The sequence below is a fragment of the Furipterus horrens genome, unplaced genomic scaffold (assembly GCF_987537825.1).
Source record: "Furipterus horrens unplaced genomic scaffold, mFurHor1.1.pri manual_scaffold_4, whole genome shotgun sequence".
Classification (NCBI taxonomy): domain Eukaryota; kingdom Metazoa; phylum Chordata; class Mammalia; order Chiroptera; family Furipteridae; genus Furipterus; species Furipterus horrens.
In genome coordinates this window covers 48,779,397-48,905,445 of record NW_028327174.1, presented here as the reverse complement: position 1 = coordinate 48,905,445, position 126,049 = coordinate 48,779,397, and the positions used below count along the sequence as shown (strand labels likewise).

The window sequence follows — 126,049 nt, the reverse complement described above, 5'->3', positions numbered from 1 at the left end:
AATTGGAGGGGCTAGATCAATCAGTGTTCAAGTCTCAGGAAGCGTTCAGTCATACGTATTGGCTCCCATCAAGAATGAGAACCAGGCAACTATTGACAAAATGTGTCTTGCCTTTTAAATGGCTGCTCTGCCAGTGATGGAGAGTTGCAAATGACTCCTGTGCATAAACAGGACTCCCAAGGGACCCAGAGGAGCCAATGCACCCAGCTCTGTTTCCCAAGAAAGTGGGGCTTATGATAAAGGGCAGCATCACTAAACACAGCACAAAAATAACCCACCAAAACACATGGTAATCTGCAAAAGGGGAAGTCAGGCCCAACCAGTGTACATATTTAGGATATGTTGGCCTGGGAACTTGGGGATATGATTTACTTTAATTTTTCAAAAGTATCTGCAAAGATTTCAAACCAAATGTGTCACTGGGGGTGAGGTGGGAGTAGGAGAATTAAGGGTAGAGCTTAAGAGCAATTTTTTCATGAAAAAATAGATGGACTTAGAAATGGTTGCTTAAATGCACATGTCTCTGGCAGAAGTGTGAAGGTGAAATTCTTAGAAACTGTCAGGAGAACCTTATTTGGCATTTTATAGGTGCTCTGGAAGAACATGGAATCTCCAAGCCTGTGTGTTACAAGAAACTCTTCCAGGTAAACTGAGAAGAATGTACCCAGAAAACCTTACAGTTTAGATAACGTGATTTTAAGTTTTCACATTCGAGCTCTGGTTCTACACGTATACTGTCCAATAAAGTAGCCATGTGTGATTTTTCAATTAACTAAAATTAAATAAAAGCAAACATTTAGCCCTTCAGATGCACTAGCCCCATTTCCACTACTCGATGGCCCCAGGGCTACCGGGAGGGACAGTGCAGACAGCACAGATCTATATAACGCACTCTCACCCGGTACGAATCATGGACCATATGTTTCTGTTGATCTGCTGGGCAGACAGACACTGAACTGTTCGACACCATATAGAAGATATGTAGGGAATACCCTCTCTTTACATCAAGTGATGCTGCTACTGGATGCTGTGAACAGGTTCCTCAAAAGAGGCATAAAGGAAGAACACCTCACAGACCGTGGGGCAGAAACAGGTCAGTGGTGTGGTGGGAAATTCTGGGGGCGAGCAAACAGGGCCTGCCTGGAGCGGCCAGAACCCTTGGGACAGTGTCTCTAACTTTTGCTGGAGCTCCTTGGAGGCTGTCTGTGCAGTGTGGGGTCTGTCTGCCTGCCCTCTGCGGAAGAGGAAGAGTGACATCTCGCATTCGCAGCACGTCCAAGGGGATGCCTGCAGACACCCTATCAGACATTAGCACTCAAGTGGGCAAGAAGCCTGTGAGGCCGCTGAAAGAGTCTGTGCTGCAAGTGACCAAAAAGCACAGCGGAGTGTGCAACAGTGGCTGCTGGGGGGTTCAGGAGATGGGGTCCCTGCTCCAGGCAGCTGCTCTGAATCTCTATTCAGACATGTCACACATGATACATGAGGTACTGCTGCAAGTCGGGTTCCAGGTTCCTGAAAAGCAGGTTGAAGTGCAGGAAGTTTACTGGGGAGAGGGCCACCAGCTTGGGTGGTAGGCAAGGAAGCAGGATCAGGTAGAGAAGGCCAAGTTGGGCTATAATGCAGTCTCTGCAGAGGTCCCCACCAACCCTCCTGGGGAATCGTGAAACTGAGATGGTCTTTGCCAGGTTTTTATATCCCTTCATCAGCTAGTACTGGGATGCTGGCTACCTCCATGAAGAGGGTGACCTCCGTGTGACCTTGAGCTAGGTGACTCTTGTCAGCCAAGGGCAAGTAGGACTGAAGGTTATTTCTTCACATTTTGTACAACCAGGTGGGCCCTTTCAGAATGGGCTGCTCTGCCTTGGGGTGAGAAGGTTTCTAGGTCTTTGCCTTGGGCTTTAGGTAGCGGGACGCCAGAAGTCCCAGGTGCTCCTTCTAGAGTAGGGTGTTAGCGTCTCTCCGCTTCTGGACTCTTCTTTTCCTAAATCATCTTGAGTTTCACCACTAGGTGGTGCTACTGCCCTATAGCGACAGGTTTGAGCTACAGGCTTGTCCTCTCTCCCCCACTCCTGCCCTTTCTCTGTTTCTGCGAAGGTGAATCCCTGACACTGTAGCCACTTGGTGGTGTTCACCTCTCCTCACACCAGCAACCAAGCAAAATGCATAAGGGACCTGCCCTCTGGCTTTCCAGGTCACCTCGAGTCATAGCCAGGGAAGAATCGGACGCTCACACGGTAGCCAAGGGCCCTCTAAGTCTGAGCTCTGGTGCCAGGTCCTCTGAGCACCTTTCATGATGGTCCCAGGTTCCTCTGAGGTCCAGCCTGGCTGTGTAGTCCTTCTGGTGTTTCCAAGCACAGACACCGCAGTGAGCTCAGTGCTGGGGATACAGTGATGAATAAGACAGTCATCGCCCCCTGAGAAAGGCCCAATCCATGGGATTAGACAGACCTACAAACAGACCATCACCAAGTAGTACAAGCAGGAGCCACAAAGTATAACATTTAACAGCGTAAACAGCTGGGTGTCTGCCCTGGCTCTGCCACTTGTTACTTGTATGACCTTGAACAAATTACTTAATGTTTCTGAGCCTCAGAATCTTCATCTGTACAACAGCAACAATAATAGTGCTTAATCCCAGGTTTATTGTTGTGATATGATCTGTGTAAAACATTTATCACACTACCTGGAGGTAGCCATCAATCATAAATGCTGGCCAGCATCATTATTACATTGTAGAGTGGAGATAAATTTTCATCAGGAGTTGGCATTGTCCTCATCCTCTGACCACTGATCTTTGCTGGACCCTATGGACAGGCCTCAGATGATCTCTTAGGCCTCTGGAGCTATGGGCTCCCTGCTCCATGAGGATCTACTCCAGCTGGGAGAAAGCATCATTCTGCCATCTGGCCACCAGGGGGAAGCTATGAAATTTAATGTCAAATGAGCCCCAATGGAAACAGGCCAGCTTGAACAGAAAAGTATGGGAAAGAGATGGCAAAGTAGGTACATAAATCTGAAACACACAGAACTCTAGTTAATGCTGTCTCCAACTTCTTTCAATTATGGTCTTTCTTTGCCTGCTTTGCTCCCTCAATGACCACTGCCACCTGACTTCACTGCGCACATAACCAACCCAGGATTAATGTCAGTGTTCTCAGGTACGAAGTGGGAATCAAAATTAGCTTCAATGATCGGGTTCATTCCATGTATTTGTTCTGTCATAGTTTTTCATGTTTGACCCAGTGCTTACTGGACCCTTGCTCCTTTGGAAAGCTACAAAGCCCACTCTGGTCAGGTCTGTTTGCTTCTCCAGGATCACGTGTCACTGTCCAGACGTTGAAACTAAAGCCACTGACACCTCCAACCACTTGCAGGTCTCCAACCGAGTGCCTTGCCGGCCTGCCTCCATGGGTCAGTGGTTCTCAAACAAAACATAGGGACCCGCAAAGAGTTTTTGTCTCTGTGGATTATTATATCCATCAATATTTACCATGTTAGAAATTTAAATTAAGAAATTTGAAAAATATTTTTAACGATAATGAATATTGATATTATAAGTTAACATAATTTTTATTAAAACAATCTTTTCCCCAAAGCAGAACAAATTTAGTGACAAGAGAGTATGGTTTAACAGTCTTGCAAACCTCTTTCATGTCTGGCTTACTAGAAGGCAGCTAGATTCTCCTATCTGGTCCTGCATTCCATCTGGTAGGATATCACACATCATGGCACCTCTGGAAAACTCCTCTGTACACAGTGAGGGAATGAGAGTACAAAGGCACATGAAAATAGTTTTGACCATGCAGAGCCCCTAAATGGGTCTCAGGGACCCACAGGGCCCCCCAGACTACACTTTGAGACTCACACCATGCGCCTCTTTAACGGGCTGTTTCCTTGGCTCACCATGCCCTCTGCTGGCTCTCTCTCTCCCCCGGTTTTGTCACCTGGGCAAACTCCTACTGTTCCTTCAGTCTCCTCAGGCTTCAAGTCTCCCACAGATCCTTCCCTGAACTTCACTGTGCCATGACCCTGCTTGCCACATCTAGGTAGACTTGTGCATCCACCCTGTTGTAGAATGAAGTGTACATTGTAGTGGGTTTTAAATTTCTGTTTTGCCTTGGGGCTCCCTTCCAGACTGGAACAAAGGAGGGAGGGATTCCATAAATGTGGCTGAATAAATAGCTGAATGAATGAATACAAGGCCACGTACTACTCACTTCTGTTAGCATCTAAAAATCTGATCTTCACAAGAGATGTCAAGTTTTTAAAATTCTGCTTGGGTCCCTACTAGAAAATAAGATACAAACAGACTTATGCAAATTTAAACACCTTCCCCTGAACTTTGGAAACTGAGAAGTTGAGTCCCTGTGGCTTCAGAACCCACATGTTAACTACCTCTCCCTAAAGCATCTGCCACATCTCCCTCATGCTGTATGTGAACAGGTTTCTTTTTGGACCAAAATGCAGAATTAGCATTTTTCCCTATTCATATTTATCTGATTTGATTTATCACACATCTTAGCCTGCTCAAATCTTTGAATCCTCATTTTGTCACCTAATATTCTGACCATCCCCCCTGGCCTTGCATCTCCCAAAACTTGGGTCTGCAGACCATGAACAGAGCTGACTGATACAGAGTCATGGACTATGTCCCTCCTGCAGGCTGATATCAGTGTGCTTTGGTTCAGTTGTTCATGACCTCACTGGCAGCCAGAGAAGGGGGTGTATGATGAGTGATTGAGTCACAGAAGGGAATAGTTGCTAGGAACCAGGCATCCACGGGAATTTGGGAAACTTATCAATGCTTTTATAATTCCTCCCTTCTTAGGACCCAATCGTCTCATCCTAAGTCTGGACAGATCCTTATGGAATTAAGCCATATCTGAGCCAAGGATCAGGGACCCAGTGATATCTGATCTAGGGGATGCAGAAAGGGATGGCTCGAGTATCAAATTCCAAGCTGAATTGTTCTGCAAATTCTGTTTGAGCTGAACTCCTGAAGAAAGGCAGTATCTCCTAGATACTGGTTGCCGAGAGGAGAAAGGCTGTGGGCTGTGGGCAGAACTCTCCTTAGACATCCCTTTTTTGTGTGGGAGATGGAGCAATCACATGTAGCTCAGCCTGGCAGCCCTTATTTAGCTCCATGGAGCCTCCTCACTGCCCTCTTCACTTACACTCAGAATCCTACAAGGCATCTGGAAAGGCCTGTGCCACCCTATCTAATTAAAAATCCTATAGATGCCTATGAACATCTGTGGCAGCTGGGGTGGAGCTAGGGTGAGGGGAGGGAGGGGCCCCAACTGTATCTATGCCTGGTTCCCATTTCTCCATTTGCCTACCCCAATCAAGCAGCCCATCAGAAAAGGCTCAGCCACCAAGGCCAGCCCACCCCGGGCATGAGGGACTGTGAGCATTGGTTTCAGAGAGCCAGGGAAACCCCTTCCTGGTGTCCCTCTATTTTCTCCACCACCCCCTGTCCCACGCCCAGTTCCACTGATTTAAATGTCTTCCCCTCTCCCACCCTGGAACCCCAGCGGGGAGTGGCAGGGAAGGGATGGTGGAAGAGCTCTGGGTGATAATGTGGGGATGGGGAGAAGAGATAAAGGGGGTAACTAAGAAGCCAGCTCCACTTCCGCTCTGATAGGGACCCCACCCCAAGGAGCTCTCGGCCTTCTGCTGTGTTGACAGGAAGGCCTTGAGGTGGCAGAGGAGTGGATGGGAGGGGAGGGAACACTGTCAGTGGGCAGAGTGCCAGTGGCCTTGGAAGATGACCGTTCCTTGTTGGTTTGCTTGGTTGTTAGTTAATTCTTGGGGTGAATGCTGACCACAGCTCTTCCTACCTAGAGGTTTGCAAGGTGCTAGGCAGTGAGAGCCGCAAAGGCTGATAGAGTTCAGGTGCTCTCCCAGCCCTCTCTCCCTGCTGCTCCCAGACCTGAGAAAGCAGCCAAGGGAGTGAATAAGAGCGTGGGCTTGGCACACAAGTCGTCCTGAATCTAGAGTGCGTCTCTCAGTCTCTCACTAGCTGTGTAAGTTGGGGAAGTTAATCAGGCTCTCTGGGCCTCCGTTTCCTCTTCCGTGAACAAGGACGTATGTCTTTGTGAGGATAATACGAGAGATGGCTTGCAGTGTGGTGCCCGGCAGGGCTCCTCTAGGCGAGCAGGTGAGACCAGCAGAAGCAGCATGGAGGGGGGAGCAGGATCTAAACTTGTTGTGGGGCTGCTGGCAACCTGTACTCGTTCTGTCTCTTCCACAGAGCGAAGGTAACAATGGAACCTGATACATGGGTGTTGTGAGGGCTAAATTGCTAAATACACAGCATTTAGAATTGTGCCTGGCAAGTAGTAAATGTTTGATAACTATTAGCTTTTGTTAGTATTTTCATCACCATCTGGGGATCCTCTCCTCTAACTAGACATCCTTTTCCTTATAAGGAGCACCCTTCCCCCCAACATATACACATTCCAAGTCAGGGCTGGAGGAGGTGGGCCCTCTTGTTGAAGGACCAAGATGGCACCCCAGCAATGCACACAACCCAGCTCACCATGCCCCTCCCAGCCCCACGTGCAGCAGGACAGCTTCTCCTTGAACAGAGCCACTCCAAGCAGGAGGTGTTGGTGGGGGAGAGCTGGTTGAGGGGCTCCTGGCCCCAGGGCACCCTGTTCCAGGCCAGAGCTCTGCTCTGCCCCATTATCTTCTCCTGCAAAACCTCCTCCACCCATCAACCCCCAACCGAGATTATAGACCTCAACTGTCTCCAACTGCTCTGATTCTCAGGGATAAGCCTGGACCCCTGTCCACACTCCACACAGCCCCTGGCCACCCCCACCTCTGCCACATGGTATTGAGGGGAGGCTGCCTGCTTCTCTGGGAGCTGGGGAGCTGGAGGAGCAGGTGTCCCAGGAGCTGAAGGACCAAGGAACAGGGAGGCCAGGGGGACACTGCCCCAACCCGTGGGTGGTTTCCAGAGCTGGAGGAGGAAACCTGGTCTCTGATGAGGTCTCGGTGCCCTCTGAGTTCAGTGCCGCTCAGTCTTTGTCTCTGTCTTTGGCGCTCTGCAGTTTCTGCCTCTCTCTCAGGCGGCTGTTCCCCCACCCCCAGAGCGCACCTGGCTCCTCACATCAGATAACCCAACCACAGCAGCTCCCCTCACCCCAACCTCACTTCTAGCAGCCCCCTAGCCCCCTTCTCGCCCTGTGCTCTCTTCCTCCCCCGCCTTCCCCACTTTACAACTCCCCAGGCTCACCTAGATTCCCCTGGGGAGGACTGGGGGCCCACAAAGGCTTACAGCTTTATTGGTTAATGAGGGTGTGAAAGACAACTCCTCTTACCTCCCAACACACACACACACACACACACACACACACACACATGCACACTCTGTGGAAACTTTATACCCCTGTGCCCTGTAGGAAACAGAGTGAGGGGGAGGGACCCAGGGACCAGCCCTGAGGTATGAGGAAAATCCAGCCTGAGGAAGTGAGGGGGTGGGGGTGGAGGGTCTCAGAAAGGGACTGCCTCTGGGGCTGGGGGTTCCACAGCTTCCTGCTTCTAGGCAAAGCGAAACCTCTTCCCTTTTCCAGGGCTTCCTGCTTGCCCAAGGTTGGCTTAAGTCCTCAGTCTAGAGAGGCCTGAGAAAGCAGATGGCTGTGAGTGAACTGGGCCAGTCTCAGCCCCAGCCCCTGCCTCCCACACCCCACAAAAGGCCAGGGAAGGCGTAGCTGGGGTGGGGGTGGAAGCAGAACTGGGGGATACGGGGTTCAGGAAGCAGGGATGGGGTGAGAGCAGACAAGGGGAGTGGTGGGACACAGGAGGAAGTGGGGCAGGGACTGGTGGGTGCCTGGGAGCGAGGGCTGGAGGTTTTAATGCCTCTTGACAACAAATGAATCATAGGCAAATTATGTGGAAATGATGGCGTAAATAAAGACGTGTTATTTCAAGGCCCAGGTTTGTCATTGTAGGATGAGAACTGACGGGGGAGTAGCAGGATGCTTCCCAGGCCGGACGGTGCCGGTAGGTGGGGGCCCAGGTAGAGTTCCTGTGGTGGTGGTAGAGGTGATGGCCCACTTACATCTCATGTCACCTTCAGGGTGATGTGAAATGGCAGGTGGCCGACCACAGCCCACCAACCCCTCCCCCAGAGAAGAACAGCCCTCAGTCTCCTACGCTCCTTGGTGATCCCCCCAACCCTCCCCTAACCTCACTTAGCCACTGCTACCCACACACACTGTCTCCTCCCCACGTGCCTGTGCTTGACTTCCCTTGGTTCCCTCTGGGGGCTGCCCTTCCAGGACCAGGGCAGGGTCTTGCCCTCAGTAGTGGCCCAGGAGCCAATCAAACTTCAAGAGCTTCCAGTGGACAGAGTGACTCTTGAACTCAGACAGGAAATCTGGACTTTTTCCATAAGGACAGTGCTGAGCTAACACTCACAACGAACAGTGCCGGGTATATGGACAAAGCCCAGGACATACCTACACTTGCTAAATGAATAAACTAATGACCTCCGCGAGGATATCAGGGCCTTCCTTGTAGCCAAGTCTAGGCTTCTGGTCAACCCTCATCCCCACACTCCATGGCTCTTTACAATGCTGACAACTATTAAATCACTAGAAGAATGTGTATATTCATACCACCTTACATAATCATTACCTATTGCATGAATTTCCTCTTAATCTTTTTCTCTATGCTTATGTGTGTGTGTGTGTGTGTGTGTGTGTGTTTAAACACAGTTGCCATCACAGGGCACAACAAATCTATATTCTCCTGTGATGTTATGTTGCATTCATATGCATCTGTTTAACAGCTTCATAATTTTCTATTAAGTGGAAATATAATTTACTTCACAATTTTCCGCCTGTAGGTGTTCAAATTGTTTCTAATTTTCCACATTACAAATAGTGTGGTGGTGAACATCATTATGCACTTATTCCACTCCCTGCTCCCTGAATTTTGGCTATAGCAATCTAGTTCGGGTACATTGGGTGGAGTTTTTGAGCCTAAGGGTAAAAACATTTTATAGCTCTTACTATATATTGCCAAATTGATTTCAAAAGAGGTTACACCACCAACAACAACATGTGCCTTTCACCACACTCGCACTATGTTTGAAAGTGGCTTCTACCTTGATCTTGTTTTAATTGGCACTTTGAACATTTCCCTACCTTTGCTGACTAGCTGTGTTTCCTCTTTCCCTGAAGAGCCGTTTCTGTGCTTTGAACTTTAGTCTGCCACTGTTTTATTGTTTCTTATCAATTTGTGTGAGCGCTCTCTAGAAGAATGATTTTAAAGCGTTGTTGCTTGCAAGGGAGCCCCAATTTTCCTTGACATTTTCTCCCACTTTGGAATGAGACCCAGCCCTTCCTCTTGCTTCATTTAAATCTGACTGTGCCCCCGCAACCTGCCCACCTGAAATCTTTGTTTTTGCAAGTGTCTGTAGTTAGTCTTCTTCCAGCTTCCCTTCACTTCCCTCCTCTCCTCTCCCCCTGCCCTGGTGGTCTCATCCACTCCTACGTACAGCTCCAGCTCTCATGGATGATCCCGAATCCTTGTTTGTCCCCGCCTCCACCTGGTTCAGAGCTCTAGAGAGCAACTGTCTGACCCCTCAACACCCCACCCCTGTGATTGTCCCACCAGCACTTGAACTCCACGTGTCCACGCTTGATTCTGTATTTCCTCCAAATTAGCTTCTCCTTTCCTAGGCCCTAGCTCTGCTGACCCAATACCTTTGGGCTTGGTGTGTGTTTGGAAGGGGAAAGCAGGTAGAGGAAAGGAGATTCTATCAACTTCCAGCTTAGAGGAGAGTGCCGGAAAGAGGAGGAAGAGATCAGCTGTCTCAGAAGATGCTCTCTGTGACCCAGTACCCCTGCTTGCCAATATAACAGGACTGGTTTCAGGTCTAGAGATAGATGCTTGAAAGAAAAAGTAGGTGGCCGTCCTCCTAGAGCAAATTAACCCTCCGCATTGACCTCACTGGCCTCCTCCTCCACTTCTTGAACCTCTTCCCCAGCAAGGGACTAGAAGGGCTGAAGAAGAGGTTAAGCTACATGTTGTCAAAGCCTGTGCTGGTCAATACAGTGGCCACGTGTGTTACTGAGCACTTGCAATTTGGCTAATCAGAGCTGAAATGTGCTACAAGTGTAAAACCCAAACTGGATTTCAAAGACTTAGTATGAAGAAAGAATGTGAAATATTAATAACTGTTTTGCTTTGATTATATGCTGACATGTCAATATTTTACATAAATTAAATACTATTAAAATGAACTTCACCTATTTTACTTTTTTTTTTTTAAAGGAAATTTTAAGTTACATGTGTGGCTCACATTCTGTTTCTATTGGACAGTGCTGGTCTAGACCCTAACTGCAGGCAAAACACGGGGCTCCAGGATGAGCAGCGAGAGGTCATGACAGATATAGATACAGACCTCACAGGAGATAGCATCAGCCAGTCAGTTACCACAGGACAGACTCTCAGTGGCTTAGTGGTCCAGGCAAGGCAACATTTACTGGATAACTCCTTTAACCCTGGACTTCACAAGACCCTCTGAGTTGGGGGTTGGCTCTCCAGAGCTTGTCCCTGTGGATGCCCTTCTACTCTAGACAGTCACCCAGAGCCACCCCAGAGCTTTGGATCTCCTCACCTCCGGAGTTCACAGGGAAGTTCTTGATCATTCACTGGGGCCAGGTCTTGGGCCCCTCTCCTGAAGCCCAGAGGCATCCTTCCTCCAGTCTAGCACCCTCTCTCCCACCGACCTGGGCTTCGGCTCAGCCCACCTGTGGGCTGGGAGGGGACAGGAGAGGAAGGCGGGCGTGACACAACCCTGGGCCTGTAGATACATTGCCTGGGTCAGCAGATGTATTTTATGCTCCATTTCTATTGCCTGTCCTTCCTGTTGTCCCACTGATAGGGGAACAGAAAGGGAACAGGAGGGAACAGGGAAGGAGGGCATAGCCCACTGGGCTGCCCTTCTCTATTTCCTTCTCCCATGCTTGTGGGAGGCATTGGAAGGCACCAGGAGCAGGGGCCACGGTCTGTGTGGGTCTGCTCCTCCTTCTCCTGCCTAATGACTCCACCTCTCCCAGGTCCTGGCTGGGATCCGAAGGCCCCAGGCAAGTGGGGGAAGAGGAGCCACTCCTACTTTCCCAGCAGCTGCTGCTGCTGCCTCTTCCTGTTTTGCTAAAACTCTGGCTCTGGACCTAAGGGGGTGGGGGAAGTCACCAGCAGCTCCCACCCCCCAAAGGTCAACCGTGTCCCCCTGGTCCTCTTAGCTGGTTATTTATGGCCCCCCAGGCCCTGGCTGAGGAGCTAGATCTCTCCTCCCTCAAATGTCAGCAGCTGTGGCTATTGCCCCAGGGATGCAGCCAGATGTGCAGATCCCTCCAGATGTGCTATTGCCAAGATTGGGGAGAGGAGGCAAGGCTCTTTCTACAGTTGGTTTAGGCATTCCCTGCAGCCAGGTCCAGCTCCCCTCAACTCTGAGGCAATTGAGACAATACCAGAGGACACCAGGAGGGTTGGGGAAGATTCCAAATAGTGTGCCCATTCCCTTAGCCCAGCCAAGCCCCTGCGCACCCCAGAGGGGTCAGCTTAGGCTAGAGACCCCTTTGGATTTCTTTGCATAAATGAGGTCAATATGATTGGAAATTAATTTGTAGGGGAAAACTGCAACTCAGAGGGACAGGAGAGACAGGACACTGTCTTCTGTTACTAATGTCAGTCTCGAGCTCCATCCCCAAACAGAGCCCCGTGTGCGTCAGGCTCTGTGCTGAGCACTTCATGTCCTGATCTCAGGAGTCCTCACAACAACCCTAATATGGCAGGCGTTTTGTACTCCGGTTTGCAGATGAGGAAACTAAGCCTCCAAGAGATCAGATTACTGCTTAAGATCATGCAGTGGTTAAGGGACAAATTTCAAATTCTTGCTTTTAACCACAATAAGCCACTGCCTCCCTTTATTATTCCTCTACAGGTTTTTAAATGGTTCCTTAAAAGCTAAGTGTGGAGAAGTGGGGAGCCCACCCCCAGGGCCTGCCAAGGGCAGAGTGGCCTTGCCGCTTGGCCTCCCAGGCCCTCCTAGCCCTAACCACTCAGCCCAAGCTGCAGTGAGACAGAATCACTGTCCTAGGCACAGGAGAGCAGGTCAGAGAAGGACCAGTGCTGCGGCCTACAAGAACCCAGTAATCAATCCGGTTGCTTCTAAAGTGTAACTTCTGTGACTCTGTGAACCCCGCATCTCCTTTGCAGCACAGGTTGTTGGAACCCCTAGCCTGACAGTTCTCTCACTCCAGGCCCCTTTTTTGTTTTGGCTGTATCCTGCTCTCCAGGAAACGATGAATTCCTCCATGGTAGGCTTATTCTGCCTCTGTGCCCAAGAACCTAGCACAGAGTAAGCACTCAATAAATAAGTTCTGCTCAATGAAAAGGAGGGTAGTGGTGGTCATATGTGGGTGGGGTACTTCAAGGTTCTAATAAGGATGCTCCATCACACCGCACCCCCCAGCTTCTTAGCCACCCTCACCTCAGTTTAGCTCCCCCTTCCTGCCTCCACTCCCTTGTCATGCAGGGGTGTAGCCCAAACCCACCCTAAAGGCACTCCTGGGGAAGAGATGTGAGTGTCCTCAGGCCAGTACTTCTGCCAGGTCTTCCTGGAGATTCTGTGGCTGCAGGTAAGTGCCTCTTAAGAGGAACCATTAAAATTCATAACAAGGTGGGACCTTGCCCTCCAGCCAAAATTGCCACTGGGGCTCCAGAGGGTCCTGGTTGGGGCATGTAGCAAAGCTGAAGCCCCAGGCCTTCCAGTGGGTAGGGACGCACGGGAGCAAGTAAGTAATCCTAAACTGGCTGCAGAAAAACACTCTACAACTCAGACGAATTCCTTCTTGCTGGTGATTAGCGTATGGCTCCGTGGCTGCCTCCCTGACCCTGATCTCTGCTGGCAGAGACGTCTGCAGGGCCAGGCAGTGCTGGCTGTGGCGGAGGCGCTGACCGGGAAGCTGGGACTCCTGAGCTCTCAGCCTGCTCCTCGTCGCTGACTAACCATGTCATCTCTGGCAAATTATTTCCCCCCTGGGTCTTCAGTTTCCTCATCTGTAAAAGGGGTGATTTGGATTGGGTCAGGGTATCACAAACCTAACCACACTTTAGAATTACCTGGGAGCTACGGATGACTGGGTACTCTCCACCCCAAAGAGTTTAATTGGGTCTGTGAGGCAGCCCAGGAATCTGTTTTCACAGGTTCTTCTAAGTGATTTTGGTATATTACCAGGTTTGGGAGACCCTATAGCCTAGATAATCTTATAAGTCACTTGCAGCTCTTAGGAGCAGAGTCAAGTAAATGGAATGGCCATATCAAGAGGTTTTGGTACTGTGAGGTTTTATAAGAGGGCAAGTGAGGGGTAGTTTATTTCATCATCATCATCATCATCATCATCATTATTATTATTATTATTATTATTATCATCATCTGACATTATTGTTATGGAGGGACATGGTAGTGCCTCCATGTATTTGTTTCCATCACTAATGAGGCTCTGGCTGCAGGGGGCCCTCACTTACCACCAGGTTGGGGGTGGGACTGGGAGAGAAGGGAAGGGAGGAATGGGGCCTGCTCTGTGGGTGAGGCCTCTTGGCAAAGGAACGTTTCTTTCTCTCTCTCCTGGGTGGAGTTTGGCTGGATGGGCTTTGGCACCGACCTCTGGGGCTGAGAGAGTGTCTTCCCACCCATATTCCTCCTTCACTTTCTTGTCTCAGCTGCCTCAGTCCTGGGGACTGCCCTTTTCCTCCAGTCCTGACTGCCTCCCCAGTCTCCCTCAATCCTCACCAGCCTCATTCCTGAGCCTGCTAATCTGTTTGCCACCCCTCTGCTTCCTTGCCTCGCCCTTGCACATGCCTTTCTCCCTACCTGGAATGTCACCCCCCTGCCCCCACACTGACTCACATTTCTGGGCTCCTGTAAAACCCAGCTCAATACATGCCTGCTTCATTCCAGCCAGGATCTGCTCAAGTCTTTCCTCTTTACTATGTACCCATTTACACTTGGAGTAACAAAATCAGAAAACTGTTTTAGACTCAAAAACATAAGTAGAGATGATCTAAACCAACTCTCGCATTTGACAGATAAGAAAACTGAGGCCCAGAGATGTTGTGACTTGGCCAAGATTGCACAGATAGTGATATTTTTAAAATAGTTGACTTCCCAAAAGGCTTTCAAGTATTTTATGTGTTTGTTTTGTTTCCTCAACACATTGTGATCTATGTGAGGGCAGAGGCTGTGTTTTTGTTTTTGCCTTTAATGTCCTTATCTCCATTACGGTGCCTGTGTGTATGTGTGTGTGTGTGTGTGTGTGTGTGTGTGTGGTACTCAGGGTTAGAGTAAGTAATTATAATATTTCTTATGCTATAAGGACAATAATTCTAAAACTCACTGTGGTCTAAACTTTTACATATATTATTTATATGAACTCAAACCAGCCCAGTGAGGTAGGTAGCCAAATTATTGTTATTTTACAGAGCAGGAAACTGAGACTTAGAAAGGTAAGACCCAGGAAGTTAATGGCAAAACCAGGCCTAGAACTCAGGTTCCCTGACTCCTAGCCCCAACCCAGGGGCCCTGATACCCACAATGCCTTTCTTCAAGCTCTTTCCTGATGTTCCCGGCTGAGCACCTGGTGTTGTCAAGGGAGTGGTCTCTGCCATCTTGTGCATTCATTGCTCCTTCCGTGTCCTAGAGTTGAGGAGAGCCTGTCTTTGGCTTCCTGCCCCTCCCCATCCTGTCCCACTGCTTTCTCCTCGTGTCCCCCCACGGCATTGTTGGCACATAGACACATACACATAAACTCAGAACTGCAGGTGTCTAGGGTAACAAACCACAGGGGAAACCACATCACCTTTGTTGACACTGGAGGGAGGGAAGGGTATGGGGAGGGGACTTGCTTAGTTCTCTCCACCTGCCTCAGTCCCCACGGTCATCTGGCCTCCCAGCCAGAGCCATGTGGACTTGTAGCCATGTTCCAGCCTTTTCTTGATTCATCCATCCAATTCTGGCCCAGGAGGATGTATCACTTCTCTCAGATTCTGAACTCCTGGGTGGGGATCTGCCTGGTTGCACCACAAAGCCGAATAAACAGCCCTCTCGCCCAACCTTAGCCAGAAAACTTACATAGCTCCCTAATCCTGCCTGTGCAATACAGCAGGGAAAGGTGGGAAGCAGAGGTGAGATAAGAGGGCTGGCGTCAGTGAGAGGGAAATCCTGGCATCTAGGATGTCACATACAGGTCTGTTGGGACCTCAAATGATCAGGTTTACGTTGGGGCAGGGGACCTGGGAGCAGCTTCTCCTTTGTTTTGACCTACTAGAAGAAATCGCACAGGCTCTGAATCAGACATATTCAGGATTAAGTCACTTACTGGCCCTGTGACCTTGGGCAAATCATTTGTCTTTCTGAGCTTTAGTTTGCTCACTGAAACAATAGGGATAATAATGAAATATAAGCGAAATGGCCTTGAACAGCATATGATACAAAGGAGACACTCAAGAAATCCTAATTATCTTTCCTTCCTTCCTGCCTTCCACTTATTATATCTGGTCCCATGAAACCCTTTATTTGGAGTTGGGGAACTATGTTTCCTATTAATCTGCAAGTCTAAAACCCTGTGTATTGGCATTTGATACCAGGTTCAGAAACTGCAATGCAAGACCCAACCCAACCCGATGAGATAGCTGTCCTCAGAGATCTCGCAGGACTTTGGGGACTGAGCACTTTCTGATCGCCTTTGTGGAGAGTGTGTGGAAAGTGCAGGCTGGGGGATGGATTGTGGCTTTGGTCACCATATCAAGAAAGCTGTGCCCTGGCTGATGTGACTCACTTGGTTGGAGTGTAGTCCCAGATACGCAAAGATTGTGGGTTTGATTCCCAGTCAGGGCACATGCCTAGGTTGTGCATTTGATCCCCAGTTCCGGGCTCTTGCGAGTGGCAACTGATTGATCAATTGATGGTTGTTTCTCTCTCACATTGATGTTTGTTTCCTTCTCTCCCTCCCTTCTCCTCTCTCTAAATCAGCGGTTCTCAACCTGTGGGTCACGACCCCTTTGGGGGTCAGACAACCCTTTCACAGGGGTCACCTAAGACCATCGGAAAACACATATATAATTACATATTGTTTCTGTGATTAATCACTATGCTTTAATTATGTTCAACTTGTAACAATGAAAATACATCCTGCATATCAGATATTTACATTATGATTCATAACAGTAGCAAAATTACAGTTATGAAGTAGCAACGAAAATAATTTTACGGTTGGGGGTCACCACAACATGAGGAACTGTATTAAAGGGTCGCAGCATTAGGAAGGTTGAGAACCACCGCTCTAAACCAATAAGCATGACCACTGGTGAGAATAAAAAATATATATATTTTTTTTAAAAAGAAAGAAAGCTGGGACAGAAGTAGCCTTAAGCTCTCAGGTTTAGACCAGATGACTTCTGGAACTTCATATCCTGGCACAAGGTGGACACCCAATAATATTTATTGAATGAATGAATGGCCCCATAACTCATTAGTTGTGTAACTTTGGTCAGATTTCTTAACCTTTATGGGCCATACTTTAATCATGAGCATAACAAGGATTGTTGTTAAGAATAAATGATCTAATGTTTGCCAAGGGCATCAAGGGGATAGTATAGGGCTGCTACATGGTAAATAGTTAAACAAAAAAAACTCAAAAACAAAACAAAAGACAGCCAAGTGTGGGAAGAAGGGGAAGGAGAGGAGAAAGAAGCAGAAGATGGTGGCCTCAGGCTTTGTTACAGGCCAGAGATTCCAAGAAGACTTGCGGGAGACAAGGCAGGTCCTATGGAGAAGGCTGGGGGTTTAGCTGAGCAGTCTGTGAGAAGCCTGGGCCCAAGAACATTTTAAAAAACTTCCCATGGTAACCAGGGCAGAGGAGAGAGAGGTAGGTTGTACTTTTCAGTCTCATGTCCTTAGGGTTCTTGGAGGCTCTCTAACATATCCCAACAAGGGACATGTGACTTTGAAACTGGCTTAAGATTCCTCTGTGGGAGGAGGGAGGTGTGAAGTGGTAAGTAAAGCTGGCAAGGGAGGGAGGGGCACAGTCTAGCTTCCCAGATGCAGGACTCACATGCTTTCTTTCTCTCTGTCTATACTTTGGGGGCAGTGAGTCCTGGTGTGTGGAGAAAGCTGTGTGCTGGTACCATGGGGACAGACGCAGGCAGCGGGAGAGACCATTTGGCTCAAATCTCTCAGGACTCAGTGATTAGGTCAAAAAGTAAAAGAAGGTTCACAAATAAATACATGACTGATACATATGGAAGAAATGAGCAAACAAGGGCCTGAATTCAGTCCAGAAATAACCAGAGGAGTCCTGGGGGTTTAGGAGAGGGCATTAGGGGGGTTAGAGGAAAGACAGCAGGGGAAAGGCTGAGACTCTGGAGTAACCAAGCAATTTTTCTGGAGGCTATGGGCGCAGAAGAGGGATTTGGAAAGAGAATGGTCTGGTTTGGAAGTAAGGGCTGGGAAGAACACACCTGAGGCAGAAGAACACGTGTCTTGCAGCATCAGCATGGGACATCATGGGAAAAAAAGGGTGTATTGAAGGTGGTCAACTGGGGTATGGTCCTTGAAGGACCATAGGGAGCTTGAATTCTGTGTAACACACTTAGTAAGGCACAACAAGAAATACAGCCATGACTCAAGCAGTAAATAGCTGGGCTCAGGGATGCCCGCTCTTGAACATTCTTGAGAAGAAGGAGGTTTGAGACATGTAGACAGATTCGGTGCTAAAGGTCAATGTAGAGAAAAAGAGTGACAACATGGGTTGGGGCAGAGGTGGATTTAACAGTGGGCGCACTGGGCCCACGCCCTGGGCCCTGACTTCTGAAGGGTCTCACCAAACACCAACTTTACTCTTTTTTCTAATGACACCAAGTTTGATTTCATTACTCCCCTGCATAAAATATGGTTAACACGTATTTTTATTTTCGCTGTCTCTTTTTTTTAAGATGCCCAATATTTTCTTCTGCACCCGGAGTCTCAACCGACCTTAATCCACCTCTGGGTTGGGGTCCTTTAATGGAAGGAAAGAGCCCTCTGGCTGTGTGAATCAGGGAAAGGCTCCTGGAGAAGTTGGTATGGACTTGAAGATTGGAAAGATTTCAACGGGAGGAGAAAGGGACTGTGAGGACATGATTTTTGGAGGAAACACAACGAAGCCAAGGTGAAGGAGTTGGAAAGAATGAGAACACAATGAGGAGCAGCCAGCAGCCCACTTTGGCTGAAATTATAATAGTAATAATAGCAACTAACATTACAGAGCACCAAGTACTGGACAGAACAGCAGAAAGAGAGGTGTGTGTGTAGTAGGATGCCATATAGCAGCAGGCCTGAAGGCCAGCAAAGAGCTTTGTGAGGATAAGTTAACAAGTGCACTCACTGCCTGCTGAGTGAGTGCTGGGGCAGCAAAGCGACTGGAGTAAAAGTCAGTTGCTAAAACTCCCAGGTAGCAACAAACAGTGAGGCTGGACCTGTGCTTGTGGGAACAAGGAGTTTATGGTCAGAAGTTGGACCTCAGTGTGGCCAAGCTCTTCTAGGCCACTGTGGACTCTTGTTTCCCCTCTGTCATGGTTCTGCCTCTGGCTCAGCCTCAATTTTTCCTTCTGTAGAATCGTGAGACTCTTGGGGTTCCTAGGATTAAGGGAGGATGGGGTGAGATGGAGGTTGTACTCTGCCTTCCAGTGGTGACGCCTCGTGTTTCACATTGTGGACTTCTCCCTTTCCCAGGAGCCTGGTGTGTCTGACCCAGCAGATGGCCAGAGGCGACAGAATGGAGAGGCTAGGCCGGGAAGCAGGGTGGTGAGGTCCTCACCCTCTGACCCCTGTATCTGACCTCCTTCTGCTAAAAGTTTTGGGGGTGGGGGGGAGGCGGGCCAGGGCTGCTGCGCAAAGCCGGCAGGAGCTGACTTTATTAGCTGAGGGAGGGCTGGAGGCGGCTGCATTCCGACTCACAGACTGGAACATTTCTGTGATCCGCTGTAATGCACTGGGAGACACTGGGCACATTGCTGAAGTTTGACTCATAGGGACCGGGAGGGGGGAAAGGGGAGAGAGTTGTGGGGGGAGAGGAATAGGAGGAAGAGAGGAAGAGGAGAGGAGGGAAGGAAATCCCTTGAGAAATTTCTTTAAAAAAAGGAAACTTTTAAAATCCGCACCGCCCCCATCCCCTTTTTCTTTTAATAGGAACAGGCTGGACCCTTCTTTTCCCCTCAGCAGGCATTGGGTGGGGGGTGGGAGTGGGGGTGGGGGGTGGCAAAGGGGGAGGGCTGGGCAGTGATTCAAATCAGATCCTGGAACTTTCCCCAGGCAAGTCGTGCGGGGAGGGGGGCGGTTCTGTCTGAGATTCCTTGCATGAGACTTGGGACTCCACGCGTGTCCAACTGTCCCTAAGTGCGACTGTTTGTTCGTGGGCTGTACTTGTCTGTACTTGTGCGCGCGCGGGGGGGGGGTTTCTTCCCTGAAGTGTGTCTGCATAAATGACTCTAGCCATATGTAAACATGGATGTATGTCCATGTTGTGTATGCATGGCTGCAGGCGCTCAGGTAGCCGGGTTTCCGGGAATTGTGCACGGGTCGGTGCGCTGCGGCTCCGGCTGGGCAGCAAGCAGCGCGGCGACCTCGCGCGGATCGGGGCCGCATCCCGCGTTCCGGGTCCGGCGCTGCCTCCCGGGCCGCGCGGTGTGTCCGCCGCCGCGCGGTGCAGCGTCTGCCGGGGTGGTGTGTCCCAGGGCCGCGAGCGCCGGCCCCCTCCCTCCCCTCCCCCTTGGCCCGCTCTCAGCCTCAGATAAAGCATTTCCTTCCATTGTCATCCTACCCGGCCGGCCGGGCTGCCAGGGCCCTCCCCCTCCCGGCCCCCTCCCTTCCTCTCGCCGTCTCACAGTCGCTCTGCAGCCTCCGGCGACTGGGGGGATGTGAGGCCGGCGCCCCAGCCCCCCGCCTCGCCATGAGCCCCCCGCTCTGAGGGCCCCGGCCCCTGGATGCACAGTCCCGGCGCTGGTGAGTACCGGGCTGCCGCCCCCCGCCCCGCGCGCCCCGCCCTGCGCGGCTCCCCAGCACCAACCGCCCCGGCTCGGGGTCGGGCTCCGGCTTGGGCTCTGGCTTGGGCTCCGGGCGCCCCGCGGCCGAGTCCGGCGTGCGCCCCCTGACCGCGCCCGCCCCACCCGGCTCCGCGGGACTCGGGCAGGCTCCTGGCCGGGGCTGGTTCCGGGGCCGGAGGGCTCGGGCCTCCCGCTGGGCGCCCACATCCGCCCGCCCCGGGGCAGCGACAGGCCCGAGGGAGGGAGTTGGAGGCCCCGGGCCGCCGATGCTCGAGCCCGGGGTCCCATCATCCCCATTCCTGGGGAGGACCGACCGGGGGACCAGGGAGGGAGGGACGGCCGCCGCGGCCCCGGGAGGGGGCGGTGCTCCGGAGCGGAAGGTTTGGAAGCGCGAGGGCAAAGGGAAGGATCCACTGACTTGGGGCTGGGTTCCTGGCGCTGAATATTAGCGCCCGCATCTCGCGGATTCCCGCACGTCGTTACTCCGACCCCTGGGCTGAGGGAAAGTGCTACTTGGATAGAGGGTCCTGGACAAGGAGGTTTCTCTGAGCACCGCCTCCCACCCTGGCTCACCCATTAGGGTGAAGAGGCACCTGTGCCCAAGTGAGTTGCAGAGGAACCGGCAGAGGTGGGGACCGCAGGCTGTGCCCTGAGTGTTGGGGGACAGGATTGCGCCCCCACCCCAGGCCTGGAGTTTGATGGTGCTGGGGAGTATGAGAGCAGGCTGCAAATCTGGCAGCTGGGTTGAGCTCTGACAGCGTTTCTAGACCTGTGGGCTGGGAGAGAGCCCTCTGGGGCCTGCAGGCCACCCAGCCCCCCCACCCCCATTTCCTTCCCTCTGGCTGCCCATTCGGATCTGACCTCGCCAGCCACTGCTGCTCCTCCCACCAAGTCCAGGCCATTCCCTTGTCCCTGCTGGCTGTCCTGCATACCCAGAGCCCCCCACCCCCACCCCGCCCCCCTGCATCGGGACACTGGCTGTGTTGTTGCTGCCCATCCCTCTGCACACACCAATTCAACATCTGCTTGAGGCCCAGCTTGGCCTGCCAATTTCTAGAGTGAGAGTGGGGCGCTGGATCTTAGTGGCCCTGAGGAATCAACATCTGGACTGTTCAGCCTGTGACTGGGACTTGCACCTGGACCCCTTGTCTTTCTCAAGATCCCTGCTCAGGCATTGGCCCGAGAGAAGGAAGACCGTGACTCAGTTTCCTACTTCCTAACAGGGCACCTTGGCAGCCCATTTCTCCCCAGCAGCACCCTGTCTGTGAAGTGGCTTAAACTGCCACACACACTTTTCTCCTCACTCCAGCCAACCTGCTTAGAGTTCCCAGCCACCTTTTTCAGCTCCTGCAAGCTGTCTCACAGCTCCTCATTGCTTAGCATCTTCTTCTCCTTCTCTGCTCTCTGTTCCCTTTACCCACCACAATTAATAAGTCACTTTCCTCTTTTCTGCAGTCACTTCTGAGGGAAACTAAGGCACAAAGCAGGCTGGTCTTGTACGCAGTGAACTGAGACTTGGAACCAGGTTCTGGCCTTGCTCCCAGCAGGGTCAACCTCAGAGCTGACTCTGGTGTTACATCTGGAATAGCCTGGGGAAGTGTTTCTTAGCTTGAGACCATGGATAGGGGTATCTCTCTGGCCACCAGGTTTTCAGCTGGGATCCTGAGGCTGGGAAGTTGCATTCAGGTCTTGCAACTCCCAAGAATCTAAACTGGTCAGTCTGCTTTGACACTGAATGAAGTTCAGTTTCCCCATCAAATAAAATGGGGAGAAAACTTGAGGTGCACTACCCAGGGCATAGAGAAGAGGTTGACTATAAAGAGAGGGATTGGTGTCCAGTGTGGGGACTATTATGCACTTCCCCCTACCTTCAGGGATAATGGGCCCCAGCTTTCATCCTTGGTGGCTTCTGGGAATGAGAGTTGGAACTTTCCTTTCCTCCATCCCCTCCTTAATCCTTATGATGGGAGTGAGAAACTCATGTAGGATGGGGTGGAGAGTGGGGGCCCTCTCTTAGGCATGCTTGCCCACAGACCCTGAAGGCAGAAGCCTGTGTAACCCCCACCTCCTCTTTGTTTTCTTTCTCCTGGCCTTTCATTACGAGTTGGTAATTTAAATGTTGGCAGGGACCTGAGAGAAGATGAGCTAATGCAAGGCCCAGGGTCACACAGTAGGGAATGGCAGGCCCAGTGGAGCTGGAACCAGACCTAACTCCGCCAATGCCCATTCTCCTGGCCTTCTCCTCCCCTGGTCTGGCTCAGGTTCTGCCCACACCTGCCCCTCACAACTCAGCCCTAGCCTGTCCACAGCCAGACTTGAGACTGGGGCCTAAAGTGGGCCTGGGAGCTGGGGGGAGGGCATCTGTCCTCCCAGAGGCTCCAGGACTGTGCATTTATGTGTGTTGGATTTGTTCACTAGATGGGGCACTTCCTCTGGGGCAGGAAGCTTTGATTTCCTGTGGTGGGGGCCTTGGTAGGATTAGGAGTTGGGGGCTTAGCTCTGGGCCATCCCTGAGGATGTTGTTTAGAACCACAGAGGGGGGTGCTGCATAAGGCTGCCTCCTTTCACCCAGGGGAGGCAGGACAGAAAGCATGGGTGAGGAGGCCCAAGCGCAGGCTGGAGAAGGAGGCTATGCGGCCGCTGAGATGGGGGGGTGGGGTGGTGGGCAACGCAGCAGGAAGTCTGGTCACCAGGTGACCCTGCCGGGTATTGTGTTTCCCTGTGATATTTCCCCCTGTTTCTGTGGTAACCCTCCCTGGGGGACCCAGGCCTTTGGGCTGCAGGAAGGTGCCCCCAGACAGCCCTTTCCTTAGAGACCTGCGTATTAGGAGGAGTTCCTACATTTGGTCACCTCCCTAACCCTTTTGGCTGCTGGGACCAGCCCTGGAAATCTAGGCCAGTGGGCAGAGCAAATACTGAGCGGTGGTTGGGTGGGGGCCCCTTTGCGTCTCCTTGGGGTCGGGGGAAGGGGAAGAGAAAGGCTGCTGGACTTTGGGGAAGGCTTTGTGCCTCCCCTCATTGCCTCTCTCCACCGCGCTCCTTCAGCAGCATCCCCTACCAAGTGGAGGTGGACAGCATGCTGCCTGGGGCAGGGGGTAGGGAGGGATGTTTTCACCAGCAAAGCATAGCTCCTCTAGTCCTGGACCCGTTCCCAGAGGCAAAATAAATTCAGGATAGCGTCTGTTTAGTATGGGTCAGCATGTGACGGGTGTGAGCGCACACGCTGGGTGTGCAGGGCCTGTGTGTGTGCCCCAGGCCGTGTGTGTAGATGTGGTGCTGTGGCAATTTGTGATCCATGTGGTGGCTTTGCGTTGGGTCTTTTGGGAGTATGTACACATGCAGTACAGATGTGTGTTATCTGTACAGTGTATACCTTTGCAATTTATGGCCCTGTGTGGGGTATACGTTTATGTTTTGGGGGGATGTGTACCTGCACAGAAGTGGCTATTTAATAGAAGTCCAGGTGTTGGCTGGAAAGCACCACTTCATTCATGGTCCTCAAATGTCAGTTTCTGGACCATTTGTTTCAGAGTCACCCGGGAGTGTCTTAAATAAAAATAAAGTCCTTCAGGCCCCATCCAGATTCAGAATCTGCAGGGGCAGAGCCTGCGAATCTGGTGCCAAGCTGTGTTTGAGGACCCAAGGACCACCGATCTAGGCCAATCTCTTCATTTGTTTTTTGAAGAAACTGAGACTTTTATTGGGTATGTGGGTTGTCTAAGGGCACAGAGCTATTGAGAGGGAGGACCAAGACAAAACTCAAGCCTTTGAAGACTGGTCCAGAGTTTAGCCATGCGTTCCCTGTGTATGCAGGTATGCACACGTTCACCATTGGCATGATGGAGGGGACCAGGTAAGGCTGGTGCACACTAACTGGCCTTGACTTTCCCCTTGGGGTCCCAGGCTTCCTGACCTTGCTTGCTCTTCTTGTTGTTAGATCCTGCTTCCTCCTCCCTGGGGAAGTCCTGGAACCATTGAACGCCAACACTAAAGGTTGTGTTGGCAACAAGGAGGCCCCATTTACTGAGCCACTCATTCAGGTGTTCATCCAGTCACTGGCTGCTTGCTGAGCCGTGCCGTGTGCCAGGCACCGGGCACAGGCATGCAGTGAACATATAAGCAGAGCATCTGACCTCGGGGAACTTCCACTCTAGTGGAGGAGACAGACAGTAACAAGTAAGCAAGTAAAGAAATGAGTACATATACCTAGTTATACGTTGTAATAAGCCCTAAGAAGGAAATGAACTGGGCGCAGCAATAGAGAATAACAACATGAGACTTCCTTAGAAAGGATGGCCAGAGGAGGCCTGCCTGAGAAGGTGACATTGACGCCTTCACTCACCTCCCTGGACTAGAAGTGAGACCTCAGTGTTCTGAGGATGCTTGGAAACTGCCTGGATCCAGGTGGGGCACCTGAATTGCCAGCCTCTTGCTTGGCATGGGATGCAGCAGGGTCTCCACTCCTCAAGCAGCCCGCCCCCAGAGGTTGACCTAGGGGAGGAAGAAGAGGGAGGGCTGGGACAGGGCCACCCTCCAGGCTGCTCACTTCGTGGCTTGGGGGAGCAGCCTGTCCTTCATGGCGCCGAGTCCAGGGCCTTGTGGACGTCTTGGGTATTGGAAGGTGGCAGCCTCTCTCCAGGAGCTCTCCAGTGCCACCCCATTCCTGACCCTCCTGCCTCACCTTCCTCCCACCTCATTCCCTTCCTCCCCATCTCCCCACCCGGGAACTTCTGTGCCAAGTCCCACCCCGCTGGGTCTAGCCTGGCTGCCTCTGTGGCCACTGGAATTTATTTACCTGGCTCTAGAACCACTGAGGAGAGAGGAAGGGGGGTGGGGGTCAAGGCTGAGAGAGAACCTAGGTGCTGGAAGTGAGGACAGAACCTGAAAGAAGGGGCCGAGGCTAGCCAAACACATCAGGGCAGGAGAGGGTGTGGAGAAGACCTTTGGCAGGGCTTTGCAGAACCTCTCTTGGGCCTTTGGAATAGGCTCCCCAAACTGAGTGAGACTCAGCCTATGGGGACAGGCATCAGCTAGAAGGCAGTGCTCCCCTCTGTTCCCCCTGCTGTCCTCCTCTTTCCCCCTCTCAGGAAGTTCATTTTCACACCAGCAAGCAGCCTTCAGACCCCCTCACCTCCAACCTCTTCTGGTAGCACCCAGAAGCTGCAGGCGGCACAAGGTGCAGCCCTTCCCTTAGAGAGCTGAGTATTGGAGGAGCCCGCATGGAAGAGAAGAGGCCTGTCTGTCCCTTCCTCTGCTGGCATTCCACCTGGGCCTCCTTTAGGCTGCTCAGGGCACAACACCCCTGGACTCCAGTGCCCTGCTCAACCCTAGCCCCTCGACAAACCCCACAGCAGCGTGGGGAGGGGACTTCTAAACTCAACCCCCGCCCTGCCTCCAGGCCACTTCCTTTTTCCTCCTGTTGCCTGCAGGGATTGGAACCCTGGTGGTTAGAGACGTTGGGCCTTCAGGACGTGCCTCTGGCCTGGAGAGAATGAGGGGAACCCGATTCCCTTTCAGGGCTCTGGCTCTGCAATCACCCCCAAACCTCAAAGTCCCATTCCTCCCTCCCCCTGCACCCAGGATGGCAGGGAGAAGGAGGGCAGGCTGGGTGGGAGCTGCGGGGTCGGAAAGGGCCCGGGGTGGGGGAATTCGGGACTGGACTGAAACTGGCTTGTTTTGCTTGCCCCACAAACCTGCACGGGCATCCGCTGCGCCCTCTGGGGCGTTCAGGTTGTGGAACGGCTCTCAGAATGACAGGCTAGTGGCACCCAGTTGGGGCAGGGGGTGGGGGTGGGGTGAAGGCGGGGAGCCCCAGGCAAGGGGGAGCTGGAGGGTTAAAAATAGCAGCAGCCGGGTTTCAGTTAGCAAATGTGGAGGCGGGGAGTTGGAGGCGGGGCGGGTGGCAGGCAGTGTTTGCCCACAGCGCAGGGCTGTGTTTCCCCTGGGTCCCAGGAGTGAGTCACGGTGGAGCTTCTGAGGAGGTGCTGGCACCTCCGCTCTGGTGCGAGGGGCGCGGCGCAGGCTTTGTCTGCGGGGTCTGGAGGACGTGCTTCTCCCTTCCATGCCTTCAGGGCTATCTGGAGAATTGAGCTAGGGGATATGTCAGATACAGGGGGAGAAATGTGCCATTCTGAGGCTGAAACCCTGGGTTTGAGTCCCAGCAGAATGGCTGCGGGAACTTGTGCAAGGTTGCCAAGAGTGGAAAGTCTTGGTTTCCTAGTCTTTCAAGTAGAGATTTTCTCACATGCATGTGTAAACACCTGGTGGATTCTAAAGTACCCGACAGATGTTAATTATCACCTTAGGTCTGCTGTGCCCATTGCAAAGCTTGGCAGGAGGGCCTTCTTGTAAGGACACAGGGAGGCATGGATAACCTTTGCAGAGTCCTTCTTTCTCCTGTAGAGGGGCGCTCTGTGCCTCAGTTTCTTCATCTGTAATGGGAAAATAATCATAGTTTCAGCCTCATGGAGTTGCTATAAAGATTCAAGTAAGTAACATGAGCACAGTGCCTCATATGAAGTCAGTGTACACAGAATATTCGTCATTATTATTAATGTTATTTTTCATATTTTTGAAGGTCAGGGATAGGGAATGCTGAAGACATGAAGAGCAGAAACTGGGCCCAGCCCCAGTTCACAGAAAAAACCCGGCCAAATTCACTGTTCCAGATTCCTCCACCCATAAGGGCTCGGAGCAGCAGGCGTCTGGAGCCAGAAGTCACAGGGTGGACTCCTTCTCTCTTTCACTCTACTGCCCCCAGTGAGGCAGGGCTCCGGGGGACCTCAGGGTCTCACATCCAGCTGGCGCTGGGGAAGGTCTGGGACGGGACTGCCCCCAGTGGCCCCGATGTGGAGTACCTGCCAGCATCTGCTCGAGTGACCTTTATGTTAGCCCCTCCCTGGCAGCTGTAAGAGGAGCATGAGGCAGAGGAGGGTGGGAAGGTCAGCAGCAAGTATTCCCAGCGCAGCGGCCCTGGAAGAGGCAGAAGGCATTTCTCTCAGGAAATGATCGTTATTCAGCCTGCAGGCATGCAGGCCTGTGTTAAGCCCTGACTTTGTGCCCAGCCCTGTGCTAGGTCCTCTCTGTGATTCAGAAAAGGCAGAGGATGCTGGGTTGTGGATCACGCAGAACCTCAAAAGACACGTGGTCCAAGAATTTAGTACGTAGAGTTGATGATGAGAACTCTGTGGCCTAGGTCTCTGGGAAGCAGAGGTCACATCTTGACTTTGCAGCCCCTTGGATGTGCCACTTGGTATTTATGTGTATGTGTGCTCATACATACATATTCTGTTTGTATTATTATTGAGGCAGACAAGCAAAAATTAAAAACCAAAAAACACCACTGTCAGAGATTACTGCCCTTCAGTCTCAGTGCACACCTTCAGTTTCATGACATGCCTTTCTTTATACACGGTACTTTTTACCAAAATGAGATTGCACGGTGTATGCTGTTCCTTCAGGCAAGGCTTTCCCTCTTCCGCCAAGGTAAATTTTCATTTCATTATCTCATCAAATTCCCAGTTGGCCAGAAATCGTCCTTCACAGCTGGTTTGTCTAAGTCAGTACCCAGGACCAGGCATCTGGCTCTTAAGGTGCCCGGAAGGCTGTGTAAGCACCCTGGCTGGATTGATGATCTGGAAAACCCCGGCTCACCAAGTCTTAAGGGCAGCCCTGGCCACAAAAGGGAATCATATCACCTGGAGAATCTGCCCTTCTAAAATAACAGGCAAAATGAGGGGGATACCAAGGCTTAGGCGGGATGACCATCTCGGGTGTATTCACCGTCATTAATATTAACGTGACTTCCCTCTTAGTGCCAGCATTCATCAATAGTTTGTTGCTGTTCACAGACCATGATACTCCCAGGCCATGGAGCAAGCCAGGATTCCCGCAATGGCCTCTGCCTTTCCCTAACCTAGGTGCAAGGGTGCCAATGGCCCTTTGGCTGTGTTCTTAGTCCCCAGGAGCCTGCCATGAAGGTGGGTGAGCCCTTCAGCACTAGTGGGTGCTCCATTCCTTCCACCTGCCCACACATGTAACATATGTGTGTGTGTGTGTCCTGAGAAAGGGAGAGCAGGAGAGCATCTCTTCCCAAGAGAATTTATTTCCTATGATGGGTGACTTGCTGTAGTTATGCAACCTGCATTTCTGTAGGCCTGACAGTTTCCAGGGTGCTTTCACACAGCCTGTCATCCTCCCCGGCAGCCCTGGGAGGTTTGCCTTGTTGGTTATACTCTGCTGGAGGCAGTGTACAGGAAGCAATAAAATGGTAACATGTACACTGAAAAAGCAGGGAAAATAGAAGATGAAAAAGGAAGTGAAGATGGGGTTGGGGAGTGCCTCCTGGAGACATAACAACATGTGAGGGACACAGGCAGAGATGATTCTCTGCTTTTATTTTCTGTTGTTGTGGCTGTTTTCTGGATAGGGGACCAGCACACTGTGGGAACATGCTGGCACTGGGAATCACCCCCAGGCCTTCAGAGACCCGGCCCAGCTGGGGCCCAGATGGGCCCTGTGGCCCTCCACAGAGGTGGGTGGAACTAGTTATACACACCAGTGTGGTGATTATGAGTTTAGGTTCTGAGATCCCAGAAGCTCTACTTGCCATCTGTGTGACCTCTGCAATTTTCTTAACCTCTCTGAGCCTCAGTTTCCTCCTTTGTAAAATGAGGATGATAACAGTTTCTACCTTAATAGGGTTGGTGTGAGGACCCAATAAGAGAGAGGCCTCGTACAGTTACCAGCACACAGTAAACATTCAGTACATTGCTGTTGATCATTACTACTAATAATTTGTAATTATACTATGATAACTATTAATATTAATATTAAAGTAACTTAAACTTTGCCCTGGCAGCCTCTGAGTGGCTAAGTGGCCTCCTGGGCGGCTCAGGTGAGAGGATTTGAGGAAGACCCATTTCCTGGCTCACGTGCAGCAGGGAGAGGCAGACAGGCAGGCAAGCAGGAGTCAGGTACACACACAGGGAGCCAGGATCTGGCCAAGGAGGGCCCAGAAGCCAAGGGAACAACAAGGAGGGCAAGTACAGGAGTGTGAGACTTCTGAGGGGAGAAGGAGAGGCTCTGAGAGGCAGCCCCGGGGCGGTGACCATGCTTCCTGTTGGGGCAAGTGCTGGCCCTTGAGAAAGACTGTCTGGGACTGGCTGCTAAGAGGGAGCAGCCGGTTTAAGTGGGGCACCAGGGGGTGGGGGAGGGGGAGAGACAAAGGCAGAAGCTGACAGAACCTCAACTCTTCTCCCTATACTACAGATGGGGCCCCCATCTAGACTGTTGAGGATATTTTGCTTAAGATAGGAAAGATGGTGGCTAGACATCCTGCTGAACTTCCTATCCCAGGGATTGGAGATACTGGTGCCAGGGAGTGAGAGTAAGTGGGAACTTTGCTTTTTTGAGTGCTTTCAGGACCTGAGAAACGCTGGAGCAGTCTGGACCAGGGGGCTGGGGCTGGGACTGGGGAACCTGCCTGCTCAGGAATTCCCTGGGTGGCAGGCAGGCTCCCCTGCTGTGAGGACAGTCTGGGGGTGACAGGAAGTGTTTGCTGGCCCCCCTTAGCAAGTAGCTCTGCTCTCCCCCTCACACCTTCACAAAGAGCAGGCAGGGAGGACCGAGTGGTGGGTCCGAGAGGCCTCCGGAGGCTGGCAGGGCATGAAGAAAACCCTGTTTTTCTCTGCCAGAGGACCGTGGGGCTCTCCAGGGAGCGCTAGTCCCAAGACCTGACAGCTGCCCACAGTCAGAATGGCCCAGCTCTCCCTGCCTTAGGGTCCAGGGGTCTCCATCCATGAGGAGTGGCATGGAGTTGAATAGAGAGAACTTGGGGCAGGGGCAAGGAGCCAGGGAGGACGCTTTTCCCACCCCCGGAGAGCTTAAGCTGCTGCTGCCATGGTTACGTCTGCTTCCTGTTTGATTCATCTCAAACACCAGAAAGGGGGGCGAGGCTCCCAGCTTGGCCACCACTGCGTGGGGCTGTTTACAACAGCCGCATGTGGGATTCCCAGAAAGAGACTCCAAACCGGACATCCTGCGGCTGCAAAATACCCAGGTGTCAAGAGCTAAAAATAGCTGCCACCCGGCCCCAGCGCGGGAAAGGGGCCTGCTTGCTGTGAAGCCGGAGGGCCAGTGGGCCAGCTCCGAGGCTCGCACATCGAGCCTCCCGCTGGCACACAGCTGCCGAGCCTGCATAGCTGAAGTCCCCTTGCCCTGGACTGACAGGAGATGCTGCCCTGGCAGGCCCAAGTCCCAGGCTACTCACCTGGGAGTCCAGCCTCTGTCCCCTGCCTGCACTGTGGACCTTGCTTTGGGATGCTAATGACAGGACCTCAGAGGGACTTGGGAGCATCTAGAGAAGGGATACGGCAGAGCACCTGAGAGCAGGGAAAATGAAGCCAAAGCTCCTCCAAGACCCCCTAACCTGTCGCCAGCCCCATGTTCCCACATGAAATCTGAAATCACTACGCGGAATCTGGGAAGCCAGCAGTTAGTTGCTATCCAGAGGTGATTCTTCAGGATTGTCTTCAGGGGGCCCCAAAGATGAAAGGCAGCCCCTACCCTCTGACCTGTGGCAGGGGTGGGGCTTGCTGCTGGTACTGGTCTCTGGGGGGCTGTGTGACTTTACCATCTTTCCCTGTGCCCAGCTAGGTCCTGCCTTGGCTCTCTGCATGATGGCCTGTGGCGTGAAAGTGCTGGGGAGGAGCAGTGGAGTGTATTGGTTGAGAACATGGATTCTGAAGCTTAATTGCCTGGCTCAGGTCCTAGCTAAGCCAATTCCAGGTTATGTGACTTCAGACAAGTTATTTGTTTAATACTGCTGGGCCTCAGTCTATGGATCTATTTAATGGGGATTAAAAACAGTAACCATTTCATTGGTTTGTCATGAGGGTTAGATAAATTAGCACACTTAAAGCACTTAGAACAACTTCTGGCCATACTGAAGTATTAGTTTACAGAAGTTCAGATGGAAGAGAGAGGAATGAGCCTAGTTGGGAGAGGCTGGCGATAAGAAATGGAGCCAGGGACCACATCTGGGAGAAAATGGATTGTGGTAGAGGAGGCAGGGTGTAATGCTTATGCCAGAGTGGAGGCTGCAGACAAGTTCAAGGGCAAGCAGTATTAATCACAACCATTAAGGCAGCACATGCTAGGTGCTTCACATACAGCATTGCTAATCTCAAATGACTGCTTTCAAGCAGATATTCTTATCCTCTGATGATGTGAGCAGCTGAAGCTTGACCAGGTTACACTGTGTCCCTGGCTGTTCCTGCCGGTCACTGAGAGAGTCAGAGTTTGAACCCAGGCCCATCTGACCTCAAAGCTAATGTCCTCTATTCTCTGGACACTCACTTCCATCACTTCATGTGGCAGGAGTTTCCAGCCAGCTTGCAGCCCCCTGGGTTCTGAATAAATCTGAGCAATAAGTAGCTCAGTGCCAAGAAAATGAGTAAGACAATTTCTGGAAGAGGGACACAAGAAACTGTTAAAAAGGGGTTGATTCTAGGAAAGTTCAAGGGAGTTGGATGAGTAAGAAACTTTGTTTCATATATTTTGAGGCTCTGAATCTTTTTGTATCTGTAAGCGGCATACTTTATAATTAAAAAACATTGTGAGCTTTATTTTAAACCCCTTAAGTGAGAACCAGGTTTCATTCCTATTTTCATCTCTTCAGCCCCTGAATGAGTGACCTCACATGGAGGCATCTGGGATGAACTCTTTGGGTTTCCCCTGCACAGGTCTGTTCTGGTCCGGCCTGCTTGTGACGGTGACCTAGCCCCTCTCCTCCTCTCTTCCCTCCTCTGTGCAGTGCGAGTGTTGGCCTGAACAATCTGAAAGCGCCATCAGTTCCTGAAGTTCTCAGATTCTGTGACCCGAGTGCCTTCAAGAAGTTTCTCTGTGCTCAGCCTCCCTTTGTGTCTGAGAGGCCTGGCAACCATGATGTTCTTTCTTGTGTTTATTTATTTTTGGTTCTTCCTGAAGCCATTTCACCCCCAGCTTTCCTCTCTTCTGCCAGCCCAATACGGAGTCAAGCTTTGTGCTGCCTGCGTCAGGGAAACAGAACCTGAGCCGCAACGTAGGGTGTGGAGGGGGTCAGCCCTGAACCCAGCACTTGGCCTCCTGCTGCTGCCTGTTTTCCTCTGGCTGCTGGGGCCTCCTGCTCCTCCTGTTAGCTAATCAGGAGACCAGGCAGGTGGAACAGCCTCAAAAAGGCTTTGGAGGTGTTGGGAGGGGGCTTCTGGGTGGCAAAGCCTTCTCCCTGGCAAAGGGCCTGCCGCACCTGGGAGAGCAGGTGGTCAGGCAGGGCTCAGGTTTCTGCTGGGCAGGGAAGCCCAAGACAGCAAGGTAAGAGGGAGACCAGCTCAAGCAGGTGCCCGTGGGTAGATCAGCGGCCTTTGCCTCTGCTCTGGAGATTGCCGAGGGCTTCGGGTGAACACATGAAGCAGGATCTCTGGGGCTGCTTGGTTCTGCATGAGAGCAGGTGTTCTGGTTTGGGGAGCTGACATGGTAGGACCAGTGCCTCAGTGCCAAGGACACTGCCTCTGCAGCCTGACTGTGGTTGCTTCCCAAGATGGCAGAAGTGGGGGATTGCCAGGATTCCAAAAGGAGAGGTCTCTGGACTATGTGTGGAGAAGGGTCCATTCATTCCTGATCTTATTTCAGTTTGGCTCCAGGTTAGTGGTAACAGTGCTCTGAGAGGGGCCAAGGAGAAGAGGGGTCCCAACTTTATCCCCAAGCCTGGGATAAGGATGCAGGGTGTTCAGCCACTGACTGGGTACCTTTCGATAACTTTCCTCCCTCTGGGACACAGGAGAGCTGTTCCCCAGGTCTTATCTCTGTTGCTCTGGGCTCTTCCGAACTCAAAGGTGGTCCACACAGAGCCAGGGAGTTGGGGAAGAAGCAGAACTTTTTCCAGCGATTGCTTTTGGAAGCATCCCCCGTTGGCAATACATACACACGTGAAAGTGCACGCGTGGGCTTGTGTGCATGCCTGCCACTCTTCTGAACGGAGTTTAGACCATCAATCAACATCACAAGACATCTCTTTGAAGCCAGGTAGCAAACATCACAGAGTGCAGGGCCATTAGTTTTTCTTCTATCCAGAGAGTGCACAGTGTCAGGAACTTGTGGTTACCAGGGGAGTGAGGCGCAGAGAACCCGGCTGTGTTCCCAAGCGTGAATGCTGCTGACCAGCCCTCAGGCAGGGACCGAGGGAGGTAGGAGAGAGTTCCCTGGAGGCAGGGATTCCAGGCCTGACGTGGCCTCTGAGATTGTACCCTGGAGCCTGGTTCAGAAGCCCCTCTTAGGGGACCAGGTCCTGCAGAAGGAGGAGGAGGTCCTAGGAGAGCCTGGGATGGTGGTTACCATGTCCTGTGGGAGAGAGGCTGCCTTCAACACCAGTATTCCTTGGGGCTCACAGACCTTGAGACAAATTCATGCCATGTCCTAGGCAGGGGGCCAGGAGATAGTCATTATGTTCGATTCACCAGTTTCTAACAGAGCCTGCTGTGTGCCCAGCAAGGTGTTAGGTGCAGATGGGCACAGCTTACAAGTGACACCCCCAAAATGATAATCAATGGAGTGTCCAGGTAGTGGACACAGAATGGGCTCTCTGGGAAGCCAAGAGAGGTCAGGGTGAGCTTCATGGGGACATGGGCTCGGACTGGACTTCAAAAGATGGGCAGAATTTGAATAGGTGGAGTGGCATTTCCCTACCAAACATTGTTATTCAAAGCATGGAGCCCTGGTGTTTGAATGCCATGGCGGGAGTCCCTCTGAGCCCAGAGTTGCCCCTCCCCCTGCAGCGCCTGCCTGCAGGGAGTTCTCCTTTTTGGCTCTAGAAGAGGAACTGTGGCTACCCCTTAGGCACAGACCCAAAGGAACAGCTCACCAGTTGTCCTCCAGAAAATATTCCTTCTGCCCAAAGAGGGCTTCTGGGTGTTCACCAGATGCCCTCTCAGACAGCTTTCCAATCTCCTGGCGCCCTGTCTCCTCGGCTCTGAGCTGGGACAGCAGGAGGGAAAGTGTCCATCTGGGACAGGTGGTGTCAGGACTCATCTGTGTCTTTCCCCACCCTCTGCAGTCTCTTGACTCCTCAGGACCTCTGATGTTGACCTGCCCTGGCCCTGCCATAGGGTTTCATGGTTTTGGAATGGGATGGGGGTCTGGGCTGGACTTAGGACCCTGGGACAGGTGGCAATTTCCAGAAGGAAACACTTCTGTTTTCAGGTTATTAGAGAAAAAGTCTGAGCAGTTCTCTTCTCCAAAAAGCTGTAGGGCACAGGATGGAGCAGTAGGCAGAAAGGGGTACCTACTCTGGGATCCTAGGGCTATGCATTCCACCACTTCACAGCTCCCACCAGATCTGCCTTGACCTCCGGGCCATGACCTGGCCCCTCCTGACTGTGGAAGCCTCTGGGCTCAGCTCCCCTTCTCCAAGCCTTCTCCCCATGTCCCTCCTGACATCTTTAGCACAGGCTCCACAGGTCTCACCAGCCATGTTGCCCCACCTCCGGCCCCACCTCACCTCCTGGCCTTCTTTCTCTTTGGGCTATGGGGCCCTGGGCCCTGGGAAGGTTGTATCTGAGCACATTGGGAGGGCTGAGGGCATTGTTGGGTGAACTGGGGCCTTCTTGGGTTCCTGCTTTGGACTGAGCTCCTTCCTGCAGGGTGGGCTCTCTGAGTCGCTTAGGTTGGGTGAAGAAGAGGGAGCTGAGGATTGCTCTCATCCGGCATGGGAATTTGAGGAAAAGAATGGGGTGGGGTCTTCTCTTTTTGGTTGGCTGCTGGTGGAGGTGCGGGCTTTGGAGGGCTCCAGCTGGATGGGGGCCTCCTGGAGTGGCAGGGTGTTTGCCTGGCTTGGCCCTCTGTCCTCTCCCTTTACCTCCCTGCAGTCCCTTCACTCCATCTCTCTTCTCTCTACAGATGGGACCCAGGTGACCCCGGGTGCCCACTGCCCCAGTCCCCCCAGCACAGGTAAGCATCACTCCTGAGGGAGACCGGTGAGAGGTGGAAGATGAAGGTGGAGAGGACATGAGAAGGGCGAGGAGCTGAGTGGTGGTGGGGCAGGGGAGTTGGCTGGGCAGCCAGAGAGTCAGGAGGCTGGGGTCCAGGGGCAAAGGGTGAAGTTAGGGTTTCATGGGAAAGGGGTGAGGTGTGGAGCTAAGGGGGGCAGTTCTGGATTCAGGCTGGCCCCTGTCCTAGGAAGCACGGCAGGAAGAGGAAAGGCAGGATGCTCTCCTTGTCCTTGCTGGAGGCAGGGAAACAGGAAGGCAAGTAGGAAGCTAATGTTTATACTCAGGCCTCTGCCTCACATTGGGCTCATGTTCTCAGCTCTGGAGTCTCCCAGTCCTCACGCCAGCCTGGCGAGGTGGGCACAGCAGCCCTTGCAGGACGGGAGGATGCCTGTGCTGCTCCGGTGGGAGGGGAAGGACCCCTCTTCCTGGTTCTCTCACCTTCCCGGCCTCCTGCTCTGGGTAGGACATGCCTGTGGGCTGGGCCTGGGGCTGGATGCAGGCTGCCCCCTCCTTAACTTCAGCCAGTGTCTACTGAGGGTCTGCTGGGTACATACCTGATGTGCAATAGGGCAAGGAGAAATGAAGGCCAGATATCCCTATTTGCTTCTATCCTGGCTGTCCAAAAGCTTACAGGCAGGTTGGGGAGACAGGACACATTAAAAAAAACAATAATAATTATAGTATACTGCAATATGTGAACAGTGCCAAACAAGGGGGCAGCTGGTTAATGTGTTCATCCATCCATTCAGAACACATTTAATTCACAACCTATTATAATTCAGTCTTCATAGATGTGAAATTTTCTAAAAATTACATACAGAAATTAGAAAAAGAAAAAAGGAACATTAATGAACCATGACTGTGCCAGGGCACCTTCCTAGGCATTTTGGGGAGCTACAGAGATGTATTCATTGATTCAGCTGGTATTTATTGGGTACCTGTCATGTGCTAGATACTGTTCTAGGGGCAGCTGGATAGGGAGCAAGAAACAAAAACAAGTCCCTGCCCTTGGAGCTTAACTCAGATGTGGTCCCAACCCATACGGTGCTTATGGGGCACAGAACTGTCAATGTGATCGAAATCCATGGGGTGTTGGGCTGGGTCCAGGGAAGAGCAAAGGCTCTAGCTGGGCTTGGAAGAAAGGGTAGGACCTAGTAAAGTAGAATTGAGCCCTGGCCAGTGTGGCTTGGTTGGAGTGTAGTCCAGTAAACCAAAAGGACACAAGTTCGATTCCAGGTCAGGACACATGCGTAAGTTGCAGCTTTGGTAGCCCCCATCCCCCTGTTGGGGCACATACAAGAGGCAACTGATCACTGTTTCCCTCTCACATTGATGTTTCTCTCCCTCCCTTCTCCTCTCTCTGATCAATAAGCATGTCCTCTGGTGAGGATTTTAAAAAAGGGGGGAAAAAGTAGAATTGAGGAGTGAGGACAGCACCAGAAGGGAGACATTATGAGCAAAACTCAGGACAAAAGGCAGGTGGGCTTGTGAGAGAGTGGAGGCTGGTGGCTGCAATGGAGGGCTTGTGTTCAGATGCAGGAGGCACAGCTGCAGGAAGCTGGGTTAGCCACCAGACTGTTCAGACCTCCAAATGCTCAGTCACCCTGGGTGCCGCTCCCACACTCCCAGAAGCCTTTTGCTCTGGAGGCCATGGCAGTGCTGGGAGGGAGGAATGGGGCCGCTCACGGTCTGTGTGTGGCTGAAGCCACTAGCTGCAAGCCCGGTGGCCTGCCTTGGGTTCCTCTAGGTCCCTCTGGCATCACCAGGGGAGTCACCCCAAGAAGCCAGGACACCAGATGTGGAAGGACTGAGACCCTTCCTGGGGCCGGAATGTGTTGGCACTGGAGGCCTAGACTCCACCGGTGTGACTCCGAGTCCCCTGGTTGGATGCATAAACAAGGGGTCGAGGAGCCAAAGCTGTGAAGTGCATGCTATGGGCTGCGTCTGGTACACAGCCGTCCTCTCTGCTCCCCTGACATCTGGAGAGTTGTGTGGGCACCCCCTTGGCCTGCTCTTTGCTTGCTTCCATTTCACAGTGTGAGAAGATTAGAACGGGTGCCCCTTAGCGACACCCTACTGTGGGCCCCTCCTCCTTGCCCAGTGAGAAGCCCCCATGAGGGGAGACAACTTCCTGAAAGCTGATGGGAAAACGGAGCTGGAGCATTGGCCTCGGCAGGTTTTCAACCTGTCCCGAGCTGGGTGGCCTTCACCTGAGCCTCAGTTTCCGTATTTGGGACAACAGAGGAGTAAGCAGTATTTCCCAGGGAATGTAGGGGTGATGAGGTAAGAGGGTTTTGCAGCCACAGGTGCACATGTTCTACGGATGTTGAGACGGTGACTAGTAGTGGTTGAGTTGGGTCTGGAGGTTGCGTTTCCCGACTCCCCGGCTGGTGCTTTGCCATCGCACCTTCCAGTGTCCCTCAGCCTCAGGCCCTGAGGACAGCCTGGGGCTGTCCGAATGCGGGTTGCTCAGCCTGGGATGAACTGACAGCCTCTCCAGAGAGGTTTTGGTGCTGTGTGTTCTGTATTAGAGCATCTGCTCCCACCCCCACCTGCCTCCCCTTCTCTGAGAGCATCTCTGGCTGCTCAGCCCAGCCTGGCCCAGCTGGCTGTGCTGGTGGAGAACCTGGTCCGGCAGCTAGTTATAAATAGCCCCTGCACCCACAGCCTTGGCAGGGTGCTCCTGGCGTGGGTGCAGAGGACATTCGAGAAGAGGCAGCTGAGCCATGTCCTCACCGCTGCGGGCCCAGAGCTGGCGTGAGGGTGCCCAAGAGCAGGTTCCATGGGCACATGGGCTGTGCAGGCCTGGGGTGGAGGCCAGGGCTTGACTGTGGGTTTGAGGCACTGCTTCTTTATCCTCTGGGCTGGGGTAGAGTGGAGAGAAAGGAGACTGAGAGGGCCTGGGAGGTCCTTTGGGGTCGGAGGACGAATAAAAGGGAACTGTGTACCAGTCTGATCTCTTTGAGTGCTGCTCGTTGGGGGCAGCTGGACCAAATCCTCATTCCAGAGGGGCAGAAGGGAAGGAGGGGGCAGGGCTCAGAATGGACCACCAAACGGCTCTCAACCCATCTCTAAATCCCTGCAGCCCCAGCCTTCCGCCTGGAGAGGCCATGTATTTAGTGGAAAAGCAATATGCTCAGTCAGAATCTCAATCCACACCCACGAAAGAATAACCTTGTCGAGTGTAGATCACCTCCTTTCTCATGGGTGAAATGGAATTGAGAATAACCCTTTCTCCTGGGTATAGGACGGTGCTGAGGGTGAAGTGAGAAAAAGGTCCCGAGAGCATGTTTTGTCATTTTGAGTCAAGTGAGCCTGAAGTGGCTGATGAGGTTGTAACCATGCACCTTCAGACAAACTTTCCAGCTGACTCTGCTCCCTCTGTGTGTCCTCAGGCTGCCCCAGGCCCGGTGCGGACGCTCCAGGCGCTCAGCCCCAGCCCATGGACCTGCGGGTGGGCCAGCGGCCCCCGGTGGAGCCCCCACCGGAGCCCACGCTGCTGGCCCTGCAGCATCCCCAGCACCTGCACCACCACCTCTTCCTGGCAGGCCTGCAACAGCAGCGCTCGGTGGAGCCCATGAGGGTAAAGATAGAGCCCCCTGCACACGGGACAGCCTCGAGCTCAGCCCCCAGACCTCCTCCTTCCCTTCAGCCTCCCCCCAGATCCTCGTCTCAGTCCTCAACTCCTTGCGCCTTCCTGGGCGGCTGGCCCTGCCCACAGCTCTCAATGGACACACCGATGCCTGAGTTGCCGGTGGGGCAACAGGAGCAGGAGCTGCGGCAACTTCTCAATAAGGACAAGAGCAAGCGAAGTAAGGATAGAGGCCGCCTGGCCTGGTGTCCACGGCCCACCCACCTGGGCATGTAAAGGCTGGGTTGGGAATGACGCCAGCTTGGGGCTCCCTCTGCTTGACGGGCTCTGCCTGTGACTGTAGGTGGTGGCGGACATGGTGGGGTGGGGGGCGAGGTGGGGCCTTGGACTTGGCTCTTGCCGGAGGAATCCCTGGAACACCTTGCACTGGGGATGCGGACAAGGCCACAGGCAGAGAATGTGCAAGGAGGCCACCTGTCCACCCACCCAAGACCCACTCATGGTTTTCTGCCCCTGCAGGTGCTGTGGCCAGCAGTGTAGTTAAGCAGAAGCTGGCGGAGGTGATTCTGAAGAAACAGCAGGCGGCCTTAGAGAGAACAGTCCATCCCAGTAGCCCCAGCATTCCCTACAGGTAATCCCTCTCCCACCTGCTCCTTCATGTCTCTGCCGCTCCCTCTCCTCCCGATATGTCCTCCTGTGAGCACTGCTACACCCCTCCTCCTTCCCCCAGGTGCCTATCACCTGATCTCCTCCCTTAGTAATACCTGTCCCAGGCCTGTCTTCCAAGTGACACCTGCCCTCTTCTCTCCTTTCATGATCTCTCCCCATCCCCCACCTGGGGCCCTTCCTCCTGCGTGTGCGCATGCACACACTCACACACATTCAACACTGGCTTTCTTCCACACGAGTCCCTTCTCTTTTGGTGTCTCCCCTAAGCACAAAAATATCCTGGTTCCTTGAGCAGGTTCCTCCCACCAGAGAGAGTCCCTACTGTGTCTGGGACCCTAGCTCCTCTGCCTAGACCAGAGGTCTCCCTGTGGGCTGCTGGTCAGGTGGGTGGCCCAGTGCTGCCCACCCCGGAGATGGCCCTGTTCCTTCCAGTCCCACACCGCCCATCCTGCTGGCTGCCACCTCCCCTGGCAGGTCCCATGGCCCTGCTCAGGAAGGGGACCCGGGGGAAGGAGATGGCTGCCAGGCCTCTGGGCATCCTCGCCCCCCTGAAGCAGCCTTGGCACCCACCCCACAGAACTCTCGAGCCCTTGGAGACTGAAGGAGCTGCCCGTTCCATGCTCAGCAGCTTTCTGCCTCCTGTTCCCAGCCTGACCGGTGACACACCAGAACACTTCCCACTGCGTAAGACAGGTGAGTGGGACAGGCAGTCAGGGGACCCTCCTAGGGAAGTAAGGGGTGGGCCTTGAACACAGGATGACTGGGAGTGGGGGCGAACGGGCAGAGATGAGGACGGTGGGTGTGGGGCCGCGTAACGCTGGAGCTCTCACAGTCTCTGAGCCCAACCTGAAGCTGCGCTACAAGCCCAAGAAATCCCTGGAGCGGAGGAAGAACCCACTGCTCAGAAAGGAGAGCGCTCCACCCAGTCTCCGGCGGCGGCCGGCAGAGACCCTTGGAGGTGAGGACCAGCAGTGCGGGTGGGGGTGACTGATCTTGTCCTTTTGGGTTCGGTCCCACCAGGACAACCAAGTCCCTGCCTCGGGGTTACCGTGAGTGGGTGGTTGTACAGGGTGTGTCCTACATGCTTGCCAGGGGGTGAGTTGGGCTGAAAGGCAGCTCCTGCCCAGAAAGGGCGCCTTGATTTAAAAAAAAACGTCCAAAGGCTAGTGATGACCTGCCTTCTCCCTGCCTTTCTGGGAGGAAAGCAGGAAGCAGAGGCCACCCTTCTGTCTACTGGCCGCTGCCTGGTCTCTGACTGTGCCTCCCTCTCTCCCCAACCCCCAGACTCCTCCCCCAGCAGTAGCAGCACACCTGCGTCAGGGTGCAGCTCTCCCAATGACAGCGAGCATGGGCCCAACCCCATCCTGGGCTCCGAGGTAAGGCCTTGCTGGCTGGACTCTCCAGGGGCAGTTCTGAGGCTCAGTCTTCCTCTCAGTAAGGGGCCCTGGGTGTTCCGGGGAAGGTGTGGCCAGGGGTGAAGGTCTGGGACCGGTGACCCCTGCCCTGCTCCCCATGGCAGGCGCTCTTGGGCCAGCGGCTGCGGCGGCAGGAGACCTCTCTGGCCCCGTTCGCCTTGCCGACAGTGTCCTTGCTGCCCACAATCACACTGGGGCTGCCTGCCCCTGCCAGGGTGAGTGGCTGAGGTGCCCTCCCCCATGCCAAGCTCCCCAGTTTCCTTCATTTCCTTCTCCTGCTGCCTCACCCCATCCCCTTCACTGTTCTCTCTGCTGGAATCTGCTTCCCTGTGACTCCTTTCCCCCTCTCCACCAGGCTGATGGTGACCGCAGGACCCATCCAACTCTGGGCCCCCGGGGGCCGGTTCTAGGGAGCCCCCATGCTCCCCTCTTCCTGCCCCACGGCCTGGAGCCCGAGGCTGGGGGCACCTTGCCCTCTCGCCTGCAGCCTATTCTCCTCCTGGATCCCTCAGTCTCTCACACCCCTCTGCTGACTGGTGAGTCCCATTGTTTCTCCAGGGGAGGGACTGGATCCCTGCACCCTGGTAGGGTCCAAGCCTGGGACAAGTTCCATCCTTCCTGCCCACTCTGCTGCCCCACCCCCCACATCTTTCTGTGCATCTCCCTGCTGAGTCCCTCTCCCCTACCCACCTTGCTTCTTTCCATTCTTCCCTGTGGTTCCCTCCTTATGCCCCTCCCACCACATTCTTTCCAGTGCCCGGGCTTGGGCCCCTGCCCTTCCACTTTGCCCAGTCCTTACTGACCACCGAGCGGCTCTCCGGGTCAGGCCTCCATCGGCCGCTGAGCCGGACCCGCTCAGAGCCTTTGCCCCCAAGTGCCACCGCCCCCCCATCACTGGGCCCCCTGCAGCCCCGCCTGGAGCGGCTCAAACCTCACGTGCAGCTGATCAAGGTGAGGGGAACTGGGCAGGGGAGGTGGCGAGGGGTTGCTTAACTGGGCCCACGGCTGAAAGAAGAAGGGAGGCTTTGGAAGGGCGGGGATCTGGAGGGCCAGAGTGAGAATGTGGTTCCGGGGGGCCAAGAGATGCGTGGCCACTGGAGTCCCAGCCACCTAGCCCACCACATCCCACCCAGCATCCCACACTCGAGCATGGCTTCTCAGCGGGCATCTTCCCTCCTCAGAGGCCAGCCAAGCCGAGTGAGAAGCCCCGGCTGCGGCAGATACCCTCGGCTGAAGACCTGGAGACGGACGGTGGGGGAGTGGGGCCACTGGGGGATGATAGCCTGGAGCACAGGGAGCTGCCGAGCCACGGGCAGCAGGAAGCCAGAGGCCTTCTTCCTCTCCAGCAGCACCAGCAGGTATGGCGGTGTCCGTGTGCCCCCTCGGAAGGTGTAGTCAGGAGATGCTGGGGACTGGAGTAGCTGGAAGTGAGGGAGATGGGATGTTCATGCAGGGAACAGCTCTGAGACTGTGCTCATCCTGCCAGAGCCACACTGAGGTGCAGAAACGCACACATACGCCCATGCACACAGGCATGCATACATGCATGCAGGCACACTCAGGTTGGAGCTGTGTCTGTTGTCCGGCAGTGGGGCTAGCCGTTCATGGAGCCGTGCACACATCTGCCCTAGGACTTCTCCCTGTGGCCAATTGCACTGTTTCCAGGAAGGTGGCTAGGGCAGGAAGGGGGCAGAGCAGGCTCAAGTGCTTCAGCCAGAGCACTCTCACCCTGTGAGTCAAGCCTGGGGTAAGGGTTTGCTAGGGCTCCTGTAACAAGAACGACACACTGGGCGCCTTAAACAACAGAAATCAGTAGGCTGGAAGTCTGAAATCAAGGTGTTGACAGGGTTGGTTCCTTCTGAGAGCTTTGAGGGAAGGTGACGTCCCAGGTTTTTCTCCTCAGCTGATATATGACTGTCTTCTGCATCTGTCTTCACATTGTCTTCCTTCTGTCCCTGCCTGTATCCAAGTTTCTCCTCTTTATAAGGACAAGAGTCTTATTAGTTTAAGGCTCACTGTAATGACCTCTTGTTAACTTGATTACCTTTGTAAAGACCCTGTCTCCTATTAAGGTCACATTCCGAGGTACATTCTGAAGGTTCGGATTTCCTTCATAAGTAGGAAGTGGGCCCATAAGACGTGGTGACAGTCCCCAAATGTGCAGTGGCTCATGCAGGTCCTCATGACCTTGAGCTATTGCATAGTCCTTGGAGACGTGATCCTGGTCAGAGCTAGGCCTGAGATCCCTCACCTGGAATCCTGAGGGTCCAGGGAGCTCTGGGGGAATGGGGTTCAGTGTAGGGTTCAGATCTTTCGGGGGCTGGTGGGGGAGTCAAAGGCCGGATCCTGGCTAGGAGGCAAGGCTAGAGGCCTCCTGGAATCTCTTTAGGAAGGGGGCCAGTATGGAGGTTTCTGAGACTTTGGGCAGAGCAGTACATGGAGCAAGATCCTGAGAACCTAGAGACTGAGACCCCTTGTAACCCTCAGGTGTTCCTCTGGGAGCAGCAGCGACTGGCCGGGCGGCTCCCCCGGGTAGGCACTGGAGACTCTGTGCTGCTTCCCCTGGCTCAGGGCAGTCACCGGCCCCTGTCTAGGACTCAGTCATCCCCAGCCGCGCCTGCCTCACTGCCAACCCCAGAGCCCAGCAGCCAGGCCCGTGTCCTGCCCAGCTCAGAGGGCCCTGCCAGGACCCTGCCCTTCACCACAGGTAAGACCTGGATTGGAGTGGGGTGGAAGGAAGGGGGCGGGACACACAGAGGCTTGGGCAGCAGTCTGGTCTGAATGATGGTGTCACTCAGGACGTTTTCGAGGTCACAGAGCACTTTCTTGGTCTTGTTTGATCCATGCAGTGTCCATGAAGCAGGGGGTGGTTCTCATTCTGCACATGAGAAGATCAGGCTCAGGAAATCTGAGGTGACAAGCTCGTGGTCAAATAGCGAGCTGGCAGTCAGGCCGAGCTAAGCATTGTCAGGATCCCCTGACAGCTAGTTCATGCCTTTCAAAAACTGTTTTTGCTCTGCTTGTAAGATGAGCTCAAAAGCATTTTAGAAGTTTTGAAAAATGCAGGAAAACATAAAAATAGAATAAAAACCACCAATTAATATCCTACCACCCAGAGGCAACCAGTCTTAAATGCTGCGATAGTGTGTTCATCTTTGTCCCAACCATAGGCACATATACAAACACTTCATATACCGTAAGTACATTGTACCCTGCTTTATTCATTAACATATTATGAACACTTCATGGTATAATGAATGTTTAGAAAGCAGGTTTTTATAGTATGTCACCATAGTATTTTATTTTTATTTAAAGATTTCTTACTGGTTGGGCAATTAGACGGTTACTCATCTTTCCTCACTGGGATTTCCTTATACGTAAATCTTCACTCACCCCTGGGATTGTTTCCCAAAGGTCACTCTAAAGGAGTGGCATCCCGGGGTCAAATGGTGTGAGCATTCTAAAGATCCCTGATGTCCTGAGACTTGCTGAAAGTGACGGTCTCCCTGGCAGTGTACAGGGCCCTCTGCTAGGCGTCCTGCTAAAAACAGCCACTTCCCCAAAACTGCATTTGCTTTGTCACATGGCCCAGGGTCACTGTGGGCTTCCCAGCTCCCAGTTTTGGGGTTTCTGAGGAATTCTTTCTCCTCTTGCTCCCCCTTGGTACCTATTTGAGTCAAGACATCACACGTGAGCACCAGGCCTCCCTCTGCTAGTCTGAGTTCTCCAGGCTGTGGTAGAGGCGGTAGGCCACATGAGAAGGGTCAGTGTGTCAGGAAGACAGTGGCCGTGTGGCAGTCATGTTGGCTAGGGCTGTGTTGGTGTTTGTGTGAGGTCATGAGGCTGCCTGGTAAGCAGCTGGGGATGTGAGTTGATGGGCCGAGGTTCAGGATGGGGTGCGGGGTGTGTGCACCAGGCCTGGTTCCATGTGGGAGATAGGGGGCAGGCACTGGGGACTCCCTGGGGTCCTGGTTCTGACCCCTGCTCCTGCCAGGGCTGGTCTATGACTCAGTCATGCTGAAGCACCAGTGCTCCTGCGGAGACAACAGCAGGCACCCAGAGCACGCGGGCCGCATCCAGAGCATCTGGTCCCGGCTGCAGGAGCGGGGGCTTCGAAGCCAGTGTGAGGTGAGGAGGTGGGGTGGGGGCTGTGGAACTGAGGAGGTAAGAGTAATGGGAAGGAAGGGGGTAGAGGCCCTGGAGCCAGCATGAGATGAGGCACAGGCTGGCTGTTGGTAACTGCAGGGAAGGGGCAAGCAGGGCCTCAGGAGCTCTGTGGGCCCTTCCTCAGTGTCTCCGGGGCCGGAAGGCCTCCCTGGAGGAGCTGCAGTCAGTGCACTCTGAGCGACATGTGCTCCTCTACGGCACCAACCCGCTCAGCCGTCTCAAACTGGACAACGGGAAGCTGGCAGGTAGGGGCCCAATAGCACTGGGAGCCCCAGTATATCCCCTGGCTCACCCAGCCCACCTAACCCATCTCTCTCGTCTCAGTTCTGCCCAGCCTGTCCCTCCAGCACCCTTGACAGCCCCACGCCACCCCTAGTCCCTCTGCTGCCACCCCTACCTCGCCTGTGCACCCGCCCCAGCCCTCTTTCCAGGGCCTCCCTGCTTCCCGGCCAGGCAGAGGCCAAGAGGATTCAGCTCACGCACACTGGGCCTCTCTCCACAGGGCTCCTGGCTCAGCGGATGTTTGTGATGCTGCCCTGTGGTGGGGTTGGGGTAAGTGTGCGGGGGATTCTTGAACAGGCATTGCAGGGTTCTCGGATCTCCTCCTTTCCATTCCCCCAGGCCCAGCCCCTGCCTGCTTGTTCTTGTGGTTCTGCCAGACCCGGTGGGCCAGGGGTTTTCCCATAATCCCCCTCTGCTGGCAGGTGTTGCTTGTGGACAGGTGTGTCCTCAGCCCACCAGCCTCTCCCAGGTGTGGAGCCCTGCGCCTCTCACTTGGACTGTGCCTGGTCAATGTCCAGTGAGGCTCAGAGAGCAGGGCCAAGGTCATCTCACTTATAAGACCCCAGACTCCAGGAGTCGGGACTGGCCATTCCACTGGAGTGAGCCTGCAGGCAGAGTCGGGGCTGCCCATGCTGAGACTGTGGGGGTGCCTCCAGTGTCCTTGGTGACTCGGGCGCTTCCCTCCCACTCCCCAGCTTTCCGCCCTCCCTCCTTATCCTGCTTGGGGGGCTTCCTGCCTCCCTAGCAGTGCTCTCTGCCTGAAAAGGTCCTTGCAGTGGGTTCCCAGCCAGGTGTGTGGAGGCAGGGGATGGAGGCCTGTTCTGGAGGGAAATGGGAGCTGTAGCTGGGGGGACTATTGGGAGCCAGTCAGCGCCCTATTCACAACTTCCCATTTCTTGCCACTTTCTGATTTTTCCAACTGTTTTTGCTTCTGTTTTCTCCTCCCTCCTCTCCCTCTCTGTCTCTCTCTTTCTCTCTCTTTCTCCAGCCTCTTGAGACTCTCTCTGCCTTCCTCGCCTCTCTCGGTCTGCCTCGCCCTCCCCATCTCCCCATCATGCCCCCCGGCCCCTCCCTAGCCTTGAGGCCCAGGGACTGGGTTTGGGGGGCCTCCCAGCCTGGGCTAGGGGCCCTGAGTGGAAGACAGTGGTGCAGACGGCCCCTCAAGCTCCGACCGTCCCGCAGGGCCTGAGCAGAGCCAGCTGGGGCTTAAAACCCGCTCCCGGCCCAAACCCCAAGTCCCGCCCAGGTAACGCCATGCCCCCTCCTCTGACCGGGGAGGCAGGCGCGATGCCGCCAGTGATTGCCGGCCAGATATGGGCTGGTGATGTGGACTGAAGCTGGGAAGGAGACGTCATGCTGGGACTGGGGGATACAGGAGGCCTTGCCTTTGGGCGGTGGGGCACTGGGGAGGCAGCACTGTCTGCCCAGCTCCCTGCCCCTGGGGTCCTGGCCATGGGGTGGGCACCACCCATGGGCCCTGGCTCCTGTGGGAAGCCTTGGACGATGCGGGCCCTGACTCTGGCCCCCACAGGTGGACACTGACACCATCTGGAATGAGCTGCACTCTTCCAATGCAGCCCGCTGGGCCGCCGGCAGTGTTACCGATCTGGCCTTCAAAGTGGCTTCCCACGAGCTAAAGGTAGGAGGTCTGGGCTGAAGGTGGTCAAGCCATGGAAGAGGTGGCAGGATGGGGCAGCAGTGAAGGCCAGACCCAGAATCCTAAATGTCTCATTTCTTTGAGATAGCACCACAGGGATTTGGAAGGGAAATCGAGAGCTCTGGGAATCAAAATGAGATATGAACCAGGCTTAAGTTACCTGGTAGAGAGTCCAGCCACTGTGATCCAGGACCTTGGATCTCTAAGAGATGCAAGCTCACGATCACCCAGAATCATTTAACGTAGACCATGGTTCTTTGCAGCCTGAACTTTTATAGACTGAGTTGGTGCTCTGGGCTGGACACCTTACAGGGACTTGTCCTAATGTCCACCCTCCCTCCCCGTTGTTTAGGAGCTCAGCACAAGGTGGTCACGGTGTCCTCAGTGTCGTTGCCCCTTGGTGGGTCTTTGCAGTTAAGGGAGCAGCCCGGGGTTGAAACTCCTGGCTCCACCATTTACAACCAAGCAACTTTGCACAAGTTGCTTAACCTGCCTAAGCTTCAGATTTCTCATGCCTGTAAACTAGAGATAATAATGTTTATCTTATGAGATATTGTGAGGATTAGATAACATTGACCTTGGAGAAATGTTGTGAGGATGAAATCCAGTGTTTATAAAGTGCTTAACACAGTGCCAGGCACGTAGTTTTGGCTCAACAAAACAGCTGTTTTTATTACAAAGTGCTAACAGCCAGGACACACTAGGGAGGGGGGTTCTGTGTTCACCCAGTGGAAAGCAGAGGGTGCCCAGCCTGGGGGCTGAGCACCTGGGCACTTCAGATCCGTCCTGGTCCTGGTTAGCTGTTTCCCTATGTCTCCTTCTCTGGGGAGGAGCCTGGGCCTGGGGACAGGTTCATGGAGATGGGGTCGGAGAGTTCGCTGTTTGGTCGATAAGCATTCTTTCCATTTCCAGAATGGCTTTGCTGTGGTTCGGCCCCCAGGACACCATGCAGACCATTCCACAGCCATGTAAGGCCTAGAGGAGGCTTGGGTGGGGTGCGCCCTCTGGGGCTGGACCAGGCCAGGAGTGGGTGGAGAGGGGAGGCTGGAGAGGTGGAGGCACAGGAGAGAATGGGCTGTCAGGACCTCTCTTTCCTCCTCCCAGGGGCTTCTGCTTCTTCAACTCGGTGGCCATTGCCTGCCGGCAGCTGCAACAACAGGGCAAGGCCAGCCGGATCCTCATTGTGGACTGGGTAGGTGCCGGTGCCCCAGACCCGATATCCCTTGGGAAAGAGTCCTGAGTCTGGCATCGGAGATGTGGTTTCACCCTGGCTGGTGTGGCTCAGTGGACTGAGCGCTGGCCTGAGAACCAAAGGGTTGCTGGTTCAATTCCCAGTCAGGGCACATGCCTGGGTTGCAGGCCAGGTCCCCGGTTGGGGATGTGCGAGAAGCAACCGATCGTTTCTCGCACACATTGATGTTTCTCTCCTTCTCTTTCTCCCTCCTTTCCCCTTCTTTTAAAAATGTTCTAAAATCTTTAAAAAGAGAGAGAGAGAGAGAAATAAAATAGCCTTCTTAAAAAAAACCCAAAAGATGTAGTTTCATGGCCTAGCTCTACATTGGCCTCCTGAGCCTTAGTTTCCCCCTTTGTGTAAATGTTGAAGATAATATCCACATCACAGGGACTGTTAGGGTGCCCAGAGGCAATGATGAATGGGCATCCTAACCTGATGAATCTCGTGTACCTCCAGCTATAACAGACTCCCACAACGGGAGGAGCCATTTGAGTGCTGTCTTTTGGCTTCTGTTGGCTTCTTTCTGCAGATCTAACTCCTGCTTTTTTGCTATAGGTAGTGACAATACCAACAACAGCACATAACATTAACATGCCACTAATCGCATTCAGACACTGATAGTTTTTGCATGTGATGTATTTAATCCTGACTATAACCGTCAGATAAGGAAAGTGAGCACACAGAGGTTAAATAACTTGCACACAGCCGTGCACCTAGTACATACTGAGACTTGGATTTAAAACCAGGTGGTTAGCTCCAGCATCTAACTACGAAGCTGTCCCCCACTCTGCGTTGACATCTGTGAAGCTGAGGACAGTGGAGGAGCTTTCACACTTGTACCCATGCATGGTCCTGTGAAGTTACCAAGTACAAGGCCACGGCTATTCCTAGGACAGACAATGCTGGGTCTTGTGTACCTGTCCCTCAGTAACTGGGCTTGGTTTCTAATCGCCCGCTTCACTCTGTGACCTTGGACAAGACATAGCAGTGAGGGTTTCTGACATGTGTAATCCTGGACTCTTCCTTTTCCTGCCCCCCACACTCTCACTGTCAGACCTGCCCTTGGCGTGCTCCTCCCCTCAGGGTCTTGTATTATAGCCACCCCCACTCAGCATGTTATGTACACAGCCATACATATGTGGAGAGACTGAGGCTCAGAGAGGGCCCATGGATTACTTGGGGCCACTCAACAGTTTAGCTCTAGGGACCCCGGTTTCCTCACCCACAGTCTAGGATCCTGACCCTCAGAATGGTCACTGACCTCAACACCCTTCCAACCTGTTCCAGCCTCCATCCCTCTGCTTTCAGGCCTTCCCTAATCCACTGTCCATCTCCCACACAGGATGTTCACCATGGCAATGGCACCCAGCAAACCTTCTACCAGGACCCCAGTGTGCTCTACATCTCCCTGCATCGCCATGATGATGGCAACTTCTTCCCTGGCAGTGGGGCTGTGGATGAGGTAACCAACCACGTGTTGGGCCTACCCCTTCCAGCCCCACTGACTCTCTCTCACGACCCTTCCTCTGCCGCTGTCACAACCAGCTGTGTGATCCTGGGTAGATAGTAAAGCCTCCATCTCAGTGTCATGAGCTGGTTCTGCAGCACGAACACCCTGGCATTCCTCTCCTGGGACGCTGGTCTCCTCACGTCTCTCTCGCGTCCTCTTTGCCAGGTGGGAGCTGGCAGCGGTGAGGGCTTCAATGTCAACGTGGCCTGGGCTGGAGGTTTGGACCCCCCAATGGGGGATCCTGAGTACCTGACCGCCTTCAGGTAGGTGCCCTGGGGGCCCAGAGGAGGCCCGGTCCATCAAGGCCACGCTCTCCTGCCCTGTTTCCCAACAGCACCAGGTTGGAGGCAATCAGTTGGCTTGGCATTCTGTCTTCATTCAATTACCAGACACTATAAGCCAATCCCAGAACCAAGGCAAACAAAAGGAACAACACTGTTACCCTGGCCTCTAGTAACCTTCAGTCCCAAGGGGAAGACAGGAAACAGAATAAAAAAGTCAGAGGGTGATTTATAGAGTCACAGACTACCAAGAGCCAATGTTGAACTGAGTGCTGGGTGACAGGCAGGGTAGAGTGAGCAGAGCAGCCGCATTCAGTCAAAGAAAGCTGCCTGGAGGAGATGGGCTTTGTGTAGAAGATGAGAAACTTAAGTTGTGAAGAAAGAGGGAAAGCAGATGATGCCCACATCGGGGGAGGTGCTTAACAAAAGCCATTCTAGAAGAGCGGCTTTGGGCCCTAATATATTTCACTCTGGGGCCCCTCTGCTGCATTTGGGAAAAGGAACCCTGGAAGTGGGTCTCCAAATACTTCTCTGGAGATACTCTCCATGAGAGCTAATTCTGTAGGAGTTCTTGGCATTTGTGTGCTCATAGCCCAGGGCCTTGAAAGACACCAAATGGACCCTAGAACTGGGTCAGGGATGGAGGGGCAGCTGTGGGGGTGGCTGAGGAGGAGAGAATGGATCTGGGTAGCTCAGCATCTCAGAGTATAGTCACCCTTGTCCGCGCTTAGGTATTGAGTGGCGAGGTGTGGTCAACTTAGTCCAAAGTGGGTGGCAACCAGGTACTGAGTACTTGTAGTCCCTGAGGCTTAGTGACTTATCCTTTTCCTGTAACCCTGCCCACTGCACTCTACAGACATTGCCTTTGCCAGTGAAGAGCAGTGGGTAGCTGCATCCCTAGGCTGTGCAGGGACCTGGGTGGCCAGCCAAGGTCCAGGAAGTCAGAGGGATCACTAATACTTCTGGGAGACTGGGCATCTGGGAGTCCTAAGAGCAGGGTGCCCCACAGTACAGTTGGCGGTAGCGGGCTGGCATCGCGTGGCCTCTGTCCCTGGCAGCCCTGCACAGTGGGTGGGCCCTCCTTCTTGCACCCTCACAGGAAAGTCGTGATGCCCATCGCCCGGGAGTTCTCCCCAGACCTCGTCCTGGTGTCAGCCGGGTTTGATGCTGCGGAGGGCCATCCAGCCCCACTGGGTGGCTACCATGTTTCTGCCAAATGTAAGGAGGGCTCAGCCCAGGGGGCTGAGGGCTGGGCTGGGAGAGGAGGACTGACTGCCCAAGCAAAGGGGGCGGCGGCTGTGTCCTGCCCAGGACCCCAAGGGTGACGACTGGGATATGGCAGCTGGCCCTGGAAATTCCTAGGTTCTCCTAGCCTAGCGCAGCCCGGGACACTTTCTCATGATCAGCTGTTCACCATGGAAGGCTTGACTAAGTCACATCCTGGGGACATGGGAAGCTCAGCCATAGGACTCACACTCAGCCTACTGGGCCACAGGCCCTGCAGGACAGAAAGAGAAGATGATGTGGCTCTGTGAAAAAGACATCTGGCTGGTGTTGATGCCCCCGGGTCAAGTCCTAGCCCTGCCACTTACTGGCTGTGGCCCTGTGCGCTAGTCCCTTAGCCCCTCTGAGCCCTGAGTGAGGTATGCTAATAGGTTTTACACGGGACTCCCTGTTACAGCACTTGGGAAAGCAGAGAGTTTTGCATCTGTGTCATTATTTATGAGGGAAGAAGCAAGCAGGGACATAACCGGTAGAGAGGGTCCACCTCTCCTCTACCCTCACTCTCTTCTTCCTCCCCCGCCAACCATCTAGGTTTTGGGTACATGACGCAGCAGCTGATGAGCCTGGCGGGAGGTGCAGTGGTGCTGGCCTTGGAGGGTGGCCATGACCTCACAGCCATCTGTGATGCCTCCGAGGCCTGTGTGACTGCTCTTCTGGGCAACAAGGTGAGCTGCTCATCACCCTTCATGCCTCTGTGGCACAAGGGGCCTGGCCCTCCCAGGACAGACAAATGGGGCGCCTCGCTGAGGGCTCACAGGTAGGGCATGGGTGGCCAGGCCTGGAATGAAGGAGGCAGAGCGGATGCCTCTTCCCCAGGTAAGGTATAGAACCAGCATTTCCTGCCCTAGGCAGAGCCAGAAGCACATGCCTATTTATGCCCCCAAAGCCAGGGCCCTTAGGGTGAGAGAGAGCTGGGCTATGGGTGTCCGAGACTGGTGGCTGATGTACTGTTTTCTTCTGTAGGTGGATCCCCTCTCAGAAGAAGCCTGGAAACAGAAACCCAACCTCAATGCTATCCGCTCTCTGGAAGCTGTGATCCGGGTGCACAGTGAGTGTGGAGAGAGGATACTCACTGACCCCAGACTCGGGAGAACCTCAGGGGGGCTCTCTCCAGTGACCAGGGCCCCAGAGCTCCCACTGCCGGCAAGGCCAGGAACTCTGGGATGGGGCTGGTAGGGGAGTAGGCTTCCTATACGACAGGGAAGCCACCCCAGGAGTGGATACCCTCGGAGCCCCCCAGATGGACCTAGCAGGGACCACCAGACGGGCTTCCTCAAGGCAGGATTGATCTCCCATTTCCAGCCACAGCCCTAAGGCCAGGGCCAGGCGAACAGCTATACTCGGACCTCACTTGCTGAAAGTGCTTGCTCCCACCTTGACCCTCAGTCCTGACTGCAGGGGTCTCGGGACCTCTGCCTGCTGTGGGGGCTGGCTCTTAGAATCACCCCACATTTGGAAAGCACTTAAAGTTTTCTACTTCAGCTCAGCATCTACAGAGCACTTGTTTAAAGACCCATGATTGATGTTAGGGATACAAAAATGAATAAGTTAGATTTCCTCACATCTGGGGCTCCACAGGGGGATGTAGGCAACATAAAAACACTGCTGGAACTTTGTAGGGAGCCCCTCACGCTGGGCCAGGCTCTGGGCGTGCTCCGTGAACTTGACTTCTCACAACAGTAGGCAGGGTGGGTATGTCCATGTGGGAGCCCAGGGTGGGTGAGCGACTTGCCGATGGCCACGCAGAGCAGCTGTGATGACAGGACAGTCAGCTTTCCCAGTGCTGTGTCCTTCCCTCCTCCCATCTGCTCTTGTCCTGTGTGCTGGGCTGACCTTTTCTTAGGGCTGATGTGAGTAGAGCCCTGTGCCCCGGGAGGCCAGGGCTTGGGATCTGTGGGGTCTCTCTGATGCAGACCCTATCTATGGACAAGTGGACCCTACTGGTGCTCGTAGGAACCTCGCACTGATGGGAATGGGTCTGAGGCCACCCTTCAGCCAAGGGTGTGGGAGAACGGCTTGGACACCTACTAGGCCACCTCATAGCCATACTGTTCCCCTTGTCAGGGCTGTGGGGGCCAAGCTGAGGAAGATGTTGTGTTGAGGGTAGAGTCAGGTGAGACACCCAACCCCAGACTGAGGATACACCCACAACTCTCAGTATCAGTCTAGGATGTGTGGTGTGGCAGGCCGGAGGGACTTGTTGTCCCCAACACTTTCTGACTCGGCTTCTCACCCCAGGTAAATACTGGGGCTGCATGCAGCGCCTGGCCTCCTGTCCCGAGTCCTGGGTGCCCAGGGTGCCGGGAGCCGACGCCGAAGTGGAGGCAGTGACCGCACTGGCATCCCTCTCCGTGGGCATCCTGGCTGAGGAGAGGTAATGCCAGGCCCCCGGCCAGCCGCCTCCCCGCCCCACGGGCCCTCCCAGCTTGAGGATCCCAGATGCTGGCACAGCCTCCCCAGCCTCCTCGTTCTCCCTGGGGCTGGGCTGAGGCCCTTCCTGCAGCCGCTGGCTTTTCCTCCCCCAGGCCCTCTGAGCAGCTGGCGGAGGAGGAGGAGGAACCTATGAATCTCTAAGGCTTTGGAATGGTTCTGCCGGCCCACCCTGTCCTTCGGACCTGGCCTATCTTCTCACCTCCGGCAATAGCACCTATTCCTGGGGTCTTCAGAGATCCTCTGGACAGGTAGTTGTGGCCAGAGAACAACCCCTTAATAGTCACCCTAAGGAGCCTGAGAAGGAAGGCTCCTGGGTCGAAGAGAGGGACCAAAGAGGACCCTGAGGAAGCAGGCGAGGCAGCTGGCCAGGCCCCAGTAGGGTTCTCCCAAGAACAGAGTCTGCCCCTGTGGGGTCCAGACCCCTGCAGGGTCCCCATTCCTCAGGACTGCATGGAGGACTGGCTCAGTCGGGCCCACCCATAACCACTATTTTTGGCGTTTAGACCCTGGACTTTGCACACAGCCCCAGGCTCCACACAGAAATGTGAACTTGGCCTCAGCCAGGGTAGCCCTTCCTAGGCTCTGAGGGCTGGACTGGGGGCAGGGGGATGGGTAGGAGGAGCCAAGGGGTCCTATATCGGTGAGTGCAGGGGGAGTCCCTCCTTTGGCCTGTTTACTCAAATGACTATGGAAGCCCCCCGCCCCCCGCCCCTCCCAGCACCCTGCCACCACCACTGGGCAGTGAAACAAAGCTCCCTCAAGAGCAGTCATCAGGAGGCCTCCCTTCCGGTCCCTGCCCCTTCCAGAGGCCACCCTATGTGCACCCTCTCAGTGCCCTGGAGGAGCAGACGGGTGCTCTTGGAGTTCTGTGCTTCCTGAGCCAATGGTGCCAAACCCTCATCTCCCCTCAGAAGCGCAGTGTGACCCCCAGGGATCCCTCGGTCACTGCCCTCCTCCAGGAATGTTCTCTTCCTGGGGTCTCCCCCACCCCAGCTCTGACGCCTGCCCCAGATAGGACTAGCTCGGCTGAGGGGGAAGGGGGTGGGAGAGTAGATGCAGGACATGGGGGAGGGGAGGCTGCCCTGGCAAAGTCAAGGCTTCTGGGGTCCAGGCCTGGGGCCAAGAAGTATTTGTGTGTGTGTGTGTGTGTGTGTGTGTGTGTGTGTGTGAGAGTGTGTCTGTGTGCGCGCATATATGTGTCTTCCCTATGACTACCATACCCTGTGTATGTATGCATGTTTTTGTAAAAAAGAGAAAAAAAAAATGGGAAAAAAATCTGAATAATAAATGTTTTATTTGCTTTAAAGGTGCATGTGGTAGGGTGTCCCAAGTCAGGGGTGTGCAGTAAGCACCCAGCCCCATGGCACAGCATGCACCGCCTGGTTCCATGTGGAGGAGAGGGGACCAGCCCCCCTCCAGCTCCTTGCCCTTTGTGGCGGCGGCCCTGCAGGAGGAATCTGTTCCGAACACACCCTAGCTGCCCCTGCCTGCCCTACCTGGGGTAATCAAGAGGCAGCAGCTCTGGGCTGAGTCCACAGACAGAGGGCCCGCTGCGGGGAGTGGGGGGACATACAGTCGCTCAGACCTGGCTCACTAAGGCACCCCAAAGTGTCATGAATCAGACTTACCTGGGTTCCAGTCCCAGCTGTGAGGTAAGGTGTGTCACTGTCACCCCGTGGGGCCTCTGTTTACCAGTTAAAGGCTCCAGAAAGAGACTGTTTTTGGTTCCTGCTCTAAAGCACCATGATTTCTTATGTGTATGCTGAGCCTCCGAGAATGGGCGAGGCAGCAGGCCTGGGCATGCTCACCCTGTGAAGCGGAGACAGCAGTGCCAGGGCTGCCTGTGCCTGTCTCAGTGGGTCTGAGTGGGCGGGCTTCTTACCGCAGACCTGGCCCGGAGCCCTCACAGCTGGGAGAGTAGGAAGGGAAGTAGATTTATCCCCTTCCCACCTGTCCTGGCCTTTTGGGCGACAGACACTAAATCCCACGGGGTGACTGAGGCTGTGCCCATGAGCATCCTCCCCTGGCCGGGGCTGTGCTGAGAGCCAGAGGAGAGCCAAGCCGGTGAGTTCCCCCATGTCAAGGGGACCAGAGAGGGAGGGCCTCCTGCCCGAGATGCCAGGCCCTCCCATGCCCATCAGGGTACACAGCGAGCTAAGGAAATGGCTTCACAGGATAACTAGAGAACCAGCACCACCCGCCTTCCTGCCCCCTGCTTGCAGCGCCCCGCCCCAACAAACAACCAGAGGCTGTCTGATACAAATGGTCGCTGTATTTCTGCTAAAGTGACAGTGACACAGATAAGGCAAAGAGCTGGGGGGTGGACACAGTTGGGAAAGGGGCAGACCGTGCAAAATGGCAACCTAACGTAAAAAGACACATACCAGTAGACCCTTCCCTCTGACATCCGGGGAGCCCTTGGGCCAGTGTACGGGCAGAGCAGATTTTATCCTTCCAGAGGGAGAGGAAAAAAGATATGAGCCATAAGTGAAGGGAAGTGACAAGGGGCAGGAGTTGAGGGGTGGAACCTCATGGGGGGGGGGTGATCTGGGTGTGACCAGGGGCAGATGTAAGAAGGGGGAGTGGAAATTCAGGGCTGGAGGTGTGTAGGCACAGGTCTGAGGGGTCCTTTCAGCCTGCACCATGCTGCCCCCTCCCCAAGCCCTTCTGGGGGCAGAAGCACCTTCCCCAAGACCCTTGGTCTGGCCTCATCTGGGAAGCCTGCTCCGAGGTGTGTGGTGCGTGGTAGTGTGTGGGAGAGGGAGGGCTTGAGTGGAGAAGATGACTGAATCTAGCACACTCATGGGAGGTCAGCTCTGGGCAGGATAGGGACACCGAGTTGTCTGCCCAAGTCCCCAAGACCCTTGGGGGAACAACAGGATGGGATGCTGGGGTTAGGGGTTGAGGTCTCTCCTAGAGACCCCTTTCCTGCCCTTCCTAGGCTTCCACCCGAACCTGAGGGAGAATTCCTAGGGCAGCAGGGAACAAACCACCTGCTCCTTGCCCCCAGGCGCAGGTCAAGGCCCCTTTGCCCTTTGACTGGTACCTTGTCCCTGCTTACAAAGATTCCTCACTGGGTGCTAAGAAAATAGATCCATCTGAAAAACTTCCCTCCAGCCAAGCCACCAAGGAGCAACATGGTAGGACCCCTTTCTACCACACCCAGGTCTCCCCGAAAGTGGACGGGGCAGCTTCCTGGGAGACCAAAGTCTTCCTGCTGTGTATTTTCTGCCATGGTTCTGGAATCCCCCAGGGGTGGGGCAGTGCCCGATGTCTCAGAAGCTGAGTCCAGGTCCTGAGGACCCCAGGATGCAGAGACCTCAGCCCCTGGGTCAGAAGTCGCTGAGGATGCTGATGTCGGCAAAGTCAGCCCGGTAGCGGTGAGCGTAGAGGCTGAGCAGGAAGGCCCACTTGAAGGCAATGAAGCTCCAGACACAGGACAGGTAGTAGCTGGTGGGGTCTGTGAGGCCTGCAGGGGAGAGGAGCCCAACTGTGACTCTTTCCCAGCCCCCATCCCACAAGCCCGTCCCCCCTCCCCCCAGCCTCCAGTAGAGGCTGAACCAATCCTACAGAGACACTGAGTGTGACACTTCAGGGTTTGCAGGCAGCAGGCAGTGCCAGTCACAGGTGTGTATCATCTACTCTGCCTCTATCCTCACTTTTACCCTAGGTCTCTTCCAGCCCGCTTTAGCATCTGGTTCCCTAGGGGCAGGGACAACGGCCTTTGGTTCCTTGTCAGCTGCGGCCAGCAGGGGGCACTCCCACCCCACTACATCGTACTGCTGTTGACCTACAGGGTGCGTTGTGCTCAGCACTTCTCAAGCATTTCTCTGAACCCTTCCAACCCAACCCTAGGAGATGGGTGCTCTCGTTCAACCCCCTGTAACAGTGAGGAAAGCCAGGCACAGGTGGTTAAGTGAGCTGCCCAGCCCTTGGATGTAAGCTGTGGAACCGGACCAGACTCCTGGTCTCTCCTGAGCCCCACATTGGCCCTCCCATACACTCCCCCCTGGAACTGGCCCTTACTCTGGTGTCCGGTGATGGCCAGCACGAGGAAGGTGCAGAAGGTGGCAATGGAGACAGCCGAGAAGAGGACGCCCACGAAGAAAAAGCCACGCAGCCCCTTGAGCCAGGTCCTCCAGTAATCCTGCATGTACATCACGTGCGTGACCAGGACCCACAGCGCCAGCACACCTGGGGGACAGACTTGGTCAGAGGGACAGTCATAGCAGTTCCCCTCTCCTCCCTGCCTCCAGCCAGTAACCCGGGGACCCCCAGGGCCCTTTAGGTCCACTAGGCCAGGCCTATTTGCATAATAATACTAAGAGAGTGTTGGTCTTCTCAGTCTCCTTCTCTCATAACATCGCTGGTACCTGAATGCAAAAGCAGATAAGAGGATCTGCCTTCTGTTAAGTCACACATTAAAGGGAATGGCAAAAATATAAAACCATACCATTCTCCCCGATTTTTTTGTTTGTTTCAGAGAACACGATTATTTCCACAACGTACACTCACACACACAGTGTTACTTGTGTTCATGCAATGTTATTTTTAATATTACTTTTAAATCCTTAAAAATGTTCTGAGTTGTCATTTCTAATATGGTACATATCGTCAGATATAATCCACAGAAACACAATTTTCTTGGTGTTTTACTACTTTTCAAGAATGGACAGGGGTCCTGAAGTTATAAAGTTTGAGGACCATTGCAGTCCGGTCTGCTTCTCTAGGATCTTCCCACCACCTACCCCCAGGGCCACAGCTGTGGGGAGAAGCCCTCCCACCCATGCCCCTCCACTGGCCCACAGAGGCCACAACCTCAAGAGTTTCAAGACCTTGCTCATGGTCATACTCCATGTCATTCCCTCCAGTTTGCTGCAAAGGGCAGGCCAAACACCCCCAGCCTTTCCTGGGCCCACCCTCTGGGCCTGGCTGGGTACTCCTACAGTGCCAGCTGCTGCTCAGCCGATACAATGAGTGCCCTCTGTGCCAGGCCGTGCCTGCCCCGCAGCCCAAAGAGTGGGACAAATAGCAATGCCACTGGCAAGGGTCTGGAACAGGCCTGCAGGGTCACAAGGGAGAGCCAGCTGCAAGCCTGGCGGGTGTGGGCCACACAGACTGGGGGTCCTAGGAGTCAAAAGATCTGTGCACACGTGTACAGGAAGATGGGCCTCTGGTTGGAGAAAGTGGTTGGTTATCTGTGGCAAGAAAGAGAAGAAAGGGAAGTTGATAGAGGGGGGGTGAGAACAGCGCTGCGCCTGCACCTATGATATTTTACTCCTTAGGCTGGGTGGTGAGTGTAAGGAAGTTTGTTAAGTCATCTCTCCTTTTTCACATTCCCAAAATATTTCATATATATTTTTTTAAGTTAGGGAAAGCAAAAGGCAGAAGGGAGCATCATCCCAGAACTATGCTCTCGTTACCAGCTGAGAAGTTGTCACAACTCAGGCAGTCTGGCAAGGGACAGAAACCACGAGACTGCAAGCCAGGAAGCCTGGGGCCTGGCACTGCTGCGCCGCTCGTGACCTCTCAGAGCCTTACTGTTTCAAATCTAAAAATGGGCAAGCCCACAGGTCCCGCCGGCACAGAAATGTGGAGGCTCCAAGGCTCCACCCCAGTGAGGTGCAGCCCCACCAACCCCTGCAGCTTCCCTCCGACCCTGTCTCACCCACCCTCTCCCAGCTCTGCCCCTGCCCACCCCAGCCTTGCCAGGAGGTTGAGAGCCTGGAACGTGGGTCCCTCCACCCCTGAGATCATGAGCCCGGACAAGCATCTCTCCATTCCGGCTGGGGCAGAAAGGGGGAGCAGGCCAGAGGTGGACAGAACAGCAGCCCCACAGCATCAGCCTACATGGCACGTGATCTGGACTGTGGGCCTGCTGCCCTCCCAGAGTCTTTCCCGATCTGTGCTCATGCATCCTAAGTGTTCACCTGGGGGAGCCATTTGGTTTCATAAAGGGCCCTGAGAAGAAGACTTATTGTCACTGAGTGCATATGAGGGGCAGTCAACTGGGCATCTCTCTGGGAGAGTCCCACTTGCCCTCTGTCTCCTTAATATGCCATGGAGGGGCTGGAGTAGCTGGGCTCTAAGGTCCTTTGCCGTTCAAAGATTCTAGAAGCTAGCTCAGGACAAAAACAAGGAGGTCAGAGCAATTCCTCTGTGACTCAGCAATTTCTGGGTTAGGAAATGCTGAAATAGGGGCCTATGGAAATGCCTTAGCCCATAGGCCATGCTCCAGCAGTGCCCCCCAAACACTCACGCCCACATACACCCACGTACCAAAAAGGGCTGAGCAGGAGAAAGAGGAAAGTGGCTATCATGGATGTTTCAGGTCCCTGTTCTTCGTTAATAAGCAGGAACAACCTTCCCTGCCTCTCACTTCCGCTGCACAGAGGCCTCAACTCCAGAGAAATATAGCCAAGCCTGGAAGCAGGCCTGTTCTCATGCACCCTGGCTCTCACCACTTTCCGTGGAAGAGAGACCTCCCCCACCAATTCCACCCAAAGGTGCCAGGAAGGAGCAGGAGCCCCCACTGGTCCCCTCAGGCAGGAGGCAATTGTCCCTCAGCCCTGCTCCCTTTCCTAGGATACTCTGGGCACTAGGAAGCCTGGTCTGCACAACTCAGGACAGAATGGACCGGTCCCCAGGCCCACCCACCTGCATGTCCATGCCATACCTCACCCCTCACTCCACCCAACTGCTCCACTCAGGGCTCACAGACAACAGGCCAGCAGATGGGAAAGTCTCCCCAGCAGTTTGGTTGGAGGTGAGGAGAAAGGATGAGCCCAGGGGAGCTTGGAGGGAAATGCAGGCAAGACTGGGTCCTGCTGTGCTCTTACACCCTGCCCTGTTGAAAACCAAGGCCCAGAGGCTTGATGATCCTCTCGCTCATGGCTCAGCTCCCGTGGGAAGAACACAGGGCCATTCAGGCTCCCAGGGCAACTTTTCTATTCTTTTTCTCTTTTCTTGTCTGCTAGATGTAGAGCAAGAGTGTGTTTCCCTGGGTTCCCACAGCAAAACTGTTTCTTCTGCAACTGCCTTTCCTCCAAGCTTCTTCCCAGATGCCACCAGGAGAGCTGAACTCTTCTCAGATATCACCAGGAGAGTGGGACTCCACCTGTGAACACTCTTCCCGCTGGGCCCAGGGGCTCCAGGCTCACCCTGCCCTAGAAACCAGCACCCCCATCAGCTACTTTCTGGTATTCAGGGACAAGGAACACACTAGGGCTGCCTTCTAGTGACTCAGCAGTTTCTGAGCTAAAAAATGCCAAGTCAGAGGTGGGTGCTCACAAGTCAGTAAATCCCCTGATACTTCACCCCCAAAAGAGGAAGAAGTCTGGCTATAGACTCAGAGCCCACTCAGGGTGGAGAGGGCACGTGCTTGGGCCTGGCCTGGCCAGCCCTCCCTTGCCCCACCACACCCCTACCACTGGGCAGCGTTGGATCTTCCACGGCCATCTCCTGGTTGTCCAAGACCAGGCTGTCAGGGAGGTACCAGGACCCTGCTCCCTCTGATTGCTACCCTAGTGCCTCTCCCTGCAGGCAACTCCGCAGCTGGCCTACCTCAGAGGGAAGCCTGCAGCGAGGGAGAGAGGGCAGAATTTGGGTCAGAGGAAAACCCCAGGACTCCCGGGAGCATAAGCCAGGGGGGGCCTATGTCATGGCCCTCCAACAGGCAACTGTGAGATGAGTGAGAGAGGACACAAACTTGCAACATTGCACACTTAAAGTGGGGGGGTGCGGGGTCTCTGAAATCATCTCCTTCACTGGCATCTCCTCCCACGCCTCAGAGACAAGGCCCAGGAGGAATCAAGGGGCCCAAGGTCACACAGCTAGCTAGGGTTCACTGCACCAGGCCAGACTCTGATTCCGGGGATGGCCCTCTGTCCTCACCCCCAACCAGCCCCTCATCTCAGGTCTTATCAGTACAACCACAGGGCCTGGCCTGAAGACACCACCCTTCTGAGGGGAAAGCAGCAGGGCAGACAAGAAACAGGAAGAAATTGTAAGGAGAAGAGAAGTAGGGTACGGTGAAGGTGCAGGGGTAGGGGGTGGAGAGGAGTCAGGGGTCTGTAGATAGGTGAGCAGAGGTGGCCTGGCTGCCCCCAGGGAGGACAGAAAACCACAGGTGGTGGGACATCCAGGCAGGCACAAGAGCAGCCCAGCCAGGGCACCCACCACCCTTCCTTGGTGACTCCGCAGCGCCCTGCTTGGCATCATGTAGGCTGTGGCTACGTGTGCCCCTCTTATCAGGCAAACGCTCACATCCCATTCCTTTTCTAACCCGGATGGCTCTCCGGAAGCTCAGGGGCAATGAGTAAATATGTCATTAGTCCACTTCAGGCTCTTTGGGCAGTGGGTTTTAGTAATGGAATAAGATCATCATATGTAAAAGCATTATCCTTATATGGGTTTTTTCCCCAAAGTTCTTTTCCCACACATACTTCATGTAGATGTGTAACTGGGGCAAGCTAGTTATTTACTCCAAGCCTCAGTTTAAGCCTTATCTGTAACATGGGCACAATAATAATGCTTATTTCATAGGATTAAAGTAAGGATTAAATGAGACGATGGAAGCAGATTGCTTAACACAGTGCTTGGTACATAGAAAGCATTAAAAAAAAAGTTAGCAAGTAGAATGAATATGTTTCATCTTCACATTAGTTTTACAACACAGAGAGTTTAATGAAATGCCCAAAGGGTGGACAGCGAGTACAAATCACCGGTGAGCATCAGGCTTCCACCTGCGCACTGCTGTTCTCACTCTGGTCCCTGCCTCCCCTTCCCTCTTTGAGGCACAGAAAAAGTGACCAGGGGCGGCCTGGGTGGTAGCAGAATTGGTAGAGGAGCCACAGCACAAAGGTGTCAAAGAGACACCAACACGGTGGAAACAAAATGTCCAGTGTCCATCAGATCCCTTGCATGCTCCTCCAGGTCTTCACTGAGGACTCTGCTGGGGTGCAGTGCACAATAGAAGGGGGCACCCCCAGCCCTCCTTTCCACTTATCCCTCCTCTGCCCTCACCCAGCCCCCAAGGAAGAGGCCCTTGAGGAGCGGGACCCTCCAGAACAGGTGTGTGCCTGTTTGGGGGCTTTCACACTTAGCCCAGTGACAGCCCTGTGAAGAGAGTGGAGCGCAAGGCGGGTGCGCAGGGAGGAGGCTGTCACAGGACAGCGGGCGGCTGCGGCCCCACAGGCGTGTGCCAACCTTAGAGGCGGGACATCGACAACCGGGCTCGTGCCTGGGCTCGGGGGGCAGCAGGTGTCAGTGGCACCGAGGAAGGCTCGGGCTTCGAGAGGCCCGCACTGCTGATGTTTTTGGGTAAACACCCACCCGCTCCCCGGGGAAGCGCCTCCCGTGAGCAGCCTCGGGAGCTGAGAGCCTCCCCGCGCCCCCGCGCCCAGGCCCCAGCGCCTCGGGGTACCTGCGAGTCCTCCCATAGCCGCTGTCCCCGGCTGGCTGTAGACCACCGTCCAAACGAGGAAGATGGAGAAGCCGGCCACGGAGCTGAGGCCGGAGTAGGCGGCGCGGAGGCCAAGCTGCCGGCGAGACGGGGCCATGGGCTGCGGGCGCCGGGCGGGAGCGAGAGCGCAGCGGAGAGTCACAGGTGCAGGGCCCAGATTCGGAGCCGAAGCCGGGAGCCGCCGGCCGCCTGGTGCTCCGCCCAGGCCCGCCCCCAGCGCAGCGGACACAGCGCCCTCCCCGGCCGGAGGCCGCCCGCTCTTGGAGCCACAGACCAGGCGTCCGGAGTTTGGCACCACGAGGTCGTTGGGCTGTCTGATCAGCAGGGCAATACCTGTTAAAAAGGCAGATCCCGGGCTTATCCTGCGATGGACCGTATCAGGATAGCTGGACATGGCGGGGACCGGCAATACATGATTATAGAAGAAGCCAGCTGCGGTGACTTCTTTTAAGTTTAATCTCTGAATAGGAGACACATTATCGTTTAAACTTCGAGATTTAAATTTTTCGTTGAAAATTAAGAAACGTGCAATGAGTATGATGCCTTCCACCCTGCCCCTGTCAGTCAGGTCCCTCCCAGACTCTCTTTAAGCATCTTCAGAAGGTACTTCACACTCAAGTTTGAGAATTCCGGTCACCATCACCTTTTAACCTTAACAGCCCCCCTTTCCTTTCATCTCCACAGCCTCATCTGCACCCCCATCCCAAATCCCTACGAAACATCACCTCCACCCTCAGAATCAGACAATTCTAGAGAGTGGAAAGTATAAATATATTGAGCACCCGATGTAGGTCCATCTTCCTGCCTGGAGCTGGGAGGGAAAACCGGATCTAACACAGAGCACTTAGAATCTAGCTGGGGAGGCCCATCACATACCTGCGCAGAATACGTTGCCAGTATTCCTTGTATGCATTTCTTTTTGCTGCTGTAACAAATTACCACAATGTAATGGCTTAAAATAACACATTTATGACTTTATAGTTCTGTAGACCCAAAAGTGGATCTCACTGGGCTAATATGAAAAAGATTGCAGGACTACCCTCCTGGAGGCGCAAGGGGAAAACCCCCTTCCTTGCCTTTTCCAGCTTCTAGAGCCAATCACATTCCTTCATCTTTAAAGCTGATATATCACATTACTTTGACCTCTGCTTCTGTTGTCACATCTCCTCTCCCACTGACTCTGCACCCTCCCTCTTGTCCCTTATAAGGACCCTGGCGGTACACACATACATATGTGTGTGTGTGTGTGTGTGTGTGTGTGTATATATATATATATATATATATATTTTTTTTTTTTTTTTAAATGAAAAGTGATTTTAATGTGGTGAGCTCAGAGCCCAGCCTTCCTCTGGGAGCCACTGATGGAGAGAGTTAGAGCTGGACGTTCAGAGGCGGGAGCAAGCCCCAAGGTCCAGAGTGCACTGCCATGGACAGCTTCAGAGCTGGTGGGCTAGGATAACACCCCAAGCAGTGGGAACATCCTGTGCACAGGCAGCACAGAGGCAAGAAATAACGTGTCAGGTTGGGAATCTAAGGAGTTTGTGGTCTGTGGGTGGAGCGGTGGGTTTTGAAGTTAGAAACATTCCGAACATAAAGGGCTTTGAATGCTCTTCTAAAAAGGCTGTCCCCCTCCTTGTGGAACCAGGGAAGGGAAGAAAGTAGCAGCTCTGTGTTCTAGAAATGTGGCCAGGGTAACAGTGTGAGGGCAAAGTGACAATGAAAGACTAGAAAGCAGAGAAACAAGTCCTTCACCTCCCTGTTGCTTTAGTTACCCCACCTGTAAAGGGGGGAGAGCAGTGGTATCTGCTTCAAGTGTTGTGATGAAAACTTGATGCTTAGAAGAGTGCCTAGCACATAGTAGGTGCTCAGTAAATGTCCATAAGTATGATTAGTAGCAGCAGAACAGCTGCATGACAAGAGCTGATGTGGGGAGTCTGAGAGGTGGTTCCGTCTGAGAATGGAAACAAGGGAGCTGATTCAGGAGATACTTCAGCTATTAGAATCTTGAAGGTCAGGTAGGAACTAATTAGCTCAACAGACAGAAAGGAGGAGAGCAAAAAGATTATGAGGGGTCATGTTAGGAGTGTTGAAAAGTAAGGAGCAAACTTGTTAAGCTGGAGGATGAGATTGTGCAAGAAAATAATGAGGGAATAATTATGTAATAGTAACTTGGGCCCAGGTTGTACAAGAAGGTTAAGGAGAGGGCTGAAACTTTTTCTTAACAATGGGAACCTTTTCGTAACTGTTGAAGGATTTTATAATCAGATAGGGTTACCACCTACTCTGTGACCTCAAGCCCCTAATTCAATAGAACTTTCTACCAAGAAAAAACTTTTTTTCTATATCTGTGCTCTCCAGAATGGTAGTAGTCACATGTGGCTCTTGAGTATTTGTTATAGCGCTACCTGAATTTTTAAATGTTTTAAATTTTAATTAAAAGAACCACACATAGCTAGTGGCCACTGTATTAGCATGGGAACCTCTCAGAACCCCTGTTGCTCCATTTTTTTTTTTGTAATCTTTTTTTTTAAACCTTACTTTTCATTTTATTTATTTATTTACTTGTTTATTTATTTATTTTTAGAGAGAGGGGAAAAGAGAGGGAGAGAAACATCACTGTGTGGTTGCCTCTCACTCGCGCCCCCAACTGGGGACCTTTGGGGACCTGATGTGCAACTTGGTCATGTGCCCTGACTGGGAATCGAATCAGCAACACTTGGTTCACAGGTGTTGCTCCATTTCTATAATGAGAATGATGATGATATCTCACAGGCTTATTGTAATGGTTAAGGTATATTGAGATTCTGCAGTTAAAGCACTCACCACAATAACTCAACAATTTTTTATTGCTGCTCTTGAAATTGTTACTATTGTTATTATCGAACAGGAGTAGCATGACTTAAGCCATGTCGTGGTATCCAGGTTAGATTCAATGGGAAAGAAAATTGTAGAGAAGAAAGCATTCACAAGGCAATTTCAGTGGCAAGGTGTGAGTTCTTTGAGGATCTTACCTGGAGAAAGGCCACAAGAATAAGAAAGAATTGAGACTATGGAGCTACAAGCACATGGGTGTGCACCCTATATACTTCTTCCCCATCAGCTTCCTTTCCAAGGTACTTTCAGAAAGCACACTCCCACCCCAACCCAAATCAGATACCACTTCTTGCCCCACCCCCCAAGACAGACAGCCACATTCCCTGCTTGCAGCAGAGGCTGCTAATGCCCACCATTAGCAGCTTTTCTTCTGGCACATGACCTTCTAAATTTGAATTTTGAACACTTCCTAGATTCCTTGCAGTTCAGCTGATGCCATGGGGACCAAGTTCTGAGCAATGGAATCAACATAGAAGCAATGTGTGCCATTACCAGGCTGGATTCATAAAAATCTCCCATATATCCTCCATTCCCTCTTCCTATTCTGTGATGATTTTAGAGGCCACATGTTGAAGACAGCAGTGTCAAATGATGTTGAATGAATGGATGAATGAATGAAGTAGAACCACCCCCTCCATCCCCCAGACCCTCGTTGGACTGTAACAAGAGAAATGCACCTTTGTTGGGCTTAGCTGCTGAGATTTCAGGGCTGTTTGTTACAGGTAACCTTATTACCCCAATACACCATCCTCATTCCACTTCAGGTCATGTAAACATGTGCTATATGGCTAACCTCTCTGACTTCAATCCCTCTGAAGCCACTTTTGAATTGGGTCACACCAATATTAAGACAGATTCCTAACTCCCACCTGCAGGGACCATGCCTCCTAAGACATTCTTTCTCATTCCCCTGAAGTAGGCACATTCCAGACACATATCTTCTCCCACTATGCTACGGCAGGGTTACCCCCACTAAGCTATATTCCAGTTGACTAAATTTATCAGGGCTTCCTCCTCTCTGCTCCTTAATCCTCACCCAGCAGGATGTCATCTGGGGCATGTCCTTGTTTTCCATGGCTCCAACCCCAAACCTAGGGGTCATTACTGAGTCCTCCCTTTCCTTCACCCTCTACATCCAATTCATTAACAAGTACAGCTTGGCCTGCCCTGCCCTTTCTTTCCATCCTCCTGCCACCACCCTAGTCCAGTCACTACCAGTACCTCTATTGCCCCCAGCCACAGCCTCCTAACTTGCCTTCATCTGCTCATTCCTTCCCCTCCAATCCATTCTTCACCCAGCAGCTGGTGTGATCTTTAAAAAGAACAATCAGAACATGGTACACCCCTGATGCAATCCCTCCAATAGCTTCCCACAGCAATTAGGGTGAACTGACCAGGGCCTCACCAACACCAATGAGTCTCAGCCCTGCTCATTTCACTTCTGGCACACGGGCCTTTCTGTTGTCAGCTGTGCCATGTTTGCTCCTGCCTCAGAGTCTTTGTACTTTGTGCCTGGAAAGCTCTTCTCTGAGTGCTCGTAAGATCAATCACTCACCACTTGAGTCTCAGCTCAAATGTTACCTCCTCAGAGAGGCAACCCTGTTTTAATTTAAAGGACGATCCCTCACCTGATTTATTTCCTATCGCTCGTATGCTATGGGAAATTGTCTTATGTTTTTGTTTATCCTTTCCACTCACACCCCTGCCACTCCATGGGAATATAACCTCCATGAGGGCAGGGTCTTTGTCCATTAAGCGCCAACTCCACTTGGTTTGCCCATGGCTGTCCTGGTTTTACCACTAAAAGTCCCGTGCCCTGGAAAACCCATCAGGTAGGGCAAACCATGACGGTTAGTCACCCAGTTTTCTGCCTTGATCACTTCTGCATCCCCAGCACCTAGTCTAATGCCAGGTGCATAGGTTGAACTCAATAAATATTTGTTGTGCGATGAAGCAAGAAAAGGGCTAGCTTCCAAAAAGAATTATTCGACCCTGACTCTAGGGGGCAGCCTTCCCTAACCTTGTGCCTTGAGACCCAGCTTTGCCAAGTTGATCTAAAATCTCCTGTGTGTGATGAATTTAGGTGGTGAGTTCCACAGGATTCTCCTCAGACCTTACGTAGTCCTCTTGCCCACCCTCAGCCCTTGTGGAGTTCAAGGCTGTGGACTCTTGCTAAGGCAGGCCAAGGCTGTAACCGACAGAGGTAGATCCCTGTCCCCACCCCACCTTGGCCCTCCTCCTGCAGCTTCATCCTCCTGAGGTCAGGCTTATAGACCACAAAGCAGAAAAGACTTTTTCAGAGAGGAGGAGCAGGTGGCTCTTTGTAGGGAGGAGCTGGCCCCATCATGAGCATCCCAGCTGCCCAGGAAGGCATCCCGAATTGAGGATCCAGAGGGTCACCTTGGCTCCCCGGGGCTGTGGCTGTCTTCTGACCCTAAAAGAGGATATCTTCACTTTTCAGGGCCAGAGTGAAACTGCTCAGCATCTGGCTTCTCACTGAGACCCACTTGCTCTGCTTGCCCACCGACAGCCAGGAAGTCCATGCAGAGGGCAGGGTACTGAGTGAGAAGAGGCTGAGTGGAAGCAACAGGTCTCGGCACTCAAGATCTTCATGAGTACCTGAGGCAGGTGAGAAGCATGAAGGTGGGAAGAGGGGAAATGTGTGTGTTATCATAGCAGTAGCATCTGGGAGGGCAGCATGGAGGGGCCCAGGCCTGCCCACCTCTCCTAGTGTTCTCTGGCGACTTCCATGTTCTGACCTGAATGTCCCAATCAATGTACCCACTCCAATGCTCTTTTCCCTTTCACTGTGTGGCTATTGTTAGGTGAGGGGAGCGGGGAGAAAGAGCAAGAAGGGGAGAGGTCAAGTCTGCAATTAAGCTCTGCATGGCCTTGTACCTGGTGCAGTGGGGACGGAGAGTATGGTAAGGCTGAGGGCAGGAGGGGAGGGCACTCACACTTCCTAAAGGGCAAAGCCTGGCACAGGTATTAGTATTGTATATATTTGTTCTTCAGATATGAATTTGGGGATTTGTTTTATTGAATGAGAAAGCTACAGAGCTTAATCAATACACATGGATCCTCCCCTAGTCCTGCTGCAGGAGCACTGGGTAAAGTAAAGGGACTAGGAATAAAGCTGTCACCTACACTCAGTCCAGAGCATGTGACCCAAGAGTAACACCCTAGAGAGGTTCAAGTGGCCACATCTGAGGTGCTTCCAGGAGGAGGAAGAGGACGGACAGAGGCAGTGTGGCATGGAGATCGGTCAAGAACTGTGTGGAAAGGTACCAGGAAGAAAGGCAGATGGGGGCGGAGGCAGGAGGGAGGTGAAAAGGAGAGGAGAAATGAGTTTACCTATTTAACGCTAGGAACTTTTCTCAAGGGTCTTCTGTGTCCTAGGCTCCGACTATGCAAGCAGTGAGCCTGGAGCGAAGCAGGGCCAGTTCCTTCCCTCTGGGAACTTACACTCTCTTGGAGGAGGGATCACTAATAATAATTGGACAGTGATTAATTTCACCCATGGTGAGTGCTGGGCAGAGAATTGGGGGACCCCTGGCACAAGCTGTGGCTCTGCCTGGGGAGAAGAACCAGGCTGGGGTCACCGCTCCCAGGGCCGCAGCAAGCACCCTCAGCTAAGGCCCGAGGAGCCTGTACCCGGGGAGAGCTGAAGCCTGGGGGAGAACTGAAGCCTCAGGGAAGATTCAATGCGGCTTCAGGCCTTTCAAAGCCTCTGCTGGGAGGATCAGCCAAGAACAGGGAGGACTTCCCAGAGACCTGGTTTGGAACCTCTGACATCTGAGCAGCAGGTGCTGCCTCTCCTCAGGGAGGGCAAAACACACCTCAGAACTGCAGACTTTCCTCTTTTCCACTTCCTTCTCTGGACTCCACTTCTCTCTACTGCCCCTCTGGACCCCATCTTTGCAGCTTTCCCTGGACTTTCACAGTGTCCTCTCTGGAGGGAGGAAATGGGCAGTGGGTCTGGTGCCCGGAAGTCTTTGAATGCTCGGCTTCCTCTGTGGCCCCAGCTCTTCCTGAGCGGGGAGTTGGGGGCAGGATGAGGGTCTGCCCTGGTGCTATGCTAGGAGAGGGCCTGTCTCCCTGGCCTGCTCTGCTGACTACCCATGTCCGTGCCCCATCTTCACCTGGTGCTCTGGATCCAGACGGATCCAGGCATCGATGAGCCGGGGCTCAGGTTCTGCTAGGACCCCTCTCAGGCCCCTGTAGCTGCCTGCCAAGTCTCTGAAACATGCAGGTAGAGTGGGAAGAGTTTGAATCCTGAGCAAAGGCTGCCCAGAATAGGTTGGAAGATGGAAGTGTTTGAGACTCAGGTGTGGAAAGGTTGGGATGGGAAGGGAAGGGGGGAGGAAGGAGGGAGAGGAAGTAGTGTGGGTGGTGGCTGGGGAGGGGTACAGTTGGGGGAAGGCTAGGGCAGACCAGAAGCTGTGACACACGGGCACAGGAGTGAGGAAAAAGGACACTCCGAGCCTAAGGAAAAGTGGCTGCAACCAGGCTGGAGCCACCATTTTAGAACAGTGATCACTCAAGGTCAGAAGCAGTGTCTCCTGGATATTTGGAACGAACACACACATGCACGCACGCATGCACGCACCTTGAAAAGCAGCAGCTGGTGGGAGATTTCAGCTACTAATTTATGCACGTTCATGTAACACCAAATTTCCCTGTCACTTTCAGCACAGCTCCATACCTGCCACCTCCTTCTCTGCTGTTCTCCCGCCTCTCCCTACCCTATGGCCACCCCGTCACCACCACCGTCCTGTAATCATTGTTTCCTTGCCGCTCTTACACATGGATTGTTTGAGCACTAGCCAGACGAATGTGCCTCCAGGAAAGTGTAGGGTCCCTGCTCTTGCCTTGGCCGTCTCCCTACTGGTCCTCAGCCCTGTCTAGCCCTCAGCAACCCCTTCTAGCTTGCTTACCTCCCCTATCTGGAGAAGGCAGGAGCCTATCTCTCCTCTGCTTCCCTGCTCCACCACTTGTCATAAGTGGTTTCTGAGCGACTGGCTGTGACCTGCTAGTCCTAGGAAGGTTTGGCTCAGTGCCCATCAGCGTTCCAGCTCCCTCTCTCTGCCCCCCACCCCAGGAATGGGGTAGGAGAACTGAACTGGAACCACTCTTGGGAAAAGGAGCCTGGGCAAGCAACATGGGACATGAAACTTTAAGAGCCAAAAGGTAGAGCCCCCGTGATGGTACCTGTCTTCTCTTCTCAGTCCCTCTTCCTGTTGACCAACCATGGCCAAGTAGAGTCCCAAGGATGCTGAAGAAGGCTTCAGTGGCCAAGGTACCAGGCAGAGCCCTTACATCCCCTGGTCTCCAAGCTGGCCCTTTCTGCAGGAAGCCTGGCCCACTGGAGGCCTGTTAGTTAAACTTCCTCCAACCTCCTACTCCCCATTCCACCAATCAACTTCAAATGACATAGCTGTGTCTGTGAGCAAAGTCTGCAGCAACAGGACAAAAGGAGAAAAGAGCAGGAGACAAAGAAGCAGCAAGTGGGGAGGGAGATCGGATAAAATGCCATGAGAATGAACTGAGAAACCACCTCCCATCCCTCCCACCCTGCCTGGGTGTAGGCCCTCAGCGGGCACCAGCTGGCTTTCCACAGTTCCCATTCATTTCATTTCCACCCATAATCATTAAGCACCCGATTTATGCCAGACACTGTGCTGGGTAGGGAGGCCCAACCAGATTTTTGTGTTAGAGAGATGAAAGAAAATTTCACCAGACTCTGTGGTGCAGGAGCCCAGTATCTGCTCAGTTAGATCTTTCGTGTACAGCAGAGTTCCTGGCACCTGCACTAAATGTTGTGGACTGAATTGAAGATTCCTGTGGCATCATGCAGGCAGAACGAGGAAGGCAAGGTTGAATGTGACTCTGCAGACCACCTGAGTCAGGCTCTGCTCTATTCAATGTGTGACGTTGGGCAAGTTACTTACACCTCTCTGAGCCTTGGTATCCTCATTTGCAAATGGGGATTGTTCTGAGGATTAAAAGATGATATCTATACAATGGCAAACATAGTGCCCAGCACTTGGTAAGTGCTGAAGAGGCCATCACTGGGCTAGAGCAAGTGGAATGGGGATGGGCATAATGGACAGCTGCAACGGGTTATTTGTTGGTTGAGTCAATCAGACTTGGTGACTGATTGGATGAGGGAGAAGGAGAGTGAGGTTCCTTGCTTAGGTAGTGATGAGGCTCCTAGAGTAGGGAGCTGAGAGGGGCAGGGCAGGGCAGGAGGAGGGGCAGGTGGGTGGGGAGTTTTAGACCCACCTAGTGAGAGGGACCTGTGAAAACCCAGGAAGCTGTGGGCTCTCCAAGTATAGAGCTCAGCAAAGAGGCCTGGGTGGAAGGAATACAGCCCTCAATCAAAGCCAGGGGCTGAAAAGCCCTCCTTACCCATTCACCCTCCTTGGCTGTTCCTTGGGAGCCTCCGTAGTCCCCTGCCACCTGCCTGAAGGGAATGGGGCACACTGCTTGTTGTGTGGGTAGATGGCATCAAGAGGCCTTGCTCTTCAGCTCCCGTCATCTGCCTGTCCCTTCCCGACTCTGCAGCCTGTGTACACCCAGGCGTGGGGGAACTGATTCTGGATGTGGGCTTTTCCCCCTTGAAGGGATCTGTCAGTATACTTGAGAGGCAGGATTGCAGAGTGGTAAAGCAAACAGACTCTGACTGCTTGGGTAGAATCACGTCTTCTTAGTCATGGGACCTTGGGAACATCATTTGACCTTTTCATGTCTCAGTTTCCTCATCTGTAAAGTGAGGTAATAATAATACCTATCTGATAATTGTTGTAATGACTAAATCAGTGAATGTACGTATGTAAAGTATCAAGGACAAGGTCTGGCGCATGCTAACTGTTATTATTATTATTTGTCTGTCTAGCACATCTAATGACAGCCAAAGCAGGGTGGAGGCTACATCGGGGCATGGCACAACTGTCCCCAAGATGACTCACCATCTAGTCTGGGATGTCTTCCTCAGACACACTAACCCTGCCCCCTCCAGGCCTCAGCCTCAATCAAATATCCACTGAGCAGTTATTCCACCACCCAGCCCCCTCCTAGGAATCCTGAGCCATAAAACCTGGTTCATCATCCATCTTGGAGGGGACAGAGGGCTTTTGCCTGCCAGTTATAAGAATGAGACAAGTGGAACGTCCAACACTGATGATCTCCCTTGGCTACCAGTGAACAGGTGATCACCAGTCTTTCTTCTCAGTCTTCCAGGGAGGGGGGATGAGAAAGACTTGAAAAAAGAAAGGCAAAGGAAAGGTAGCATTGAGGGAGAACATAGAGGGGGGAAAGTGGGTTTGGGACACTTTCACTTTCACTGATTTGAATGACTCTCTTTAAATCCTTGCACCCCACCCCTCAAATCTCCCTTTTCTTAGCATCCTCTCTTAGACACATAGTCCAGATTAGAAGAATGAATAGGGTGTATACACAATATAGCATAGCACGGGGGTTAGGTAAAGCCAGGCAACTTGAGTTTAAGCCCCAGTTTCATTATTTACCAGCTGTGTGGCCTCGACAAGTTACTTAATACCTCTGAGCCTCAGTTTCCCCATCTGCAAAGTGGGAATAACAGTAGTACTGCTTCATAGGGTAGTGGCAGAGATTACCTGTGAAGCACCTGGAACTCTGCCAGGCACTTACAGGCTATTGGGACTGGCTGAGAGGTCTACGGAAGCAAATGTCCTGCCTCACTCCTCGGCTCCTTTTCCATCTGCCCAAAGTAGGGGCAGTATGAATAGTATACAGACTCCACTGGCAGTCTCTGGAAACTCCCCTGCAAGAATTTCTAGACCAGGTCACTGGCCACAGCAACCTGAAACTTCAAGTCACTCCACACCTCCACACCTGAGTCCCCCTAAACACTCTTCTCCAAGCACACCTGGGTCCCTAGCCTGTTATCCCTTCCTGCCCATACTATCCAAGCTGTTCTTCCTTCTTCCAGATTTCCAGGACTTGGATAGGTGGGCTTGGGGCCAGATTCATCCACAGGCCCCCCTCCTTCCCTGGAGGGGCACTTAAAACCCCACTATGGTTTCTCAAAGTATGCACACAGCAGAGCAGCTAGGATGTTTATTCAAAATACAGAGTTCCCATTTCATACTAATAGGACTAAATCTGAATTGGGGGACAGGACTTGCGTTTGATCAGCTCCTGGGAAGATTTTCTAATACACGTTAAAATTGGGATTCTAATCACACAACTAGCAGCCCCACCGCAGCCCTAAGGAAGCAGTCCTCGGTGGAAGGCCCGGCTCGGCGCCCCGGAGCCAGGGGAAGGACTGTTAGAGACGTGTTTTCCCCGGGTTCAGGCGGGCTCAGCAGCAAAGGGAACGCGCAGAGGTGGGGCCAAACGGGAGCGAGTCCTAGAAAGCCCCGGGCGGGGCAGGCGCCTCTTTCTAAAACCCTCAACTTGCTGAGCAATTACCTGGCGCTGCGGGAATCGCTGTCTCGGAGCCTCTGTCACCCGGGGAAGGGACAGGCAGTTGATGGAAGCAGGAGTGGGGCGAAGAGGACAGTGGTGGAAACTGAGGCCCAAGGAAGGGACACGCCTTGGTGCAGAGCCTGCTCAGGACTCAGCCGTCGCCGCCTAGGAGCGCGGTGGGGGGCGTGGCCCTCTAAAACCCCCTCTTTTCTTGACGCTCAGCCACAGCTTTATCCATTCCAGAGCGCATTCCTTCCTCTCCAGCCTCAACTTTCCCAACCGCGCCCGGTGTGTGCATGCAGGGCGGGGAGTGGGGGCATGTGGTGTGATTATGGGAGCGCAGCGGTGGGAGGCTGGGCAGCGGTATTCCCCACCGGAAAGCAGCCCAATCCCTCTCCTGGGCTGCTCCAGACCCTGAACCGAAACAGGAGGTTGGACGCCTGGGCGGCCGGGAAGCGCGGGAAGCGGCCCCAGCCCGGATTTCCCTCCCGGGTGGGGCCACAATGACTCACCCCCCTCCCCTTTCCCCGGTTTCCTTGTTTGCATTTCTCTTCCAGGCCACGTGGCGGCCGGTGCAGCCACTCACCGCCCCTACCCGGTCACCTGGGCCTAGCGGCCTCGGCACACACACCCTGGCTCGCTTCTGCCGCCTGGGTTTCTTGGGGCTCAGGCTCCTGCCCACTCTGCATACCCCAGAGTCCGGTCTCCACTCCAGCCCGTGTCCGCCCCGTCCTACGCCCTCCCAGACTGTAAGGCCGCAGAGCCTCCTCCCCACCCCCTAAGCCCGTCCGGGAGGGGAAGGGGGCGGGCAGCGCAGGGGGTGTGACAGCTCCCGCCCGGACCAGTGCCAGCTGCAGCCTCGCTTCAGTGCCCTGTGCCAGCTGGCTCTTTCGACTGGGACGGAGGCGGAGGTTCGGGGCTCCTGTCGTTGGGGGGGGGGTTCCCCCCCACGCCCGCAGCCCTCTACCCACCCAAGAGGAGCCTCTCCTCCCAGCCTTGCCTCTGGCTGCTCTGGCAGGCGGTCCAGCTAGGAATTGGCCCTGGTCACTGCGCCTGGGATTTAGAGCCCGCACCCCCTCCAGGATCCTCCTATCGGAGCTGGCCAGAGCCTTTTTTGCTAGAGCCTGGGGGTCTCCCCAGCCTTTTTGCTAGAGCCTGCACGGCTGGGCAAGCTTGAGAAGGAACATGAAGGTGGGTAAGGAGGGGCCAGGGGCAAGGAGGAGAGGAAGCTGACGCGATGGGGAGTTTGGGTGGGAGAGAGAGGGTTGAGGGTTGGTCAGGGGTGAGGGAGGAGGGGAAAAGAAGGCTTTGAGCTGAAGCTGCATTTCTGGGGGATCCAGTGAGTCTATAGCCTCAAACTAGGAGGTGGTGGCGATTCCTGCAGGGACTAGGGCAGCGGGGTGGGGTAGAAGTTCAAAGAAGACCGGGAAGGAGGGCCCGATATCCCGCCAGCGGGAGACCCCTAAGTGCGCCAGACCGGCAGGCCCCAGTGAAGGTCTTCCTGTCCCTCCCCCAGCTCCTGGCAGGGTTGCAGCACCTCCGCCTGATCAGTCCGGAGGATTCTAAGGAAGTGGTGCTGCCTGGGGGAGTTGCACGCTGGTCCAGCTGCCACAGTCCCATGGCTGTCTGCCGTCTTCCTCTCCTCACAGGTGGGCTGGCCAGGTGAGATCCGTTGGCAGGTGGGCCTGGCTGTGGAGGACAGCCCAGCTCTGCGAGCAGCACCGGTGGGAGGCCTCCCGGACGTGGTGCCTGAGGGGACACTGCTCAACATGGTGCTGAGGAGGATGCACCGGCCCAGAAGCTGCTCCTACCAGCTGCTTCTTGAGCACCAGCGTCCCAGCCGCATCCAGGGGCTTCGCTGGGTGAGTGCCTGTGGCCTGCCTAGGCCAGGGACCAGGGCTGGAGTGGGAGGGGGGCGGCCTGGATTGGGAGCAGAGGCATAGTGGCGGTGGCCCAGCTCGCTTTGGGGGTGTAGGGAGCGCTGCCAGATGGACAGTGGGTCAGGCTGCTTAGCTTAGCCGCGGTCTGCGTGGGCCGCTCACACAGCTGCATCAAGTGTGTCTGTGTGTGGGAGGCCTAAGTGCCCCCATTTAGGCATGAGGGGAAGAAGCAGGGACTTGTCATTTATCCCTCACCTCTGTGTGCCTTGGGTTAGGTGCTTGTGTGTTCTGTAGGTGGGTGTAGGAGACACGTGTGAAATACTGGGGACCAGGTCCGGGGTGAGGGAAGCTTGGTTACTATTGTCCACATATCACCGTGGCAACATTCTCTCTCAGTGAGTGACTGAACTGCACCAATTCTGCTTTTTGATTTTGGGGTGAGCTGGTCATGTGAACACTTCTTGGTGTCTGGCTTTGCAGGGCTCAGGGAAGGATTCGGAGAAATTTAGAGGATCTGAGATGACCGGAGCTCCCCTTGCCAGTGAAGAGCAGCTCTGGAGCTGCAAGGGTGAAGGAAAGAGAGCAGAAGGGGGTCATGGGGGTGGGGGTGGGGGCAGGATAATGGTTGCAGGATTCCAATCAGCAGAGCAGTTCTCCCCAGCCACCCAGACTTAATAGAGTGACTTCACCTGAGATTTAGTATGTATCTTGTGTACCCACCTGTGTGTGTGGGGGCACTGGGAGGGCACTTGGGTAAAGGGGTGGTGAAATGGAGGGAAAGCAGGAACAGGTGACAGACTTGGGAGAGCTTATCTGCTGTGGGCAAGTCCCCCTGGGTAGAATGACCACTACCTTCTGCCTCCTTCCTCCTGCCTCTCTCAGCCACCATTTATAGTTACCCAAGCAGGAGGCTAAGCTGAGGAAACAGAGGCCCTCCAATATGACGGGTCATCCTGGCAATTAGAACTGAGAGGAGAATCTAGGAGGCAGTCCCCCAAACCCTCCCTCCTGATATCTTCCTGCTAAGGGGCCTCTTGGGCCTGGGTCCTGCTCATGATGGGGCTCTGGAGAGGGCACAGGAGCTGGTCACTTCTAGGCGCTACCCCCCCCCCCCCCCCCCGCCCCTTCCAGGTCAGGGTCACTGGCAGTAGCTGCTGCTTGGAGCCAATGGACTGGAACACTCCCTCCCTCTTTCCCTCTCAGGCTATAATTATTTGTGCATTTCCTGTCCCCTTCCCAGCTTGTAGAGGCAAGGTAGGGAGTGGAGGAAAGGTCAGGTGCTAGGACAATGAGGTCACTGAGGATCCCCGGGGACCCAAAGTCTGGGAGGGGGTAGAGGAGGGCCGCCAGGCTGTCTCCTGACTCTTCCAACCCTTGGTGTGCTTGGGAAGGCCGGAAGGGTGGGGGTGAGGGTTGCTGGAGTACAAATGGGGTCAAAGGCACAGAAACAAGGCCTCTTCCCTGCCAGGTAGGGGGGCAAGTGGGGATTGGTGATTAGAGGGAACTTAGATATTATGGGCTGGGACAGGGGCCACACCCTCTACTGATGACCAGCTCTGGGGAATGGGGGTGGGGTAGTTACAGCCCATTGTGTCTGAGTTTGAGACTCTGTGTATCTGTAAAGCTGTGCTTCTCATCTCTGGATGATGCCTTTGACCCATGAAGAGCTTACATGAGGGACCATGCCAGGCAGGGAGCGTGCACACGCAGGGTAAGAGGTGGACATTGTGAGGGGGGTAGAGCCCACGGTCCCAGGAGGACATTGCTGGGAGTTATGCAGCCCATGCCTAACCTTGGAGAACACCAAGGGGGAACCCATCAACTTCCTGAGGCCTAAAGAGAGCACTTTCTGTTCCTCCTAGACCAGGACAAGAGAAAATAAAAGCAGGTTACAGCAGGAGGGCCTGAGGTTAGATACAGAAAGGACTTACCAACTCTGACAAAGGTGACACTGGAATGGAATAGAAGAACATCTCCTTTGGCAAACATGAAGGGGAGAGGAGGTTGTCTGGTGTCTGGGAACCAGTGGAGGGATCAATCTGTTTAGAGGCAGGGGCAAGATCTGGATGACCTCTGGTGGGTCCCATGAGCTCAGAGAAACCAGGGGATGCTTCTCTTTCAGTGATTGTTTTGGGGGTGGTATTACTGTGCTTTAACTCAGAAAATATGCTTTCATCCACCCTGTCCAAATAATGATTGTAGCTGATAGTTATCCAGCGTTATGTCCCAGCCATCTAGGACATAAGACATTTATTGTATCAAGTACTCTCACAACAGCCGTGTGAGACAGGTGCTAATGTCATCATCTCATTTTAGAGATGAGAAAACAGAGGCACAGAGAGGCTAAGTGACAGGTCCAGAGTTACACAGCTGTAAGGGACAAAGCTGGACTTTAGTCCTGGGTAACTTGGCTGCAGAGTCCAAGCTCATGGTGTACTTTTTCTTGCTGCAGATGGTAACACTGACAACCTAAAGCATCGCCCCACTGCATGCATCCTTTCCCTGTCCCACCATGCACAGCCCTGGCCTGAGACCCTAGCCATGGCCTAATGGAACTGGTCAGACAGGTCCCTATGTGACTGTCTGGCTCTGACACTCAGCAACAGGGAGGTGGGGGGGGGGGGTCAGCCCACGGCGCTGGTGCTGCGGGAGCTAGCTAGTGACTCCTCTTCCACCCTGAGTCGTTCCTATGAAGGCAGGAGAGGACGCGGTGGGTGAGGACCTTCACCCTGACCCATACCTGCCACTTCTTTCCCATGGAGAACCCCTAAGCTGATGCTCAAGGTCATCAGGTCAGGGACAGGGTCAGCTGAGGTACATGTCTCACAGTGTCCAGGTCATAGGTGCCCATCATGAAATGAAGATTAATCAAGTTACTTAACACTTACTAAGTAGTTACTAAAAGCCAGACTCTGCTCCAGGTGCTTTCTATTACTAACTCATTGGATCCTCATAATAACTATGGGATAGGTGCTTTTATCACCAACCCCATTGTACAGGTGAGGAAACTGAAGCACAGTGAGGTTCATAAGCAGCCCAAGGTCACACAATCAGCTGGTGCTGGGAGAAGCAGGATTTACAGCCAGGCCTCTAGCTCCAGAGCCCACACTTGACCACTGCCCCTGAATAGGACCCCCACCCCGACATGGTAGGGGCCCAGTTGAACTTTGTCTTACCCAGTGTTCTCCAAGCTCACTTGCCCATGGAACATCCCTGAGGGTGGAATACTTCTACTATCTCAACTTCCATGGCACAGTGGGAAGAACGTGGGGTAGCTGCCATGGCGATAGCAGGGCATAGTGGCTAAGGATGTGGGCTTTGGGATTAGATAGGCACTGTGTGAATCCTGGCACTCACGGGACCTGCTCTCGGCAGGTTATGTAACCTCTGAGCCTTCTTCTCTCCCATGTGAAAGGGGAGAAACACCTACTTTCAGGGTCAGCCTTGGTAGCAGTTATTGAGTAGGATCTTTCATTTCTAAGCCGTGTGTAAGTTACTTCATCTCTCTGGGTACCTGCTTTCCTTGGCAAAATGAAAGGGCTGCCTTCAGGTCCCCTACTCAGCTGTGCAGGTCAGAGCCCCCAGCCTCTGACCCTCATGCCCATCCCCTGGGGCAGGGCAGGTAATGGCTTAAGCAAGGCCTGTGGGTCTGGGATCTGAGTGGTGACCAGCCTGGCCACATGACCTGGCACCTCCCCTCCTGATGTGCCCTCAGGGTCAGAATAAAACCAGGAAGGGAGTGTGTGCTGGAGCCTGGGTCGTGGGCACCAAAGGGAGTTGGGGCAGGGACTGGAGCCACCTGGGCATTTTGACATGAACAACAACAAGTCATTAGCACTCAGCACTGTTTGTTCCAACTCTAGGGGCTGGCTGGGTAGCATTCCTGCTCCTCCTCCTTCCCTGGCTCCTCCTCCTCCTCCTCCTCCTCCTCCTCATTTCCTGTTGCTAAGTCTCCAGGGCTCTGTGTCTGGCACCAGGCTGGGCCCCATGACCCAGGCAGGGATACCCCTGGGACACCTAGTGACTTCCGTCCAGCGCTGGACCAGGCGCCTACACATGCCAGACCTCGGGTGTCTGCCTGGCACAGGGTGGAAGATGCCAGAGCCAGGGAAGGGGGTTCTGGCCCCAGGCCTGGTTGGACCCAGCTCCCCAGCCAGGCATTTTCAGGGACCTGAGTGCAGATGGGAAAGCAAGAGAGTGCTGGTGAGGAGAAGGGGGCAGGTGTGGTGGGTGGAGTGAGACCAAGAATGTGAGCACTTCTGGTAGGAGCTGGAGTTTATCCATGGCTGTCTGGCTGTCTCAAGTATGTTTGACTGAGTTACCTAGTCCTTCACCTCAAGAGTTTTGTTTCTTCATAAATCAAAGAAGACAAGTAATACCTGCCTTGCCTAGTTCCCATCTGATGCTATTTAATATAGGATCCGAAGGAATCACAGAGGTGATCATGCTTGGTGAAGTGCTCTGCCTTTGGGAGGGCTTTTACAGGGTAACGTATTCTGTCCAGAGATGTCCACAAATTTCAGTTCTCTGGTGGCAGAAAAAAAAAAAGGGTGGAAAGAGATTCTCATGACTGACATCCCAGGACACATAGGCTGGGTGGCATGATTAACGCAAAGGCAGGGAACCTTATTAACCAATGTTTCTACATATATCTGGTCTTCCGCAGCCAGTACCGTGTGCTTCCAAGCCCTCATCACTCTTACAGGGTTATGGACTAGCAGGAGCATCTCAGGGAAGAAAAGGGCTTTTGAGCAGGCAGCCGCCCTTTGCTTCACACATGAGTGATAATAGCTAACATGTACATACAACTATATGTACATTGAACACTCAGTGTATATATTAACTCACGTAATCCTTCTAAAAGCCTAAGTGGGTATTAGGAATGTTGTATAGATTTTATAGACAAGGAGACTGAGACAGGGAGAGGTTAAGTCATATTCAGAGTTACACTGCTGGTAAATGGAGGAGCAGGGATTTGAATCCAGGAGTGTGGCTCCAAGGTTTGTGTCACCTAACAGGCTGCACCAAGGCCCACACAGGGCAGGGGGTTTGCTCATGGTCCTGTGGTGGGGGACAGACCCTGGCTCTAGGATCAGGCCTTGGAACCCTCTCCCAGGAGCAAGTGCTCCAGGCCTCGCAAGCCACTCACTTCTTGACCTCTCAGGTCCCTGTACTCTTCCAGGTGTGGTATACCTGGGAGCCTGGGCACACCTGGGCCCTGAGTAAGCAGAACTGGAATCTTGGGGTGCTCATTTGTGGGGAAGAAGTGCTGGGGGCAGAGGAGCAGTGTGGGGAAGAGGTGATGCTGGGCACATGGGGCTCTCAGTGAGTATTTTACAATTGTCGCTCTTAGCTCAGGGGTGCCTGAAATCAGGGATGGTACTGAGTCCTATACACACATACCTCTTTACTGAAAGGAACCACTTCCAAATCTCTGCCATCACTACTCTGCGCGTTGGGGTCATTATTAGGTAGAACAAGGGTCACTTGACTACAAGCCCTGGGATACCTCAACAGTGGGTCTGATGACCCTGACCAACACTAAGTGACTAACCGGAGGGGAGCGTCTACAGTGTGGATGTGCTGGACAAAGGGCTGATTCACGTCCCGGGGAGATTTTATCTCGTTCCTTAGAATGGTGCACAATTTAAAACTTATGAATTGTTTATTTCTGGAATTTTCCATCTAGACCACAGTTGAGTGTGGGTGACTGAAACCTCGGAAAGCAAAACCACAGATAAGGGGGAGACTGCTGTATTTATTGAATTAGTAGCTAGATGGGTGCGTTTGGAGTTGAGGACTGGGCAAGGGGTGGGGAGATGGGAGAGGGCTGGGGTCCAGGAGCTGGACTTGAAGGCCTGGCCCTGACATGCAGACTCTTCCCATTGCCCTCAGACGCCACTCACCAACAGCGAGGAGTCCCTGGATTTCAGTGTGAGCCTGGAGCAGGTACAAGCCTGAGGGTAGCGCTGGGACAGGGCAGCATGGCCAGGAGATCAGGGCCTGAGCCAGATGTTCTGCCCCTCCCCCTCCCCAGGCGTCCATGGAGCGGGTGCTCAGAGCTGGGAAGCAGCTGCATCGACACCTCCTGGCCACCTACCCGAACCTCATCCGAGACCGCAAGTACCACCTTAGGCTCTATCGGTGAGTGGAGGCTTTGCTCACCTCTTTGCCCACCTGCTCTGTTCTCTCCTCCTTTCATTCCATTCCAGGCATCTGGGCCTGGCCCTGCTTCCAGCAGCACTGCGGCTGAGCCTAGGAAGATGACGTTTGGATGGAGAAATTCCCCCTCTCCTGTCCTGCCATTTGACTCTCCTTCCTTGTCCCTGTCTGTTCCCTTCAACTCTTACAGGCAATGCTGCTCAGGTCGGGAGCTGGTGGATGGGATCTTGGCCCTGGGGCTTGGGGTCCATTCACGGAGCCAGGCCGTGGGAATCTGCCAGGTCCTGCTCGATGAAGGTGCCCTTTGCCATGGTGAGCCTGAGCCCGGGGCTGGGCTGTCCTGGGGAGCAGGTGTCTGCGGGTAAAAAACGGTGGGCATTGCAGTGGGGCCTCACACCACACAGCCTCAATCTCCTCTCCTCTCGCATGCCTGGGCCTCTTCCCAGTGAAACACGACTGGACCTTCCAGGACCGAGATACCCAATTCTACCGTTTCCCGGGGCTGGAGCCGGAGCCTGCAGGGGCCCACGAGCTGGAGGAGGAGTTGGTTGAGGCCATGGCCCTGCTGTCCCAGCGGGGGCCCGATGCCCTGCTCACAGTGGCACTTCGAAAGCCGTGAGTCGGCACTCTGCATCCTGTACTCTGTACCCGTGGCCCCCGGCCCCATGTGGCTCCCAGACCCCATGGTTTCTCAGTTTCTTCTCCAAGGGGATCCCTGACTTCTCCCTGAGAAACAGGACCCTGGCTGGAGCAGAGGCCCGAGCTCTGATCTGCATTCTGCCACAGAGTTGCTATGTGGTCTGAGTCCTCCTTTCCCCATGAACCTATTTCTTCCTCTGTAACTGAGAATATGGGGCTCATGGCCCCTGAAGTCCCTGCCCCTTCCGAGGGGCAACAGTGGCTGAGAGAGGGTGGCCTTTGGAGTCCTCAGGTCTGGGTTCACATTCCAGTTCTGTTGGCTATTAGTTGGGTGGCCTTGGGCCTTTCTGTGCCAGCTTCCTTTTCTCTCAAAGGAGAGTAAGTACCCACGTCATGGGGCTATCGGGAGGGCGACTGAAATGATACAGGTGAAGCACTCAGTCCCATGTCTGGCATATGGTGTGCACCTGGGAATGGCTGGCCCGTTAGTGATAACAATCCTTGCGGAGGCACTGGCTGGCCTCAGGCCTATCCTTGGTGGGTGAGTGGTCCCCACCCCTGGCCTTGGACCCAGAGTTCGCCCTTTGCTTCCGGCCCTCCCTTGCCTTGCCTGCAGCCCCGGCCAGCGCACAGACGAGGAGCTGGAGCTCATCTTTGAGGAGCTGTTGCACATCAAGGCTGTGGCCCACCTCTCCAACTCGGTCAGTCCGCAGGCCCCACCTCGCCCTTTCCCTGGGAGCCTCCTCTCCTTCTGACCACCCCAAGGAAGTGCCAGCTGCTGGGCCAGAAGATACTTTCCTCCCCTTCTGCCTGTGGCTTGGAAATTTCCATCTAATTCCTGCTCCCAGCATCCTTGTCTGAAAATCCTTCTGCCTCTCTTAGCCCACTGCCTCCCTTTGCACTGTCTCCTGCCAAATCCCAGGCCCACTGACCTGGCTCCGTCTCTGCCCCCGAGCACTCATGTCTTTGGACCTTACCTCCTCACCTCTAACTGGGCCCTCTGCCCCTGGACTTGCCCACTGACCCTCCCCTCCCTGCCCCACAGGTGAAGCGGGAGTTAGCGGCCGTCCTACTCTTCGAACCACACAGCAGGGCGGGGACAGTGTGTAAGTCAGACAGTTGATGGGAAACTGGGCACCAGGGACCTGGGCATGGGTAGAGGCCACAGAGAAGAAATGGTGGGTGCTAGGGGGCGTGTCTGATCTGTGCTCCTCTCAGTGTTCAGCCAGGGGGACAAGGGCACCTCGTGGTACATTATCTGGAAGGGATCTGTCAATGTGGTGACCCATGGCAAGGTGAGTCCTCCCTTCTCCCCCAGCGCCCTGGGTTATAACTGCTCCCTGGCCCGTGTCCTCATGGGCAGTGCCTTTGGTGGTCCCAAGGCTGCTGATCTCCCAGGTCTTCTGCCTCAGTGCTTCTCCCTGGCATGCGTCTCTTCCATGGGGGCTGGGGGTCGGGCGGTTGGGCTGTGACTAAGACCTGGCTACAGGGACTGGTGACCACACTGCACGAGGGAGATGACTTTGGACAGCTGGCTCTGGTGAATGATGCACCCCGGGCAGCTACCATCATCCTGCGAGAAGACAACTGTCATTTTCTCCGAGTAGACAAGCAGGACTTCAACCGTATCATCAAGGTGCCATTACTGGGGGTGGGGAGGGCAGGGGACATGGCAAGGACAGTTTTCTGGAGCAGTGTGGGGCAAGAGGAAGGACCAGAGAGAGCCTGAGATGGGGAGGGAGAGGGAGGAGATGGAGAAGCTCAGAGACGATAGCCGGAGGTGGGAGCCCAGCCCTGGGTGTGTGAGCAGCTCCCCAGCAGGCTGCTGAGGTTCAGTGAGCCCTGTGAACTCCAGCTCTGTCTGGGAGACCATGGGGTAGTGGGGCTACAGAGGCAGGGGACAGGGTGCAAGAGGGGCAGTGTAATGGAGGTTTGGAACCACAGAGGGATAAAGCAGAGGAGGGGCTCAGGCTGTGTATGAGCAGGGATGGGAGTGAGGAGCAGATCCAAGCTGTAGGAGTTGAACAGGATGGGAGAAGGCCTGAGGGTCTTTGTGGGGCTCAGGGTCTGGAATGGGGGAGTGGAGGGAGAGGTCTTAGAAATGGGGAAAGGGATCATGGTGTGTGGTGAACACTGTTCTTTTTCTCCAGGATGTGGAAGCAAAGACTATGAGGCTGGAAGAACATGGCAAAGTGGTGTTGGTGCTGGAGAGAACCTCTCAGGCTGCTGGCTCTTCTTGCCCCCCAACCCCAGGCAGGAACCGGTAACACACCCACCAAGCTCCCTCTCCACCTTCTCTCCTTCCTTTTCTCTTCTTCTGTGTCATACCCTTGCCCACTGGCCTCCTGGGGGTGGAGAGACACCCAGGGACTAAGATGTACGTCCTGCATCCACCACCCCTCCACCCCCAGTTGGGGCATGGCCGGCAGATGGGGACGAGTGATATGACTGATGCTGACGTCTGCCCTGGTCGTGGTTGGGGGAGTGGAGGCACAGGGGCTTGGATTGACCATTTCTTCTAGGTATACGGTGATGTCTGGCACCCCGGAGAAGATCCTTGAACTGCTGTTGGAGGCCATGAGGCCTGATTCCAGTGCTCATGACCCAACAGGTAAGGGCAGGACACACCTGCCTGCTTTCTGACTCATCAGGTGGTCAGCCCAGCCTGGGAGACAGCCAGGCACCTGCATCTGATCTCAATGGGTGCTGGATTGGTCCATGGGGCCAGTCGGCAGGAAGTCCTCCTTCCTGAGCTATTGGCTTACGTGCAGAGTACAGTCACGGGGGCTGGGCATTGGTGGTACCTTGACCATGTGGGATTGGGGGATGGACACTCCAGCTGTGCTTGACCCCACCTCCCACCTATCTCCCCATTCCTGCCCGCCCTACAGAGACATTCCTCAGTGACTTCCTCCTGACTCACAAAGTCTTCATGCCCAGCACCCAGTTCTGCGCTGCCCTCCTGCACCAATATCCTTCTGGCCCCAGGGTGACTAGGATGCTGTGTGGAGTAGGCATGGCTGTGCCAAAACCTCCAAAGTACCAGCCTCATGCCAGACCCAGCTTGTCAGCATCCTGCCCCTCCTTTGCCTGAGTTGTGGTGACTGGCTCAGTGGGATGTTGTGGTTTCCTTGACTGGTGCCCACCTTTCACGTGGAGCCCGCGGGCGGCAGTGAGCAGGAGTGCAACACCTACATCTGCAACAAGAGACAGCAGATCCTGCGGCTGGTCAGCCAGTGGGTGGCCCTGTATGGCCCCATGCTCCACTCTGACCCTGTGGCCAGCAGCTTTCTCCAGGTACCTGGGAGGGAGGCGGGGCTGGACAGGGTTGCCAGGACGGATGCAGCTACAGGGTCTCAGTGAATCTTGGCTCCTCCCAGAAACTCTCAGACCTGGTGAGCAGTGATGCCCGGCTCAGCAACCTGCTTCGGGAGCCGTGGCTGGAGAGGCGGCGACACCACAGGTGATGCACGACAGGCAGCGCCCCTAAACTGAGAGCCCCAACTCTGGGCTCTAACATGTGGCTGTAAATACAGGCTGCACCACTTAGAGCTGTGCTGCCCTGAGCACACTACCCACATGCCCCTCAGGGCTTCGGGCTCTTGTTTAGGGTCTGGGTGAGCACCTGCCCCCATGGCGTGGACAAAATGAGTTGTGGCCCCTGCAGAGCGCAGAGCGGTGCCTTGCGCACGATGCCCACTGTGCGAGGGTTGCCTACGGCTGCTCATTTGTCTAGTCCTGATTGTTTCAGTGAGTTGTTCCCACCAGTCCCCTTGCTGTTCACCTTGGCGTCACGCGCTCCGCCACTCACACGTCACACAGTCATTTGTGTGGCGCTCGCCTATCCCAAATGCACCTGCTGTTCTCACTTCCTCTGGTTGGCACCTGTTTCTTACCAAGCATCAGCAGCGCCAGTTCCTGCTGGCCCCACCCAGTAAATATCCTAGAGTTTAGCTTCCCCTTCCCAGACATTCCCATTGGAGACGGCTTACCTGAACTAGCCCTGAGCCATCTGACATCTGGTTCCACTTCCTTCTTGAATTCGTTTTCCCTCCCCTGCTGGCCTGGGAAAATCACAGGATCTGGGGCCTCAGTTCCAGCTCCAGGGTTACCCCTCTCTAGGTGATGTTCTCCAAGTCTGTGGAACTCTGAGCCTCGGGTGAGGGCGGATGGGATCCAGAGCCCCGGGCACCTCCCTGCTCCTGACCCTGTGGTGCCCTTCCCGCAGGGGTCACTGGCTTCCAGTCTCACCTCCCTTCTCCCTTGCTCCACAGGTTGGAAAATGGCTTCGGGAGTGCCTCTCCTCAGATACAGGTGTCTACTCTGCGTCAACCCCAGCTTCTTCCTTTTGTTCCTCCGGGGACTGTGCGGTCCCTCCTTCACCCCCCACCTCAGGGGCTCTGCGTGGAGGGTTCCCCACACACAGACACACCCTCGGGTCTGGGATTGGTGATTGCATGGGCTTCATGTGGTGCTGTGGCCAGGTCTTATGGGGACACAGAGGTCTGAGGTCACCCCTTTACCCCATCCTCACCCATAAAGACAGTTAGCAGTTCTTGCCTGGGAGATGAGATGTGGTGCCTGAAGGCAGCCTTTGAGGCCCAGCAGCTCCTGGTGGCTGTGCTGGGGGCCCAGGGGGAATGAAGGGGGACAGAATACTGACTGGAGCTGAGATTTGGTTGAGGAATGGTGGGAGAAAGGACTGGAAAGGTAGGTTGGGGCTGATTGTGGGGAGTGCCGAATTGGGAATAAAATCCAAAGGCCTCACCTGGGCTTCCCAGTGTCCCCATCCCCAGCTGCCTCTCCCATCTCACCCCGTCACCCCTCTACGCTGCCGGAGATGCTCATGGGCTCCTTTTCTTCTGTGGGTGAGGCTTGTTCCCACCTTAGGGCCTGGACATTTCTTTCTCTGGCTCTTTGCCCACTTGGATCCTTCTTATTGTTCTGATCTCAGCCAACATGTTGGGAAGCCCCTTTCCATCTCTGGTCAGAACATCCCTCCGCTGGCCACTGTCCTCCAAGGTGTCTACTATGATTTCTGTAAAGTTTTATCACCGTGTGGAGTTGTCATATTTGTCTAGTTGCTTCTTGGGTGTTAGTATCTGTCGCATCCCCCTAGACTGCTGGCTTCACACTTGAGGGACCTTGACCTGTTTCCCCAGGGCTCAGCCACTCCCTGGCCTGTGACTGGCACTCAGGAACCAGTGTGGAAGGGCCTTTAGGGGCTGGGCACTCTGCTAGAAACCTGTGATGCAGTCGTGGGCTGGGAGAGCCGGCCCTGGCCTTAAGGGGCTTACAGTCAAGCAAGGGACAGAGCTGCAGAACAGTCTCATGATGTCTGAGGGCTAAGGCAGGGGTCTCTGAAAGCAGGGAAGGTATTGACTGACTCAGGGTCAGGTTCAGGGAGAGTGTCCCTGGGAAACAACTGCTGGAGCTGAGAGCTGCAAGGTGTGAGGGTGGAGGGAGGATTGCAGGCAGGTGTGAGGGAGAGCTCTGGAGGAGGCAGGGTCAGAGGGGGCAGAGGAGGCCAAGGAGGTGGGCAGGGCCCTGTGGGCCATGCTGAGGGGTTTGGTCCTTGTCCTCAGAGCAGTGTGAGTCATTCGAGGTATCTGTGCCAGAGATCGACAAGATTGGGTTTGTGTCTTGAACAGGTCAACTAAGGAGGCAGCACTTATCCAGCAGTCAGTGAGGGCCCTGAGCCGCGTTAGGAAGCTTCACCTGGCTGTGGTCCTGCAGATGGGAGGCGGCAGCAGGGAGGCCCCAGGGTGCAGGAGAATGGCTGGGCCATGGGAGTAGATAATGTGCAAGGAGATGTGGGCAGGTGGAACTGGAGGGTTGGCCTGGGCTAGGGAGGGGGGTGCAGGGAGACCGATTTCAAAGAAGAGTCCCAGGACATGGCGGCAAGCTGTGGGGAAGAGGGGGAGACAAGATCCTTGAGCCCAGAATGGCCAGGAGGAGTGGCCTGAGAGGCAGGATGAGAGGAGGTGATGGAGTACAGGTGTGGAAGGATCCGGGAGATACCTGAGCCCAGGGCTTGAAAGAGAGTTCAGCACTGGTGGTCTGGTTTTAAGTCTTTCACATGCAGATGGCATGTGAAGCTGCCAGGGACTTGGCTCTGAGATTTGGAAATCGAGGGATGAACCATGATCTAGGTCTGAGCCTGATCTGCCCCATTCAGGGCTGGGAGGAGGAAGAGAGTCAGTGCAGGCATTGGAAAGAGTTGGAGTGGGTAGAGGGTTGTGTTAGGGGGCCTGTGCCCAACAGGGGCTGCTCCATCAGCCCACTGGGGTTGGGGACCAGGGAGGAGGGCTGTGGGGTTTGAGAGGGCAGCTGACCCAGCTGAGTGTTGGTAGCTAAGAGAGCAGAGAGAGGGAGGTGCAGGTTGGGGTTCCACGCAGGCCACTCAGCGGCCGTGCTGCCTTGGGCATGTGACTTGACCTCTCAGCCTAATTTGTCTCATCTATAAAATGGGAATAATAACAATGATAATATTTTTGTCAAAGGATTATCCTGAATATTTAAATACTTAGAATAAGCATGCCCTTAGCCTGGCGTGTAGCAAACAGCAAATAGCCAACGAGTAAATGATAGTCAGAGGAGGAGGGGAAGAGAAAACCAGCTGAGGCGTGCTCCTAGGACAGCCCTGGGCTTGCTTGGCCGAGGGGTGGGTGGCACGCCGTGGAGGGACACACCTCGTTCCTAGTCCTGCTCCCTCCCTTCTCCTGGAGCCTTGGTCCCGGGGTGGGACCTGGCTTGGGCTGACTCAGCAAGCAGAGCCCATTGGCAGTGCATCTGCTGTGCAGGTCTCGTGTTCCCAGGGACAAGGCCTCTCGCTGGCCTTGCACACTCCCCTGTGTCCTCCCGGCCTTACTTTCTCTCCCTTTCAGGCCCGGAACATGCCTGTTTGGCTCCCCAACCAGAACGAACCGCTCCCCAGCAGCAACTGTGCCATCCGAATTGGGGACAAAGGTTGGTGATCTGAGCCAGCCAGGACATGACCCATACCCTGCTGTGGTCACCATTGACCACGGTGTGCCTGGCCAAGGATGGCACCCTATCCTCCTTGGGGCATCAGTTCGAGCCTCTCCCTCTCCTTGGCTCAGGGTCTCCCACCTGCTCTGTGTGATGTGCCCACCCAGGCCTCTCCTTAGCGCCCTTGCCTGCCTCCTGGGGACCCCTCCCACTGCTTGCTGCCCTCTCTCTCCCGGAGTGGGGAAACCCAGCACCCCCTCACACAGTTCAGCCCGGTCTTCCTCTCCAGTCCCCTATGACATCTGCCGGCCAGACCACTCAGTGCTGACCTTGCAGCTGCCTGTGACGGCTTCAGTGAGAGAGGTGATGGCAGCGTTGGCCCAGGAGGACAGCTGGACCAAGGGGCAGGTGCTGGTGAAGGTCAACTCTGCAGGCGGTGAGTTGTGTGTCTGGGTAGGGTGGCCCCAAGGAAGGGAACCTCCTCAGAGCCATGCCCAGATCCCCCAATTAAAATCATTATCATCTTTGTCGTCTTCATCAACTTAATGACGCCTAACATTTATGGGAGGTTGATGATGTCTCTTCAACGTGCTTTTAGTGTGGTGCTTAACAGCATGAACTCTGGAACCTGCCGTCCGCCTTTGATCCCAGCCCTTAGCTCCCTGTCCGTATGTCCTTGGGCAGGGTACTTCACCTCCCCATGCTTAGTTTCATCATCTGCAAAATGGGCGCGACGAGAGTGCCTGCTTCACAGAGGAATTGTGAGGACTGAGTGAACTCATCTGTGGACGTGTTTAGAATGGTGTCTGGCACATTGCACTCCTTAGGTATTAGCTGCTACTAGTATTATTATCACTCTTGCATAGTCATTTAATCCATAACAATATTATAAGCTAAGTTCTTCTATCCTATTTTCAGACAAGGAAGCTGGAGCTCAAAGGGACTGAGCAATTTTCTCAAGCTCACATAGTGAGTGTAGCTAGCCTTTGAATTCAGGTAGTCTTCATTCATTCAGTCAGTCAGCAAACATATTTGAGGATTGGCTGGGGGCCGCAATGTGTTAGGAGCTGCAGGTGCTGTGGCAGGTAAGACAAAGCAGCTTGTTGTTTAGGATCATAGACTGGACTCCCAGACCTGTGTTGGAATCTGAGATCCACCACTTACCAGATGTGTAATCCTGGGCAAGTTTAACCTCTCGGAGCCTCCCGATTCCTTGTCTGTCAAACATGCCCTCTAACTGGGCCTATCACATAGATCTGCTTTGGCTAGTAAATGAGATGCTGTGTGTAGAGCACTTAGTATGGAACCTGGTACAAAGGCCGTGCTCAGAACATGGCAGCATGGATTTTTAAGATCGGCCTTTGAAGAACTTGGGACATTAAAAGAAACCCCCCTGTTGTCTGTGAAGCATGCCACTCAGGTCTGACAGCTGGAGCCCAGGGTAGACTAGAATTAGGGACATCCAGAGAATAATGGCAAGGAGTGGAGACAGAAAAGCAAAACCTTCTCCCTTCAGGTCTTGGGGAGAGAGGATGAAGTCACCTGTGCCGGTAAGTGCTCTGGAAGCACTGCCCTCTGGTGGCCACCTGGAGAGTTGCGGTTGCTCAAAGCCAACATTTATTGAGACCCTTCTAATCAGTAACCAGTATTTCATTACAACCCCCCTTGCTATATGTATATTTACTTATAAGTCATACACATGAATTCCTACACTAAGGCTATGTAATTATAAAGTTGTACACAAAATAGAGGTGTAAGACATATGAGAAAAAATACATTTAAAGTAGAAGAGCTAATATTTTTTTTCCTGGACAAATGGATGGCCTTCTGTGCCTTACTTTGGAGGGTCAGTCATGACTGAAAACACAGGCCCAGTCCACATGAGCTAATGAAAATCAACACCAAGACTTCTGTAAGACATTTCCCAGTTTTCATAGGGCTGTTTACATGTATCATATACTTATAGCCATTATTTATGTAAATTATTTCATTTGACTGTGCATAGTCAGGGGAAGTCTTATTGTCTCCATTTGACAAAGGAGGAAACCAAGGCTCTGGGGGATTCCTGCCTTGCCCAAGGTCTTCCTGTCTCACTATACATCGCCTTTCCTTCTCCTCAGGTGTGCTACCCTGGGCAGAGTGGGTGTGTGGGCATGTGCAACTGTGCATTTAGAGCACCGGCCCAGGACTCTAATCTTGATACTGGGAGAAGGACCTCCCAGCCCCATGAAGAGGGCCACTACACTGCCTCCCTGTTCCGACCCAGTGCAGCCTCTGCTCTCTTTGCAGATGCCATTGGCCTGCAGCCAGATGCCCGTGGTGTGGCCACATCCCTGGGGCTCAACGAGCGGCTCTTTGTTGTCAACCCACAGGAAGTGCATGAGCTGGTAGGGACAGGCAGGGTGCCAGGACCCAGGGAGGATCTGTGTTTTGGGGGTGGTAAAGATGGGTGCTGAGGGAGGGTCACAGAAGAGAGGGGGCTTGGTCTGGTTGCTGCTGGGCCTTAAGGGGGAATAGGAAGAGGGGGCCTCAGCGGATGGGGCATTCCGAGGATGGGGACAAAGAGCTGGTTAGGAGCTTTCAAGGAGAAAGAGGAAGACCTGCCCCCATCAGGGGCTCCCCAGGGGATAGAAGCCCTACAAGGAGGGGTCTCAGTATTGGGGATCTGTCAGGAAGATGCCTTCTTGGGAAGCCCCATCCTTTAGAGGCCCCTTCACTCCCTACAGTACCCCTGCCCTCCCCCGCACTCTTCTGATCATGGGCACAGAGCTTACCCCAAACTCTTCCCTGCTACCTGATACCTTCCCTCTGGATCCCTCGGGCCCCACTCTGAGTACTCTCCCACCTGCAGACCCCACACCCTGAGCAGCTGGGGCCCACTGTGGGCTCTGCTGAGGGGCTGGACCTGGTGAGCGCCAAAGACCTGGCAGGCCAGCTGACAGACCACGACTGGAACCTCTTCAACAGTATCCACCAGGTGCAGAGAGCAGAGCTGCGGGGAGGACAGCAGGTAGTGGGGCACCCTGCCTGGAGTGTGCTAATCTCTTATGCTACCCCCTACCCAGGTGGAACTGATCCACTACGTGCTGGGCCCCCAGCATCTGCGGGACGTCACCACTGCCAACCTGGAGCGCTTCATGCGCCGCTTCAATGAGCTGCAGTACTGGGTGGCCACGGAGCTCTGTCTCTGCCCTGTACCCGGCCCGCGGGCCCAGCTCCTCAGGAAGTTCATTAAACTGGCAGCCCAGTGAGTTTCTGTGGGGGTCTATGGGATGTGTGGCAGAGCCTCTAGGCCACTTTTTCTTAACTGTCCCCCTGCCCCATCCCGTGGTCCCCTGGAGCCTCTGCCTCCCTACCACATCCAGCTCCATGCCTGTAAAGGCAGCACTGGCCTGGCCTGCCTTGTTCTGGGTGGGTCCCAGGGCTGGATGTTGTCTTGGCGTGGGGCTCTGTGGGTGAAGCTGTTTCCCCTGAGGGTCTCTGGTTTTTCTGCTAACAGCCTCAAGGAACAAAAGAACCTTAATTCCTTCTTTGCGGTCATGTTTGGCCTCAGCAACTCAGCCATCAGCCGCCTGGCCCAAACCTGGGAGGTAGGTGTGACCCAGAGGGGGAGGCCAGGTGCCCCCCACCTCAGTCCTGAGGTCAGGCTGCAAGCCCCTCCTGTGAGTCCTGGTGGGGACAGGGCTCCTACATCAGAGCAGTGACATCTCCAGCAACCTCCCCTTTGCAGCGGCTGCCCCACAAAGTCCGGAAGCTGTACTCGGCCCTTGAGAGGCTGCTGGTGAGTGCTGGGCCTCTGCTCGTCCACGGCCTGGTCCCCTCTGGCCTGTGAGTTCAGGGAGCTGGTGTTTCGCATCATGGTGGCGGGACATAGTGTTATACCCTTCAGTATGTGCAGGTGTTGGGGGTGCATTTGCTGTGGCTCTGAGGTCCTGAGCGAAGACCAGGACAGGCACACGTGGTGTCTGGCCCTGGGATCTGAAGGGCCAGGGGAGCATCAGGGGGACACTGGCCTTCAGCCGACCTGCCCCAGGCCTCAGGCGGCAGGTCCCGGCACCCACAGTGTGCCAGGGCCTGTCACTGGGCCCTCAGGACACTCCAACAGCCTGTGGGCCAGACTAGGCCGCAAGATGAGGAAAGAGTTGAGGAGTTGAACTTCAACTCCTAGCAATGGTTGCGGGGATTGAAAGGTTTTGACAATGTTCAAGAGAGAACTGGCTCAGAGGTGGTTTATTGTCAGTATGGCTGTGGGAGCTCTTGAGGAAAAACAATTCACCTCTTGGGGCTCAAGAGCTTCAGAGGAACTTACCTGCCAGGGGGAAGGTGTGGATAGAGAGAGACAGAAACAGAGAGGGAGAGAGACAGAGAGAAAGACAGATAGACAGACACACACACACACACACACACACACAGAGATCCATGGAAACTCAGGACCCTCATGACTAATGGTCATGGAGTTTCCTTGGGGGCAAATTGGAATACAAGGAAGCCACATGTGCACATGGCCTTTCTGCAGACCCTGCCTTGGTGAGATCTGGGGCTGAAGAGAAGCTGAGCTCCAAGGGCATGGGCATGTGGCCCTTCCTGGCAGGGTGGGGCACTTGGCTGTGTTGTGGGACATAGTGGGATATGGAGTGGGGACCCTCCCTCCCTCACTGGCTTCTTTTCTCCCAGGACCCCTCATGGAACCACCGGGTGTATCGACTAGCCCTCACCAAGCTCTCTCCTCCTGTCATCCCCTTCATGCCCCTTCTTCTCAAAGGTAATAGGACCAGAGCTTACCTTCCAGCCTCTGTCCTGTTATTCATTCCCATGCCTGTCTGTATGTCCACCCAACCCTCTCTGAGTAATTCCAATGTGCTGACGCCATGGGGGGCACAAAGGTGAACTGGGCAGTCACAGGCTAGAAGCAGTTAGGACGTGCAGACAGACATGGATGACATTAGATCGCTCGTGCTGTGAGGCCTAAGAGATACAAGGAAATTACTGAGGGGAGCCAGAGGAAGAGGGCAGGATGGGAGTGGGACAGGCCCGGGCTCCTCATTATTGGCCCATCGCCTTTCCTGGGCTGCTGAAAGGGGAAGGCATTTGGAGACCTTTGTACAGCACCTGTTTCTTTGCAGACATGACCTTTATCCATGAGGGAAACCACACCCTGGTGGAAAATCTCATCAACTTTGAGAAGATGGTGAGTTCAAGGAGAGTTGTCATCTGCTACTGCAGTGGGTTGGGGGATATGACTATGACCTTGGAAGGGGGCAGGCGGTGGGAGAGCATCTGAAGTTATTAATAATATGAATGTGAATGCTTATGTTAAAATAGTATGCCTAACTCCATTGTATACTGGAGGGCCTGCTCTGTTGGGGGTGCTGGGGTAGCAGTCTCAACTATCTCACCGTTCAACAAGGGCCTCTTCCTCTCCCAGCCCTTCCTGACCTCTGTTAGAGTTCTTCCCACTTCCTGGTCCCTGCTGGGCCTCTGCCTGTGCTGGGGCAAAGCAGACATGACCCCCCTCTTATAGCTTCTTAGTCTCTAGCAGCACCCTGCTCAATGGGAGCTCGGGTTTGCAGCTGCCCCATAGGCCAGGCAAGGGTTCTGCCTCAGGCCGGGTCTCACATCCTTCATTTGTCTGCAGAGAATGATGGCCAGAGCCGCGCGGATGCTGCACCACTGCCGAAGCCATGGCAATGGTGAGAAGGCTGGTCCTCCTGGGTAGGAGCCCCGCCAGCACCCCCTTTGAGGCGTGGCTCTGTCTCCCTAACTCCCACCTCTCCTCCTGCCCAGTGCCTCTCTCACCACTCCGAAGCCGCGTCTCCCACCTCCATGAGGACAGCCAGACGGCAAGGATTTCCACATGTAAGTGGGGGCAGGGTGGGTGTTGATGAATTAGCCATGACTGGCATGTATAGTCACTTGCATACATGATACCTGTGTGATACATGCTGATAACTTCATGACACCTCTGTGAAGTAGGTGGAATGTTATCCCAACTCAAAGATGCGCAAGCGGTCTTGAGCGTTGAAATAACTTGCAGAAGGCCACACTTGTCAGCGAGAGAACTGTGACCCTGACTCTAGACCTGCATTTTAAAAATTGGCCCTTAATTCCATGAAATGGGATGCATCATAATCACCAGTTTGTAGCACACTGTCATCATTGGCCCTTTATTTTATTTTATGTATGTGTTTATTCTGCTAATATAATGAACATTTCTGGACCCAGTCAAAGCATGAGCACATTGACAATAATACCTCTACGGTATGTTCCCCTCCCTGTCCCCTTGCCTGCCCACCTGTGGTAACTACTATCCTCAATTTTGAGTTACTCGTTTTCTTGTTTTTTAAAATACACATACATATACATTTCAAATACCTCATTATGTGTGTGTATATATATATATGTATATATAAAACGACAACAAAATGTTCTTTAGTTTTAGTTGTTTTTGAACTTAGTAAAAGGGGTATTATGCTATGTGCAACCCTGGGGGCCTGCTTTTCTTCTGCCCCCAGATCAGTGGGGCAGGGGCAGCAGCCTTCAGGACTGGCAGCGGGAAGTGGTAGGGTGGGTGGCCGAGGGCAAGAAGGCTGGTTTGCTCCTTGGAGGGGGAAGGGATGGGCTCTCCAACTGGTGTCTGCACCCTCCCTGACCCCACCTTCTGTCCCATCAGGCTCAGAGCAGTCCCTGAGCATCCGGAGTCCCACCAGCACCTGGGCCTATGTCCAGCAGCTGAAGGTCATCGACAACCAGCGGGAACTGTCCCGCCTCTCCCGGGAGCTGGAGCCATGAGGAGGGGCTGGGGCTGGAGCAGCAGGCACTTCCCGCCTGGAAAGCCAGGGCACGCCCGGGCCAGGGGGCCCACAGGCTGGCCACAGCTGGGCAGGGCTCTCCGAGGAGTGGACTTGAGGCCCTGGATTGGGCAGCATGGAGGCAGCTGGCCCCTGTGATTGTCGGCCAAGGAGGACCTCAGAGTGGAATGAGCAGGGGCCCAAGCTAAGGAATGGGGTACAGAGAGACCCTGGAGTGGGTGGCAGAGCAGGGCAGGCGCCAGGACTCTGTGTTCAATAGAGAGCTCTCCACACCAGGTTTCTTTCCAGATTCTGTGCTTACGGCTTTGTTGTCCAGCCATCTCCCCGCCCCTGGGGTTTGTCTGCATGTGTGTGGCATGTGTGTGGCAGGGGTAGGGCCAGGCGTGGGGAGGGGTGAGGAGGGGAGGGACCGTCCTGCTTTTCTTTCCATAGCATAGGAGATAAACAGTTGGGTGTGGCCACGGCTGTTTGTTCTGGAGCGGTGGTCCCTAAAGAGCCTTATTGTTACCGAGAATTAACAGAGATGCCTGTGTTCTGAGCCTGGCCCTGTGGGGGTGCAGCCGAGAGGCCAGGAGCGGAGGAGGAGGCGCTGTGCCCTGGAGTGCACCCAGAGAGCTGACGGAGCAGCTCCACCGCCTGAGCACGGTCTCTGGGACCCAGGCGGGGCTCCCAAACAGCTGATGACGGTCCAAACCTAACCGCCCTGGCCACGGCACCTGCTGGAGCCCGGCACCCTGTCATTGGCTGGCCAGGGAAGCCCTCAGTTCCTGACGGGGGTCTGAGAGGACTGTGACTGCCCAGCCATCTCTCCCTCCTCCCAACGGCTCCTCGGGCTCCACTTCCTGTCCTTCAGCCTGGAGCACATCCTGGCCTGTCCCGAGGAGCTCATGCGGAACTGAGGCCTCTGGGAGGTGACAGTATGAGAGAGGATGTGGAGGCAGCGGCTTCTGTGGGCAGTCCATCCCTTGCTGAAGCCTAACAGGCTTGCAGGAAATCAGGATTTCTCATCAATGTTGAGAGTGGTCCCAGCAGGCTCTGTCAGCATGAAGTTCTCTTTTCAGCATGTCCATTGGGAACCAGTTACTGAGAGGACCCCTCCCTCCTCTCTGTTCCCCATGGTCCTGGGCCTGGCAAGGGGAGGGTCACTGTCTGGCCCCAAGAGGGACTTCTGGGCCTTGGGGATGACCCCGGGGTAGGTACTGAGCAGCAGGGTCCCGGGCACGTAGAGGAAGTCAGCCCTGCACTTGCTCAGCAGGTCCATCTGCCAGGGCTCAGGCTGGAGCCACCCCTCCTGCCCTCACCACTACACCGCCAGACCTCTCATCCCATGCTCATGGACACAAGCAAGCTTCTTCCAGAAAGTATCAGAACCCTGAGCAGCAGGCAACACCCCTGGGATTAAACCTCAGGTTTCCAAGTGAATCTGAGCAAGCCAATGAACAATTCTGTGCCTCCATTTCTCCATCTGTAAAATGGACGTGATGATCTTAGTCCAGTTCTTAGTGACAAACCAGTCAGCTTGCAACTCTGCCTCCACAGCGTGACAGCTGTGGGCAGTCCCTTGTCCTCAGCCTGACGGAGGGACAGCATCACCTGGGGTGAGGTCAGGCAGGCTCATTCCCCAGGGCGAACCTGGGGTGGAGCCAGTAGCAGGAGTAACCAAGCCAGCTCCCTTGCCAGGGATGGAGAGGCAGGACCACTGGGCACAGAAGCTTCCAGCGCTGAGCCATCAGGACCAGGCTGAGCTTCAGTCTTGGTGAGTCAGGACTCCCAGGGGCTTTCTACTCTTCCGGATCCATTGTCTGCCAGGGTTTCGGTGAGACTGCGGCCTGTCACCACCTGCCATGGCCCTGCACCATCCGTCCATTCAGATTCAAGGGAAGACCAGCCCTGTTTGATGGAGGCCACGCCTGGTGGGGGCCAGTGTTTCTCCTTTTCCGTCACACCTACATCCCTATGGGACTTGGGAAGCTTTTGAATCTCCCTTCAGCCAAGGCTGCCCTTCAGCTTCCCAGCTGCTTCAGTCTCTTGGGCGGGACACCTTTGAACCTGTTGGGTGAGGCCTTGCCAGGAGAACAGTGCCTGGGGTGGCAGGAGGACGCAGCCTTGAAGCCAGAGGCCTGGTGACTGGGCTGTGTCAACGCAGAGGAGGGAAAGGTCACAGTGACTCTAGCTCTGAGGGGTGTAGCCTTCTGTCTCCTGACTGCCCAGGGGCGAGGCGGGTGGGGCGGGTGGGGCATCCTGGCAGCCCAGGCTGTGTGTAGGGGGCTCCCAGCTTCAGGAGAGCAGGGATGGGAGGAGGAGTTCATGGGATGGCTGAGAGAAGGAAGCGTGAGATCAAGCCTTTAAAAAATATTTTACCTAAAAGAAGGCAAAGCAGAGAGACAATGTATGTGTCCTATGGGGGAGAATGTGACAGGGGGCAATTCCTTCTTCCAAATACACACACACCTCTACCCCTCCCTTACCCCTTATCCTTAGCTTCCCTGTGCAGGCCCAAGACAGGCTGGGGGCCAGACCAGAACTCCAATATAATAGCGAGGTGCACACCAGGGAGGGGCACCTCTTCAGCAGGCTGAGCGGAATCTGGTGAAGGAGTAGGGAAGGCTGGGCAGCTCAACCCTGCAGCTGCTCCAGCTGCTCTCCCTGGGAGCCAGCCCTCCCTTCTCTCCACAGTCTCATCTGAGCTGGGGATGTAGCACCCTCCAGTCTGACCACAGTCAGCCAGTGCGGAGTTAGAGCTCCAGGTAGTGGAAGGATGTGCTGATTTGCTTTCACACTCTCCTGTCTTTTGTTCTCCCAGCAGCCCTAGGTCACTGGCTACTCTGCTTCCCAAGCTGCAAAGATCAGGCTTCCTAGTATTCTTGCAGCAGTTATTCCCAGTACAGTCATACCTCGGTACTTGTCGGCCTCAGAACTTGTCAAACTCTGTACTCGTCACGTTTTGCCGAGAAAAAAGTTTCAGGACTCTGTGCTTGCTCGGGACTCCTTGTACATCCTAGAATTTGTATGAGCCACAGCACTGCCCCACAAGAGAAAACGCTTTGTCATTCGGTACTGTCGGATTTGGACTCATCATGAGGTCCAGACTGGGTTAACGACTAGTACCGAGGTACTGCTGTACTTACCATGCTGATCAATGTGAATTATTTTCATCGTTTCTAACACACTTTCACTTCTATTATCTTATTTTGACCCCGATGATGGGTAGGTAATTTTACTCATTTATACTAAAAGAAACTGAGGCACAGAAAGATTTACTTAAGGTCCCATTACTGGTTAGTAACAGGGCGGATTGGTAGAAGAGCTGACGTGTTTCAGCCATGCTGGTGCCATGGGCCTTGCTCACCCTTGACCTTTCTGCGTACGCCCAAACCCCAACATTTCAGAGACCCAGGCATATAAAGTCCTCTTCTCCTTCCGCCTCCCTCCCTTCATTTTGGAATACTTACTATAAGCCTGGTAGAGGCTCTGTGAATGAGTCAGACCCTAGTCCTGGCCCCTCGGGGAGCAGACCACCCAGCCATGTAGATGGATGCACAACAAGGCCACCAGTGGGACAAGATGCCTCAGGGCAAGTCCAGAGTGGTGGCTGCTTGGGCTGTAAGGTTTCACTGCTCACCCCCGGCACTTAGGCCCTTGGCTGCTCCCTTGTTGGAAGGCAGGTGCACAGCCCTAGTCATGCGCCCCCTCATTCCCCAGGGCCCTGCACACCAGGCTGCAAAGCTCTGCCTCCCAGAGTTGTGGGGGGTTGCTCTCAGATCCCCGCTGGTACAAACCACCAGAGTATCAGATACAGGGGCCGGTGGCCGGGGCAAAGTCTCCGACCTGGCAGCTGTTGCTCCCTCCCTCCCCTCCATGGACATACAGGCCAGAATGTGCACGCATTTCTGAAGTGGATCCTTATACCCAGCCCTGTATATGGAGTTCTGGGTTTCTCATGCATCTGCCAGGGCCATGGGCTTAAAGTAACTGAGTATCCACTCAGTCCTGTCTAGTCGCCCCAGGCACCTGAGGGACAGGAGGCTGCCTTCCCTCGCAGTGGCAGTGACGATGCTGCCACCAGATCCCTCTGAGAATCTGTGCTTTGAGAGCTCTGAGTCTGACTCAGCTGTGCTTAGAGAGCGTCTTTGCTCCCGTGCCTGGGGCCTTCCTGGGGCAAGCAGCCCTGTTGGGGCCTGGGGTGGCTGCTGCTGCTGCTGGCAGGTGGAAGGCTGAGGCAGCAGCATCGGCTGTGACCCCTGGGAGAAGGAGGAGGCTGGGCTTTGAGCCCAGGCTCACCTCTTTGTACGGGAAGGGTGAGATTCTGGTGGCTCATGTGTGTTTAGACTGATCAGCATGGACCCCGGGCCAGGGTCCTGGACACTTAGGGCCTTCCCTGACTCCGTCTGTCTGTCATGCTCTTGGCCTTTGGGAAGCGCTCTGGGCCTCAGTCTTCAGGCCAAGGTGTGAGTTGTGGCCAGCCAGAGCTGTTTCCAGGGTGCTGGGTGGCAGAGAGTGCCAGCTTTCCCGGTGCTCGAGGACTCAGCCAGCAGGGGGTAGAGGGAAGGTGACATTTTGCTAGGGCCATGGTAGCAGGTCATTTAAGCTTCTGCCTTCCAGAAAATTGCCCTGTAAACCAGAGTTTCAGGTGGCCCAGGCATGTGTCAGGGTGGTTCTCCCACAGGGAACAGTGTGTGGGGGTGGAGAAGCCCAGGACTCAGCAGTCATGTGGCCTTGGGCAAGTCCCTCTCTCTCCCAGGAACTCTGCTTTCTTATTTATAAACAGAGATTTGGATTAGGAGGGTGTGGGGATGTGGTTCTGCAATTAGTGCCTATGATTTAGGCAGCTCAAGACATCAAAATGGGAGAGGCGGCACAGACCATTCTTGGTCATGAGGCTGGCAAACCCTCCAAGCATCTTCCCAGCAGCGGCCTCCAGCCAGAAGGCATTGGGAGGAGAGCCAGCAGCAAGCACCGTTTTATTAGAAAGGTTCTCAGAGTTTCCTGTCTTTGAATGTTGCCCCCTGCAGCTCCCCAAAGTCCTGCCTGTCTGTAGAAGGCCCCCATTATATAAATACATAACTTGGGAGGATTCTAAAGGGGCAAAAAGGAAAGAAAGAGCCTTGAAGCAATGGCATTAGGGGAGTTGTCATGACATGGGACAAGGGGCAAGGTCCAGAGTATTCCTTAGAGTATATTGCAGTGGCCCTGGGAAGACAGAGCATCCCCCCCCAACCTCTTCCACCACTAGGGGAGAGAATTAGAGGGAGAGGTAGGTGGCCAGCTATACCTGGGCCCTGCGGGGGCAACAGACTGTGTGCTGGAGGGAGACTGGACTCTGGTGGTCCACAGCCTTCTCCGTTTCTCTTTCCTCGTGGTTTTTGGCTGTTGCTAATCTCATCAAATAAAGCAAATGGCACAGGAGGCTGGAGCTGTGTATTTGTTCCCCACTGATGCTCTTGGCTTCCTGCAGAGCAAGGTTCAATTCCCCAGGCTGCAGCTGCACCCCAGGAAATAGGTGGTTACCTTTGGCAATCAAACCAGGTAAGCTAGACAGTATAAATCATTAATGACTCCTCCCTAGGACTCAAAATAACTTTTTAAATGTATATTTATTTTTGGAATTAAAAAAATCAAATTATGGAGAGGTTCAAGAGGTTGCCACTTTGTGTCTCTGTTTTAAATGTCATTTTTCCAGGGAGTACTTCCCTAATCATCCTATCTAAATTAGGTTTTCTGTAGCCTCACTTTTTTGTTGTTTAATATAGGCTTATCTGGTCTTTTTATGTGCCACGCACTGTGTTAAGAGCTTTGTAAGTATTAACTCATTCAGTCCTCACAAGGGCCCTGTAAAGTAGTCTTACTTGCTCTATTTTAAGTTACAAGGGAAACTGAGGCAGAGGTCAGGAAGATTGCCTAGGGTTGAGATGAACAGCTGGTGAGTGGAAGAGCTAGGATTCGAACCCAGGCAGCCTGGCTTTAGAACTGGTAGTCTCAGCACTGTGTTCTACTGTCTCAGTCGTAGGTTTCAGTGTACTTTGTCCACCCTTTCCCTCCCCCTTCAGATGCTGAGATCCTGGCCTTTGCATCTACTTGGCTTAGCACAATCCAGTGAATGAATGAGTGAATGAGAAAGGGGGAAATTGCCCATAATCCAACTACCTTAGCACAATAATTATGATAATTTGACAAATTGTAGATCTTCAGACCATGGGCTAGGAGTGGCTCCTGCTGATGCTGTCGTCATCGTTGTGAGGACAGAGCAGCTGGCTGTGCCAACACACCTGGGGCGAGAGACCAGGGCGGTGCCTCATGCCAGTGCCCGGCTCTTGGTTGGCCTCTGCCAGGCTCTGTCTTGATCTTGCCCTTGCTCGGACCCTTTCTGTCTCTCTGAGCCTCCTTGTCACTCTCTGCCTGTTTCATGCTCTTCTTTGTTCTCACCTGTGCCTCCAGACTCTCCCCCAAACCACTGGCGTTTGAGGGTGTGAGAGAAATTTTAGTTTCTAATCACTGTCAGACAGTGTGAAACAAACTCAGCATAGCTGGCAAAACGTAGTGGTAGGTGGTTACCTTGGGATCCTACAAAGCTGAAATCCAGGGTTCTCTCTGATCCCTGTAGTGGCTGCCCTTTGCAGTGGTGGTCCCAAGGGGTGGCATGGGAGTTAGGGCCCCCAAAGTTTCCATTAGTCCCAAATGAATATAAAATGCAGCTAAAAATGATGTGTTTGCTATGGAAACACAACTATACATAGATCCCTAGACCCTGTTACACTCACTGCCCTTGAGCCTCCCCTCCCCCCATGAACAAATTTTGGAGCATCCAGATCTCATAAAGGGATCTACCTGTTCTCTCCGCTTTGCTCATCATCTTCCCTTTATAACGAGTGGGGCTGGAAAGCTCATTCATTCATTTATTCATTCATTCCTGGTCTCAGGCACATAGGGACAGTTAGTTATCTATCACATGTTGGATGACAGTGCAAAGCAGTAGAGGGACCCATGAGACAGGGTATCAGTCTCAAGGAATTTCAGAGGTGAGCTGAAGAAACACCTGCATGGGTGAAAAGTTAGACAACAGTGTGTGGGTTAACCAACAGCACACTGGCAGCAACATCTATCAGAGGTGGCTCTGATGTGTCAAAGACAAACACAGGACATATAGCAAGAACTGAGTCCATAGGCAGGAGGGGTCCTGTGGGCTGGAGGGGGGAAGTCTGGCTTTGTGGAAGGGTGGATCTGCACCGAGGCGGGGGGATGAGTAGCAGACAGGCCAGTGTGGGGATAGGCAGGGATTCCAGGCAGAGGACTGGCATGGGGCTTGGCCGGCAGAACCGGAACCACAGCCTGGGACTCTGTGATGAACGGCTCAGGCAGCATGTCTGACTAACGTGCCCAGGTCAGGCCACAAGTGTGATGCTGAATGTCAGCGTGCCCACATGTGGCACACAGTACACAAACCAGCGTGGGAGAAAAATCTCTTAGGGAACCTTTCTAAGACTCATTCAGGAAGAGTACATGACAGACTGATGTGGTTCACGAGTGATCAGACATGGGTGACCCTCCTGGGCGTCTGTCTTGGGGCACTCGGCTGACACAGTGGGATGGAGGCTGGAGACCCAGCGTCTTCAAGTGCCAGGATCTCCTTGGGCGGTGGCTCCAGGCCTCACCTGAGCTGCACAGCTGCAGGATCCTTGCAGTCTCTGGTCCTGTGCTGAAGTGACTCGGTCTTGGTTTCAAAGAGGACAAGGGTGGTGAAAAGGGTGGTGAAAAGGCTGACCTGGGCATATGTCCCCTGTGTCGGTCTCTCCCATAGCCTGTTGGTCCGATGGATCTCTGACCACATTGGTAGCCCAGAGATGAGTGGGGCCTACTTCACAGTGGCCACATGCGGGGTCTGTCCTCCATCCCACCAGAAACCAATCAACTCCAAGAATAATATTCCAGCCCAGCCTGAACCCTGCCAATCCAGTAACTACATAGACCAGGGCCATAGTGAGCACCCAGTAAACACTTACTGGTGGCATTTTTGGTCCCCACATCCGTGACAGCTGACTGCCTCCAAGAGCTTTGCCCAGGCAGCTTCACCGTCTTCCCCAGCCTCCAATCCTCCTCAGAGGCCACAACTGCACCCTCTCCTCATTTTCTGACGTCTCTGTCATCATCCTCATCGGGGGTATGCCACCTCCATGCATTTCTCACCGCTCTCCCCCTACCCCAGGTGTCTGGGACCCAGCCTGCTGGAACTCTCACCTTGCCGGCTGCCTCCCATGGTGGCTTCTTGGGAAGAGCTTTCAATCCAATGGAAAGCAGACGTGAGGACCTAACTGGGAGGAGAAGGCTGAGCAGCAGAGCTTTCCATCCAGAGCAGGCCAGCCAAGAAGAGAAACTGTCTGCAATACAATAATAACCCAAGAATAAACTTTGTGTTTTGTGTACTCACAACTGTAAGCCTAGTTTTGCCCACCCCTGTGGACACATATATGTGCATCTAAGTTCATCTATGAAGCATCTTTGCATGAATAGATGGATATATGCTCATATATTGGCTGAATGGATTGTTTTCTATCTACTTTTGTCCATGTCAGCCTGTCTTGGGTTGCAGTGTCCTGGGGTTTGGGACTAGGACCTGGGAAAGGGGAATAAGCAGCCAGCAGCCCTGAGGAGGTAGGATCCCTTAACACCACAAATATTCAAGTGGAGGCAGGACAACCACTTAGGATTGTTTAGGGCGTTGCACCATCATATAAGAAGTGAAACTAGATGACTTCGGAGGTCCCTGTAGTTCCAGTGAATCTGACTCCAGACCTCTCTGCATAGGAATGCAGACATAATGACATGGTGGCCACGGCCCTGTAAAGGCGCGACGTTTGGAGTGATGTGGCATCGGTGCTCACTGGGTGGACTCTGGTCAGAGACTTGGCTGCAAAACTTAATAATTGTGTGCTCCTGGGCACATCTCCCAACCTTTCTGTGCCTCAGTTTCCTCATCTGTAGCAAGAGGACAGCAAAAGTACCTGTTAAGGGTTGTGGTACGAGTGAAAGAGAGAGCACACAGGAAGCTCTTCGTGTGTGACACATGGTAAGTGCTCCATCAGGGCTGGTGGTGGGTGGTAAGTCGAGACTGTGGTTTTTGTTGGAGGACCCAGTCTGAGACACACAGGTCCTCAGATGACCTCTCTGGGGCCAGTCTGTCCGCCCAGCTTCTAGCCTGCTCCTGATCTAAAATTCCCCTGATGGGGGCCATGCACACACCCTGGAAGCTCCATCCTACAGTCAGGTCAGTTGGACAACAGGATGATGCTGGCCAGAACCCACTCCCACTCCGATAGCTTTGGCTTCAGCCAGTGTCCACCCAGCTGGGCCCTCGGAAGGGACAGATCATCCAGTCCCAGGTTCTGCAGCGTCATTGCTTCCTGGTCCAGCCAGTGACATGCTCCTTGATTTCCTAAGCTAACCGGCATCTGAGCCCCGTTCACGCGCTGTCATTGAGGGAGGATGAGAAAGCGGCCCGCTTTTGTGTTGTGCAAATGAAACTGAGGCAAACCAAGCAGCCATTTCTGCTCCTCCCTTTACCTGGGCTTCTTTCCTAAGAGCAGGGCCAGGCTCAGTTGTGCTGCTGGGGTGAGGCCCTGACAGGGCGGCTTGCCCAGCTGTCCTCTCCACTCCTGAGACTGTGACACCTTTGACCTCATCTCCACACAGCCAGGGGTTAGGAGGTTCTCCTTAACCCACTGACAGCTGCTTGACCTGGAGCATGGGCAGGGAGCCCCAAAATAAAGTCTGAGTACCTGGAAGCGATTGTCAGATCCAACGCCATCTTTTCAAAGGAGAGAAGATAGAAAATGAGAGGGAAAATGTCCACTGTTAAATGGCTGAGGAAGACATGCAACCCCCACTGGGGCGGGGGTGGGGGGAGTCACTGCAGAGTAGTCTCACTTGCTCCTAAGTTTTGCCTTTTCATATGAGTGTTTTTTGAAAGGGCTGGGAATCCCCATGCAGTGCTCTTTCTGGGAAGGGCATTTTACTTAGCCGATTTAATCTTAATAGGAGGGGAGAACTTGGTGGCCCCACGTTGCTATGTCCTGTTCTTAGACTTGGGAAGGAAGGAGCCCTGAGAGGCCTCAGCTCTCTCTGGGAGGGTTTCTGGGGAAGAGGAGTGTGAGCAGGGGTACAGGGAGGGAAGCCCTGGGCTCCTGGAAGAGGGGGGTGTCTCCTCTGGCTGCCTGTAAGAGGCCTCTTGCCCTTCCCCAGCCTCATAAACCTGGAACCCATGAGAACCTGAAACATGTAAGCGCTGAGCTGCTGACTCAGTAAGAGTTAGAGGCCCATTTGCGTAATATTTCCAAGGTGACTGAGCTGTATGCGGCTTGATGGTAGTAAGAACAACCTTTGTTTTCAACCCATTAACCCCGATGCTTGCTTGAGCACTTACGGTTAGTCAGACTTGTGACGATCATCTTACTGTTTCTCACGCTCAGTACCAGCCGCTCAGAGGGAGCCAGCCTGTAGTTCCTTCCCTGTGGAAAAGGGAGGCTGGAGGCTGGAGGCTGGCAGGTAGCAGATGTTTGGAAGACACCACCCAAAGATAAGCCCATGGGTGCCCCTGATGGGGACAGAGAACCCCTAACCGAGGCCCATCTTGCTGGGCCAGCTTGTATGACCTATTTTCTAGCTACACGTGGCTGGCATTACCTGTTCTAAACATCTGGCATTACCTGCTGCTCAGTCACCTTCCCTCTGGCTGCACACAGCTGGAGCGCCCCACCCCCTCTTCACCTCTGATCCTTCTGGGATCCCTCCCTCTTTTTTTCTTCTTTGAAAGATCTGGAGGTACCAGATCCACAAGTTCTGATGTCTTTAAAAGGACCAGCCTGAGAAATGAGGCTCATTTGAGAGCTGCGACATTCATCTGGACTCTAAGGGAAGTCCAACAGCCAATCTCATTTTGGCCTCCAACGGGGCACCATGAAGGCCTGTGTCCCCCTGATACTGGCCATGCTCTGTGGCCTGGCATGGACCGGTAAGTCGCTATCTGGTGGAGGTAAATGGGGTCCTGCAGAAAGAAGCAGAGATTTGGGGAACTTGGTAGGGGGTGAAATAAGTGGGACAAGGAAGGGTCAGCTCTGGCCCAAATTCATAAAGCACCCTAGACTGGTCCTTCTCTGAGGTGCAGGAGTGGCCTCTAGAGCAGACTGGACTGTGAAGAGAGTTGTAGGGGCCCATGAACTAATATCATGGAAGCTACTTCTTGACAGCTTGGAATGCCAGCCCCAAACATCCTTTAGTCCAACCTGACTTGATCTCCCCAAGGTGTCAGATTTTGGAGTCCTTGTATGATACAAAGCTGGGGCAGTGGCCTGCTGGGTTGGAATGGCCTGACTGCCCTTGGAACCCCTCCACTGCCTGGGGATGGGTGAGGCTGTCAGGGTTGGGACCTTTCTCTGGGTTAAGCCTTAAGAGATGGGCAGGCTCAGGGGGAAACTAGAAGGAAGGGCCCTGGACCAGGAGGTAGGCCATGTGCTACTGGGGCTGTACAAGTGGCCAGAAGAATCAGTCTTGTCCTAGTGTTAGAGGAACTAACACCCAGAGAAGGGTCTTGGCCCACAGCTACTAGCGGTGCAGGGATGGGATGGAACACTTAGCCATGCAAAACGCTGATGCTGGTATGTTAGTTGTGGTTAATGAGTGAGTAAAAACGAGTGTGAAGGGAGGGAGCTGAGCTGACGTGTGGGGAGAATTCTTGTCTGCCTGGAGGAGAAAGAAGCAGAGCTTGATACCCATCCCACCCAAACTAGATGGTCCCTGTATAGCAGTGGAACTCAACCTTTGTAGTGCCGGGACCCTTTAATACAGTTCCTCATGTTGTGGTGACCCCCAACCATAACTAAAGCATAGTGATTGATCACAAAAACAATATGTAATTATATATGTGTTTTCCGATGGTCTTAGGTGACCCCTGTGAAAGGATCGTTCGACCCCCAAAGGGGTTGCAACCCACAGGTCGAGAACCGCTGCTGTATAGGAAGAACTGTTGTAGGGACTAAATAAGATAATGTATAAAAAACACTCTACATGGGAGGAGATCTCAGTGAATGGGGCTTTATGATTATAAATATTCCAGGAGGAACTTACTCTTGGAGTCATTTCCAAGTAGGTTGTGGATAAGGAGACCCCTAATGGGATTCCTAAGTGAAAGGTGTTTAGAAAGGCAGCTGTTCCCAGGCCTCCCAACCCTGGATGGGATCGCATGCTCACACGGCGATACTGCAGAGCAGTCGGGAGTCAGCTCTGACTGGGCCCTACGTGGCAGAGGGCCAGTGGTAGAGAGTGAGGGAGGACATGACGAAGTCTAGCTTAGTGGGGAGGAGTGGCCACTGGGCTGGTACTGCCCAGTTTCAGAAGAGGACAGCAACTGAAGACTTTTGGTCCCTGGGTGGGGGGGTGGGGGGAGGCAGGCAGACCTGAGGGCAGAGGCAACAGTGTTTTCAGAGGAGCCCGTGGAGCCCTGACTGCTGGGGTGGTGAGCTGATCATTGAGCCGTGGGGCTGATGGGGAGGGTCGGGTCGAGTGGGCGATGCCTCCTCCTTTCCCAAGGTGGGAGGGAAGAGGCTGTGCTCTTGTCTGTCCTATTACAACACCTCAGAACTTTGATGCAAGAATATGAATCATATGGGGGAGTCATTGGCTGAGGCAGAAAGTTGGTACTGAAAATGAATTTTCTTGGCTGACGAGGTCTCCTTGGAAACAGCATCTGGGCCCTGGGAGAGGCTCAGCCCAGGTATATAGAAACACCCAGGCTCTTTTGGTGGGCAGCATGGACAGGAGTGAGCATTCTAGCGTACTGATGTCTTGGAGGGTGCAGAAAAATTCAGGGTTTCATGGTGGGGGGATGCAGTTCATGGCTAAGCTCTTCATGGGGAATGGAGGAACAATCTGAGGCAGGATCAGAGATGGGGCAGAGGGACGGGGAGGGGACGGATAGTGTGTGGAGCAGTGATTCAGCTTCCTGGCTGGTGAGCAAGGCACACACACAGCATTTGTGTAAACAGTAGGCATGAGGTGGTACACTGGTGTGAGTACTCAGGATGACTAGTCATCTGAGTGTCCCTAGAACGGCACAGTGAGGTGCCTCTCCAACCTCAAATCCCAAGGTCATCTTGTAGACCACCAAGCCTACAGGGAAGTATGAAGGATCCCTGGCCCAGGCTTCTCACTGGGGACAAAGTCCTTGAACAGAGATGAAAAAGCCCACTCCCATCGAGCCAGTGGGGGTGTTCTCCTGAGCTCTAAAGAGCTGACTATTCACTTGTAGCCCGTCTCAACTGGTGCCAGCTGTTGGAATGAAATGAATTCTTTCCTTGGACTCTGCTGATCTGGCCCATTAAAAACATTGTCCTGTTTTGTCTGAATTCTCTCCCTTTGGATTCTGGGTGTACTGCCAGGCTGGCTGGGCAGGCAGCTGACAGAGCCTTCCTCCTGGGCTGAAAATTTTTCCTTAAGGTCATTGCATTCAGGTTCTAAGGGGGCATGGTTTAAGATTCAAGAGGAGTTCCCCTGGGCCTGAAGGGATGAGGGGCATTGGGCCTGGTGTTTCTTAGGGACAATTCACGGTATGGGAGGCCTGCCACACTGGAGGCCCTGTACACAGTGTGAAGTTGCCTCAGGGCCTGGGATAAACTTGCCCTGACACCTCTTTGATGTAAAGAAAACAGACCTATAATGATGATGTCAGCTAGGAGACTGTCAACAACATAAATGCGTTGGAACCCAAGCCTGAGGAATGGCCTACCTGAAACCCAGGAAAGGAGTCAGCTAGACAAACATGTCAGCAGGGAGGGAAGACTGCTCCAGCCAGTCTGAATTCTCATCTCCTTGAAGATGGGCATAAAATATTGCCACTGCTTATTTATCTAACAAGCACTTATATGGTGCTATTCTGTGTCATGCACTGTACTAAGTGCTTTACAAATATTAACTCATTTAATTCTTATAAATATTCTATGAAATGGGCTCCATTATTATCACACTTTTACAGATAAGGAAGCTGAGGCACAGAAGATCAAATAGCTTGCCCAAGATTGTTACCGAGTGAAAGCAGGTTCTTTCACGTGGCGCCTTGGTGTAAAACCCAACAGCTAGTGTTGAGGAAAACAGGTCTTTATTTACAATATTTCAACCTGGGGAGGGCAGTGAGCACTTCAGCTCAGAGCCCTGTCCCCCCATGGAACTCAGCACTTCCCTTGCTCCCCAAAAGACTATAAGCCAAAAACATGCCCAGAAGTCCCCCATCCCTTATCTGTCAGCTGTCTCCTTCAGGATCTGGGGTTCGATGTCCTCAACCTCCGTATAACAGTCCAGGAAAACATGTGCTGTGTTGCACTGGTCATGCATGGTTCTCTCTCTGCCCTTTCAAAGCTGCATGATCCTCTTTTTCTACCTCCTTGTAAACTGCATGGAGTTCTCCTTTCCCTTTCAAAGCCACGTGGATTTCCTCTTCTACCTCCTTGCAAACCTCATGGTTCTCTCTCCTCTCCAAAATGGTTGGCGCCTTATTTTTAAATCTCTGACAGTGGCCTGTGACGCAGTGGGCAGGGTAACGGGTTCTGACCATTCACAGAACCTTGCGCAGGCCCTCTATGCTCTTTCCTCACTATTCTATGGTCAAAACCCCTCCCATCTCCTTGGGGCCTTGGAAGAACCAAAGCCATTTGCATAACTAGGACAGTAGCTACCAGCCATAGATATGCAAAGGCATCTTGAAGCTGTCCCTTTCCCTCATCCTCGAACCACAGGCCCTGGGGAATTTTGGGGACCCCATTCTGTAACGATCACATAGATAGAAAGCAGCAGAACCAGAATTCCAGCCCCAAGTAGGTTGGTGCCAGAGGTTCGTGACCTCTCTGCTGTCATCCTCCTTAGCACAGTATAAACCCTAATCCCAGAATCCAAAGCAGTAACTAAACCCATCCATATTCCTAATACTCACCTCTGCCCCAAACCCAGGCTAAACTGAGATACCATACCTGCATGGAATCACAATTAGAACCAAATCCCAAATATAATCTAAGGCAAACTGGGTTAATTTCCCCTCTCCTAATCCTGACACATTCCACAATCCTGAACGTGATCTCAAACCTACCACCATTCTTTACCGAAACATAAATACAAAATTGTTATTTTATCAATACATTTAACTCAAATCCGAATTAGAACCATAGCTCTTAATCTAAACCTAACTAACCCCAATCCTGCCCCAAATTAGGTTTCAGTTTCCTCATTTACACAAATTCCGATGCTGACAATAATTCCAACTCAGATCTTGACATTCTTAGTAACCCACAGCCTGACCCTAATTAACCCCAGCACTCGCTAAATCCAAACCTCAGGAACCTCAAATGGAAAGAAAGGCTCCGTTATCACCCTCAAAAGCCCAGAGTGGAAGGAAGGGCCCCCACAGCCAGCTGTCACCCCGGCTTGCATCCTCCATTGTCTCTTCTGTGGTGGGCATGGTGGGGCTTGTTTTTTTAGGAGTGGTAGTGGATTTGTACCATTTCTTTTAAAATTTCTTGTCTTACGCCCCTGTGACCAAAAGCTTGTTTCTGCAGCCGCTTGGCTGGAGTAAGGGATGTGGTCTGTGGTTATATAACAGATCTTATTCCAGAGGCCAAGTCTCACCCACACCCGCCTCATTCCCCACCCTGAGGTAAACTACTCTGAATGCATTCCAAAGATTCAAGGAACAGAAAGAGAGGACACAGGTGGGTGGGGGGAAAGACAGGATGCAGAGAAGACCAGATGAAGAAAAGGAACGAACAAAGAAGCAGGAAACATAAAAGGCACAGGATCAGAGTACAAGAGGAAGGGGATGGGTCAGAGGGGAGCGGGCAGGTGGGATCACCTGAGCAGCAATGACCCACCTGCCTTCTCTGCAGGACAGGGGAATAGTGGCATCCAGGCCACACCCAGCTCACAGACCTCTTTTTTTGGTTTGCCTGAATTTTTTAGAAGTTGGAAAATTTTGCAGAAAAATTAAGGCTTCTCTTGGAAGACCTAGAGGTTGTGGCAACACTGAGCCTGTATCCCAGCGTGGCAGCAAATGGCTAGAGCTGATAGTGGCTGTCACTTTCAGGCAGGGCGTTGCTCTGGTTTGTCACGGTCTCCCCACCTCTTCCTACTGCCTTCCTGCTTCTTCACCCAGTTATGTGACAGGTCCAGCCCTGTAGGCATTTGGGTTTGTGATCCTGGTCTGTATGGTGAACCCTGCAGTATTCTACAGTGGGCCGCGGGCGGCGGGAGGGTGTGTGTGTTGTGCATGAGGGCTGTGTCTCTCCCTTGCAGACAGCGATGGCCTTCCCTGCCAGGCAGGGCCCCTGCCCTTATTGTGAACCCTCCTGCGTGGGTTACCTTGATTAGGAGAATAGGATCCTCACTGAGCTGAGTTTGTGACCTTTAAACTGCCCATAGAAAAGACGAACTCACGTGCATCACACTGTATGAGAAATTTAACCATGATGCTGCCTGCCAGGGTGACCGCTAGTGTCGCTGGTACTGGGACTGCTGTGAAGGCTACAAGCACCTGTGTACTGGTGAGGCTCCTTGTGGGGTGAAGCGTCTGGAAAGCACAGCAGGCTGAGCTGTGCCCACGCCAGGCCCACCTGAGTGGCCGCTGGCCTGGATGGCCAGCAGCCTAGAGCAGGGCTCAGGACTGATGACAGGGTTCAGGGGGCCTGGGATGAGGGTACTTAGGGACACAGCAGGGATTTGTCCACCATTTGTCCCAAGTGTTGTAAGATAACCCCAGTGTGAAACCCCAAGTTAAAATCAAATAGATGCCTGGAATATCTGTCTGAACTATCAAGATTAATAATATCTTAAACATTTAAATAATTCACCCCCCAAAAAGCAAAATAATAAAAAATGTTATTTTATTACGTATTCCATACCAACTGCTACTTAACACTTTAAAATGACAAAAGTATAAAACATGGCAGCAAACCTTTCCAACTTGCATGTCACCGGAAGACTGCACAGTGTCACGACGACAGTCACAATTCACACCACTCTTCCTCTAGTGAGTAGACTGAGTGGACGCACCATCTCCAAACTGTCGTTCCCAGTCCAGCGATTCAGTGGGACATGCAGTGCCCTCAAAAGTCAGTCGTTCTTCTGCTGCTTCAATGGCACAGTTTTAAATGAATCGTTGAAAAAAAATCACTTTGAATAATCACCTTGTTTGTATGCTGCCAACGTTGCAGACCCCCAGGTAAATGATCTTCGGCTTGATGACAGAAAGCCTTGCTAAGTTCGCTGTCAGACCATGTGTCCCTACTCCCAGTTTGGAAAGTGTGCTCTCTGAAACCGTGGCAGATCTTGGCCAGCAAGACCACTGCGTGTGCTTGTGCAGTGCGCACCATATGTATGAGGGCACCTGGTAAGAATTCAAAATGGACCAAAATGGGATCTGTATCCTTCTTGCCGAGCCATGTGCCAAGGGGCACACCTGTGCCTGCTGAAAGGAAGGAGTGCCTTCTCCTAATTTGCCCAGAGGTGGTATCTGCTGACTCAGCCCTGTGCCCACACAGCTGCTTTCACCCAGAAGGGAACTTTATTCAAGTACACAATTCTTTATATACACCAGCAGAGGTTCTGCTGATCAGGCTCAGGTAGGAAGAAGCAGGCCCAGAGCTCACTGTCAGAATCAGAGCCCACCCCGTTTCTTCTGCCTTTCTCACTGCTCAGCAGACACAGGAAGGCCTATTCACCGTAGACCTTCAGGCTGGCATTTCTAGGAAGAAGGAATACTCAGTTTAGGAGCCATTGACTCTCCAACCCTCTGAGGTTTGAGACTCTAGGTCAGCTCACGAAAGTCTATCAGCATGAATGTCACTGAGCTAAGAGTCCGGGGAATTGTCAGCACCCAGAGCATAGCCTGGCACAGGGTCAGTGGTCAGAAGACTTTTGTTGACTGAACGAATAACCTGACCCATGGTTCTAATGGTGATAACACAGTATTATGCAGCGAACTCACTAAGAGATTCTGAGTCACTTTATAATAATGTTTCTCTGGGGGAAATTATTCTGCCGTGTGATGAGAAAGGAGCTCAGAGTCCCCAGGAACATTCCTCCTCTCCCTCCCCACCCCCACCTCATCCATCTCAGGCCAGAGCAGAGGCTGCAGTCACTCAGCATGCAGGCTGAGGGAATGGAGCAGCAATAGGAATGTGCTTTTCTGAACACCCCACCCCAACCCCCCACCAAACACAGCCTTTGTGGCCATTGTCAAGTGTTGCAAAGAAAGAAGGAAAGCTGGTATCTCAGGAAACAGTTCTTATTCCTGGAGGTCCTGGGAGGAGTCCACCCTTGACTCTGATGAGATGTTAATATAGTTATGGCTTGTTCCTAAGTAAGAGCCTTGTCATCTGGAGAATGCCAAACCTATCCATCTCTCAACTTTCATTAAAGAACAGCCGTAACTAAATCAGAGTTCTCAGTCTGGAAGGGGCCACCTTCTGTCTCACCCTCCCCTTTATACAGAGGAACACAGAGCACCAGAAGGGTAAAGTGCTAAGGAGGGTTGTCACCTGGGGAGATTCTTTTCACTTTTTATAACAGTTTTCAACAATTGGTCCCCTTCTGTCTTCCATTTTCAGCTTTCCTTCTCCTTCACTTGGTATTTGCTCTTTGTACCCTAGCTCCTGTTGTGTATTTTCTTCCACTGCACTTGCTTGTCCCTGAGGCTGGAGAAACTGGGAACCAGAGATAAAGGGGAGGGATTCCTTGGTAACTTTATTTCTTTGCCCTTCAGCTAAAAGGGACCCCAGAGAGCCAGAGCCATTCCTGGAGCCAGAGGAAGAGTTGGAAGAGGCCCCAGCTAGCAGTGAGTCTGCCTCACCAAAGGGGGCCTTCAGGGTAAAGGGGACCTTCAGGGTAAAGGGGAAAGGGCATGAGGGGGTAATAGGGGAGGGGTAGACATATCAACGGCATCAGGCCCAGGCCTAAGCCAGACAGACCCCAAATCCAGTACCTGGAGGTTGTTGCTGGACTCCTGGGGTCTGCGCAGGAAGAAACCCGAGGCTTTCAGCAGCCTGCGGGGTGGGGGTGGTCAGCAGAAAAGAGAGTCTGAAGACTGCACAGAGGCCGGAGAGGGAAGTGGAAGAGATTTTATTTTTAGAGCGGGAAGATTATAAAAACAACAGGCCAGAACATCGAGCTGGGCATCAGAAAGGACTTCCTGACTGAAGGGTGTGCACCGACGAAGCTTGTTTATTTTCCATCCCTGGAGATCTTTAATGGAAGAGTCAGGAGAGCAAAGCTAAGTGTGGGGAACTGGCTGTGACAGAGCGACCTCTAGAGGTCCGCCCAACACACACCTCTCCCTGTTTCTCAGACCTGTACTCAGCACCCAACTCCTGCCATGGCCGCTGCCACGAACCCTTCAATAAGCACCACCCATGCCACTGCAATGCCCGCTGCCCAGAGTTTGGGAACTGCTGCGAGGATTTTGAGAGCCAGTGTGGCCACGGTCAGTCTCCTGCTCCCTTTAGCCTAGCCCCAGGGACAGAGGGAGTCTCCAGAGCAATAGTTCTCCAGCTGGGGTCCTTGGGCCCGCGGCATCAGCATCGGGAATTTATTAGCAATGCTTCACCCTGGCCCTACTGAATCAGAAACTCTGGGGGTGGGTGGGGCCACCTGTTTTAACAAACGCTGCAGGTGAGTCCAAGGCATGTCAAAGTTTGAGAACCCTCTTAGAGGAAGGGGGGCAATGTGAACATTCTCTGGACATTCTGTAGGCAAGGCTGTGTGCTGATTTTAAGGGTCCTTAAGGCCTGAGGCCCTGGTCCTCTGGCCACTAGGGGGCCTGATTGCAGCCCCTCTCCCTTGCTGCCAGCTTCTGGAAGGTGCTCAGAAGGTGAGGCCTCCTACTGATCTCACTCTCGCTCTGAGACTCCCCCCCTACAATGTCTCCTAGAGGGCTTCTCCCGCAGCAGTGACGCCATAACCAAGGAGGAGCTGCAGGCCATCTCCGAAAAGATCTACAGGGCAGACACCAACAAAGCCCAGAAGGAAGACATTGTTCTCAACAGCCAAAACTACGTCTCACCCTCTGAAACCAGAGACCGAGTGGACCACTGCCCAGAGCCGTGAGTTCCCTTTATTCTTATCCTTCAAAGTTTTTCCCCAAGTTTCCTTCTTCTGATGCCTCAGCTCTTTTCTCCTCCAAGCAGGCAGGATCAAAGGGAGAGAAAAAAATAGGTCTCTAGAGGCAAAGAAAGCCATCTCGAGGGACCATGGGCATCCAGTAGGGAGGATTTCTGTTGGCCAGGCTGAGAGTGACCTCATGCATGGCCTTCAGGAGTATCTGAAGTCCCCGCTCTGCTCCTGAACCCAATTACCGCAGGCCTGCCCTGGCCCATCTAGCAGTTCCCGGAGGGGTTTTTGCTCCACCCTCAGGCCTCTTACTGTGTCTTCCTCTACCTTTCCAGGCTCTTTACATACGTTAACGAAAAGCTATTCTCCAAGCCGACTTATGCGGCCTTCATCAACCTCCTCAACAACTACCATCGGGCAACGGGCCATGGGGAGCACTTCAGTGCCCAGCAGCTGGCTGAGCAGGACACCTTCCTCAGAGAGGTCATGAAGACGGCAGTCATGAAGGAACTTTACAGCTTCCTCCAGCACCAGAGTGAGTGGACCCTCCCCAAGCCCCACGAAGCAGTGCTGAGGACTCAGGTCTGTCTGCAGGAGAGCCAGGAACCCCTGGGGCCTCCACAGTGGGGAGGGTAAGAACATGGGTGGGGACTACCTGGAGGTCTGTGTACATTTGGGAGGGGGCAGGGAGAGGGCCAGAGAGGAGCCCACAGAGATCATGGACCTAAGCAGGAGCTGAAGAATCCTCTGTCTGCCCTAGAAGTCACCCCATCTTCTGATTTACTCTCAGCTGCCTTGTTTACACCCCACTCACTGCTTCAGCCTCAGGGTTCTCTGTAAGGCCACGAGCCACCCCACTCCATGCAGGCACTTGTCAGCCGCCTCAACTGATTCTGGCATCAGCACCACTTTCTGGGCTCAGAGAATCCCTGATTCTGCTCCTTCCTCCTGCTCTAAGTCCAGGAAGGAGGTCGGTCCACTCCAAGTTTTTGTGGGGGAAACAGCAACAGAAGGTCAACAAAGGTTCAGAGGGGAACATTCTACCGGGAAGAGTCCTGTTTGGAGTGGCTCCAGATAGAGACATATGAATCAGACCAAAAAAGGTTGGGGCTGCGGCACTTCTTGGCGTGGGCTGTGTTTGTTAGTGTCCGCTAGATTCCTTCCCTGAACTCCAGGCAGCTGGGCTTTGCCTCGGGCCAGCTCTGTCCAGGTCTTCCCTTCCTGGCCGTGGGATGGCCTCTGCTCATGGCTACCGCATTCCATCCAAGGGCCTCCGGTTGAGAGTTAGTAACATGCTCTGTTTTCACGTCAAGTCAGTGACACACAATCCCTGTGAAGAGGACACGATCCTTCACTGCCCCCTGGTGTTCTCTTTGTAGTAAACATGCCAGAAAATCTTAAGAGGTCAACACTGAGCCATTCAACTTTTCAAATGAGAGAGATGGAGGCCCAGACAGGCTAGGTGACTTGTAGGAGGCCACATGGGAAGCTGTAAGCAGAGACAGGCTGAAACCCAGGGTTCTGATACCGAGGCCAGGTTGTCCCATTACTCATCCTGTCTTCACCCAGTTCCCTGTCCAAATCCCACGTGTCCTTAAAGTCCTAGCTCACCTCCCACTGCATTTAGGAAGCTGCACTTACCACAGTGCACAGCTGGCTCTCATCTCTTCAGGGGTCAAGGGTTTGGGATGTGGCCTCAGACAGCCTTGGGACAGAGAGACTTTATTAGAGTTCCAGCTCTGCCACTTACTAGTGATGCGACATTAAGCAAATTCCTCTGCCTGCCTGAGCCTTATCTGCTGAAATAGGGTCTTGGAGGATTTAGGCTTGTAAAGCACCCAGTGGAAGGCCTGGTAGCAAGTCAGTGGTAGCCATGCAGATTGTGAAGCCATTCCGTTATTTTGTGTATATTTAGTCCTGTTCTCCAACGGCGTTTTAACTCCTTGAAAGAACGGAATCTGTCTGGGATCACTTTTGCATCCTTCACACAATTCTGGGCAGTGAAAAATAAATATTAAATGGCTCCTTGACTTAGATCTCCACCCCTGACCTTCGCCTTGGGTCCTGACTGCCTCTTTGACACCCCTGTCTGCCTATCAAATGGCATCTCTTCAGAACTTAGCACAAAGAGAACTCATGGCTCCTGACTCTTCCTCAGTTTTCTTCGTCTCGTAAATGACACCATAATTCATCCAGTTGCTCAGGTCAGAAGCCCAGGAGTTAGATCTGATTCTTCTATTTACCCCACTGCTTCCCATTCCCACTTCCTTCACCAGTAATGTCTGTCACTTCCACCTTCAAAATCCACCCCTGACCTGCCTGCTTCTCGCCCCTCCTCCACGGCTGCCAGCACAGCCTGAGCCCCCACCACTGGTAACCTGGACAAAGCGTCAGCCTCAAAACAGGTCTTTCTGCTGCTCATGAGCCCTGTTGACATTTTTACACACACGACTGAAGTGATTTTTAAAAGACAAAGCTCCCACCACAAAATTCCCCTGCTTAAAACTCCTTGGTGGCTCTCCCATCACCAAGAAACTATGGAGTCATTAAGAGATCAGTCTCTGGAGCTACATTGTGGGGGCTCAAGTGCTATCTCTTATCTCCTCTTCACTGTGTAATCTTGCATGAGTTATATATCCTTAGTTTGCCTCAGTTACCTCATCTCTAACTTGGGAGTAATTAGTAACAACCTGATGTGAGGATTGAAAGCACTTCAAACAGTGCCAGGCACACGGAACATACACAGTAAATCGAAAATATTTTTTGTTTTAATTACGATTTGACTGAGATCCAACCCTCTGGGCATGGCTTACGTGATTTGGCCACTGCTTACCTTTCTCTTCCTGCTCACGCTGCTGCAGCCACATTAACTTTCAACTCTTTGAGCATTGAGCTCACATCATCCTGGAGCCTTTACATTTTCTGTTCCCTCTACAAGAAAGAATCTTTGCTCCAGATCTTCTCAAGGCTGGCTCCTTATCTTCCTGGTCTCTGATTAGTGCTACCTTCTCAGAGAAGCCTTTCTGATCTTCCTTTCTAGAAGAGCCTCTACCTCCATCCTCACCTTCAGTCACCATGGGATAATCTTAATTTTCCTCATAGCACTTACCTGAAAACACATTGGTTACTTATGGTTTATCTCTTTATTATTTGTCTCCTCTACTGGAATTTAAACTTAAAGACAGTGATTTAGTCCTTGCGACTCCCTGCTGAATCCTTCACTTTTAGACCTGGGTCTGGCATGAAACAGGTGCCCCATAGATTACTGTTGAACAAACAATTGAATACATTTGTTGGTCGAACCCATGTGTCTCGACGTGATGGAACAGGTGGCCCTTCCTTCCTTCCCAGGATTTGGTCCTGCCTTGCCTTCTCCTAAATCCTCTATGTTCCTCTCCACAGACCGCTACAGCTCAGAGCAAGAGTTTGTTGATGACTTGAAGAACATGTGGTTTGGGCTCTATTCAAGAGGCAACGAAGAGGGGGACTCAAGTGGCTTTGAACACGTCTTCTCAGGTGGGGTCACTCTTCCTGGAAAGAAAGAGAAGGAGAGACAGTTTCCCTCAGGAGCAGGGCAGCATTGGGCATTAAGGAATCAGCAGCCATGCCAGCTAGCAGGGAGGGACATGTCTGCTCCCAGGCCAAGAGGGCGGGGTCTGAGGAGCCACTGTTGAGAAAAAGTTTCTCAGAGTATCTAAGGGAGAAAAAGGACAAGATACTTGGACTCCCAAGGGGCACATGTAGGAAGGGAGACATTTTGGGGGCTGTGGCTGTCTATCTCTGAATGGTCTTCTGCTTCCAGGTCTTGGGCAGCTGCTTCCCAAGGGGCCTTGGTCTTTCTCCCCACTACACTAACCCATAAAGCTTCCAGCAAGTCTGGTCACCAGAGTCAGTCGGGAGGAGGAATTCTCCCAAGAGCTTGAGCTGAAGTGGGGGGTGCTCTCCTGAGGTGAAATTTAGGGATGTAAGGGACTCTGAGAAGTCTGGGCAAGGGGCTGAGCAGATGAACAATCCAGAAATCAGAGACCTGAAAAGGGAGATGGCTTTGGCATGGGAGGGGCAAAGGGGTTAGGAGGGAGGCCCAGATCAGCCACCTTGGACTCTTTATTATAGGTGAAATCAAAAAGGGCAAGGTCACTGGCTTCCATAACTGGATCCGCTTCTACTTGCAAGAGAAGGAGGGCCTGGTTGACTATTATAGTTACATCTATGATGGGCCTGTAAGTACTGAATGCTGACCCCTTGGGCTGGAAAGCCTTGTTGGTACCCAGACTTCCTGCCCTCATTCTGCATTCCAAACACTCGAACTTGTCTCTCATCCTGAACCCCATTGACAGCTAATAGGGATTGTGAATATGACTTCCCCATCTGTTGAACAGCAGGTTTAACCAGCCAAAACACTGGATTCCCTTTCCAACAGTGAAGGCTCCACAACTTCAGGGGCAGGAGGCAGAGGGCAGCATCTCTGGATAGGGGTGGGGGCAGGGAAGGATTCTCAGAGGGGAAAACCAGACATGCGATTACTTCCTGCCTAAATATTCTTAGTATGTGGAGTCCACTGGAAGTTTCAGTTTGGCTAGTCTAAGTTAAACTCCTCATATTTTTATAAAAATGAGACCTTTGCTGCCTGATGCCAGAAAATAATTTGGGAGCAATAAGCGATCCTTTTCTCCATGTGGGAGTGCATAGGGAACAGTTACGTCCCTGCTCCCCAGACACTGGTCATATGGTTGCTGACTCTGGCCTCCCCGGGAGATACACACTGGCAGCTCCAGACAGAGGGTCTGAGTGGGGCTTACGCATCATAGCAGGAGACACTGTTCACTCAGTTGATTTAAAGAATCCAGCCTTCCTGGAAAGCTTTCACAGACAACTAGTGGGCCCTCAACAAATCCTGGCTGAATGTTGCCATTTGCCACCCTTCAGTCAGCCTCTGCTCTGTGGCATTCATCATACCCTTCTCCGTCCACAGTGGGAGTCTTATCCTGATGTGCTAGCCATGCAGTTCAGCTGGGATGGCTACTATAAGGAAGTGGGCTCAGCTTTCATCGGCAGCAGCCCTGAGTTTGAGTTTTCACTCTACTCCCTGTGCTTCATCGCCAGGCCAGGCAAAACGTAAGTACGGGGCCAGTCAGACCTGGGAGCAGGCTGTCCTTAGCCAGGACTGTCAGAAGACCTGCATTCTACCACTTGGTGGCTCAGAGGGCATGGACAAATTGCAGTTCTGGGCCCCAGTTTTCTCACTTGGGAAATGAAGCTGTTAGATTGGTGGCTGCCAAACTTCATCTTAGCAGCAGAAACCACTGCCCCTCTTGTCCCCAAGTGAAATCTTATGCAGGACCTTAATGCATCACACAGTGAGAAACGGCCCTGGCTGACGTGGCTCGGTTGGTTGGGTGTCATCCTGTAAAGGGAAAGGTCACCAGTTCGATTCCTGATCAGGGCACATGCCTGGGTTGCTGACCTGGTCCCCGGTTGGGGCACGTGGGAGAGGCAACTGATCGATGTTCCTCTCACACATCGATATTTCTCTCCCTCTTTCTCCCTATCTTCCCCTCTCTCTAAAATAAATAAATAAAACCTTTAAACAAACACAATGGGAAATGGAGTTGCCCTGGTGCTCTGAACCTCCCTAATTGCCCTTGCCCCTACCCCACCTGAGGTTGCATGGGGGATTCCTAGAGCCCCAGAGTTCAGTTGAAACCACTAGGCCTCACATGCTCTAACATCTGAGGACTTTTAAAGGGCTCCATGCATGTGAGGAGCTGGAGGCAGCGGCTGAAGTAAGCTGTGGCAGCGCTCTTACAGGCCTTTTCAGACAGAGTAGGGTCCTTCTGCATGAGTTGAAACAAAAGTGAAGTGAAACAGGGCCTCATGATTTGACGATTTTTTCCACAGGTGCCATTTAAGCCTGGGTGGACATCCCTTGGCCATCCAGACCTATTCTTGGGACAAGTCCACCTACGGAAATGGCAAGAAGTACATCGCCACAGCCTACGTGGTGTCTTCTACTCAATAGAGCTTGGAGTCAGAAGGGGCACGAGGGTCAGTGAGCGCTCTTGCAAGACTGAGATGCTGTCTCCTCTGGGCTGGAGAGGAGATGGAGGAGAATGGGAGCGATTCTTAAATCCAGAAATGTCCATGTGGGAAAGGAAAAAAAAAGACAAAAATTAGAAAACTGAAGGGAAACAATCCCATCTTTGTCCTCCAGCCTTTTGGAAGCATCATCCAGACATGGAAGGCAGGGCCCTCCATAGTTCTTTGCCCTGTTGGGAGCTGGAACTGTGAACAAATTCTTGAACTCTCTAAGCCTCATGTTTCCTTTTAATGTAAAGGGAAGGGTTTGCCCCCTTTCCTCTTTTTGAGGTTGCTGAGAGGGCAAACCAGATGAATTATTACTGTGAAAGTGTTAGCAATTGTTCTTAGTAAGAACAGCTGACAGAAATTCAAGATTACTCTAATGGCTGCTATTGTACACATCTCTGCAAACTGCAATTCAGCGCTATGTTGTAGCCTCAAAGAAATCAGGCCATGGAAATCAAGCAAGGGTATTTGGTCTTTTCTAAGGTTACATCCTCTCAGGGGAGGGTTTGGGAGAACTCAAACAGTGGACAGATAGGGTAATGGTTGACACAGTGAGTGGGATTGGGTGGGGAAGTGGACCTCTCCACGCCTGAAGATTTGTTGATATTTAGTGCAATTAAAAAGCTGTATTTTTATCCTGAATAATTTGTAAAAGAGTTCCCTCATAGGATGGTTTTGCATCAGGAAAAAGGAGTCCATAGCTTGGTGTCATTAACAATTATTTTAAGGCTTAACCAGCAGCCATAATTTGCATAAACTCTAGAAGGGAAGACCAGGGAGATCATGTTTCAACCTCAATTACACATTTCTCTCTTAACCCCACTGTGAACCAAACACTGTTCCACAAAGCCAGACTTAAACCATAGTTAAGACCAGTGATTTTCAACCAGTGTGCTTGCTACTGCACACTGGTGTGCCACAGAATTTTTAAAACATGACTGACCTCTTTAGTCAGGAGCACGGACCTCTTTTCCCTTAGATTGTCAAATAAAAAAGTGACAACAGCCAACATTGTTAGGTAGCTGTGGTGGCTAAGAAGGGACTGGGAACCAGGAGAGTCCAATTAAGGGCTTTAATTAGAAGAGAGACACTGTGATCAGGCAGGCTGAGTCTGAACAGACTGCAGCGCCAAGGGAAAGGGTAGAGGGATTTTTAAGTGTGGAGTAGACCCCCAGGGGGCATGAGTCACCCTGCTGGTTGGTTACAGACATCCAGGGTGTAGGTATTTGTGAAACAACAATGTCCTCTGATTAAGGATGGCTGCCAGGAGATTTATGGTCCTTGTTTCTGGGAAATGCTAAAGGGAGAGGGGAAGAGGCAATGGGGTGTAACTGATTTTCAGCAGGATGCTGGCATCTAAGCCTCAGTTGCCTCTGATAATAGGGAACCTCATGATTGGGTACGTGGCCAGTGACACATACCCTCTTTGTTTTAGCACAAGTGGTGGTTTAGGTCCTCCAAGTCCCAGTACATTCTAACAAACATAACAGTAGCTGTCTGGTGTAAAGCCCTGTCTTGAACCATAAATATCTAGGTCATATAACAGACTCGCATCTTATTGATCATGTCACATAATAAGGTTGTGTCTGATTCGTTAATCTTGGTACCAGAAATTCTTATATAATACAAGTACAGGCACCTGATTTTTTAAAAAGTCATTTTGGAGCAAAAAAAATATTATTTTTTTGAAAGTCAATCAAAATTATACCTATTTTTTGTCAGATCGGCAAGAATAAAATATTTGTTTGGCGTACTGTAGAATTTTAGTAATTAGTTTATGTGTGTTATGAGATGAAAAAGGTTGAAAATTGTTTAGAGTGTTCAAATCTCCAATTAAAGTCATTTAAGAAAATTTTAAATGTGTCTCTTTGTTGGTGTTCATGCTGCCTGTCACTACTGGAACCAATAAGTAGAGACAAGGATTGAATCTTTATGGGCACTTTATTCAGATGCTGGTGATCTGAGGAGACAGTGGGTTCTGTACCCTAAAAACTGTCTTAATATCTCATCTCAAACTGACCTTTTTATAAGGAGAAGAAAAAGTTAGGTCAAGGGTTTGAAAAAAGGTTATTCAGATAAGAATTGCAGTCTGGTGGTGATTTTCCTACTATTTCTTTATCTACTGATCAAAAATTCTTCATCTACTTCCTTCACTGGAACACAATGGCTCAGATACTCCTGGGGCACAAAGGTTGAATTGCTTGTTGACCTCCTGCAGCCACAAAGGTCATATATTCCAGTTTCTGAAACAACAGCTTTCCACATGCATTAATCACTTAAGCCTATCAACTATAACTAAAGCAAAAGCTTTACCTCTTGAGTTCCCCTATCGTTTTCTTTGTAATTGGCCCTCCTCAAGTGTCCATCTCCCTGCCTTTTCCTGTGATGAGGGCTGGGAATGATGCTTCCGGTTTTAGTGTTTCTTCAGGATGGGTTGGGGAATGTGGTACTTCGGTGAAGTCCATGAGGACTCACCAATTCTCTCTAACCACGATGGGAAGAATTCTTCCTAGTGTAGTTGTAATGTGAAGCATGAAATGAGTGTATTTACGGCTTCTGGTTCCCCATATAGGAGCTCGGAAGTTGATACTCCACTCTAAAAACAAGTAAAACACTGAACAGATTGAAAAACCAAAAACTTTTCTTGGTTCTGTAAGAGAAGGGAAGACACAGGGAAAACACTGCCCTCAAGATCGGAAAGACATATAAACAAACAAACAAACAAAAAAACTACCTTAAAAAAAAGATTGGAAAGACAGAATATAAGGCTTAGTGGAGAAGAGATTCTGGAGCACAAACCAGTGCTGGGATTTCTGACTCAGGCAGGAGAAAGAAACCATTTAGAAATACAGTGCTCCTGAGTACTCTGTCCTTCTTAACAAAGCCTGTTGTCAGGGGAAACTAATTAACCAGAGCCTAACCTGAGGTGGTATTA

The 126,049-nt window shown here is 53.2% G+C and overlaps 3 protein-coding genes and 1 long non-coding RNA gene across 6 annotated transcripts; 3 read left to right on the top strand and 1 right to left on the bottom strand.

The window, feature by feature from the left end:
• Nucleotides 1-19,904: 19,904 nt before the first annotated feature.
• On the top strand, nt 19,905-53,949 carry HDAC7 (histone deacetylase 7). Its single transcript, XM_090273062.1, has 26 exons — nt 19,905-20,062; nt 35,035-35,085; nt 38,522-38,709; nt 38,848-38,938; nt 39,238-39,349; nt 39,965-40,080; nt 40,220-40,345; nt 40,672-40,763; nt 40,907-41,017; nt 41,158-41,338; nt 41,557-41,753; nt 41,984-42,160; nt 43,290-43,509; nt 44,797-44,930; nt 45,094-45,214; nt 45,472-45,521; nt 46,783-46,890; nt 47,821-47,876; nt 48,013-48,100; nt 49,485-49,604; nt 49,818-49,915; nt 51,033-51,151; nt 51,749-51,882; nt 52,181-52,265; nt 53,456-53,591; nt 53,743-53,949. Exons 1-26 carry the CDS (start codon nt 20,044-20,046, stop codon nt 53,789-53,791), a joined length of 2,979 nt encoding a protein of 992 aa, XP_090129188.1. The 5' UTR covers nt 19,905-20,043; the 3' UTR covers nt 53,792-53,949.
• Nucleotides 53,950-53,958: 9 nt separating this feature from the next.
• Nucleotides 53,959-58,100, top strand: LOC150011655 (uncharacterized). The gene is made up of 2 exons (XR_016510457.1): nt 53,959-57,277; nt 57,506-58,100. It is a non-coding gene; the product is annotated as an uncharacterized LOC150011655 (long non-coding RNA).
• Nucleotides 55,903-63,331, bottom strand: SLC48A1 (solute carrier family 48 member 1). The gene is made up of 3 exons (XM_090273061.1): nt 63,075-63,331; nt 57,677-57,844; nt 55,903-57,119 (listed from the first exon to the last, which is right to left on the bottom strand). The coding sequence occupies exons 1-3, from the start codon at nt 63,208-63,210 to the stop codon at nt 56,983-56,985; spliced, it is 441 nt and encodes a 146-aa protein (XP_090129187.1). The 5' UTR covers nt 63,211-63,331; the 3' UTR covers nt 55,903-56,982.
• An 11,745-nt stretch (nt 63,332-75,076) lies between these two features.
• Nucleotides 75,077-124,004, top strand: LOC150011653 (rap guanine nucleotide exchange factor 3). Of its 3 annotated transcripts, XM_090273057.1 has the most exons (35): nt 75,077-75,187; nt 76,088-76,300; nt 82,214-82,267; nt 82,356-82,462; nt 82,671-82,792; nt 82,927-83,095; nt 83,736-83,820; nt 84,165-84,225; nt 84,338-84,414; nt 84,609-84,755; nt 85,270-85,382; nt 85,642-85,730; nt 86,011-86,089; nt 86,266-86,416; nt 86,500-86,582; nt 87,394-87,433; nt 90,007-90,088; nt 90,381-90,527; nt 92,381-92,478; nt 92,943-93,068; nt 93,157-93,338; nt 93,591-93,681; nt 93,822-93,872; nt 94,766-94,853; nt 95,215-95,279; nt 95,727-95,781; nt 95,876-95,947; nt 115,688-115,759; nt 116,270-116,404; nt 116,852-117,023; nt 117,366-117,565; nt 120,433-120,546; nt 121,144-121,250; nt 122,003-122,145; nt 122,929-124,004. In XM_090273057.1, exons 2-35 carry the CDS (start codon nt 76,208-76,210, stop codon nt 123,047-123,049), a joined length of 3,591 nt encoding a protein of 1,196 aa, XP_090129183.1. In that variant the 5' UTR covers nt 75,077-75,187; nt 76,088-76,207; the 3' UTR covers nt 123,050-124,004. The 3 variants fall into 3 exon arrangements, with proteins under 3 accessions (XP_090129183.1, XP_090129184.1, XP_090129185.1); XM_090273058.1 differs by lacking the exons at nt 75,077-75,187; nt 115,688-115,759; nt 116,270-116,404; ... (4 more) ...; nt 122,003-122,145; nt 122,929-124,004 and adding an exon at nt 96,762-98,343; XM_090273059.1 differs by lacking the exons at nt 75,077-75,187; nt 76,088-76,300; nt 82,214-82,267; ... (22 more) ...; nt 95,727-95,781; nt 95,876-95,947 and adding an exon at nt 107,787-107,902.
• The last annotated feature ends 2,045 nt before the right edge of the window (nt 124,005-126,049 follow it).

Bases quoted from the DNA above. Each gene is read 5' to 3' on its own strand.
- SLC48A1 (XM_090273061.1), bottom strand. From the start codon at position 63,210: ATGGCCCCGTCTCGCCGGCAGCTTGGCCTCCGCGCCGCCTACTCCGGC. The intron at 57,845-63,074 runs GTACCCCGAGGC...TCTGTCCCCCAG, and splicing joins GGCTATGGGAGGACTCGCAG to GTGTGCTGGCGCTGTGGGTC. The intron at 57,120-57,676 runs GTAAGGGCCAGT...TCTCCCCTGCAG, and splicing joins GGCCATCACCGGACACCAGA to GCCTCACAGACCCCACCAGC.
- HDAC7 (XM_090273062.1), top strand. The intron at 40,081-40,219 runs GTGAGTGGGACA...GAGCTCTCACAG, and splicing joins CTTCCCACTGCGTAAGACAG to TCTCTGAGCCCAACCTGAAG. The intron at 48,101-49,484 runs GTAGGTGCCGGT...TCTCCCACACAG, and splicing joins GGATCCTCATTGTGGACTGG to GATGTTCACCATGGCAATGG.
- LOC150011653 (XM_090273057.1), top strand. From the start codon at position 76,208: ATGGTGCTGAGGAGGATGCACCGGCCCAGAAGCTGCTCCTACCAGCTG. The intron at 85,731-86,010 runs GTAAGGGCAGGA...CCCGCCCTACAG, and splicing joins CAGTGCTCATGACCCAACAG to AGACATTCCTCAGTGACTTC. The intron at 95,948-115,687 runs GTAAGTGGGGGC...TTTGCCCTTCAG, and splicing joins GACGGCAAGGATTTCCACAT to CTAAAAGGGACCCCAGAGAG.